The sequence below is a fragment of the Phacochoerus africanus genome, chromosome 7 (genome assembly GCF_016906955.1).
Source record: "Phacochoerus africanus isolate WHEZ1 chromosome 7, ROS_Pafr_v1, whole genome shotgun sequence".
Classification (NCBI taxonomy): Eukaryota; Metazoa; Chordata; class Mammalia; order Artiodactyla; family Suidae; genus Phacochoerus; species Phacochoerus africanus.
Window position 1 is genome coordinate 32,936,737 of NC_062550.1, and position 144,179 is coordinate 33,080,915.

At 42.8% G+C, this 144,179-nt stretch overlaps 1 protein-coding gene across 6 annotated transcripts; it reads left to right on the forward strand.

Annotated features, from left to right (window-relative positions):
• The first annotated feature begins 271 nt into the window (after positions 1-271).
• TBC1D30 (TBC1 domain family member 30) lies at positions 272-95,789 on the forward strand. 6 transcript variants are annotated; one of them, XM_047787127.1, is made up of 14 exons: positions 292-840; positions 6,268-6,432; positions 48,765-48,826; positions 49,662-49,727; positions 53,314-53,439; positions 55,330-55,515; positions 62,400-62,568; positions 65,564-65,732; positions 71,642-71,747; positions 82,409-82,521; positions 84,516-84,655; positions 88,125-88,331; positions 89,030-89,089; positions 92,274-95,789. In XM_047787127.1, the coding sequence occupies exons 1-14, from the start codon at positions 402-404 to the stop codon at positions 93,056-93,058; spliced, it is 2,793 nt and encodes a 930-aa protein (XP_047643083.1). In that variant the 5' UTR covers positions 292-401; the 3' UTR covers positions 93,059-95,789. The 6 variants fall into 6 exon arrangements, with proteins under 6 accessions (XP_047643084.1, XP_047643083.1, XP_047643085.1 ...); XM_047787128.1 differs by lacking the exon at positions 89,030-89,089 and having other exon boundaries at positions 272-840; XM_047787129.1 differs by lacking the exon at positions 89,030-89,089 and having other exon boundaries at positions 293-840; positions 92,346-95,789.
• Positions 95,790-144,179: the final 48,390 nt, after the last annotated feature.

Here is a 144,179-nt window from a genome sequence, read left to right on the forward strand (position 1 = left end):
AATAGGATGCAAGAGTTGCCCTCTTTTTGAGTGAATCACGTGCATTAAAGTGAAGGTGGCAGCAGCCAGAGCGCCCTTCCCCCTCCGGGCTAAAGGCTTCATCCCCGTACGTTCTGGCCACATCCTGCTCCTTGACGCTTTTCAGAGAGCGCTCCCGGACGCCGGCGGGCCTCACCTGCTGCAGGTGTCTCTAGGTATCCGGCGGCGTGGCCCCTCCCCTCTTCCTGCAGGGAGCCGAGGGGCAGCGGCCCCAGTACCTGCAGGGGGAAGGTCGGACGCCTGGGGGATTCGGAGCCCGCGGACGCCGCGCCCGGCTCAGGGCAACCCCTGCGGGGCCGAGGCCGCGCCTCCTCCCGGAACTGGCCGGCGAGGAGGGAGCCGGGCTGCAGCGCCCGGGGGCCATGGAGGTCCTGCCCACGGGCGGGGGGCAGACCTGGCGCCCGCAGCCCGAAGCGAGGTCGGAGGACGCGGAACCCGAAGCGCCCCGAGTTGCAACCCTGCGAGGGGCGCCTCCGGCGGAGGGAGCGCCGGCGTCACGGGACTCCTGGGAGGGCGAGGAGGACCCAGAGCCCGGCGAGCCGTGGGGCAGCCGCACGGCGTCCCTGGTGAGCGGGCTGCTCACCGAGCTGTACAGCTGTACCGAGGAGGAGGAGGCGGCTGGCGGGGGCCGCGGGCCCGGGGGCCGCCAGCGGCGCCGAGACAGCCTCGACAGCTCCACCGAGGCCTCGGGCTCCGACGTGTTTCTGGGCGGCCGCGGCGGCCTGGGGGACTCCCGAGTGCTGCAGGAGCTGCAGGAGCGACCGAGCCAGCGGCACCAGATACAGTACCTGCGGCAGAAAGGTGAGGGCCGGGGGAGGGGATCCTTGGAGTTGCCCGGATCCACGCTCCCGCGCTCACCTGTGCGCACCTGTGCGGATCAGCCCAGTGCCCACGTATGAGGTTTGGGGCGTCTCCTTAGATCTGTCGCGGGTGCCCACAGTGTCACGGAATCATGGCTAGACTTAGTTCTTATTGTCCCCCTATCCCCCGTGGAGTTTTCGGGGGGGCGGGGGGAGCATCAGTTGCTGCAGTGGTAGTCACAGATCTCCTGGCTCCCCCGCGTCCCTCATCTTCAGGTGGAGGCCCGAGTGGAGAGAGTCCGGATTCTAATTGCAACAGAACAGCTGTTAGGACAGGTTTGGAGTTTCTGATTTGTCTCCCTGAAGTTACCCAGAGGGCGCCGGGAGAATAGAGGCGACTCTTGGGACCAGTTTAAAAACATTTTTTTTTTTTTTAAATCCTCCTTTTTTGACCATACTACTTGAATAGTGTTTAACTAGTGAGGCAGAATAATTCAGTAATAGAATTTCTAAGCAGAACGTGTGAATTCCTTTTCTCAGAATGCCGGTTTTCAAGATCACTAGGTAGATTTTTTTTTTTTCCTTCCTGGGGAAAGGATTAGTGGAGGGCCCTGGGGCAATGGCGTTATCACAGCGTTTAACTGCTGGTACTTTCAGTTGGGGAGGTTGATCTGAAAAAGGCCTTGGCGTTCTTGGGAAGAGGCTAATTTAGTGTTTCTTTTGTTATCACACTCTGATACTCTGTCCTAATTGAGACTACTTTTTTCTTTTTCTTAGCTATTCATAATTCTTTGCCTTTCAGGCACATAAACAGTTACTACAGTTGTCTTTTGGATATATTAGGACCTCAATTTACTAAATGAAATCAGGTGTGGAAAACAGATGCTAAGCCACCATATCATTTCTTGAATTAATGTCCTTGTGCTAAATTATCAGGAGGAGGAGGAAAGAGAATACTATAGAATGGTCTCCTCTTTCCTACTTGTAAAATCCCTGTATCTAGTTGGGGGGGGGGGGGACTAAACAGAAAAGGCATAGATCTGTCTGCTTTTTGAAATCTATGTAAACAGCTTTCAGCTTCCTCTTTAGGCTTCCTTGTGCAGATTCTTTTTTTTCCCAGCTGATTGTTACAAATGGTTTCCACCTTCCTCCCTCTGCCTGGGACTTTAGCTGGAGTTGTGCCATTTAATTTTAAGCAGTTATTTGGCTGTTCTCAGAGTGTCTGTTTATGCCAGGAATTCCGCAGGGCAAGAGTTCTTTCAGAATTCAACAAAAGCAATTTTGAAAAATTATGATTTGGTTTTCTGTTTGTTTTTTTTTTTTACCAGGTTATTCACTTTTTATTACTGAGAGAATTTTGTGGATTAGTAATTTCCTTTTGGAAGAGGAAATTTGGCAAGCTAAAGTTTAAGGAAGAGATTCCAGTACAGCTTTGGAAATAGATTTCAAATGAGTAACCACTTCACCAATCATTCTTAACACCTATAAGAGTCTATTTTGCCCAGGTCGCAGTCTTACTTTGGTTAGCTGCCTGCCAATCTCTTCTTTTCTTGGAGTCAACCCTATTATGCTGAACTCGATGGCATATTAGAATAGTCCTACGCACACCCTTTTATGGATAAACGTCATTAGAGTACTAAGAATAAAGTCCAATCAGGTGATGGAGACAGCTGTCATTTTACAACTTATCAGGTTATTTGATTTTTTTTTCAGGGTTGAAAAATATGCTTCCTAAAAAAAGAGCTCATATAATGTAGACAACCTGTGTATTAATTCTCTCTTCCTTCTGTTCAGGATTTTGCTGTAGCACCTATTTAGATATTTAGCATGTGTGGGTCCTTTACAGGAGGCACCAAAATGGTTTCTCAGGAAATCTGGTGCTCTTCTCAGTGTTTTCATTAAGGGCGTGAACTTTGGTCAGAAAGCTTGAGTTAATAATATCCTGCCACTGTTCCTTGCTAGTTGTGTGACCTTGGGCAAGCTCTTAACCTCTCTCTGTCTCATTTTTCTCGCCTGTAAATTGGGATAATAATGCCATGACATGATAAGTCACACAGAGAAAGACAGACATTGTTATGATATTACTTATATGTGGAATCTAAAAAATAATACAAATGAATTTATTTACAAAACAGAAACAGACTTGTAGACATAGAAAACAAACCTAAGGTTACCAAAGGGGAAAGGGGGGAGGGATAAATTAGGAGTATGGGATTAATGGATATATATGACTATATATAAAACATTTAAATGATAAGGATTTACCCTATAGCACAGGGAGCTATATTCAATATCTTGTAATAACCTATAATGGACAAAAATCTGAAAAGAAACATAACTGAATCACTTTGCCATACATCTGAAACTAAAACAATATTGCAGATCACCTATATTTCAATTAAAAAACTACTACTTTAGAGGGCCGCGAGGAAAATTAGGTAAGTTAATGTGTGTGAAGTACTCAACAAATGTTACATATTATGTACACTGGAAATCCTTAAAGAGGAAATTGGTCCAGTTTATCAGTAGATGATCTCATTTTTCCTTGTTTATTTAACACTGTGTTAGGGGCTATGGCTGATTCTTTTATGTCTGTGGGGACATACAAAGATAAAGGAGACCTTATTTCTGTCTTCAGGATGCTTATGTACCAGCAGATGTTGCTATAGAAGACATTTTCCAATTCAGCTCTGAAGATTTTTCCTATATCGAACAGTGCATATCATTCAGAAAATCATAGAGCTGTAGGTACCTTAAGAGTCACTGAAAATGACTTTTGTGGAAGGAAAGTATAATTTAAAAGCAAGATGATGATATTCCTACTGCTTTGGTTTCTAGAAGGAAACATTTTAAACATTGAAATTTGGTCCATTTGAAGGAATCCATGGTTGAAGAATCTCCAGTCTTTTTTTTTTTGTCTTTTTAGGGCCACACCTGAGGCATATGGAGGTTCCCAGGCTAGGAGTCCAATCAGAGCTGTAGCCATTGACCTACTTCATAGCAAGGTAGATCCAAGCCACGTCTGTGACCTACACCACAGCTCATGGCAATTCCAGTTCCTTAACCTACTGAGTGAGGCCAGGGATCAAACCTGTGTTCTCATGGATGCTGGTCAGGTTCGCTAACCACTGAGCCACAACTCCTTTGGTCTCTTCTTGTAGCTTGATTCCATATTTATTCATCCTCAGAACCCAGAAATGTTCAGTTAATCTAAGTGTGTCTTACTTCCCATTATATCTCACCACATCTGAACTCAAGGTGAGAGAGGTAACTAGTCTTTATTTTCTTCTCTATAGAAATTCCTTAATCTTACTTTAGTGCTTTTTTATTTTTATGGTTTTTGTCCACACCCAAGGCATGTGGAAGTTCCTGGGCTAGGGATCAGACTTGCACCACAGCAGAGACCTGAGCTGATGCAGTGACAACACCAGATCCTTAACCTGCTGTGCCACAAGGCAACTCCTTAGTGCTCTCTCTCTCTCTTTTTTTTTTTGGTCTTTTTGCCTTTTCTAGGGCCGCTCCCACAGCATATGGAGGTTCTGAGGCTAGGAGTCTAATCAGAGCTGAAGCCACCGGCCTACGCCAGAGCCATCGCAACAAGGGATTCAAGCTGCATCTGCAACTACACCACAGCTCATAGCAACATCGGATCCTTAACCCACTGAGCAAGGCCAGGGATCGAACCTGCAACCTCATGCTTTCTAGTCAGATTTGTTAACCACTGTGCCACGATGGGAACTCCCTTAGGGCTCTTTAATGTTTTTAAAGACTATTTACATTTATTTCTCAGAATAATCTTGTATAATTTGAAATTTGGAGCACTGCCTTGCCTAAGCTCATGCAGATAGTTGATTGATCTAAAGGCAGTTTTTTTTTTTTTTGTCTTTTTCTAGGGCTGCACCCGTGGCATATGGAGGTTCCCAGGCTAGGGGTCCAATTGGAGCTACAGCTGCCAGCCTACGCCAGAGCCACGGCAACACAGGATCCAAGCCGTATCTGTGACCTACACCACAGCTCACAGCAACGCCAGATTCTTAACCCACTGAGCACGGCCAGGGGTCGAACCTGCAACCTCGTGGTTCCTAGTTGGATTCGTTAACCACTGTGCCACAATGGGAACTCCTAAAGGCAATTCTTTTTTTTTGGGGGGGTCTTTTTGCTATTTCTTGGGCCGCTCCAGCGGCATATGGAGGTTCCCAGGATAGGGGTCCAATCGGAGCTGTGGCCGCCAGCCTACGCCAGAGCCACAGCAATGCAGGATCCGAGCCGCGTCTGCAACCTACACCACAGCTCACGGCAACGCCGGATCTTTAACCCACTGAGCAAGGGCAGGGACCGAACCTGCAACCTCATGGTTCCTAGTCGGATTCGTTAACCGCTGCGCCACGACGGGAACTCCAGGCAATTCTTTTTAAAGTCAAGGTCAAATGCATTTTCCATAATGAGGTTAATCAAGTATGACAACTATTAAAGCACCCCCCTCCCCTTCTACAGACACCCAAAGTTCACTTCCTTTGACCTCTGGAGTATTTTTCTTACTTTTGAACATTGCTTTTTATTCTTTTCTGATCCTCTCTAGTTTCTCCAAATCCTTTTCAAAGTGAGTAGATTTCCATACACACACACCCACCCACCCACCCACCCCCCCCCCCGCCCATCAACAGAACCTCTAATGAGGGCCTAGCAAATGCCACACTGAGTGCAAGGCTTTGCTTGCCTGGCAGTTCACACTATGGTGACAAATGATATCAAGTGTGACAAACAAAGCTCCCAAACCATAATTATTATTCATATAAATGTTGTGGTCACTTCTGATTCCCAAGTCTTTTTTCACTTGTAGAAAAACTCCTGTTGAGGATATTAGTTTTAAGGATGTGCATTATTTGCTATTTATCTGTTCAAATTTATGGTACTTGAAGATGAAATATTGTACCCAAGAGTCGAGCTATTGGAAGATTGTATGTTTAAAACAAAACCATTATCACTATACATATCTACATTAGAAAATGTAATACTATTTACTCTTAACTGATCATTTGCAAACTTTTTTTTATCAGCTATTAGGTTTATCATTAACAGACTAAAAAAAGATTCTTTAATAATACAAAATGTATATGTCAATGTTAAGGCAAGGAAACAAATTCGTAATCAGAACTGAATATAGTAAAAGTAGGAGTCTTTGCTTACGTGTTACAGGTAGCCTCAAGAAGAAAATTTACCTTACAGTATTTATTTCATGGGCAGGAAATGGATGAGCGACTTACGTCATCAGAATCTCTTAGCTGAATAAGTGCATACAATCCTGGGTGTGAATCCAGGATTGGTTTATGTGGATGTTTCAGATGTTCATCTTATGATGGATATCACATTGGAATTTTGTCCCTCTCAGAGTATTTCCTGTTCAATTTTTCTTTTTCTTTACTGCTAGACATAAATGAACTGAAGACGATCCTTCGAGAGCTCAAGTACAGGATTGGCATCCAATCAGCCAGGTTACTGCGGCAGCTGAAGCAGAAAGACAGGCTTGTGCATAAAGTGCAGAAGAACTGTGATATTGTGACGGCGTGCTTGCAGGCTGTGTCTCAGAAGAGAAGTAAGTGCCGGAGTGGGGTTAGCCCTGTTGCCGTGTGGGACCAGAGTGTGAGTGAAGCCGGGTCAGTCAGTAGTCAGTGTGTTTTTGAATATATGTAATGAGAAGTTTTAAATGGAAGCCTGGACCCTCAGAACTAAGAATGATGAACAATTCAGACAGCTTCTTGTCTCTTTCAGTGAAAATATATATCCCATGTCTGATGTTACAGACGTAGCTATATTATTCTAGATAGGAGGTAGCACTTCACTTGGACAGTGATTCTTTTTGCCAGATGCTAAATAATAATTTAAGTTTTTATTTTAAAAAGCAGCAGCAGAGTTCCAGTCATGGCTCAGTGGTTAATGAACCCGACTAGCCTCCATGAGGATGCGGGTTTGATCCCTGGCCTCACTTAGGGGGTTAAGGATCTGGTGTTGCCGTGAGCTGTGGTGTAGGTCGCAGATGCGGCTCAGATCCAGTGCTGCTGTGGCTGTGGTGTAGGCCGGCGGCTGCAGCTCTAATTGGACCCCTAGCCTGGGAACCTCCATATGCCGCGGGTGCGGCCCTAAAAAGACAAAAATACTAAAACATGAAAATAAGAACAGCAGCAAAAAGACATAACCTCAAAGGCATGTCTCTGCTGTCTCATGCTATGTGTTGCTCTAATAAGTAAATGAAGCAGTTGACTTAAAAAGAGGAGACTCTTGTACAGGATCTTACAGCTTGCTCTGAAATCTGAAAAGGACAAAATATTTTAACAAGTTAAACCTGTCTCGTGGGTAATCCATTCATAACTAAGAGATACATGGTTTGTTAATTGAGTTAAAAACAAATTGTTAAACTACCAGTCTGTGTTAGATCCTAGATATAAAAGGTTGTGAATTGATATTTTTAAAACTTTCCATGAAGTAGTTTTATGTTTTATTCTGCTAATATTTCCCTGTTTTTGTTTTGTATTTTTTATTAACATGCAGCACGGCAGAACAATATGTTCAGGTATGGTAAATCGAGGCACAGTGATGTGTTTTGATAGATTGCCCATGGCAGCTTTTTAGGTGCATGTGAAAGTTGCCTTTTCTTATTTCTTTACCCTGTCACATTTTATCTGTAAAGTGACACCTCCTAGAATTTTTTTTTAAATTCCAAATTAAGATGTGTCTGTTTTCATAAAATAATTCTCAGGGCTTGATTAGTTTCAGATAGTCAAAGGAATGGCTTAAATTTCCACTCTTATGTTTGTTATTAAAAGAAAATACAGTTTTCTTTCTCTCCTTCTATTATATCACTGTTATCCCCAAATTATTACTCATGCTGTTTACCAAAGAAGATTTCAACCTAATGTGTATAAAACAGAATAGTGCTTTAATGGTATAGTGGTATAATAGTCCATGCACGAAGCAGGAATTTAATTGAGTAGACTGGTTTTGAATAGGGTTTCCTCCAGAGCAGGCACTTGTTTGAAATAGCTGGAGAAGGAAGGAAGGCATAGATATACAGATGGTAGTATATAGCATTTAGTACACATGTAAGTGTATATCTATTTATGTATCTACAAAAAGTCATCATGTGTTAAAAGTATTTGTTATTTAGAGTTCCCATGATGGTGCAGTGAATCCAACTAGAAAGCATGAGGTTCGATCCCTGGCCTCCCTTAAGGAGCTGGCGTTGCCATGAGCTGTGATGTGGGTCTCAGATGAGGCTCAGCCTGCATTGCTGTGGCATAGGCCAGCAGCTGTAGCTCCTATTTGACCCCTAGCCTGGGAACCTCCATATGCCCTGGTTGCAGCCCTTTAAAAAAAAAAAAAAAAAAAAGGCATTATTCCATGAATTCTGGTTGATTCACAAGTGTCCGATAAAAATGTTATCTTCCCCTTTTATTTTAAAAGGTTTTGATTTTGATTTTTCTCTTTTCAACTCTGTTCTTATCTTTTCAATATGATTGTTTGTACCAGAAATTAAAAGCACAAAATTGGTAAATTCATGGATTTGGATTGTAGGAAAGTATATGGTGGGCGGTGGGGTGGGGTCAGGGATGTGATGGAGCCAGTGTCAGCGGACAGGAATGTCAGGCTAGCACAGGCTGGTGATTACCAGGGACTAATAATCATTTAGAATTTGACTTTACTTGCCTGATGAAAGGACCAGCACTTAGGTCTTTTTAGAAAAATTATCCTCATGTCCCTGATTTAATCTGAGAATTTGTGGATGCAGTATTCCTATGTATTTTAGATTTTGTCTCCTTAAAGCCAGAGTTTTTCATTTCAAAGAATTTGGGGTTAATGGCTTCTTTCCTTAGAGTTTAATTCTCACCTTGCTAATAATAAGATTCTATTAAATGGAATAGAATTTTTGTTGTTGTTGAATTAAGAAATAACAGTGTATCAGAATTATCATTCTCATAATTTGATACTGTATTATGATGTAGACATCGTTCGATTTTTTTTTCTGCTTTTTAGGGCTGCATGTGTGGTGTATGGAGGTTCCCAGGCTAAGGGTCAAATCAGAGCTGTAACTGCTGACCTACACCACAGCCACAGCAATGCAGGATCCGAGCCGCGTCTGCAACCTCTGCCACAGCTCATGGCAATGCCAGATCCTTAACCCACTGAGGGTGGACAGGGATCAGACCCTCCTTATGGATACTGTTCAGATTTGTTACCACTGAGCCACAGTGGGAATTGCCCATTGTTTGAAATTTGACTAAACAGCTGTTTATCCATTTGAGAACTCCAGAGGTCAGATGTTTAGTGACTAAATGCATGATTCCAGTAGGTGCACATGTGGCCTCTTTCCTCAAAGTCACCTAATAAAAAATATATTTAATAAGATTAATCACTAAACTTTCATTTTAGTAGTGATGGTCAGTAATGCATTCAGATACAACATACATGTTGAATCGTTTGTATTTAATATGCAGAAGTCCAGATAGCCCCTATTTTTCCCTCCATATGGATTCAGTGCTTATGGTTTTTTCCATAATATGGGACTTGTCCCCTTCTATAATATGCTATAGAAGAAAACGATTTTAATCTTTTATTAAAATGGGTTATTTCCTGTTTATATACCTAAGGGAACATATTAATTTTGAAATAAGAATCACAAGTGTAGATTATGAACCAAAATGAGTAAGTCATTTTTATTTCTAACACAGAGATGTAACTGCTTAGACTTCATGATGATTTTCTATACCAAACCTTGTGGCAGAATCCCTTTATTTTTCAAACTGGGGTGGGAGCATATTTGCCTTATAAAACAGAAGATTTCCCCTGTATATTTTACCATTCCTTTAAGGATGACCATAGTATAATCACTTTAATATTAATAATAAAATTACTAATAAGAGGAATGATAGCAACAGTTAGTGTTCACTAAGTACATGCTTTATGCCAAACTGGTTTTGGTTTTATCTCTCATAGCAATTCCAAAAATATATGTATCTTTAGGCACATATAAACTGTGATTCAGGAAGTGTAAGTAATTTGCCTAAGGTTACATAGCTCATAAGTGATTGAGATGGAATTTGAAGGTAGACATCTCCAAAGTTCACTCTTTGACATAAGAGGGTTCTACATTTTCTTAGCAATTAGATTGATACTTCTATAGTACTGGAATGTGGTTGGAGCAATAAGAAATTTGTAATATGCAAAGGACATAATACAGAGTTTTAGATTTATTAAAATATGCTGCTTTAGCATAGCTTGCATGTGAAATAAATACTTTATCTTTTCTTGCCTGGATGGATTATGGAACAAATGTGGTGTGGTGTGCAGGAAGACCCACCCAAAGGCTTCAAGACAATGGGTAGAATAAGATGAATACAGATTTTTAAGTAGTCTGCTGATCCTATGGTTTAACTATTTTTCAAGCAGAAGGGAGGTCATCTTAATGATCAGAATTGCCTAGTTCTACAGTTTTCGGCACTTTGTATTAAATGTTTCAGTTATGCTGGTTGAGTTTGTGAAATGGTGTTATAAATCAAGTGATAAAATCTAGTGGTGATTGGAAAACGTAAAAAGAAGAGATCATGAAAAAAATGCGAATGTAAATGAAGTATTGTTTTTATTTCAGCCTGGACTATAGGAATAGGAATTTTAGGTAGCTTACAGCCTCCTTTTATTCACGTGTCTAATCCTGGCATCTTGGTGTGATTAAATCTTGCCATTGAAATTAATTGATTGATAGAGATTGATACTTATGAGTTCATACTTTGTAGCGAGTGGTTTTGCTCTTCTTTTTCTATGCCTGTCTTCTCTACAATAGCACCTTGTCCTCTATACAAGCAGAAGGAATTTATGTGACCTTGAGTTTGGTGGCACTGACATTCGACATTTTCCACTAAGGAACAGGTCTGTGTTTTTTAAAAAATTGCATAAGTAATGGGAGTTCCCGTTGTGGCTCAGCAGTAACAAACCTGACTAGGATCCATGAGGACATGGGTTTAGTCCCAGGCCTCACTCAGTGGGTTAAGGATCTGTGTTGCTGAGAGCTGTAGTGTAGGTTGCAGATGTGGCTTGGATCTGGTTGCTGTGGTGCAGGCTGGCAGCTGCAGCTCCAATTCAACTCATAGCCTGTGAACTTGTGTATGTTGTGGGTGTGGCCCTCAAAAGACAAAAATAAACAAACAAATAAAAGTAATGCATCCAACCAGCAATTCTATCCTAGATAGTTATCCAAGAGAGCTGAAGATGTCTATCCCTACAAAAATTGGTACATGAATTTTCATAGCAGCATTTTTTATAATAGCCAAAAATTGGAAACAACTCAATTGTCTTTCAATGGGTGAATGGATAAACAAATGAGATATATCCATATGAAGGTATATTGTTTAACCATAGACAGGAATGAAGTTACTAACCCATGTTACAATGTGGATGACCCTTGAAAACATTATGTTACAGGAAAGAAGCAGATACAGAAGCTTTCATACTTTATGATTCACTTCGAAATGTTCTGAGTAGACAAATCTATAGAAATAGAAAGTAGATTAGTGGTTGCCAGGAGTTGGGGGTAGGAAGAAGAGGAAGTGACTGCTAATGGCATGCATTTCTTTTTTTTTTTTTCTTTTCTTTTTTTGTGTTTTTGCCTTTTCCAGGGCCGCTTCCATGGCATAGGGAGGTTCCCAGGCTAGGGGTCTAATCAGAGCTACAGCTGCGGGCCTACACCACAGTCACAGCAAAGCCAGATCCAAGCCATGTCTGTGACCTACACCGCAGCTCATGGTAACACCGGATCCTCAACCCACTGAGCAAGTCAAGGCCAGGGATCGAACCTGCAACCTCATGGTTCCTAGTCGGATTCGTTAACCACTGAGCCACGATGGGAGCTCCCACATGCATTTCTTGCTGGGGTGATGGAAATGTTCTGCCCTTAGTGGTGACGGTTGCACAATTTCGTAAATATGCCACAAATCACTAAATTGTATAGTTTAAAAGTTTTAGGGTATGAATTACATCTCAATAAAAAGTGATAAAAATATGAGAGATCATTAAGGAAAGTTTGGAAAATACGTAAGTATAAAAAGAGGAAAATTATTGTCTAAAGATAATCTCTTAATGTTTTCAACTTTTATTCAAGTGGTTTTATTTATTTATTTATTTATTTATTTATTTATTTATTTATTTATTTTGCTTTTTAGGGCCACACTTGTGGCCTATGGAGGTTCCCAGGCCAGGGGTCGAATCAGAGCTGCAGTTGCCGGCCTACACCAGAGCCACAGCAATACCAGATCTGAGCCGTGTCTGTGACTGATACCACAGCTCACTGCAACACTGGACCCTCAACCCACTGATCAAGGCCAGGAATCAAACCCACAACCTCCTGGTTTCTAGTCGGATTTGTTTTCGACGCAGCACGATGGGAACTCCCAAGCGGTTTTTTTATACGAAGTTTTCCCAATGTGTCCTGTGTAACATCCCGCCTTTTTCCTGTAACATATCATAAGCTGGTGCCATTGGCATAAATTATTCATAAACATAATTTTGAAAGATTAATGCACTATTTTTCAATCTACCGTTTTGTTTTGCTACCACATTGTACTAGTGACAAATCTCCTTTGAGTCAAAATATAGAAACACAGCTCCAACTGATGTAAGTAGTGGAGGAAATTGGTGGACTTACCTAACAAAAATCCAGAGGTTGGCACAACATTGTGAATCAGCTATACTGTAATAATAATGAAAATCCAGGGATTGCCTTCAGGTGTAGCTAAATCAGATATACATGCTCCCCAAGGCTTAAGGCATATGATTCATCTCTTGGCTGTGCTTTCTCCTGTATTGGACAACATCAAAATGGCCAACAGCAGCTTGCATTCAGCACACTTACCTCGAAGAACAGATCTTTTGCCATAGCTCCAGGAAGTCCTAAAATTCACTTTCTTTGACCCTAGCGGGTCACATGCTCACTAAGAATCAATTCTGTTTTTTGTTTGGTTTGATTTTTTTTTTTTTTGTCTTTTTAGAGCCACACTCATGGCATATGGAGATTCCCAGGCTAGGGGTCACATCAGAGCTACAGCTGCCAGCCTACACCACAGCCACAGCAATACCAGATCTGAGCCGTGTCTGTGACTGATACCACAGCTCACGGCAACGCCGGATCCTTAACCCACTGAGCAAGGCCAGGGATCGTACCCACAACCTCATGGTTCCTAGTCGGATTCATTAACCACTGAGCCATGATGGCAACTTCTGTTTTAATTTTTTAAATTTTATGGCCATACCCGTGGCATATGGAAGTTCTGCGGCTGTGGCAACACCAGATCCTTTAACCTACTGCACTGGGTGGGGAATCAAACCAGAGCCTCTGCAGCAACTTGAACCACTGCAGTCAGGTTCTTAACTCACTGCACCACAGTAGGAACTCCCAAGAATCAATACTTTTTAATGTATGTTTTAGAGCATGTATGAAGGTGATAAGTGCTATAGGAAATAAAAAAAGCAAGGCAGGAAAAGGCAGATTTGGAGTGGTCAACAATTGGATTTTGGTTAGTCCTTTAAATTTTAACTAGAGAGTGTTTTGGTGGCTGCCTGATTTTCGTTTTAATTTTGCTGATTACTAATGTGGTTCAGCATTTCTTCATATGTTTGCTGGCTCTTTGTCACCTAAGAAAAGGATTGTCTCCTTTTTGTAGATTGGTAGGAATTCTTTTTTTTTTAAAAGCATGTTGATTTTATTATTTATTTATTTACTTATTGTCTTTTTGCCTTTTTCCAGGGCCGCTCCCACGGCATATGAAGGTTCCCAGGCCACGGGTCCAATCGGAGCTATAGCTGCCAGCCTACGCCAGAGGCACAGCAACATGGGATCCGAGCCGAGTCTTCGACCTACACCACAGGTCACAGCAACGCCAGATCCTTAACCCATTGAGCAAGGCCAGGGATCGAACCTGCAACCTCATGGTTCCTAGTCAGATTCATTAACCACTGAGCCATGACGGGAACTCCTAGATGGGTAGGAATTCTTTATGTATTCTGAATATGAGTCTTTGTCATATGTGAGGCAAATGCCTTCTCCCACTTTTTTAGCTTGCATTTTCACTGTTAAGAGTGTCATTTAATGATGAGGGTTCTCAGTTTTTATGTAGTTTAGTTATTAGTCCTTTAGCTTCTTGTAAGGCCAGCTTCATGAGCATGTGATCCATGCAGTCACAGAGGGTCCCATGTTTGGTTTAATGCCCTGCCTTTATTTTCTTGAAGTTCTTAATGATTTTTGAACAAGGCGTCCCACAAATTAAGTAACCAGTCCTGCTTCTATAGCTGGTGCTTTTGTATCCTGTTTAAGAAATCTTCTTTTTTTTTTTTTTTTTGCTTTGTGGGGCTGTACCCGTGGCATATGGAGAGTCCCCAGCTAGGGGTCTAATTGGAGCTACAGTTGCCGGCCTACACCACAGCTCATGGCAACACCGGATCCTTAAGCCACTGATCTGAGGCCAGGGATCGAACCCACAACCTCATGGTTCCTAGTCAGATTTGTTTCCGCCGTGCCACGAGGGGAACCCCCCCCCTTTTTTTTCCTTTAAGTAATACCAAACTCATGAAGATAGTCTCCCATCTTATTTTCAGGAAGATTTATTATTTTGTTTTCAGATCTCGATCTACCTAGAATCGACTCATTTTGTTTGTGTGAAATGAGATAGGAGTCAAATATGATTTTTGCCCTTTTGGATAACTAATTGACTCAGCCCTCTTTATTAAAGAGACCATCCTTTTACCACTGTCCTGTGGTGCCATTTTTGTACAAATGTATATTTGGGGGCTCTTATCCTATTTTTTTCTCTTTAGGGCTGCACCTGCAGCATATGGAAGTTCCCAGGCTGGGAGTCAAATCAGAGCTGCAGTTGCCGGCCTACACCACAGCCATTGCAATATCAGATCCAGGCCTCATCTGCGACCTACACCACAGCTCACAGCAATGCTGGATCCTTCACCCCCTGAGTGAGGCCAGGGATTGAACCTGCATCCTCATACTAGTCGGATTCGGAACCCTCTGAGCCACAACGGGATCTCCCTGTTTTGTTTTGTCTGTCCTCAGCCAATGAAACACTCTCTTAGTTATTGCACTTTATAATAACTCACTACCTGATAGTGCAGGTTCTTCTTCAAGATCGTTTTGGTTATTATTGGCTTTCGGGGGAGAATTGACATCTTTCATTGTTGGGTCTTCCCAATATTATTATTATTTATTATTATTCAAATTTATTTGAGTAATATTTTACATTTTGCTATGTAGAGATCTTACATGTATTTTACTGTTTTCTTTGGTAATTGAGGTTTTGGATGCTATTTTAAATTGATATCTTATAAGAAATTCATTTTCTATTTGTTTTTAGTACATAGAAATATGATTGTTTTCTACCTATCGACCTTATATCCTGTCGTCTTTCTTTTTCTTTGATTCTAGTATTTTAGCTATAAAATCTTTTGGTTTTTTTCTTAAAATATAATCATCATCTGTGACTACTGTCAGTTTTATGGATTTCTGGGTTTCTTTACCATTCTTTCATTGCTTTTTCTTGTCCTGTGTGCTGGCTCGGAACTCCAGTATAAAATTGAATAGAAGTAGTGATTAATGGGATGGAAATTTTTGTCTCATGTACAATCTCAGAGGGAAAGTTTTCTTTTCTTCATTTCACCATTAAGTACAATATTATTTATATATATATATGTCCAATGTATATGTGTTCGTAATACATATATATATTGCTAGATTTGGTTTGCTTGTATTTTCTTTATGATTTTTTATGATTGTCTTCATGAGTGAGATTAGCTTATGATTTTCTTTTCTTGTAATGCTCTTGTCAAGTTTTGGGAGTCTCTAACTTCTTTTAGAAGTTAGAGTACCTCTTTTTCCATTCTTTGGAAGAGATTGTGTAAGACTGGAATTCTTTCATAAATATTTGGTGAAGTTCACTGGTAAAATATTTGGCATTTCCTTTGTGATAATGTTTTAATTATGAATTCAACTTAAAAATTACGGGATTATTTGTATTTTTAATTTCTTCTTCTATCAGCTTTGGTAAATTACATACAATTTCCCCATTTCACATATTTTTTCAGATTTATAGGTGTAAAAAGTTTAGTTAATATTTTTTGGGTTCCTTTAGTATTTCAAGATATTAAAACAATATTTCTGGAGTTCCCTTTGTGGTGCAGTGGGTGAAGAACCTGACTAATATCCATGAGGATGTGGGTTCAGTCCCTGGCCTCCCTCAGTGGGTTAAGGATCCCACATTGCCAAGAGCTTCAGTGTAGGTGGCAGATGTGACTTGGATCCCCTGTTACTGTGGCTGTGGCATAGGCCAGCAGCTGCAGCTCAGATTCCAACCGTAGCCTGGGAACTTCCATATGCTGTGGGTACAGCCCTAAAAAGACAACAACAACAACAACAACAACAACAAAAACCCACCAAAAAAAACCCCACAAAAAACCCAAACAACAAAAAACCCTTACAAAAAACAAAACCCAAAACAAAAAAACATTATCACTGATTTAAATAGGAATTCACTTACTACTTAAAAATCTATTATTCTAAAATTATTTATTATGATTATTATTTTAAAATTATTCTATCATAAAGAATATTCTAATACATGTATGTATATATAGGTCTTATCTGTTCTTCTCTCTCTAGCTGCTTTAGATGTAAAGTTAGGTTGTTTATTTGAGCTTTTTCTTGTTTCCTGAGGTGGGCTTGTATTACTAAACTTTCCTCTTAGAATGGCTTTTGCTGCATCCCATATGTTTTGGAGTGTTGTATCTTTGTTGTCATTTGCTTCCAGGTATTTTTTAATTTCCTCTTTGATTTCTTCAGTGATCCATTGGTTGTTTAGTAGCATGTTGTTTAGTCTCCACGTGGTTGTCTTTTTTGCAGTTTTTTTCTTGTTGTTGATTTCCAGTTGTATAGTGTTGTGGTAGGAAAATATGCTTGATATGATTTCAATTTTCTTAAAGTTACTGAGGTTGGATTTGTAACCTAGGTGTGATCAATCTTAGAGAATGTTCCATGTGCACTTGAGAGGAATGTGTATTCTGTTGCTTTTGGATGAAATGTCCTACAAATATCTATTAAGTCCATCTGGTTTAATGTGTTTCCTTATTGATTTTCTGTCTGGATGATCTATCCATTGCTGTAAGTGGGGTGTTAAAGTCCCCCACTATGATTGTGTTATTGTCGATTTCTCCTTTTGAAGTTGTTAGCAGTTACCTTATATATGGTGGTGAACCTATGTTGGGTGTGTAGATATTTAAAATTGTTATATCTTCTTCTTGGATTGATTCTTTGATCATTATGTAGTGGCCTTCCTTGTCCCTGAAAATATTCTTCATTTTAAAGTCTATTTTGTCTGATATGAGTATTGCTACTCCAGCTTTCTTTTGATTCCCATTTGCAAGGGATATTATCTTCCATTCTCTCACTTTCAATTTGTATGTGTCCCTAGAAGTGAAGTGGGTCTCCTGAAGACAGCATATATTTGGGTCTTGTTTTTATATCCATTCAGCCAGTCTATGTCTTTTGGTTGGGGCGTTTAGTCCATTAACATTTAAGGTAATTCTTGATATGTGTGTTCTTATTGCCATTTTATTAATTGCTTTGAATTTGTTTTTGCTGCTCTTTTTTCTTCCCTTCTTCTCTTGTTCTCTCCTCTTCTGGTTTGATGACTATCTTTACTGTTGTATTTGAGTTGATTTTTCTTATTTGTTTGTGTATCAAGTGTAGATTTTTGGTTTGCATTTATTCTGAAGTTTTGATATAAGAGTCTGTGTATATATATATGAGATTGTTTTAAGTTGTTGTTCTCTTAATTGCAAGTGCATCTCCAGTGTCCTGCATTTGTATCCTCCTCTTCTCATGATTTCTGATTTTGGTGGTATAATTGTGCATGGATGATTTCCTATCTTTACTGTGTATATACCTTTACTGGTGAGCCTTGTCATTTGTGGTATTTTTGTTTCCTGTTGTGGCCTTTTCTTTTCTGCCTAGAGAAGTTCCTTTAGTATTTGCTGTAAGGCTGGTTTAGTGTTGCTAAATTCTCTTAGCTTTTGCTTATCTGTGAAGCTTTTGATTTCTTCTTCAAATCTGAATGAGAGCCTTGCTGGGTAAAGTAATCTTAGTTGGAGGTTTTTTCCTTTTATCATGTTAAGTGTATCATGCTACTCCCTTCTGGCCTTTAGAGTTTCTGCTGAAAAATCAGCTGATAACCTTATGGGGTTCCCTTGTATGTTAATTGTTTCTTTTCCCTAGCTGCTTTCAAGATTTTCTCTTTGTCTTTAATTTTGGTCAGTTTGATGAATATGTGTCTCGGTGTATTCCTCCTTGGGTTTATTTTATATGGTACTCATTGTACTTCCTGGATTTGAGTGAGTGGTTCCTTTCTCATGTGAGGGAAGTTTTTGGCTATTATCTCTTGGAATATTTTTTCTGTCCCCTTCTCTCTCTCTTCTCCTGGTGCCTCTATAATACGGATGTTGGTGCGTTTCATGTTGTCCCAGAGTTCTCTGAGACTGTCTTCATTTGTTTTCAATCTTTTTTCTCTTTTCTGTTCTGCATCCGTAATTTCCACTAATCTGTCCTCCACCTCACTTATTCATTCTTCTGCCTCCTGTATTCTGCTGTTAGCTGCTTCTAGTGAATTTTTTATTTCAGTTATTGTATTTTGCATCTCTTCTTGTTTAAGTTTGATATCTTGTATCTCTTTGCTCAGTGTTTCCTGTAAGTTATCCATCTTTGCCTCCAGTTTATTTCCAATGTCTTGCCTCATCTTCAGCATCAACAGTCTCAAGTCTTTTTCCTGGAGGCTGAGAATCTCCTGATCATTTAGCTGTTTTTATGTTTTTTTTTCTTTCTCCCTCATCTGAGTTATAGTTCTCTGTCTTTTCATTTTTATAGGTTTTTGGTGTGGTGGCCTTTTTACAGATAATAGAATTGTAGCCTCTCTTACTTCTGGTGTCTGCCCCCCTGTGGCTGAAGTCAGTATGGGGGCTTGCTGTAGGCTTCCTGATGGGAGGGGCTGATGCCTGCACCCTGGTAGGAGGAGTCGATTCTAATCCCTCTGGTGGGTGGGGCTTTGTCTCTGGATGGGTTAGAGGTGGCTGTGTGCTTGCAGGGGTCTTTAGGTAGCCTGTTTACTGAGGGTCGGGGCTGTGATCCCACCTGGATTGTTGTTTGCCCTGGGGCTTCTCAGTGCTAATGAGTGGGGCCAGATTTTCCCAAAATGGCCATCTCCAGAGAAAGGCACTGCTGCTGAATGTTCCTGAGAGCTTTGCTTCCAATGTCCTTCCCTCACAACAAGCCACATTCACCCCTGTTTTCCCAGGATGTTTTCCAAGAACTGTGGTCAGGTTTGACCCAGATTCCTATGTAGACTTTGCTTTGCCCTGGGACTCAGTGCATGTGAAAGTCTGTGTGCCCCTTTTAAGAATGGGTTCTCCATTTCCCCCAGTCCCATGGAGCTCTTGTGTGCAAGCCCCACTGGCCTTCAATGCCAGATGCTCCGGGGCTCTTTCTCCCTGTGCCAGATCCCCACACGTGAGAGTTTGATGTGTGGCTCAGAACTCTCACTCCTGTAGGTGAGTTTCTGTGAACCAGTTACTTTCCAGTCTGTGGAGCTTCCCACCCAGGAGGAATGGGGTTGTTTATATCGTGAAATCACCCCACCTACCTCTTGATGTGGCCTCCTCTTTTTCTTCTGGAGTAGGGTATCTTTTTTAAGGTTTCTGGTCCATTTTGGTGAAGTGTGCTCAGTCTTTAGTTGTGAATTTTGTTGTTTTTAGGAGAGAAGTTCAGCTCCAGTCCTTCTATTCTGCCATCTTAATCCCGTCCTTAACTGTATCTTTAGTGTGATTTTTGGTGGCGACCAAAATTACATGGAATTTTTTTCAATCTTCCTTAACCTGAATGTGTGTATTCCCTTTTCATAAGCTCATTAGTTTTGATAGAGGGAAAGAAATTAGCATTTTTTCAGCTTTATTGAGATATAATTGACGTATAAACAAGTAAGCATTTAGATTAAGTTAGATTTGCCTTAACTTTGTGTTTTTTTTTATTCCTAGGCCTGCACCGGCAGCATATGGAGGTTCCCAGGCTAAGGGTCTAATGGGAAGCACAGCTGCCGGCCTGCACCACAGCAACACCACATCCGAGCTGTGTCTGCAACCTACACCACAGCTCAGGGCAACGCTGGATCCCTGATCCACTGAGCGAGACCAGAGATTGAACTGGCAACCTCATGGTTCCTAGTCAGATTTGTTTCCACTGAGCCATGACAGGAGCTCCTGCCTTAACTGTGGAACTTGGTTGCAGAATTGTGAATTTTGGCATAAATTTGTTAACATTGATGACAGATTTAGGTATGTTTTGATATACCTAATTAGCAGTTTGCTCTGCCCTAAAGTAACTTAGTAAGACTATGACTAGATGAAAGAAACTGCATTATAATTGCTTACAGTATATTTTAGCAACAGTTTCCTCTCATTTTCTTTGAACTTTCAGTGTCTTTCAGCTGCAATTTTTTCCCATTGTGTCGTAATTTAATTATTCTTGTCCATACTGCAAATTAGTGAAATATTTGAAAGTACTGTAATAGCTTTTGAACCACCAACTTATGAGATTCCTGTGGCTTTGGGAAAAAAACAAACTACTAGATGTTTCTTATGACCTCATTACAAAGAGAACTGGTTTTTAGAGAAAAAAAATCTGAATCTCCAAGACATAATATTTTGGAGCTGGAGGAGAATGTAAGCCTGATTTCTGTTTCCTTTCAGCCTTAAGGCTGAGCAAAGTAGGGCATGGCAGAGTTAAGAGCAGTGTCAAATATAATCTACAAGAAACAAAAACCAAACAATAAACCAGAATCCCTGTGCTGTACACCTAAATCTAACACATTATTGTAAATCAACTATACTTAAGAATTATTGCTGGAACTCATTCCTCTGTTTGGTGACTCCGGGCTGCCCTGGCAGTGGTGCCCTTGTAATCAGTTATGACAAAAGAAAACTATATATCCAGCCAGCAGGGGGAATCTTCTTCCTCTTTTAAGCTTTTCTGGGAACCCTGGTATTTTTGCCCCACGGCCAGAAATTTATGTCATATTGCAGCCGTGACTCGAGCCACGGCAGTGGCACTGCTGGATCCTTAACCTGCTGCGCCACCAGGGAACTCCCCTAAGAACCTTGTTAAACTTCTCTTCTCCATCAGGGCTTGAATCCTGGTTTTGCCACTTACTGGAGGTGTAACCTCATGTAAGTTCTTTGACATATCTCTGCTTCATTTTTCTCATCAGTAAAAAACAAAGGTGTGGAATGATGATAATACCCACTTCATAGGGTGGTTATCAGAATTGAGTTAAATTATATAAAATGCTTATGGATCAGTGTCTGGCCATAGTATTTACTATTATTGCTATTATTCCTGCTTTGGGGAGGTTTAGAGGCTGCCTTTTCCACCAGCATTTGGATACTTGCCTTTTTAAGACAATTTTGAAGTTTCCTCACTTTTAAAAAAATTGATAGGATAGGATTATTTAAGGAGATATTGGATAATCATAATTAGGGATTTTAGACTTTTTTTTAGTTCTTTGGGAAAAGATAATTTACTCTTCTCCAATAACATGAACAGAAATTGCTCCTCTTTATGTGTTTCAGTTGAAAAGATGACATATAAATGTGTTTTGGGGAGTTCCCGTCATGGTGCAGCAGAAACAAATCCAATTAGGAACCATGAGGTTGCAGGTTCGATGCCTGGCCTCACTCAGTGGGTCAAGGATCTGGCGTTGCTGTGCCTGTGGTGTAGGCTGGCAGCTACAGCTCCAATTAGACCCCTAGCCTGGGAACCTCCATGTGCCATAGGTGCGGCCCTTAAAAAAAAAGACAAAAGACAAAAAAAATGTGTTTTGGAGACACGTGTTATATCTGAAAGTAGGCAACTGCCTGTGTGTACAGGGGTAATAGGGTTCAAGGTGAGAATCACCCAGATCCTCCCTGAATCATTTCAAAGAAGAACTAGGATTGGAAGAATGACAGAAATGTGCTCGGGGGCCAAAGCAGGTGGAGTGGGGAAATATTCCAGACAGAGATAATGGTGCAGAGGCTGTGAGGATCAAGCACTTGGGATACTGCTAATAACCTAGTGTTTCTGGATATAAAATTGGAGCTAGAGGAAACCTCAGAATGAATCTAGTGTAACTGCCTGTTGAAATAGAACATTAATGTATGTGAACTGCCTTCTCAGCTAGACTGAAAGCTGTTTGAGGCTGTGGCTACTTAATAATAGCTATTTGATGTCCATTGACAGATGAGTAGATTAAGGAGATGGGGTACATACACACAGTGGAATACTACTCAGCCATAAAAAGAATGAAATAACACCATTTGCAGCAACATGGATGCAACTAGAGATATTAATACCAGTGAAGTAAGTCAGAAAGAGAAAGATAAATAGCATACTCTATCACTCATACGTGGAATCTGAAATATGGCACAAATGAGCCTATCTACAAAACGGAAACAGACTCACATACATGAAGAACAGATTTGTGGTTTCTAAGGTTGAGGGAATGGGATGGACTGGGAGTATGGGGTTAGTAGAGGCAAACTATTGCATTTAGAATAGATAAACAATGAAGTCTTGTTGTATAGCACATGGAACTATATCCAATCACTGGTGATAGAACATCATGGAAAATAACATGGGAAAAAGAATGTATATATACATATAACTGGGTCACTTTTCTGTACAGCAAAAGTTGAAAGAACACTGTAAATCAAGTATACTTTAATAAAAAGTTTAAAAAATAATATGAATAGACAACAGGGTCTTATGTTATAGCACAAATAACTGTATCCAATCTCCTGGGGTGAACCATAATGGAAAGTAATATAAAAAAAGGAATGGGGAGTTCCCTTCATGGCTCAGCAGTTAACGAACCCAGCTGGGATCCATAAGGATGCGGGTTTGATCCCTGGTCTTGCTCAGTGGGTTAAGGGTCCGGTGTTGCCGTGAGCTGTGGTGTAGGTCACAGACACAGCTCGGATCCCACATTGCTATAGCTGTTGGGTAGGCTGGCAGGTGTAGCTCCGATTTCACCCCTAGCCTGGGAACCTCCATATGCTACAGGTGTGGCCCTAAAAAGTAAAAAAAAAGAAGTGTATATGTGTATAACTAAGTCACTTTGCTATATGGCAGAAATTAGCATAACACTGTAAATCAACTACACTTTAATAAAAAATAAAGAAGAAATAGCTATTTGATAAGTTGATATTTATTATGTTAGGACACAGTAGTAACTGATACTGATAGTACAGTCTTATCTCTATGTGAAGATGAAGTGAGTGGAGAAAAGTGTATTCTCATTAGAAAGAAAATCTGAAAAATAGTTTGAAAATTTATGTATCAGGCAGCAGGAGAATATCTAAGACAGATAATTCAGCTGTGTTTTTATAGAATATCTCCTTAACTGCAATGTAGAAATTTACCTACTCAATTCTAAATATGCATATGCTCTATTTCCCTCTCCAAACTATAGGACTTCCTTTTTTCCTACCTGCTTCTTGGCATTGCCATCATGATTTCACTTTTGATGTCACTGAAGAGTAATGTAATACTTTTTCTGTAGAGGGCATGAAGAAGTAGATGTTTGTAATGGACTCTGTATAGAAATGTATTTTACTATCATAAAGAGAATCATTTTTAATGAATGTACATCGTGGCCCATGCCTAGTCTTTTATTTATTTATTTATTTTACGGCACATGGAAGTCCCCAGGCCAGAGGCTGAATCCAAGCTACATTTATGATCTACAGCATAGCAGTGGCAGCATGGGATCCTTTAACCCACCTCCCTGGGCTGGGGGTGGAACCCATGCCTCTGCTGCTGCCTGAGCCGCTGCAGTCAGATTCTTTTTTTTTTTTTTTTGTCTTTTTAGGGCCACATCTGAGGCATATGGAGGTTCCAGGCTAGGGGTCGAATTAGAGCTGTAGCTGCCGGCCTACACCACAGCCACAGCAATGCCAGATCCGAGCTGTGTCTGTGAAGTACACCACACAGCTCGCGGCAACGTTGGATCCTTAACTCACTGAGCGAGGCCACGGATTGAACCTGCATCCTCATGGATATTAGTCAGATTTGTTTCTGCCGAGCCACGACGGGCATTCCCGCAGCTGGATTCTTAACTCACTGAGCCACAGCAGGAACTCCCATGTCTAGTCTTTAAGACAGAAGGCCCTCTTTGGTCGTATCCATCATTGCCTTCTCAACACCATTTGCAAATAGGCATATTCCAGGACATGGCCATTAAGGCAACATTCAAGTTTAGTCTGTGGCCTGTGATCTCTCCTGTAAGGTTTCTGCCATGTATGAAAGTTGCTGTAGGTGGGTGCCTTGGTTTTTGTGTGGGTGTGTCTACTTCCTCCAGCTCAATGTCTACTTCCTCCAGCTCAAGGTAATCTTCTCTTCACATCTTACTTCCACTACCCAGGATTGCCAGCAGAGGGCAGGGTTGCTCCTTTCCATCATCTTGGACCTGCCTTCTGTTCTTACTGCCCAGTCTGTCTTCCCTGATAACCAGCAGTTTTCTGATTGGTCAGCTCACACAGTTTCTAGAATCAGTTCTGTAATATAATTAAAAACTAGTGGGAAAAAGGTGCAAAAATCATTTTTTTTTGTTTGTCTTTTGTCTTGTATCTTTTTAGGGCCGCACCTGTGGCATATGGAGGTTCCCCAGCTAGGGGTCTAATCAGAGCTACAGCTGCCGGCCTACACCACAGCCACAGCAACATGGGATCTGAGCCGCGTCTGCGACCTACACCACAGCTCACGGCAACACCAGATCCTTAACCCACTGAGCGTGGCCAGGGATCAAACCCACAACCTCATGGTTCCTAGTTGGATTTGTTTCCACTGGGCCATGGTGGGAACTCCTAAAAGTCATTTCTTGTTTTCTCCAATAGCATCTCGATCCTTTTGGGGGCAGATCTCTTTCAGCCTACGTGTGTGATCCTCTCTGGGCTGCTGCTGATCACCTTCTGAGGAATCCACAGAAGGTATAAACGACTCAACCCTTATCATGTGAGGTGTGTGGTCTTCAGGTGTTGGATGATCTTTTTTTTTTTTCTTTTTGCGTTTTAGGGCTGAACTTGAGGCATATGGGTGTTCCCACGCTGTGGGTCGAAGGTTGAATCAGAGCTGTTGCTGCCAGCCTGCACTACAGCCACAGCAACGCTGGATCCTTAACCCACTGAACTAAGCCAAGGGTCGAACCCTCATCCTCATGGGTATTAGTTAGGTTCATTTCTGCTGAACCGCGACGGGAACTCCCTGGATGATGATTCTTAATAGGCAGTTAAGGAGGCTTCTCAGGTTTGATTTCCACATCGGGGTCCACAGTGTTGCAGGACTCCTACAGAAAGATGGACTTACATGCAGCTTAAGTCTGTGTGCATCCATATTGGTAGTTTTTTGGTTGTTGTTATTCTTGGAAAGATGTGGTAATAATAATTCTTCTTTTTAGAGGAGGAACAAAATTTGCAAACAGTATTGGGTTATGAGTTCAGGAGTCCTGGATTCTGTTTTTGTTGTTGCTGGATTTTCTGCACATCATCCTGTTGCCTTTAGTTTACGTGTCTGAAAAAACAGTATTCTTCCTTGGGACTTGTGGGTGACTCTTCTTCAGGGTATCTTATTGAGGAAAACGCATATTCTCTCTCACAATTTTAGCCATTGTATTTGAGAGTGGGGAGGATTCACCCCATATTGGAAAACATAACACATTTCCTGGGGAAATGACCATTTCTCTCTCTGACTCGTCCGTCTCTCTCATCATCTCAGCCTAACCATTAAAAAAAAAAATTAGTTGAGGAGTTCCCATCGTGACTAGGAACCATGATGTTGTGGGTTTGATCCCTGGCCTTGATCAGTGGGTTAAGGATCCGGTGTTGCCGTGAGCTGTGGTGTAGGTCACAGATGAAGCTCTGATCCCGTGTTGGTGTGGCTGTGGTGTAGGCCGGCAGCTGTAGCTCTGATTAGACCCCTAGCCTGGGAACCTCCATATGCCATGGGTGCGGCCCTGAAAAAAAAATTTAGTTGAGAGTTCCCTGGTGGGCTAGTGATTTAAGACTTGGCATTGTCACTGCTGTGGCCTGGGTTCCTGCTGTGGCTCAGGTTTGATTCCTGAACCAAGAACTTCTGCATGATGCAGGTGCAGACAAAAGAAATTAATTGCAATCACTTTATCCCTTTATATGAGTGAAAGTTGAACAATGAGTAGAAGGGCTCTGCTCTAGTCATTGCTAATAATCAACCCCTCCTGTAAGGAGATCAGTGGAATGTGAAATTCCCCCCTCCCCACCCCTGTGTGGACCAGTTACCTTCAGGATCCAGCAGTATCCACGTCCTCTCCAGTGATCGCTGGGACCAGGCTCCCTTAAACTTTCCCATTAAGTTTACAGTCCTTGCACTTGAATTTCCATCTGTGTTTTACTTGAAACCAAATCCAGAGTGTGTGTCAGTGCTGTGAATATGGTTAGGGAATGTGAGCCTCACAACGATTGAATGGCCTGACTGAGTTTTTCCCAGTAAATCAACTTAAATCACCTCTCAATTCATAGAACAATGACATTTGAGATCCTTGGGGATCATCTAGTCCAATGTACTCATTTTACAGCTGAGGAAACTGGAGGCTCAGAAGGGCCAATCAAATGGCTGCAACCACCTCACACCCATTAGGATGGCTGCTATTAAGAAAAACAACAACAACAACAGAAAATTAGTGTTGGTGAGAGCGTGCGAACAATGGAAACTCTTGTGCACTTTTGGGGAGGAAGTGAGATGCTGCTGCTGCTGTGGCAAATGGTATGGCAGTTCCCCCTAAAATAAAAATAGACTTGCCACATGATCCAGCAATTCTGCATATACAGGTGTCTCTCAGGGCCTGTCGGGTATTGATTCCAGGGCCAGCTTCAGATACCAAAATCCTCAGATACTCAAGTCTCTCTGTATCTGCAGTTCCACGTCTGTGGATTCAACCAAGTGCAAATTGTGTAGAACTGCAGTGTTTATTGAAAAAAATCCGTGTATAGGAGGACTAGCATAGTTCAAATCTGTGTTGTTCAAAGGTCAACTGTATCCCCCAAAGCATTGAGAGCAGGACCTGGAAAAGAGATCTGTGCACCTATGTTTATCATAAACATTATTTATGATAGCCAAAAGGTGGAAGGAACCTTACCCAAATGTCCATTGAAAGATGAATGGATAAACAAAATGTGGTACGTGCATACAGTGGAATATTATTCAGCCTTTATAAGGAAGGAAATTCTGATAATGCAACTACATGCATGAACCTCGAGGACGTTATGCTAAGTGAAATAAGCCAGCCGTGAAGAGACAAATAGGTGCCACTTATAGGAGGTACCTAGAGCAATCAAATTCATAGAGACAGAAAATGGAATGGTGATTGCCAGGGGCTTGGAGGAGGGGGAAGTGAGGAGCTGTTTAATGGGTACAGAATTTCAGTTTGTAAAGATGAAGCGTTCTGGAGATTGCTCTTACAGGAGTGTAAATGTACTTAACACTTAGGAACTGTGCACTAAAAAAATGGTTAAGGTGGTAAATATTGTGAGTGTCTTACCACCCCTGCCCCACAAAGATCTTATGGCCACATGGATACTTTGGGTGCTTCATTGAGTCTCAGTTCCCTATTCTGTGCTTGTCCTACCGTGCCCTTAATGGCATTCTTTCCACACAGTTCACTCTGGATCAGAAGCTGAAGCATCCTGACCCCCAACTGGTTTGTCACTGTCCAGAAAAATAATTTTCCCTATTGATGTGTGGATGCTTTGTGACTCTCCATCCTCCTCTCTTCAGATTGCTCCTTCCCACTCTGTGCTCCAGGCAAGATGCATCGCAGGTGGTACCAAAAATTCACCGCGTTCTCTCTGGCCACATGCTATTTTCTTTGGTACTCTTTTCTCCACTACCTCTGTCTGTATAGTCCCTTTTACTTTTAGGATCCAGCTGAGGCATCATTTCTTCTGGAAAATACTTTCTTTTCTTTTCTTCCTTCCTTCCTTTCTTTCTGTCATGCCCATGGCATATGGAAGTTCCCAGGCCAGGGATTGAACCTGTGACACAGCAGCAACCCTAGCTGCTGCAGTGACAATGCTGGATCCTTAATCTGCTGCGCCACAAGAGAACTCCTGGAAAGTAGTTTTGACCGCATAGTCTGAATTGGGGCTGACTCTGTTCAGGCTCATCCTGGCCCTGTGGCATTGTCCTACTCTGTTCCTTGGTCTGCTGCACTGTGCCATACTTACCCAGTGACTAGCTCACTCCTTGCACAGGGTAGGTGCCACCTTTGCCTGAGGATGAATTGTGTCCTGGAAGATTCTGCTGGAAGAGAGGCATGTCCAAAACTTCCCAACACCAGTTGCTGATCTGCAACTCTGTTTTTTGTTTTTTTCTTTCTTTCTTTCTTTCTTTTTTTTTTTCAGGGCTGTACCTGCAGCATATGGAAGGTCCCGGGCTAGGGATCGAATTGGAGCTGTAGCTGCTGGCCTACGCCACAGGCACGGAAATGCCAGATCCAATCCACGTCTGAGACCTACAGCGAAGCTCCCCACAACCCCAGATCCTCAACCCACTGAGTGAGGCCAGGGAGTGAACCCTTGTCCTCATAGATACTAGTCGGGTTTGTTACGGCTGAGCCACTACGGAAATTCCATCTAGCTTTTTTTTTTTTTTTTAAAGTATTTCTTGTTTAAAAAATTGTGGGGAGTTCCTATCGTGGCTCAGTGGAAATGAATCCGACTAGTATCCATGAAGATGTGGGCTCTATCCCTGGCCCTGCTCAGTGGGTTAAGGATCTGGCATTGCCGTGAGCTGTGGTGTAGGTCAAAGACATGACTCAGATCCTGCGTTGCTGTGGCTGTGGAGTAGGCCGGCAGCTGTAGCCGGATTCAACCCCTAGCCTGGGAACCTCCATATGCTTTGGGTGTGGCCTAAAAAGACCAAAAAAAAAAAAAAGTAAAATAAAAAAGTGGTAAAATACACATAATGTCAATTTGGCCGTCTTAGCCATGTTTAACTACACAGCTCCTTAGTATTAAGTGCAGTCATCTTGTTTTGCAACCATCACCACGATCCATCTCCAGAACTCTTCATCTTGCAAAACTGAAACTCTGCACCCATGAAACAGTAACGCCCCATTCCTCTCTCTCCTCAGTCCGTGGCAACCACCATGGAGTATGTATTGTTTTGTGACTGGTTATTTTATTTCGTATCATGTCCTTAAGGCTCATCCATGTAGCAGCGTGCTTCAGAATTTCCTTCCTTTCTATTCCACCGAATGTGTGCACCACACTTTTATCTATTCATCCATCAGTGGACACTTGGATTGCCTCCACCCCTTGGCTTTGGTGAATAATGCTGCCTTGAACACGGGGCAGCTCTGACTTTTTAAGCATGAGAAGCCCATCCTTGTGCCGTCATTATAGCACCACATAAAAAAACACACCTTTAATACCCTGAATTCCTTCGGCTTCCATGCTGAACCGTTTTTCTTCATCTGTCTGCTTTTTGTCCTGTTCTCGTTTCCCCGGCATTGATCTTAAGGCTTGTTTTCCACATATAGAACTGCCTCTGAGGCTTCCTTCTGCATCTGTGCCTCATAACCATCCCTTTAACCTGCAGTTTCGGGTCAGTCATGCTACAGGTCCAGGCTGAAGACTTGCTGCTCTGCCTCCTGGAGTTTGGGGTGTCTTGACAGAATGTCTTCCCCTCCTCCTCCTCCTCTGCTTTCTTCTCCCCATCAGGCTTTTGTCTTTGCTGGCTACTCTTAATCAGAGAGAGGAGGCTTTCCTGGCAGCAGCCCTCCCACGCTCTGTTCAGCATGAAGCCCCCTTTCTTACCCTGGGCCCCCGCTGCTCCCCCACCCCCATTTCCCATGATTATAAGGCCTTGGAGAAAGGAACAGTGATCTTCTGAACTAGAGGCAGGCAAGTGCAAAATACAGCCCCTACTCCCAACAGCCCTTGTTAGGGGACCCAGTGGTGGAGCGGCTAGTTTCATATCTGTCCTGGTTGGGGCCATCCAGCTTCTCCATTGCCCCAAGCTATCCCTGCAGCATCAGCTTCTCTCTTCATTCAGAACCCATCCCCCTCTGTGAGTCTCCAGAGCACGACTGGCATGAGGCTGCTTTGAGTCCTCACTTTGCTGAAGGTTTGGGGGTGACGCAGAGGGAAGCTGCAGCATGGAGGGAGCACAAGAGGTGGCTGACTGTTGACCTGAGTCTTAGGCGTTGTTGCTCTTAAAGGTTCTTTGGCTTTCTTCCCATTTTCTTTGGGCCCCAGTAATCTATTTTAGGATTCCACTGCTCTTGCTGTTAGGGAGCCAGAAGGATTGGGAGTTAGATGTAAATCCGCATCACTGGCCTAAACCTAAATTTTTCCTCGTGAAAGTGTCAGCCGTAGTTCAATTTGCCGCCTATAGCTTCCCTCTAGGTCATCCCGACTCACCTGGATGCGGCCAGGCAGGATGGTGAAGGCATTCTCAGCATCTCTCTTTGAAGTTCATTTTGAATCCATTGTACATTAAATTTTGTTTATTTTTTTAATGATTTTTATTTTTTCCACTATAGTTGGTTTCAGTGTTGTGTCAATTTTCTACTGTACAGCAAAGTGGCTCAGTCACACATATATATCTACATTTTTTTTCTTACATTATCCTCCATCATGTTCCATCACAAGTGACTAGCTATAGTTCCCAGTGCTATACAGCAGGATCTTATTGCTTTTTCTTTTGAAAGGCAATAGATTGCATCTATTAGCCCCAGACCCCCAGTCCATCCCACTCCCTCCCCCTTGGCAGCCACAAGTCTATTCTCCAAGTCCATGAGTTTCTTTTCTGTGGAAAGGTTCATTTGTGCTGTATATTAGATTGGATATAAGTGATATCACATGGTATTTGTCTTTCTCTTTCTGACTTACTTCACTTAGTATTTTGTTTATTTTTTATTGAATGGAAGCATTTTAAAATTCTGTCGTGCTTTACAATTTTAAAAAAATATTTATTTTTATTTTTTTTTTACTTTTTCAGCTGCACACACAGCAGATGGAAGTTCCAGGATCAGGGATTGAATCAGAGCCATATCTGTGGCCTATACCACAGAGGCAGCAATGCTAGATCCTTAACCTGCTGCACCAGGCTAGGGATCAAACTGGAAATGTCACAGAGACAAGCCAGATCTTTAACTCACTGCCCCACAGTGGGAAGTCCATGCTTTGCAATCTTCAGAATTTTCACACACATGATTTGGTAGAAGCCCATAATAACTCTTCACTCTACCCCATCTTGCCCCTCCCCACTTCCTTCTCTCCATTGACAACCACTAGTTTTTTTCTCTGTCTGTGAGTCTGCTGCTCTTTTGTTTTATTTACCAGTTTGTTTTATTTTTTAGATTCCATATGTAAGTGGTATCATAGAGTATTTGTCTTTATCTGACTTATTTCACTTAGCATAATGCCCTCCAGATCCATCCATATTGCTGCAAATGGGAAAATTTCATTCTTTACTATGGCTTAATAGTATTCCACCATGTGTGTGCCTCACGTCTTCTTTATCCCTACAGCTGTTGATGGACATTTTGGTTATTTCTGTATCTTGGCAATTGTAAATAATGCTCCTATGAACATTGGGGGGCATGTATCTTCGCAAATGAGCAGGGTCTTTGTTTGTTTGTTTTCAGATATATACCCAGCAGTATAATTGCTAGGTCATATGGTAGTTCTCTTTTTAGTTTTTCTGAGAATTCTCCATACTGTCTTCCACAGTGGCTGCACCAATTTACATTCCCACCAAGAGTGTATGAGTGTGTTTTTTGATAATAGTCATTCTGACCAGTCATATATCCACATTTTGTAATGCAGATGTTGGGCCTACAGCAAGCGAGCATCTGAAGCATTGACTCATGGCATCAAAGCTTCAACATCAGTGAGTGGCTAATGAGATTTTTCTGCTGTGTGTGATATTGCGTGAGAGTTTTCAAACACTTTTTTTTTTTTTAAAGTCTGGTCAATTTAGTTTGAATCATCTCAAATGTTATCCTAACTCGGAGACACAGTGACAGCTGGTCCCTGCACAAGAGGGAACACAACAATGGCACAAATATTATTCAAGAGCGATTATACCCCACGTCCTCGTGATTTGACTTTTGCTCTCATGGCAAGGTCTGGTTTGTTGCTTTCCCAGCTAATGAATCAGCTTCCTGTTTTCTCTTTCACATTTGGCAAATTATTTTCAGAGACAAGTCATAGCTGCAATTTTGTGGGGGGAACTTCAAGGTGGCCCAGATTTTTCCTGGGTGAATTATAGGGTGGATTGATGCAGAAAGGATTGCCTGTGAGGTCTCCACCAAGCTCCATCTCGCTTTAGTCTCTAATTAACTCCTGCACACCCTGCCTCCTATCACATAGGATACTGCTGGCCTTCGGTTATCCTTACCTAAGCTTCACGTGTTCGCTCTGGCATCACAGAATTCTTTTGTTTGACTAGCAATGCCAGGCTGACCTTGTTGATGCTGCTTCTCTGTTATCTCCACCAGTATCTTGTTTGTTTTAATAGGTACATAATATATGGGGAGTTTGAGGAAATGAGGGATGTTTCATTCACCTGGTAACGTAAATGAGCATGTGAACAGGTCTCGTTCAGAATTTCTAAAATGTTTTTGACTTTGCTCAGATCAAAGATATCTGGTCGTATTTTATTGCTGTGGTGAGTAGAGTGTGGCTTTCTAGTGAGATAGACCTGGGTTCAGATCCCAACTTCACCACTTATTAGTTGTATGACCTTGGGAAACCTATTTAACCTCTTTGTTTCTTTTTTCTTTCCTTCAGGAGTAAAAAAAACAGAAAAGTTTAAGGAAAACACAATAAATTCCCATCCTTTGGAATTAACTATTTATATTTGAATGTATTTTCTTTTAGTCATTACCCCCCATGCTTAGTAAAAAATTATCCTGATAATATATGTGGACACTCTCCTTTTATTTCCCATTTCTTGGGGGAATCATGTTTATACCTTGTTGGGTTAGAATGAGGTAAGATAATGGAGTCGCTCAGTGGGTTAAGGATCTGGCGTTGCCTGTGAGCTGCGGTATAGGTTGCAGACTTGGCTCAGATCCTACATTGCTGTGGCTCTGGCGTAGGCCGGCGGTTACAGCTCCGATTGGACCCCTAGCCTGGGAACCTCCATATGCCGAGGGAGCGGCCCAAGAAAATGGCAAAAAGACAAAAAAAAAAAAAGAATGAGGTAAGATATTTAAAAGCACCTAGCCGACAGTGCCTGATCCACAGCAGATAGCTGGTACCTGTCATTGTCATTTTTTTTCTCCTCTTCTCCTTCTCTCTTCACACATCTCTGTTAGAAAATATAGTCCTAGAGAATTGACAAACCTACAAAAATGATTTTTTTGACAAGCTCTTTCTCCTTTTAGAGTCTATTTGCAACCCCTAACTTGAGGAGTTGGTGTTGATACATGTAGAAATGGGTAGAATACACCATAAACCTGGACTTCTCATCATGGTGCAGCAGAAACAAATCCCACGAGGAACCGTGAGGTTGTGGATTTGATCCCTGGCCTCGCTCAGTGGGTTAAGGATCCAGCATTGCAGTGAGCTGTGGTGTTGCTAGGATCCCACATTGCTGTGGCTGTGGTGTAGGCTGGCAGCTATAGTTCTGATTCGACCCCTAGTCTGGGAACCTCCATATGCTGTGGGTGTGGCCCTAAAAAGACAAAAAAAGACAAAAAAAAAAGAGAATACACCATAAAACTCATTTATATTGCAAATAATCAAAATACATTGAAAGACTAGAACTTTCTGATGAATGATGGACTACACTGGGAAAACCCTTTAAAACAAAATGATTGAACCAAATTTTAGAAAACTGCATGCATTACTTAAAAAGCTGTAAAATGGGAGGAATAGAAAGATTGAGAAGAAAATTGCTTACTTAAATTCTGCTGTGAAAAATTGATTTCTTCCTTGTAATGATCTTGCAAAGCAAGAGGCTGTTGGGTAATTAACGCTGGGACTTTATTAATGCATGAAGGACAGGAAAGGATTAGCTTGTCTGCACTGAAGTGAATTCTCCTCAAGTAACATGTTAAAAAAAAAATCAGGATGATGAGAAATGTGAACAATTTGTCAATTTAAATTAATGCTCCTTTTTATTGGCTTCTTAGACTAGTTTTACTCTAAAATCTCTATGTCCAAATGGAAGGTAACGCAATTAATAAGCAAAGATGCTCAAGTGACCAGGTGGCATTGTTTGTAATCTACACAATGTTGATGTATGAACTTAAAATGTCTTTCCTTTAAAAAATATTCTAAGTGCCTTTAATACTAGACATTAATGATCCAATAAGTTGTGTATATAGAACATACCATGAGCCAGACAATATGCTAAGTGCTTTCCCTGTATCATTTGATCTTTAGAATACCCCTTATGAGGTAGATAGTTGTCCCATTTTGTAGATGAGGAAAGGTGAGATAATTAACTTACCCAAGTTTTTGCAGTTACTGAGTGGAGCCAGGTTTCAAATCCAGGTAGCATGTTCTAGAGTCTGATTTTTTTACTCTGCTATGCCGACTGCCATTATATCTAGAATTTGGGGATTGTCTTTCACCCAATCAGTAGAGCAAACAGGTGGTATTTGAGCATCACATATTTTGGAAACTTGTCAGGGAGACGAAGAATAGTGTTTGATTTTTTTTTTGGTACATTGCATAAATGTCAATCAAAATAACTTCATAAACACATCTGCTTATTTCTCTTGTAGTTGAATAAAAAGCCCTTTTTTTAATGAGTGGGAAAGTCTGGCTCTCTTCTTGCCATGATGACTTTATGACGTTATTTATTGTTCATGTACTGAGTGTACAAGCCCCATGCTAGCTGCAGGCAAGGGAGGGGAGAGCCCAGAATGAAGAGTCTTCGCCCCTGTGCTCAAAAGACTTTATGATCTGTTGAGAAGAAAAGGTCCGCCTGTAAATAATTCAAGGGCATGGATGAATCAGGTGTGGGGGTGGGAGAAGTGTGGCATCTGAAATGCAGGTATGAACGCAGGTGCCATTTAAAAATGTCCCATCAGCAGGATTCCAACCTGGTATTCTCTGTGTCATAGATGCAATTTAAAAAGGCTATTGAGTCTCTACTGTACTTCAGGTCCTGTGCTAGAAAATTACTTTGAATTTTCCTAAGACACAGTGTGGTACTTAGTTTTCAAGTACTGGGAAGGCTTAAAATTTAGAGAAACCAGAGGTAACATAATTTGGACATAATCTACTCCCTCCTTAGGAGCTGTCATATCTGATTGCTGCTGGCACTAGGCCAGACTGATGTACTGCCAAGTGACACTCTGTGGTCAGCTGGGACTAAAGACGGTGGTAATTAAAGGTGCCAGTGCTGCTATATTAAGTACACACGTATAAGAGGCCACATTCATATTGCCTCAAAAAGAGAGGGAGCACATAGAATATTTATTAAAAGCATCTGCTTCCTTTAGATTTTTTTCTCTTTCACCAAAACTTGAGTTTGACTTGCAAAAACTAGAACCATATACGACCATTTCAAGTCTATATGAATTAATTTCTCTATCTCTGCGTGTAAGTCACAGATAGGGTACCCTTTAAAATGCTGAGATCTCTATTGACTGACATGCCATAAAATTTCTCTTACCTCCAAGTATCTGTCACCCAAATAATTCAGGAGACATGCATTTTCCTACAAGGCCAGGGATCGAACCTGCAACCTCATGGTTCCTAGTCAGATTCGTTAACCACTGAGCTGCGACTGGAACTCCCAGACTACTCTTTCTAAGAAAGTGTAATGATACATTTAAAAAATATCCTTGGAGTTCCCACCGTGGCTCAGCAGTTACGAACCTGACTAGTATCTGTGAGGGCTTGTGTTCGATCCCTGGCCTTGCTCAATGGGTTAATGATCCAGTATTGCTGTGAGCTGTGGCATAGGTTGCAGATGCAGCTTGATTCTGCGTTGCTGTGGCTGTGGCATAGGCTGCAAGCTTAGCTCCGATTCAAACCCTAACCTGGGAACCTCCATATCCTCGGGTGTGGCCCTAAAAAGACCCCCCCCCCAAATCCTTAATGAAGATTGAAGCCAAATGGATCTTTTTTTTTTTTTTTTTGCTTAAAATTCAGTTTACCTGAAACTTTAACAATCCAAGCTGTATTCTCCAAGCATTATAGTTGGTCAACATTTATATTGGATTGAGGAGTTCTTATAGAATAATGGACTCTGAATATCAATTTAACTGATCTCAGAGAATCATTGTGTTGGAAGCTGTTTTACTGGTATTGATAATTGAACCTTACCTCCTTTTAAATGTCCTTTCACAGCACTCCTGACTGCTGGGCTTGCAGTCTTTGCCTGAGAACTACAAAGAAAGAACATTTATAATCTCCTGAGGCTATGTTTTATTACAGTCAGAGCGTCCTTAAAATTTGATGTCCGACTCTCTATAACCCCATTAAATAGTTCTGATTTTGCATTTTGGAGTGAACATGAAGCTAAACTCAATATTGCTCCTATTGAGTGAGGGCACCAGTGTAAGAAAACAAAAGAAGAGCTTCTGGTGAGGACCTCAGGGCAGTGTTCTGGCCAGTTAGACTTTCCCTGGGGCTCAGGTCCTGGTCCTCTGCTGGGTAGACTGCGAACGGGGCCATTTTAACCTTTACCTTGTACCATAAACAGCAAACACCAAGGAGACACCCTTAGGCAGATATATTGAGTGCCTTTGTAGCACTGCTGTGTTAGACCTTGACTTTGACCGTGCCACTCAGTTCTCACAATTACTCAGGTAAGTATCATTAATTCTAAAGATGAGGAAACGGAACCCCAAAAATTAACTAACTCGCCCAAGGACATAGAGCTAATAAGTATGGGCGCTGGAATTCTAACCTTGGTCTGCCTGCTGCCATGGCCAGGACTTTTCTGACACACCACGTTGCCTCCTGGAGGCCTTACCAGGTGTAGTTTTCATGAGCTGTCTCATCACTCACACATTGTATGTCTTTTCTTCTGAGTGACTCCAGCTGGAGATCTAAGGCTCCCAGGCCAGCCAAGCCAACATTGATGTTAATTTGAGTCTCTCTCTGCTTCCTGATACTTTTCTAGTCTCACCAGCAAAGTGAAGCTTATTTTTTTCAAAGGTATCATCTTTTTCCTCTCTGGGAACATATATTTCTAAGCCAAATGAATCTACATCAGTAGGTATGAGAAACCTCTCCTTTCATATCCCTCAGCTGTGTCAAAAAAAGTCAACATGGCTTGGTGTAAAGGTTGGGAAATCTGAGCTGCATCATCAGTTGTGACCAGGTTGAACAATTATTTCATCTTCTAAAGTGATGGGTCTCAGGCTTCCACTTCTACTGATGTGCAAGTATAGACCTGAATATCACAATTGTGAGAAGAATGCAGATGAGCTTTGTCCTTGGCCTGCTTTTAGGTTAAATTTAATAGGTCAATAAAATGAAGCCCCGGGAAAACATTGGCATGTATAATAATTAGGAGGAGATAGAGATAATGGTATTCCTCCAAGTACTTGCCTAGTATTTGATTAATTAAGTTTTTATTGAAGTATTACTGATGCATAATATTCTATGTTACAGATGTACAATATAGTGGTTCAAAGTTTTAAAAGTTATCCTCCACTTTAGTTATTGTAAAATATTTGCTATAATCACTCTCCCTGACTTCAGACTATACTACAAAGCTATAGTAACCAAAACAGTGTGGTACTGGCACAAAAACAGACACACAGATCAAGGGAGCAGGATAGAAAGCCCAGAAATAAATCTATGCACTTATGGTAAGTTAATATACAACATTGGAAAGAAAGAACATACAATGGAGAAAAAACATAAGAGGTGCTGGGAAAACCAGACAGCTACATGTAAAAATATTGAATTAGGACATTCTCTAACATCACATGTGAATATAAACTCAAAATAGATTAAAGACATAAATGTAAGACCATATCGACCATAGTGCAATAAAAAATTAAAAAAAGAATTAATATAATTCCATAATATCTACTGCCTAGTCAAGTCAGAACTTTACAAAATTATAGATATATTTGACATTTAATGTTTATTGAATTAAAAAGACTGGATAACATAAAACTCCTAGAGGAAAACATAGGCAGGACTCTGACATAAATTGTAGTAATCTTTTTTTTGCATAGTAATTTATTTATTATTTATTTATTTATTTATTTATTTATTTATTTATTTATATTTTAAGGACCGCACCTGCAGCATATGGAAGTTCCCAGACTAGGGGTCCACTTGGAGCTATAGCTGCTGGCCTATGCCACGGCCACAGCAATGCCAGAACTGAGCCACAGCTGCAGCCTATGCTGCAGCTCATGGGCTGCAGCTCATGGTAGTGACAGATCCTTAACCCACTGATTCGAGCCAGGGATCAAACATGCATCCTCATGGATACTACTCAGGTTCGTTACCCCGAGACACAACAGGAACTCCTTGTGTAGTATTTTATTTATTTTAAAAATTTATTTGTTTTTTTCTTTTTAGGGCCACACCCACAGCATACGGAGGTTCCCTCGCTTGGGGTCTAATCAGAGCTATAGCTACTGGCCTATGCCACAGCCACAGCCACACAGGATCCGAGCTGCATCTGTGACCTACACCACAGCTCACAGCTCCAGATCTTTAAACCACTGAGCAAGGCCAGGGATCGAACCTACATGGTTCCATGGTTCCTAGTCTGATTTGTTTCTGCTGCGCCACCACAGAAACTCCTTTGCATAGTATTTTAAATGAATCTTTCATACTGTCCTGTCACTACCCACTTTGTCCCTCAATAAACTATAAGCTTCTTGAGGGCAGAGAACGTACTGAATTCATACTTTTATTCCCCACAGGCCATAGCACAGTGCCTTTCCTACACGGTTGAGGAATAAGTGTTTATTTCACTAATGAATGATTGAATAAAAGAAATATAAAGGCATCTTTATATGGTCAACATAAATATACCTCACATGTTATGGAATCAATTTCAGTTATTTTGAAGCAAGAAAAAACTTCCTAGGAAATAGAAAATCTTGGGTTAGCTTTGTGTCTGAGGTCCCATGGACCTGGCTGCAGGCTTTTACATACATTTCCAGTATGGTACTCTGAAATGGGACCTCTCTCCAGCTAGGAATTAAATTTTTATATAGGCAAGTTTTGAGTGTGAAGCTTTCTGGTCTGTAAGTAAAATTGGTTATTCTTAAAATATTCCATCCAAGAAATTTGAGCATGCTTGGGGGGGAGGGGGGATTGTTAGCAGTGGTTTTGTTTTTGAAAATATCTGATTAAAAGAATGGTCCCGTGAAAGCATAAAAAGAGAGAAGGCAGTGCTGTGATCTGGTGTTGCATTTCAAAGCTTCTCTGTTCGCGCTTGACAGAATCCTTTCTCTGAGATGAAATACAAAAGCCTTACCTGATTGTCTTCAAGGATGCCTGTAGATTTATGTAGAGAAATAGGCTTTTATGACTAAGAAGAGAAACCATACAAATAGAAAACAAAATGTGCCATGTCCATCACGTGATGTATTGGATCCTTGTAAAATTTTTCCTTTCCCCTTGATTTCTTCCTGCTGCCCTGCCTCTTTCTCTTTCATAAAGGAAAATGGTTTTGATGCTTGTCACCATGAGCTCATAGTTGTGTGGGCTCCATCCTGGATAATGAGTTGGAAGAACTACTTATTAAGGCCTTACTTTTAGGTGGATCTGAGGATAGCATTAACTTCTTATGGGACTGGTCACAGTTTACTGTTTCTTCAGAAGATATTACTTTTCCTCTTTAGGAGTTGCTCACAGAACTTCAGCAATTGTGGGGAAAGCAGAGAGGAGAAGAGCGCCTTTTATTTTATTTTATTTTATTTTTTTGCTTTTTAGGGCCGCACGCATGGCCTATGGAAGTTCCCAGGCTAGAGGTTGAATCGGAGCTGTAGCTATGGCCTAGAGTACAGCCACAGTAATGCAGGATCTGAGCTGCGTCTGCAACCTAGACCACAGCTCATGGCTATGCCAGAGCCTTAACCCACTGAGCGAGGCCAGGGATCGAACCTGCGTCCTCATGGATGCCAGTCAGATTCGTTTCCGCTGAGCCATGACGGGAACTCTGAGAAGACTGAATTTTGTGCTGCCAGACCATCACCCTTTTCATTAGCACAAATACAGATGGGGGTAGCACTGGGCCTGATGTCAGGTACAATTTCTTCTCACCCTCAGAGGCTTGTGGGCTGGAAAAGAGCCGCCAGAGTGCTCTGAAGCCATGAGAATGAGTTCCAGGCCCAGCTCTCCAGAACAGACCAACTCTCTGTGGTTTTCCTTTCTCCTCACTGCAGGCTTCTGGAGCTTTTTCTCTTGGTAGTTGTCACCATGGGCTCAGTTCAGTCCCTGAAGATTAAAACATAGACCCTTTTTATTTTAAGAAGGATTTTTTTTTTTTAAGTAGCAGCATTTGGGAATCATAGAAGTCCCAAACCTGATTCCCTTCTGGAAGCTGTGGGACATAGCTTTTATTTCTTTTTCTTTTTGTCTTTTTAGGGCTGCATCCATGACACATGGAGGTTCCCAGGCTAGAGGTAGAAGCGGAGCTGTAGCCACCGGCCTACACCAGAGCCACAACAACACCAGTTCCAAGCCGCATCTCTGACCTACACCACAGCTCAAGGCAACTCCAGATCTTTAACCCACTGAGTGAGGCCAGGGATCGAATCTGCATCCTCATGGATACTAGTCAGATTTGTTTTCACTGAGCCACAATAGGAACTCCACCTTTTATTTCTTACATTCCATTTACTTTTCCTTCCGACTTGTTCCCTTTCTCCATTAAAGGAATAGTTTGTTCTCAAGGAAGCTTCACTGCCAGCACATAGGCCCGAAGATGCAGAGGTCGCTGAGTGATTCTTACTTCCTTGTTTTGGTCCAGGAGCCTGCATTCCTGGGGATGTTCCATGGATACTGGACTCTCAGAGCCATTCGGGGTGGTTCCTCAAAGCAGTCCTTCCCTTCAGCAAGCCAAACAACAGATTCTCATCCTAGACTAAGGTTTCATGGAGCCCTCCTCTTCCCAAATTTAGCTTAAACCGTTATTGCTCTGGACCATGCTCAAGTCCAATTTGCCCAAATGTGAATTCGCTGGTATTATTAGTAATGATCGCCCAGTTAGTAAAGAGTGGTGGTAAGTTGGCTTTGGCTGGAAATCTCACCATCTGAGATCCTCAAGCAGAGTTCATGCTGGCATTGTTTCCTCTGCACGTTGACTTCAGATGACATCTTTTGCTTTTGGAAAACAATATTCCAGACATGAATAAGAAACTATGAGTCATACAATAAATATAATGCTAGGCTTGTGCCATGGCTGTTTTTAGAGCATTGTATTTTAGTGCTTAATTATCTGTTTGCTACAAAAGTTGGCAGTCTTGGCTTTCCTCTCCAATGTAAACAAAATAATATTATTTAATTCCTTCGTTACATCTTGCTTAATAGAAACTTTCTCTCTCTCTTTTTTTGGTCAACGTCTATGTAGTTTAGAATGGGAATTTATTTATTTATTTTTACTTTTCACAGCCCTGCCTGCAGCATATGGAAGTTCCTGGGCTAGGGGTCGAATCAGAGTTGCAGCTGCAGCGGCCAGCCTACGCCGCAGCCACAGCAACACTGGATCCGAGCTGCAACTGTGATGTACACCATAGCTCACGGAAACGCCGGATCCTTAACCCACTGAGCGAGGCCAGAGATAGAACCCACATCCTCACAGAGACAATGTGGGTCCTTAACCTGCTGAGTCACAACGGGAACTCCAGAATGGGAAGTTTTCAAGATAGCTTTTTTTTTTTAACCCTCACCCCCGCCCCCCCCCCCCAGTTTTTTCCTTTTAATGAATTTGAATGAAATAGAATTTTCATCTTGAAAGTAAACAAGCTCTTCTCACCAAGAAAGGTGCTGTAACTGAAGAAGAGTTTCAGAGACAGGCCTTTTTGTCAGTCACGACACACTTGGGTGGGTTGGCAGTCTAGAGTCTACACTGGAGCTTTGGCTGCCCAGAGACCTGATTTCTTCAGCTCACTGAGAGTCGAGCAGACCTGGGGATACCAACTGCTGCTGACTGGTCACTGTGCTCTCTCCTTGGTGCAAAGTTCCTATGGGAAGCCAGATGCTAATCAAAAGTTTGTTTAGTGAGCCTGGAGCCTGAGCCAAAGGAAGCAGGGTAGTCTGAGTGGCGGATGTCAGCCAGCCCTGGATGTCCTCCCCTCTACCCCAGAGGCCGCGTTGTAGCGTGGAGCTCTGCTGCTCCTCTTGGCTGGCAAGGCCGTCCTTCCTGCTGGCCCAGGGCTAGACAGAGAGCGTGAATAGCCTTTCTTCTTAAAAGAGAATACAAACTCGCTGCCACGTGAGCAGATGAGAGCGCTGGAAGATGAGGCTGTACGTGCAGTTCCCAGCTTGTTTTGAGGTTTTCCCTCACCTTCTCCTTTTCGTCCTTTTGCTCTGGGTGTTCGTCACCATCTTCACCCGGGGGGGTCTGCGGTGCCCTCTAAAAAACTGGCTGAAGCTGAACATCAGACATCTTTCATTGATTATTCTCAGGCCAGAATAGTCAGTGGACTTCTTATTAAGGTTAAGAGAAAGTTGAAGGAGAATGAACATGTGCTGAAACCATAAACATCAGGCTGATGAACCTTAGATTTCTGTCCCCGAGCTTGGTATGAAGTGTTGGGAAATCTAAGCCAAACAGTTCATCACGACCAGGCTCAATAGTGACCTCATCTTCTAAGGTGAGGAGGCAGAGGACCACCTTTTTCAAGCCATCTTTATCTCAGTCATGCCGGCATAACCGAATAGCTTCCATAGCCCTATCACTGGGCTTTACTTTTGCAGATGACAAATCTCATTTTAACAGATTCTTTTACATGAAATGTGTATTTCATGCTCAGTGTTATTTCTGACATTGTCCTCAAATCCCACAGGCGATTCACAAAGTCCAGAAGGTACTGATTACAAAACAGTGTGCCAGAGTCATATAAGTGACTTCTTTTTTTAGTTCTTTCAGTATACCATTAGGAATGCTTTTAAAAAATACTCAATAGTTTTCAATCAATAGCAGTCATTGTTTTTAAAATATTTTATTTATTACTTTTAATGTATAAAGAGTATAGTTGAATTACAATGCTGTGTTAATTTCTGATATACAGCAAATTACGTTATACTGATATACATATTTTTTCACATTCAAATTTTCCACAGTGGTTTATTACAAGTTATTAAATATAGCTCCCTGTGCTATAAGTTGAAACTTATTTTTTTATATATAGTAGTTTGTATATGCTAATTCAAAACTCCTAATTTTTCCCTTCCCTACCTCCTTTCACCTTTGGTAACCACAGTTTTGTTTTCTATGTCTGACTGTGTTTCTGTTTCATAAATAAGTTCATCTGTGTCATGTTTTAGATTCCACATAAAGGCGACATCATATAGTATTTGTCTTTCTGACTTTTTCTTCACTTAGTATGATAATCTCTAGTTGCATCCATGTTGCTACAAGTGGCATTATTTCATCCTTCTTATGGCTGATGTGGTATACATACCACATCATCTTTATCCATCCATCTGTTGATTGGCAGCCATTGTTTCTTGATGCTTAAAGTGTTTCATCTTTGGCCAGTAATATCCTATTCATGTGGTTCTCATGTCTTTTTGACATGACCCCACTAGTCTTGGAGCATGTCCTTCCTTCCTGAATTCATCAAGGTGTTTCAGGCTCGTCTTGTACTTTTTCTGGCCCAAATCTGGAATCAATCACACTTCAAAGGGGCCGTGGTTCCTTTTAGTGAGGAGTGCTTTTTAGAGACCACATCTTGAGTGCTGAGGGTGTTCATTGCTGCTTGCTTGTGCTTAGTTCTAAACCTATTCAGTGGCTTTCCATGTATTTTTGAAAAGAAAAAAAGATGAGTTCAAACTCTTATTTCTATTTTAAATATACTCTTGCAGGATTAAAAAAACAATTTCTTTGCACACTCATATTTTCTGTTACACTGAAAACATCTTGGTTCCTTTTGACATTTACATAATTATTTAGGTTATCCTATAATATACATAAGCATTTAAAAAAATAACAGATATTATTAGTAATTCTACTGAATGACATTTAAGATTTCTTTGCAGCTCTACTTGCCCTTAGAATATATACCACCACTTATGAACAGTAATAATACTATAAAGCAACTTACTCATTTTTTCTTTGTTCTTAGGCTATCAACAAGGCATTTAGCTGGGTACATTTGTTTCCATTCATTTTCAATTTTTAGGACTTTCTTTTTGTGCAATTTGTTAATATTATTAATATAACATGTTATTCCAGAGTCAAAACTACGTAAGGTACATCCAGAGAAATGTTTTCTCTTCCTCTCTCTTCCCTTCCATAGAAATACTTAAAAAAAAAAAATCCACCTGGTGTTCCTTTTTTAAATATAAGCATGTACAAATATCTTTGTATTTCTCTCTATATCCTTTCTTTCTTATGACTCATTCATCTTTATGATTAATATTCCATTGGTGAATGTCGTAATGTCATGGTTTAAGGATGACTTTTTAAGAAGTAATTATTGCTAATAGTTCTAAATACTGACGCCTCTGGCTGGAGAGATAGGGGAAGCACTTTAAAAAAAAAATCTGCTTTTAAATGGATCACTTTTATCTTGAAATCTGTTCTTCCAAAAGAAACAATCATTATTATTGTTATAATTATATATTTACTTATAAATAATTTATACACTTTATATTAATAGCAGTAATATAGAATAATAAGAACAAATTTAACGTGCTCCCCCGTGCCTCTTTAAGATGCCAGGAAATAGTTTAACAAAATTTGGTACGAAGGTGGTGCTTCACCATCCACCAACTTCTCTGCTGTGCTGCTGGATTCGTCCTGCCGTCTGTTGACAGATCTTCGACGCTGCTCCTGCTCGCTGCTCGGATGGGGTGGGCACTTGGATCTCGCTGGTGTTCTGCACCTGAGACCTGCTTCTTTTGGTGTTTCCTTCAGGCCCTCCAAGATCTTGGGAGAAACCCGCACATCTCTGTCGCCGCTCTTGGTCCCGGCTGCAGTTAGTTGTTCACCCACCCGCTCAGGGGCTCCACGGCTCCCAGGCTCAGGTGCTGGGAGCCGACTGGGCGCTAGGGATCTAAGGCCGCCCCGCCTGCGCATGGTGATGCCGGGATTGGGGGCGGGAGCGCCGCCTCAGTCTCTGGAGCACTCGCTCGCTCACTGCTCCCGCCCTCCTCCCCGCCCCAAGCCCTCTCCTGCCTCAGCTTTGCAAGCACCGCACTGCAGATGCCTGCCAGCTGCCTCGTGCTCGGCAGTGCCCGCGGTGCTCTTCAGGGTCCCTTGACCCCTGAGCGCCTGCCACACTCTCGCTGCTCCCAAGAGAACCTAGGCTAGGTGGTCTTACTAAGCCCCCGCGCGTGGAGCCGCTACGCCGGCGGGGCAGTGGGGACCCAGGCGGAGGCTGGCTGCATCTGAGCCCGGGGAGCTCTCAGATGCGGCAGGACAAGCTCACCGGCTCCCTGAGGCGCGGAGGAAGATGCCTGAAGCGCCAGGGTGGTGGTGGTGGCGGCGGCGGTGGCGGCGTGGGCACCATCCTGAGCAATGTGCTCAAGAAGCGCAGCTGCATTTCCCGGACCGCGCCCCGGCTGCTCTGCACCCTGGAGCCCGGTGAGGACCCGAGGCGGCAGATGGGGCACCGGAAAGTAGTGCGGCATCCCCGGAGCTGGTGTCTCTGTCCCCGCCTAGGCTAGGGAGTGCCCGCGGGCCCGGGTACCGCGGCTGGGCGCTGGTGAGACAGGGTCCTCCTGGGAGGGAAGAGCACTGACCAAGGCTCGAGCGAGGGCAGCGGCCTCCCAAGGCGCGGAGGACTGGCTGCTCCCGCCGGCTGCCTGCGCGCCCCCACCCCGCGGCCTGTGCACACTCCCGCTCTGCTTGTGCCTGGAGCTGCTGGCGAGCTGTGCGCTTGGCCTTCTCCGCGTGGTGGGAAAGTGCTGGCGGTTGCCCCGGCTCTCAGAGGCCGAGTAACCAGTTGTGCTCCGGCCTCACAAGAAGCTAAACCTTTAAAAAGGTGTGCGAGGGGGAGAAAGTCACAGGTTTGGTACTTGAGGTTGGAAGAGAAGGCAACGGCTGCGAAGAAAAAATATGGGGTGCATTTTCCTGAGGGTCCCCCCTGCTTCATGAGTGTCAGAATCACCTCGCCAGGAGCCTCTAATTTGTGTGTCTGGGTGGAGAGGGGGCAGGAAACACTACTGAAAAGTGGAGATCTTTTCTTTAGGTTAAAACCGTTCCCGGCTGTGCTAGGCTAGGCCCTTTCTGCTGTCGGTCCGTGTTTACGTGCTTCTTCAGGCTGCATAACTCCGCGCCTGCTCCGCCACCGGGGATCCCTCCCCGGGGTTTTATGAGCCCGGCCCTGCCGCGGGCCCCTGGGCATAGGGATTTCTGGCTAGAGGTGGCAGCAGAGGGAGCCGGCTGTACTCGTACTCGTGCTTAGTGCACACTTGTCTCTGGAGTGGCACCAGCTGACCGCCAGGCGGGTTCATACTCCCCCAACTCCCCGTCTCCCAGCTCCTTTGGGGACATGCTTTCCTGAGGCTGCAGGAGAGAATCAGCTCAGGCGCTGAGCCCCAAAGGGTGGAACGCGTCGCTGCCTTTACGAACCTCGTGGTTTCTTTGTTTTTCTCCCCAAGGAAGTGTCTAGTCGCAGAGACCATAGTAGTTATTCACTGTTTTCCTTTACCCTTAAGAAAAGAAATCTCCTTCCCACGTTAAAAGTGTTTTGTATTTCTGAATCCGAAACAGCCAGTGATTACCAAATGAAACATAAACCTCTCCCCGCCCTTATTCAGTTAGAAGAGGTGGAAATGACCTGATTTCAGCTTTTGCATGCAAGCAGGGAATGATCAATTCCAGTTAAATCCTGGGACTCATTTTTGATCGTGAGAAAATAGTTGTGGTTTTGCTAAGCCCAGCCGGGTTTCAGCACTGCAAGGCAGTCGGCATGATGCCCAGCAGGTACTCTGAAAAAGTCAAGAGAGCATATTCAGTCATACATGCAGGGAATCTGAGGCTTTTAGGCCGGTTGGATAAGAGTGTGGGACTGAATTTCCTGGTCTTTGTTAAAATAAAGCAAACGCCATGACTACACGCTCCTCCATTCAGCACCCTGTGGTCTGGACAGCAACCTCACAAAGAGGTCCGTTTTTATCAGGTCTTAAATCATGTGCTCCAGCTGGAGACACTCCCTTGGCCACTATATCATTGTGCTCTACTGAGGGAGGACTTCATTTAAACCAACTCAGAGATATGAGGATCCTCAGGGTGCTTCAAATACCTTTGAAAAAGAAAATCTTTCCCATCTAGGCAGAATACGGTGTTGGTCCTGAAGCACTGAAAAGAATTTTCAGGTCACTGATTGGATGCCTGGGGTTCTCTAACACACACAGCTTGACATTAGAAATCTGGGACCCAACTCATGTATGTTACTCATAGTACTCTTTCAGGACTCCAGGAACAGTCTCTACATCCTGTCATAAGCTTGGGTGAATCAGACACATCTCTCTTCACCTTCTTGACTCCATATGTATGTTTTTAAAAAGACAAGTGTATTATTATAATTGGACAAATTCTGAAGATTGTTCCCTAAGTAGTGGAAGATGTGAAGAGGTTTTCAGTATGCCTAATCTACCATTCAACGTTTTAGAAGCAAAAATGTCATCATAAATGACAGTCGTAAATTGTAAAACAGAGCACTATTGATAATGTTTGGTGTGTCTTGGTCCTTGAACTTTTAAGGAATGTCACTTTAAAACTGTTTCAAAATGTCATTTCATTGATTTTGAAACTGTAGAAAAAGAATACGTAGCATTTTCAGGTTTGACTACGTTATTTTTATTACAATTTAAGTGGGAATAAAAATTGTCATGTAATTTCAATAATCTTCTATTTATTTAATCTATTCCATAGATTTGGAGTTTGAGTCAAGGAAGTTTATCTAAAGTTGTAGATAACCTGGAAATAGAAGTCAGTTATACTTTTATCTTGTAGACTATAATTAAACATTCAAACTTACCTTCGTGAATAAGTCTATCATGACAGAATTTTAAAAGACATGAAAATTTCCAAACGGTCTTGTTGAAATGGTTTATTCCACAAGTGGGAAGGTAGTAACATTATTTTTTATAACTTTTGATATTTCACTGAAGGTTCCTTAATAGATTTCGTCCATGCAAGTGTGCTAGAAAACAAATCCAGTAGGTGGAGAATTCTGTTAAAGTTTCATAAATACTAATTAGACTGTGCTAGAATTCTTAAGTTTCACAAATACTAATTACATTTAATCATCACAGCAATTAACTGAGGTAGACATTATCCTCATCTTAAGGATAAAGATTTGAGATTGAGGCAGGTTAAATAATTTGTTTGTCTCTAGAAACCAAACTTGAATGGACGTCTGTATGACTCCAAGCCTGTGGTGTCTTTTTTTTCATTTTTGTACTACTCCAGACAGCTAAGAAATCACCATTCTGTGTGACAAGCTCCATTCTATTACCATAGGATATTTTTTTCTATTTAAATAATCAATATTCTTTTTCTTTTAACAAAAATTACGTCAATTTGGTAAAAATAGATGTAAAAATTTTATGACTCAGTAGAATCAGGTTAATGTTTACTTTTATTTTTGTTATAGCATATTTTCTCCCCAAATAACTGTTAATTATTTATTTTTCTTTTAGGAGTTGACACAAAGTTGAAGTTCACTCTTGAGCCATCTCTAGGTCAAAATGGTTTTCAGCAGGTAATTTTATTTTTGGTTTTGAAAATACCTTTATTTCGGGGTATTTACAGGGTACACCAGGATATATTCTTAAAGTAGGGAAATTAGCATGTGCTTGGATACGCATAAGAAGATGAGTAAGTTTTTAAAATTAATAGATATAATAATTTGTGTGGCTATGTGGCTTGGGTTTGTACTTTTGGAGTTCCTGTCATGGCTCAGTGGTTAATGGTTATTCATGAGGACGTGGGTTCGATCCCTGGCCTCGCTCAGTGAGTTAAGAACCCAGCATTGCTGTGAGCTGTAGTGTGGGCCACAGAGGTGGCTCAGATCCAGCAGTGCTGTGGCTGAGGTGTAGGTTGGCAGCTACAGTTCTGATTTGATCCCTAGCCTGTGAACCTCCATATGCCTTAGGGTGTGGCCCTAAAAAAGAAACAAAAAAATAGTTCTTAAATGAATGAATGACCACAAACAAATGAGCAAGAAAGCATTAAAAAAAAAAAAAAAAAAACTTTTGCACTTTCTTTTAATGGTTCAAGTGTGAAAAGAATTTTTAAAACCAAATGCTATCGTTCCAAATCTATAATAACATGTTTTGGTTGCTGAACCAGCACTTCCCAACCTTGTGTGTATACTGCAGATGGATCACAGGTGTGTTAAGGGTACCTCGGTGGGGGAGCTTGGGGGCAGTCATAGCCCTTAGACCCGTCGTATCTGGTGGAAAGAAGTTCTGACTGTTTACTGCAGGATGCTGTATTAATTTTATCATACTCTATGAATGTCAAGATGGGGAGAAGGTTGAAAAGTGCTTAACGAGGTCAATATTATCCCTTTGACAATACTTCTTTGTTTCTAGTGGTATGATGCTCTCAAGGCAGTTGCCAGACTCTCAACAGGAATACCGAAGGAATGGAGGAGAAAGGTGAGGAGGATTTGCATGACTAAAATACAAAAGGACCATCACTCTGTCCCTCTTTGAAGCATCTGGAATGTCAAAAAGGATATTCTAGATTTGGTAATCTGAAATCTGTTCCTCTTCATTATTCATTAACTCAGTAGGTATTTATTAACTATTTATTCTATGCCAGGTACTGTTCTACACATAATGAGGATATGGCAGTAGGGAAAAAAAAAACAAAAAAACAAAAAAAAACCCCAAAAAAACAAATGAACAGGCCCAAATTTTTGTCCTCATGGAGTTTACAAAAAATACAATACAAAATATTTCAGATGGTACTAAATGCTATGCGTAGAAATACAGCAGAGAATGGAAAAAGGAGAGTGTAGGGGAATGGAGGGAAGCAGGTAGCATTTTAAATGGCAAGGGGATGTTTGAATATCTTAAAGAGGTTTGCTTACCTTCAAGAGATGAGCAGGCGACTGTGTATCTAACTGCTGGAAAGTATTCCAAATAGGAAACCCCCCAGAGGAGACCATCTCAGGAGTATGCGAGTGAAAGCAAGAGGCCAGGGTGGCTGAAGCCCATTAACGAATGGGAAAGCAAAGGAGAGAGGGCCATAGAGGTAAAGTGATGACCTTAGGGGATGGCAGATCGTGTAGGACCTTATAGGCCATAATAGGACTTTTGCCCAGTGTGACATGAGAAGCATTGGGAAGGTTTGAGCAGGGGAATAACACCATATGACATTATATATATATAAATTTTTAAGTATTTTTCTCTTTCTTTCATTCTTTTTTTTTTTTTTTGTCTTTTTAGGGCCACACCTGAGGCATATTGAGGTTCCCAGGCTAGGGGTCGAATCAGAGCTGTAGCCTCTGGCTTACACCACAGCCACAGCAATGCGGGATCTGAGCCCTGTCTGCAACCTACGCCACAGCTCACAGCAATGCTGGATCCTTAACGCACTGAGCAAGGCCAGGGATAGGACCCGCGTCCTCATGGACACTAGTCAGATTTGTTTCTGCTGAGCCCGACGGGAACTCCTGTCTTATATTTTAAATGGACCACTCTGCCTACTAACTTGAGAACAGAAGGGACAAGGGCAGCTTTAAGGAGACCAGTAGGAGACTTGCAATAATTCAGGCAAGAGATGGATCAGGGTTGTGGTAGAGAAGATGGAGAGAAGGGGTCAGATTCTAGATGTATTTTGAAGGCTGAGTTGACATGACTTCCTATTGGATTGAATATAGGGTGTAAGGATGATGTCAGTGATGATTTCAAGATTGCCCTGAGCTACCGGAAGGGTACTTACTATTTACCTAGAGAGGAATAGCAGGTGCGTGTCTTTGTATATATGTCTATGCAGTTGGGGTGGCGGTGGGTTAGATGATTGCTTTTGGATCTGCTAAGGTAGGGGCGGCTATGAGATGTCTAAGTTGGAGGTGTTAGGTGGGCATTTGGACACATGATCCTGATGCTTAGGAGAGAAGTCTGGCTGGAGATAATGATCGGTGTTGTTCCTTAGTTATTTATGTATTTTTTTGGCCACACCCAAGGCATGTGGAAGTTCGCGGGTCAGAGATCCAACCCATGCCACAGTTGTAACGAGAGTGACAGCAGTGACAATGCTGGATCCTTAATCTGCTGAGACATGAGGGAACTCCAACCAGTGTTATTCCTGCTAAATTATATTCAATACCAAAACTTGGAATACTCTCTTATTAACCTATAAACCTAGTCTTAATATTCCTAGAATTCGAACATTGGGTATTCCTTGAAATGTACATTAAAAATGGCATTGTGGGGAATTTTTGGCCTATCGGTTAAGGATCTGGCATTGTCACTGCGGTGGCTCTGGTTACTGAGGTGATGCAAGTTCAGTCCCTGGCCCAGGAACATTTGAATGCTGTGATACAGCATTATGAAATACATTAAAAATGGCATTATGGGAGTTCCTGTCGTGGCTCAGCAGAAACGAATCCCACTTGGAACCGTGGGGTTGCAGGTTCGATCCCTGGCCTTGCTCAGTGGGTCAAGGATCTGATGTTGCCATGAGCGGTGGTGTAGGTCGCAGATGTGGCTCAGATCTGGCACTGCTGTGGCTGTGGTGTAGGCCGGCAGCTGTAGCTCTGATTGGACCCCTAGCCTGGGAACCTCTGTATGCCACGGGTGTGGCCTTAAAAAGCAAACAACAACAACAACAACAAACTCTGCGTTATGAAACAGCTTTTCAGGATAAGGTAATGAAAGCAATAAGAATATCTGGAGACTCCTTCATTTTTCAATTTTTTTTTTTGCATTTTTTTTTATGGCCGCACCCATGGCCTATGGGGCTTCCCAGGCTAGGGGTTGAATCGGAGCTACGGCTGCTGGCCTATGCCACAGCTGCAGCAGTGTGGGTTCAGAGTGGTATCTGCAGCCTACACCACAGCTCATAGCAATGCCAGATCCTTAACTCACTGAGCAAGGCCAGGGATTGAACCCACATCCTCATGGATTCTAATTGGGTTTGTTAACTGCTGAGCTACACGGTAACTCCCTCCAGTGTCTCCTTTAAAAAAGTTATTCATTATGAGAACCCATCTGTCAGTTTTTTGTGTGTGTGAAAGAGGGATGATTTAAAGGCAGAGGCCAGGGAGTTCCCATTGTGGCTAGGTGGGTTAAGAAGCCAACATGGTACTGGAGAGGATGCAGGTTCCATCCCTGGCCTCGCTCAGTGGGTTCCAGGATCTGTCGTTGCTGCAAAATGCAGCGTAGGTCACAGATGCAGCTCAGATCTTGTGTTGCTGTGGCTGTGGCGTAGTCTCCAGTTGCAGCTCCTATTTGACCCCTGGCCTGGGAACTTCCGTATGCCATAGGTGTGGCTGTGGGGGAAAAAAAAAAAAAGGCAACAGAGACCTTTTTTTCTACTCTCTGGTGGAAAAAAGGCCAGTCTCTACGAGTGACCAGGTAGCTCTTGCCCAACCATAGAGAGCAGTTCAAAGCCAAGTGTAACAAGCTCACAAGATAATATAGCTATTCTAATGAACTGAAATAAAATTTGAAAATCATTTTTGTTTTCTTAACAGTATCCCTTGTGGCTGGATCATTGCCTGATATCTAGTGGGAGCTCAATACATATTCATTGAAAGAAAAAATGAAAATTCCTAATTGGTGCTGTTTAGTACAGCAGATATTTCAATGAGATTCTTAGAGATCTCTACATGTGAACTCTATCTGGTCTAGGAATAGCTGTCATTTTCTTATTGGATGCAGTCACTGTTTCCTAATAAAGAAAGCTGAGGAGTTCCTGATGTGTCTCAGTGGTTAGAGAATCCAGCTGGGAACCATGAGGTTGCAGGTTTGATCCCTGGCCTTGCTCAGTGGGTTAAGGATCTGGTGTGGCCGTGAGCTGTGATGTACGTGGCAGACTCGGCTCAGATCTCTTGTTGCTGTGGCTCTGGCGTAGGCCAGTGGCTACAGCTCTGATTGGACCCCTAGCCTGGAAACCTCCATATGCCACGGGTGCGGCCCTAGAAAAGACAAAAAAAAAAAAAAGAAAGAAAAAAAGAAAAAAAAGATGAAATTATGTCTTTTACTTTATCATTCTTCTTTCTTAATATTTCAGGTTTGGTTGACCTTGGCAGATCATTATTTGCACAGTATAGCCATTGACTGGGACAAAACCATGCGCTTCACTTTCAATGAAAGGAGTAATCCGGATGATGACTCCATGGGGATTCAGATAGTCAAGGTAATGCTCCTGAGTTTGGCCTATTGTCCTAAGTTAGAAGGAAGAGTCTAAGGGCCACGTGTTTCCTGGACAGAGGATCAAGCCTTATTGTTTAAATGCCTGTGTATTTCCTGCGTCCTAATTTCCTTGTTAACAGCTTTTTAATGAAGAACTTGATGATGCCTTTTCTTCATAAATTTGTATGTTATGAGTAAGAAGAAAATGTTTCCATTCATATTCAACTTAGTTATCTTGCTCACACAATAGGAAATTGAAATTCCTTTTTTTTTTTCTTTTAGCATTGGTCAGTTCTTTTGTAACTGGATTTTACATAAAAGTCACTGAGAAATTTAAAGTTAAGTCTATTTCATGTTAGAATAATAGGGTGCTTATTAGGGTTTTGATAATTCTTAGCTGTCAGTTTATGAAGATAGTTAGATTGGTGGGTCTACTTTAAACTGGATAGGTCAAGTGTTCAAGACAGCTATGGAGGCAGCTGTGGCTTGCCTACCTGGATTTGTTGATTAGAGCCTGCTGCCAAAACCCAGGGATGCTGATTTGATTTAATCCATTATTATTCTCTTACATAAGCCTCTAGAACATATTTTTATTTTATATGAGTATATTATGTGTGATGCTAAGCTGAGGTTTTAAAAGGAAAGTTGTTTCATCTAAATTTTGGCCACCAAAAGATGGCTAATGTTTTGGGCAGATTTGGAGATATTTTTTTCAGGAGAAAGTACTAACTAAAAGGAGCTTTTTTCTCATCTAACTTCGTCTGTGTTAGACAAATGCCAAAAAAAGTACGGAATTTTATATTGTGTGCTTGAAAAACCTTTGCATTATCCACACATGTGCTGTTTTTTTAAATTTGTTTCTTGGAGATGAAGTATTCCACATTAGAAATATTTTCTTTCTAAGTTGTGAATTAAGGCAATGCACATTTTATAATAATCATGTTATTAAGAGTCTTTTTTTTCATGAAGTGAATATATTGATAAAATGACTTCAGTTCCTGAAAACAGTCTCTGCTTGCTAATTAAATTATAGATATTGCCCTCATTAAATATTAAAGCATAGCAAGTATATCTGTCCTTTTTATACAAATTTATAAAAAACAACTTGGACAAAATGATTTTTCTGTCCATTTACAGTGCAGGTTGTATTTTTAAATTATTTTCATTTTGCTCCTTAATTGAAGTTTTGATAGCTAAACATTATATGTTTTTATAGAAAGGAATAATGTTAGCATCTCTCATATATGTGTTGAAATGACTTGTTTTATTTGAGATGTATTATTAAAATAAACTGTCAATTTATATGCAATTACAATGCAATTTTTGTTAATTCTGAGTCCCTTTTTGTGTTAACTCTGGAAACACTTTAGGTAGAAAATTTGCCGGACTGAAATTCTTCTTGAAAATTTCCTCAGCATATTAGAAAACTTAAAAAAAAAAAAAGCTTTAGTCCTTGTAAAACTACCTAAATTGCATATACATTTTTGGAAACTGAAATCCATGTTGATAATCTAACTGTTCTTAATAATGAGGCAAAGAAATAACTAAAGGTTTTTTTTTTTTTTTCTTTTTACGGCCGCATGTGCGGCATATAGAAGTTCCCAGGCTAGGGGTCAAATTGAAGCCCCAACTGCCATCCTACACCATAGACAAGGCAACACCAGATCCCAGGCCGCATCTGCCACTGATGCCACAGCTTGTGGCAATGCTGGATCCTTAACCCACTGAGTGAGGCCAGGGATCAAACCTGCATCCTCATACTTACTATGTCACGTTCTTAACCTGCTGAGCCACAGCAGAAACTCCAAGGTGTTTTTTGTTTGTTTGTTTTGGTGGTTTTTTTTAGAGATCATAAGGACTTATTTAAAAAAGTATTGTTTCCCTCTCATTTTAGGATCTTCACCGCACAGGCTGCAGTTCTTACTGTGGCCAGGAGGCTGAGCAGGACAGGGTTGTGTTGAAGCGGGTTCTGCTGGCCTACGCCCGATGGAACAAGAATGTTGGATATTGCCAAGGCTTTAACATCCTGGCTGCACTAATCCTGGAAGTGGTGGAAGGCAACGAAGGGGATGCTCTGAAAGTGAGTATCAGGCTCTGAAGAAGGCAACCGAAATTCTTCATAGAGTGAAATATTGGAACAGTAATTTCTCTTCCCTGGTGCCCCACCTCCTTCCAAGGTATTTACTACATTTTCTAATTACTCGTGATACCATGTGCTGGAGGTTAAAGCCTGGTCACATGACAGACTCATGTAGCTGTCACATTTGAGGAGAATTAAGTTTTTAGTCTCCCTTTTGAGACATCATGTATTTTTTTTTTTTTTTGGCCATGCCCATGGCATGTGGAAGTTCCTGGGCCAGGGACTGAACCTGCACCAGAGCAGCAACCTGAGCTGCTGCAGGGACAATGCCAGATCCTTACTCCACTGAATCACAAGGGAACTCCAGTGACATCATATTTTTAAAGCAAATGAAATACTAATTGTGCTGATTATCTGGTACTGCATAACAAATTAGTTGTTTCAAAGAGCAGATGTGTTTTACTGCACAGTTTCTTTTTTCCTTTTTTTTTTTGGTCTTTTTGTCTTTTTTTTTGCCTTTTCTAGGGCCTTTCCCGAGGCATGTGGAGGTTCCCAGGCTAGGGGTCCAATCTGAGCTGTAGCTGCTGGCCTACACTATAGCCACAGCCACGCAGGATCTGAGCCGCATCTGCAACCTACACCACAGCTCACGGCAATGCTGGATCCTTAACCCCCTGAGCAAGGCCAGGGACCGAACCTGCAACCTCATGGTTCCTAGTCAGGTTTGTTAACCAATGCGCCACGACGGAAGCTCCTCCTCACAGTTTCTTTGAGTCAGGAATCTGGGCGCAGCTTAGCCAGCTCAGAGTCCCATCGTTGTGGCCTTCAAACTCTTGGCTGAGGCTTTAGTCTCATTTGAAGGCTTGTTTGAGTGGGGAGAGTATTCACTTCCAACTTCACTCATATGGTTGTTGGCAGGATTTAATTCCTCACAGGTTGTTGGACGGAGGGTCTCAGTTTCTTGCTGGCTATTGGCTGGAGGCCTTTTTCATTTCTTTGCTATGTGGGTCTCTGCATTTATAGCATGGTGGCTGGCATCCGTCAGAATGAGCAAGAGAGTAGAGGAGAATGAACAAGGCAGATGAGATGATGTTACAGATATGCAGCAGAAGCAACGTTCCATCATCTTTACTATGTTTTATTTATTAGAAGCCAGTCATAAGATCCAACTAATATTCAAGGGGAAGAGCTTGGAGCACCAGGAGGTTGCATCACACATAAACTGCCTTATTTGTTAGGCTTAATTCTGGTTAGATCTTCCCTTTCTTTCTTTCTTTCTTTCGGGCTGCACCCTCGGCATGTGGAGGTTCCCATGCTAGGGGTCAAATTGGAGCTACAGTTGCCTAAGCCACAGCCACATCAATGCAGGATCCGAGCCGTGTCCTCCACCGACACCACTGCTCATGGCAACGCCAGATCCTTGACCCACTGAGCAAGGCCAGGGATCAAACTCACAACCTCATGGTTCCTAGTCGGATTCTTTTCCACTGCGCCATGACAGGAACTCCATGCTTGGATCTTCTCAATAGGTTGCTTTACTCTTTCATCTCTGGGTGAGGTATGGAGGAAATAATGCTGAGAGTGAATGTCTCTGATGGAGAAGAATTCTGGAAGTGAATTATATTTATTGTCTTTTTTCCCCCTTTATTTTTATGGCCACATGTGCAGCATATGGAAGTTCCTGGACTAGGGGTTGAGTTGGAGCTGCAGCTGCTGGCCTACACCACAGCCAGAGCCACACCAGATCCCAGCCGCATATGCGACCTCTGCTGCAGCTTGCAGCAACACCAGATCCTTAACCCACTGAATGAGGCTAGGGATCGAACCTGCATCCTCACAGATGCTATGTCAGGTTCTTAACTCGCTGAGCCACAGTGGGAACTCTGTATTTATTATCTTTTAATCTTTAATGTCTAAGGCCTTCTTTTTTAGTTAAAAAAAATGCTTTGAGATGGGATGCTAGCCATTCAAACTTATAGGTCTCAATGTGACTCAGTGAGTCACCACAGATAGTCTGGATGAGAAATGAAGCATTTCATATGTGGAGATGGCCACTGCCTTATTTGCTTGGGGTAATGTGGAGTTGCTAATTTGTGTTTGAACCCTGAAACTGCTGTTGATTGCAATGCTTTGCAATGGATGGGTTGAATCCTTCCTCTTTGTATTCAAGACACTCCCCCAGCCTCCAATTCTATTTGATCGTGGTGAATACCTTAGTGATATTCTCAATCACTCACTAATGTCATGTGGAAAAATAAACACGTTTTTCTTCTGGTTTTCTACACATCATGGTGGAATTAATTGTAAATCCAACCTGACATGATTTAAATCTGTATTCACCCTCTCTCTTTTTCCATTCATGTGTTTAAGGAAATAGCTTTGAAGCTCCTTGTTCATCAAATAGGCAGGGGTGGGGGAGGGAGGCAGAGACAAATCCAGCACATGAGTTTAAAACATTTTTTTTATTAAAAAGCAATTTTGTTTACTCAGTCTGTCAGCTTTAGTTGGGTTTTTTTCAGATGTAATTTGTATGACTATAAAATGAGAACTCTTCAGTTGAAAAGTTGGAATAAACAGTTCAGTCTGGAGAGTGGGGTACAGGCTTTGGGGAAGGACATATACATGCCAATCAAATCATGAAATTTCAGTGATACTTGAGAAACTAAAAATTCACATAAAAAGAGGGATTAGGAGTTCCCATCGTGGCTCAGTGGTTAACGAGCCCAACTAGCATCCATGAGGATGTGGGTTCAATCCCTGGCCTTGCTCAGTGGGTTAAGGATCTGGCATTGCTGTGTGCTGTGGTGTAGTTTGCAGATGTGGCTCAGATCCTGCCTTGCTGTGGCTGTGGTGTAGGCCGGTGGCTACAGCTCTAATTGGACCCCTAGCCTGGGAACCTCTAAATGCCTCAGGTATGGCCCTAAAAATAAAATACAAAAAAAAAAAAGGGATTAGACAAAGCTGAGACACTGAGTATATTTCTGTCTCTAAGAAAATGAACTCTGGGATGAAATGACATTATCGTCATTTAGGAATCTTGTGGTTAGACAATTAATATGCAGAGGAAGACTGGGTTCATGAAGACACTTCCAGTGCAAAGGAAAATATTGGATGTCAGTGCTTTTCCAGCAACTCTTTGGCCTCTGCAAGTTGTAATGATTAGAGAAATAAGTAGTTTATCAGAAATAGGGAAACCATCTTCCCTGCTTTTTTGCATTTATTGTTTTTTTTTAGTAACTGTTTTGTTTTAAACTATTAGTTAAAAATTTGAAGCTTCCCCGTTGCTTTTCTATTTAATTAATTGATTTATGTATGTATGTTTTTTTAGGGCCACACCACGGCATATGGAAGTTCCCAGGCTAGTGGTTGAATCAGAGCTGCAGCTGCTGGTCTATGCCACCACCACAGCAACTTGGGATCCAAGATGCATCTGTAGCCTCTACCAAAGTTTTAGGCAATGCTGGATCCTTAACCCACTGATTGAGGCCAGGGGTGGATCCTGCGTCCTCATGGATACTAGTCAGATTTGTTTCCTCTGAGCCATGATGGGAATTCCAATATGGCCTTTCACATTGGCTTCTTTCACTTAGTAATATGCATTTACAGTCTCTCCAGGTCTCTTCATGGCCTGAGAGTATCATTCTTTTTAGTGATGAACAATATTCCATTATCCGGGCCTCCTGGAGGACATCTTGGTTGCTTCCAAGTTTTGGCAATTATGAATAAAGCTGCTGTAAAAATCTGCATGCAGGTTTTTGTGTGGATATAAGTTTTCAGCTCCATTGGGTAAATAGTGAGGAGTGCAATTGTGGTACGAGTGTGTTTTGTTTTGTGAAAACAAAAACAAAAACTGTCAAACTGTCTTCCAAAGTGACTATGTCATTTTGCATTCCTACCAGCAAAATCTGAGAGTTTTTGTTACTTGCTCCACATCCTTGTCGGCATTTGGTGTTGTCAGTATTCCACATTTTGGCCATTGTAACAAGCGTATAGTGGTATCTCGCTGTTTTCGTTTGAATTTCTCTGATGACATATGATGTGGAATATCTTGTCATATGCTTATTTGCCATCTGTATAGCTTCTTTGGTGAGGTGTCTGTTAAGGTCTTTGGTCCATTTTTTAAATCGGGTTATTTTCTTAATGTTGAATTTTAAGAGTTCTTTGTATATTTGAGGTGACAGTCCTTTGTTGGATGTATCTATTCAAATATTTTCTACCAGTCTGTGACTTGTTTTCTAATCTTTCTGACAGTGTCTTTCACAGAGTAGAAGTTTTTAATTTTAATGAAGTCTAGCCTACCAAGGATTTCTTTTATGGTTGTGTCTTTGGTATTGTATTGGAAAAGTCATTCCTGGAGTTCCCGTCATGGCTCAGTGGTGAATGAATCCAACTAGGAACCATGAGGTTATGGGTTCGATCCCTGGCCTCACTCAGTGGGTTAATGATCCGGTGTTGCCGTGAGCTGTGGTGTAGGTTACAGATGTAGCTCAGATCTGGCATTGATGTGGCTGTAGCTCCAATTAGACCCCTAGCCTGGGAACCTCCATATGCCATGGGTGCGGCCCTAGAAAAGACAAAAAGACAAAAAAAAAAAAATCATCCCCATATAGGCTATGTTATCTCCTAGGAGTTTTGTTGTATTAGGTTTTACCTTTAGATCTATGATCCCTTTTGGGTTACTTTTGGTGGAGGGTATAGTGTTTTTTCTGGCCCCATTTATTGAAGAGACCGTCTTTGTTCTCTTGCCATTATTTACCTTTTTTTTTTTTCCCCCTTTTTTGGCCACCCCACGACATACGGACTTCCCAGGCCAGGGATCACATCTGAGCCACCTATGCTGCAGCATGTGGCAACTCTGGGTCCTTAACCCACTCTGCTGGGCTGGGGATTGAACTGGTGTCCCAGTGCTGCAGATGTTGCTGATCCCTTTGCACCACAGCAGGAACTCCTATCCTGTTTTTTTCTAATTGAATGTTTGGTCTTTGAAATATAGTAGTAGGTATAGAGTGACAGCTGACGTAAAACATAGCTGGCTTTTATGTCTTATGTTAGATGTTGAGATGCCTTTGGACAGATGCATTTCATTATGTCACGAGAATTACTGTGATAATTGGAATTTTTTCTTGTTTTCTTGTAATTTTGAGGAATTGTAGTTGCTTCATAAAAACTTATAAATTCATTTATATAATTCAGAAAAATCTCTCATATTCTATAACTTATTCTAGATGGGAAGTGCAGAAATAGAATGTTACTTTTAAATTTTGTTCTCATGGCAGTTCCCATCGTGGTGCAGTGGAGACGAATCCGACTAGGAACCATGAGGTTTTGGGTTTGATCCCTGGCCTTGCTCAGTGGGTTAAGGATTCTGTGTGGCCGTGAGCTGTGGTATAGTTCACAGATGTGGCTTGGATCTGGCGTTGCTGTGGCTAGGGGTCTATCTGATTAGACCCCTAGCCTGGGAACCTCTGTATGCTGCTGATGTGGCCCTAAAAAGACAACAAAATAAAAAATAAAAAATAAATAAATTTTGCTCTCATGATCCTATCAATCCCTCTTCTTTCTGGTAGAACATGAGGTCCCTGATAGGACCTTCTGCTCTGCTGAAGATCTCCTCTCCCTCCTCTGCTGGCCTGCTTCCCTCCAGGACTTCCTCCCTTCACACAGGCTGAGTCTACTCCTTTGATTGCTAAGTTCCTATTCCCAGGGTGATGATACAATTACCTGGTCAATTCTATCCTTGTCAAAGGAGGCTAACGTGGCTCCCCGGGCCTGTTCAGTCCTGTAATAAAGGCCTCAGAGGAGGCCTTTTTGAGAGTATGTCCCCATCCTTATTGACTTACTCAAAACCATGACCCTGAAAGTAGAAGTTGCAAGCAAAGGATGAGGGAAAAACGGGCCCTTGGTAGATCTGGGAGATCATATATATATACACATACATATACATATATATATATATTTTTTTTTTTTTGAAAACAGTGCTTTGTGATATGCTGAAAACTGAAATGTGAGATGGCTACTTCTTCGTCAATGCACATTTTGCTCTTTCTGTGCTCTGGGGAGTGCCGATTCAACCCCTACCCTGGGAACTTCCATATGCTGCAGGTGTGGCCCTAAAAGACAAAAAAGAAAGTCCAGAACATTTGGTGCTGATGCTTGTAAAGGATAGTTTGCTTTGGCTAACTGCATTTTACCCATTTGATTATGTCCTATGTAGGACATGTTAGTATATAGTATTTTTTTAAATAAGAAGAATCTTTATTGCTGGTAGTTCCCATTGTGACGCAGTGGAAACGAATCCAACTAGTATCCATGAGGATGAGGGTTCGATCCCTGGCCTCACTTAGTGGTTCGGGATCTGGTATTGCTGTGAGCTGTTGTGTAGGTTGCAGACGTGGCTCACATCCCATGGTGCTGTGACTATGGTGTAGGCCTGCAGTTGCAGCTCCAATTCGACCCCTAGCCTGGGAACTTCCACATGTTGCAGGTGTGGCCCTAAAGAAAAAAAGCAAAAAAAAAATATTACTAAAAAATGCTAACCATAATCTGAGTCTTCAGTGAGTCATAGTAGTAATTCAAAGATAGCTACCTGATCATGGGTCACCACGATACATATAATAATAATGAAAAAGTTTGAAATACTGTGAGAATTACCAAAATATGACAGAGACACAGAGTGAGCAAATGGTATTGGCTAAATAGCTCAGCTAGACATGCTCAACTTGGGGTTAGCATAAACCTTCCATTTGTTAAAAAAAAAAAAAAAAAAGAAATCCTGCAATATGTGCAAAGTGCCATAAAACAGGGTTTGCCTGCACAGGGAAACTTGGTTTAAACCGAGTATACCGGTTTTTATGAAGCAGTCTTATTCTTTATTTTTTCTTCAGATTATGATTTACCTTATTGACAAGGTACTTCCTGAAAGCTATTTTGTCAACAATCTCCGGGCCCTGTCTGTAGATATGGCTGTCTTCCGAGACCTCTTGAGACTGAAGCTACCTGAATTATCTCAGCACCTGGATACCCTTCAGAGGACTGCAAACAAGGAAAGTGGAGGTAGTGATGATTCAGTGCCTTGAATGGAAATTGAATATGTTTTCAGATGTTTCGCTCTCTTTTTTTTTTTTCTTTTTTAGGGCTGCACCTGTGGCATGTGGACATTCCCAGGCCAGGGGTTGAATCAGAGCTGCAGCTGCCAGCCTACACTGCAGCCACAGCAACTCAGGATCCGAGCCTCATCTGTGACTTACGCTGGATCCTTAACCCACTGAGTGAGGCCAGGCTTCGAACCTGTATCCTCACGGACACTAGTTGGCTTCTTAATCTGCTGAGCCACAATGGAAGCGCCTCAGATGTTTCTCTTGGTGAGAGTTTGGTGTGAGGAAATAGATGTATGGAGAACAAAAACAAAACTAAAAACAAAAACAAAAAGCAGAGGGCCACAGGAGTTCCCCTTGCGGCTCAGCAATACCCGACTGGTATCCATGAGGATGTGGGTTTTATGCCTGGCCTCAATCAGCGCGTTAATGATCTGGCGTTGCCATGAGCTGTGGTGTACGTCACAGATGCAGCTTGGATCTGGCATTGCTGTGGCTGTGGTGTAGGCTGGCAGCTGTAGCTCCATTTCGACTCCTAGCCTAGGAACCTCCATATGCCTAGGGTGAGGCCTTAAAAAAGACAAACAAATCCCCAAAGCAAAACAAAGCAACAAACAAACAGAGGGCCACATGTTGAACCTCTAATTGCTTATGGTTAGAAAGTCAGTTAGGAACCTATTACTTCACCAGTACTGCATCAACAACTATATATTGTACTCTAGGTAAAGAACAGTATCCATGTCTGGCCATCTAGTTAAACGGCTCTAAGTTGACTCCAAAACTATAGGAGTTCTTTAAAACTGAGCTACAGGTACAGTTTGGCACAGACTGAACCCTTGAGGTTACGGAAAATGGAATATGTGTTTTCATAAAGTCGTAAGAGATAAAAGCAGTCTTTTGGATTGAGATGTTTAATGCTGCTTTTATTCATGCATGCAAAGGGTATCTAGATTTACTTGAAATGAAGGGGCCAGTTCTTGCTGGAGAAGGGCTCCTTTGGATCTCCAGGTGGAACTTGAGTCCCCAGGGAAGGGACTGGGTTGAGTGGGGTGGCGATAGGTGACTCTGCAGGTAGCTCTGGGTCTCCACCGTCCAGTCGGCTTGCCCAAGCATCTGAGTTCATAGCTGTCATTATACCCACTGCCTGCACTTCCCCAGCTATGCGCAGATTACCAGAAATAGAAAATCAGAAGTTTGTTATGTTTCCTTTAAATGATTGCCAGTTCCCGACCCATGCATCCTAAATTTGGGAAAATATGAAAGGATTTTGAGGACTTAATCTATAATTAAAATATACGGGAAATTGTAGTCATACCTGAATGTCTCTAAGCATTTCCTTTTAAGTCACTTGAATAATCCTGTGTAATTTGGCTGTGCAGTATGTGCACTGAAGGGGATTTCATAAAACTTCCCATGAGACCAAACTTTTCTGTCCATATGCTTTACTGGGCTCCAGATTTCCCTCAAGTGCCCTGTATTTGCCAAAGTAGTGACTTCAGATTCTTTCTGGTCTGTGAACAAAGATAGTCCATTGTTCATAGGTAAGAAGGAAGAAATGAATGCGGGAGAACAGATCTCTTTTGTATTTGGGCAAATGCACCTTCTGACTGTAACTGGGGCGGAGGGGTGATTAGCCCAAATATCTAAATTTTTATATTTCATTAAAATACACTTATGCCATCATAAGGAAATGGAGGGGACTCTGTTTTGTTAGTGAATTAAAAACATTTCAAAGTAAGCTGGGTCCCAGATCTTTAAAACTGGGTAAAGTTTAGTTACAACTATTTTAAAATTTCATTTTGCTGCTTGATTCCAAATATTTGGGGATTTTCCAGCTTTTTTTTTTTTTTTTCCAAATACTATTTAGGGCTGCACCCACAGCATATGGAATTTCCCAGGCTAGGTAGGGGTCGAATTCGAGCTACAGCTGCAAGCCTACATCCCAGCTGCAGCAGCAGGATCCGAGCTGCATCTGTGACCTACACCACAGCTCACAGCAATGCCGGATCCTTAACCCACTGAACAAGGCTAGGGATAGAACCCATGTCCTCATGGATACTAGTCAGATTCGTTTCTACTAGGCCACAATTGGAACTCTCCTAGCTTGCTTGCCTTCTCTCTCTCTCTTTTGTCTTTTTAGGGCCTCACCCGCCACATATGGAGGTTCCCAGGCCAGGGGTCGAATTGGAGCTGCAGCCACTGGTCTATGCTACAGCCACAGCAAGGCAGGATCAGAGCCTTGTCTGCAACCTACATCACAGCTCATGGCAACGCTGGACCCTTAACCCACTGAGCGAGGCCAGGAATCGAACCCATGTCCTCATGGATGTTAGTTGGGTTCATTAACCGCTGAGCCACAGTGGGAACTCCTCTCTTTTTTGGCTGCCCTGTGGAGTTCCGGGGCCAGGGATCAGATCCCAGCCACAGTTGTGGCAGTGCCGGATCCTTTAATCCACTATGCCAGGTCCGGGATTGAACCTGTGTCCTGGCACTGCAGAGACACTGCTGATCCCATTGTGGCACAGTGGGAACTCCCCAGCCTTGTTTCTGTTACTGATTTCTGGTTTAATTCCATTGTGCTCGAAAACTATGTATGAAGTAAGAAGCATACAAGTAATTGCTAATGAGCAATTCTCTTTTTATCAGCAGCATTGGAATAAAAGTAGGCTTTAGGAGATTTTGAAAAAAATCAGCTTTTGACTTTGAGAGGTTAAAAATCCTTTCTTTTTATCCTGTTGTTGGTAAGGAAAACATTTTCCTTAATTTTCAGCACCCCACAATAGGTGGAACAAAAGTACGTTTAGGTTAAGCTTGCTGAAATATAAAGAATTTGTGAAAGAGATCAGTCAGGAAATATAACGTACTTGGGTGGACCTGGGAGACTGAAAGAGGGTATCTTTATGCCTTGCCCACCATTGATTTTGAAGAAATGCAGAGGGTTTATTTTATTTCAGGTGGATATGAGCCTCCACTTACCAATGTCTTCACGATGCAGTGGTTTCTGACTCTCTTCGCGACGTGCCTCCCTAACCAAACAGTTTTGAAGATTTGGGATTCAGTCTTCTTTGAAGGTTCAGAAATCATCCTAAGGGTGTCGCTGGCCATCTGGGCGAAACTGGGAGAGTAAGTGACTTCCCCTCCTGTCCTGTTCTGTGGTGGTGAGAGCCCTATGCCCTTTTTATGCTCTGACATGTAAAGCATTGATAATTGAAGTGTGAGGAGGAAAGAGAAAGTTGTGAGCTCTGTGCAGTTGCTTTCCCCTTCTGAACTCTCAGCTGGCTCTTCGGTGAATATTAGGGCAGGTGGAATCTATATCAGAGAAGGGGGCAGGCTGTTTCGGGCCTGTAGGTCTCCTCCTGCTCAGTGCTGACATCCTGGCTGGTCCACACTGTCAGCATTTTTCCTGACACTGGTTGGGGAGAGGGAGGGAGAGGGGGGTTGGGGGGAAGGGGAACTGGCAGATCTGAAGAGGACTGGGTGGATCTGTTGGTTAAGACTGCAATTTGGCTTATCTTTGAATCATTATATTTTATTTTGTTCTGCCTTTCAGGGCTGTGATAAAGTCAAATGAAATACTGTGTATAAGGGTGTCCAGCACGGTGCTTGGTACCTAGTCAATGATAGAATACACAGAACTTCTTTCCTTTCATCAAGAGTTAATTCTGTGTTGGGAGTTCCCATTGTGGCTCAGTGGTAGCCAAACCCAACTAGTATCCATGAGGATGCGGGTTCGATCCCCGGCCTTGCTCAATGGGTTAAGGATCTGGCGTGGCTGTGAACTGCAGTGTAGGCTACAGATGTGGCTCAGATCTGGCATTGCTGTGGCTGTGGTGTAGGCTGGAAGCTGTAGCTCGATTTGACCCCTAGCCTGGGAACTTCCATATGCCTTGGGTAAGGTCCTAAAAAGGAAAAAAAAAAAAAAAAAGTTAATTCTGCTTTGAAATTCATTACTACCAAACAGATTTTATTTACATTCTTTACTAGTAGCAGAGCTGAAAAAAAAAAACTAGGGTATTTTCACCCTTCTCTAATATTTTATGACTCTTACATTAAAATTCCACCTTTTGTGTAATGGAAGAGACATCCGGATGAAATCATTAAGTGAAGATGCAGAGAAGTTTTTAATGTTTCTTTTCTTGAGCTATAAATGACTTGAGTGGGTACCCACAGACATGTCAGAAAACTTATAAATCACTGCCAGTGTTTTATTTAGAAAACCTTTTATTTTTTGCCATTTTATTTATGATAAATTGTTTCCTGGGAGACTTGGAGCATTTTTTACTTTTTAATAAGATTCACCAACTATCATTTCAGGGATTTAAAAAAAGTCATTATTGTGTAGAAGTATTTTTTATTTGTTTTTTTTTGTTTGTTTGTTTTTTGTTTTTGGCTTTTGTCTTTTTAGGGCCGCATCCACAGCATATGGAGGTTCCCAGGCTAGGGGTCTAATTGGAAATGTAGCTGCTGGCCTACACCACAGCCACAGAAACATGGGATCCGAGCCACACCTGTGACCTACACCACAGCCCCCAGTAACGCCGGATCCATAACCCACTGAGCAAGGCCAGGGATCGAACCCGCAACCTCACTGTTCCTAGTCGAATTCATTTCCACCATGCCATGATGGGAACTCCTATTTTTAATACATTTTTGAATTTTTAATGATTTTCATTTTTTCCATTATGGTTGGTTTATAGTGTTCTGTCAATTTCTACTGTACAGAAAAGTGACCAAGTCACACACATATATATATTCTTTTTCTCACATTATCCTCCATCATGTTCCATCATAAATGACTAGATATAATTCCCTGTGCTATACAGCAGGATCTCATTGCTTATCCACTCCAAATGCAATAGTTTGCATCTATTAACCCCAGACTCCCAGTCCATCCTATTCCTTCCCCATTTCCCTTGGCAACCACAAGTCTATTCTCTAAGTCCATGAGCTTCTTTTCAGTGGAAAGGTTCATTTGTGCCATATAGTAGATTCCAGATATAAGTGATATCATATGGTATTTGTCTTTCTCTTTCTGACTGACTTCACTCAGGATGAGAGCCTCTAGTTCCATCCATGTTGCTGCAAATGGCATTCTTTTGTTCCTTTTTTATGGCTGAGTAGTATTCCATTGTGTATACACATCACATCTTCTTAATCTATTCATATGTTGATGTACATCTAGGTTGTTTCCATGTCTTGGCTATTGTGAATAGAGCTGCAATGAACATGCGGGTGTATATGTATTTTTTAAGGAAAATTTTGTCTGGATATATGACCCAAGTATGGGATTGCTGGGTCATATGGTAGGTCTATATATAGTTTTCTAAGTTACCTCCATACTGTTTTTCCATGGTAGTTGTACCAATTTACATTCCCACCAACAGTGTAGGAGGGTTCCCATTTCTCCACACCCTCTCCAGCATTTGTTATTTGCTGACTTGTTAATGATGGCCATTCTGACTGGTGTGAGGTGGTACCTTATAGTAGTTTTGATTTGTATTTCTCTAATAATTAGTGTTGAGCATTTTTTCATGTGCCTGTTGACCATTGTCTGTCTTCTTTGGAGAAATGTCTATTCAGGTCTTTTGTCCATTTTTCAGTTGGGTTGTTGGGTGTTTTTTTTTGCTGTTGAGCTGTATAAGTTGTTTGCATATTTTAGACATTGAGCCCTTGTCAGTTTCATCATTTGAAACTATTTTCTCCCATACCATAGGTTGTCTTTTTGTTTTATGGTTTCCTTTGCTGTGCAAAATCTTGTCAGTTTGATTAGGTCCTGTGTGGAAGTATTTTTAAATGTCACATTGCTACCTCCTTTGCCTTTGTTTTATTGTGTATTACTTTTCCCTAGGCAAATAAATTCATCTGTGGGAGATTTTATTTTTGTGCTATTTACTTATCTCTTTACTTTCTTCCAACATCCACCTCTTTAGTCACGTATTTCCAACCTATTCTACACCTCATAAACTCCTTGATCTTTGATGGTTTCTCATCAAACACTATCATACTCTAACTGGCGTGATAATTACTAATAGGATTAAAATACTAAGGTGCGTTACTGTATGCTGACTCAGTTATAGTCTCCTTTTTATTAGTTCTTAATTATAAGGCAAGAGTTGAAAAGAGGTGCTTCTCGGAGTTCCTGGTATGGCTCAGAGGGTTAAGGATCCAACATAGCGTCTGTGAGGATACAGATCTGATCCCTGGCCTCACTCTGTGGAGTAAGGATCTGGCATTGCCACAAGCTGCTGCATAGGTTGCAGTTGCAGCTCAGATCCAGCATTGCTGTTGGGTGTGGTGAAGGCCGGCACCTAAAGCTCCTGTTCAACCTCCTATCCTGGAAACTTCCTTATGCCACAGGTGCGGCCATTAGAAAAAGAAAGGAAGGAAGGAAGGAAGGAAAGGGGTGGTTCTTATTTTATTCCCATCTATCTGTTATCTGTAGGATCAGCATTTATTCACAAGGTCATCCCAAGGATGTCCCACTGTTGAAATAATAAGAACTACACTTAAAAATCCAACCTTCATTGAGTGCTTGCAATGGATAGGTATTGTTCTAAGTACTGTAGATGTAAAATTAATTCATTTAGTCCTTACTATCATCCCTTGAGGTATGTACTCTTATCACCCCATTTTACAGATGTGGGCACTGAGGCACAGAGTAGTTAAGTCCATTGTCCTAAAGCATCCAGTTAGTAAGTGGAAAGGCCTGATTTTTTCAACCCCGGTACCCTGGCTGTATAATCTATGCTTTTGATAATGTGACTCTACTGATTGTAAGTGGCTCCCGTTGATAAAGTTCTGGGATCTATGAATCAGACTGATAGAATTTTAAATGTATTCTGAGTCTTGCTCAGTATAATTCTACATGTTTTGAGCATACAACTTGTGAAGCAAAGGTTTAAGGCAACCAGTACATAACATGAAGTATCTGTCTGAAGTATTACTTTAGGAGCTTTAAACGCATTACCTCATTTGATTCTCCCCACAACACTGTGAAGTAGGTAGGATATTCTCCCTGTTTTTGCAAGTGAGGAGAGTATCCCAGGACAGGTCATTAACTAGTTCAAGATCCCATAGCCAATGAGTAGCAGAGCTGGGACTTCATCCTGGATCTCTTTGACTCCAATTCCTGTAATCTTCCCCACAGACTTTCCACTGGAAAAATCATAAACAGCATACAGGTGATCTCCAGGTTATGTGTACCTGAGTAACATAGGGGCCTTCCACCTGGTTATCCAGGGGCCCCCTCCCTTCACTTTGCTTCTGCAATGTGAAATTTCCTCTCTGTACACACCAAGGGTACTTGCGGAACACGTAGGCTGTAGACCATCAGCTCAGCCCCACTGGCGTCTCTTGCACGTGGCCTTTCCTCTCTGATCTGGCTGCCTCAGCCCCCTCCCTCATTGCCCCCTGCCTGGCACTGTCCTTTCTGGCCTCTGCATTGTATCCCACACTTGCCATGCCACTTCCAGCGTGCCCTTGCCAAGGGCGCGGCTATTTCCACTCTCCCTACTAAAGGCTGTTCAGGGACTCCTGTCCTGAGGGGGCTCAGTGAGGCCTTTGCGATCTGCTGTCTGCATCTCTCTACCCTCCACTCTCGCCAGCTCCCCTGCCCTGGTCTGTGGACCTACACGCAGTTCCCCCGGTGAGGTCTGCTGTCTCTTGGATCCACATCTTAGGAATCCCTTTTCTTCTTTGTCGACTTGTAGAACATTTTTCCAAACTTCCCTAAGCATTATTTCTCTTCCTCACCCTTCACCGCAGGGTCAACGTAATCACTTTTTCATGTATACCCACATGCTTCTCTTTTCGAAATAACACTTCAACAGTTCATTTCACTTATTTATTTACATGATTGTGGCAGTGAGATTTGAACAGCACTGCGGAGCCTAAAGGTTTCCTGTTATCGTATATTTTTTTGGACAGCTCTGTGGAAATCTCCCAACACTGGCAGATGCCAGAGTATGTCTTAATGGTGGGCAAAGAGAGTTATATATATTATATATTCACATATTTGGCCTATATGAAGAATGCTGTAATAGATAAAACAAGTCCACAGTGCTCTTTGCTTTGGATTATTCCTTTTGCCCTCCCCTCCAGAAGAAGGATTAAAGTCTCACCTATCTCACAGGATGGCAAGTGACAGATTCTTTATTTACACGTTGAACCAAATGCAAGAAACAGAGTGTAATCGCCACCTTGCAGCAGTGTCCCGAGAAGGGCTGATAAAACTACTGTGAAAATATCCTGTGAACTGGTGCGACATGCAGATAAAGTTCTTGTATTTTCCATCTTTCAATTCTACCATGGTTTGGTTTCAGTCTATTGAGGATACTGCAGTTTCCAGATCAAGAGCACCAGATTCCTTGCAGGGGACCATTGTTCTTGGTACCCAATTTCCTAGTTATTATTTATCATCAGTGATGGATGTTCTGATGTGTAGATTGTGTCACTTGGAAACATTAAAGATGCCACAGATGGGGCTGAGTCTGGGGAGCAGTATAGCAAAGACAGGAACTCAACCTGAAATTAAGTACCTCTACGTTGCCCTTCGTATTTTTTTTTTTTTAATATTTCCTCTGCCTACAACAGGCTGTACTGTGAGTGTAGCCTAGGATTTTCTTTTTTTTTTTTTTTTACTTTTTGGGGCTGCAGGTGTGGCATATGGAAGTTCCCAGCCTAGGGGTTGAATCAGAGCTACAGCTTCCGGCCTACACCACAGCCACAGCAACGCTGGATCCAAGCCTCCATGCTGGAATCCAAGCCACGTCTGCAACCTACACTGCAGCTTGTGGTAATGCTGGATCCTTAACCCACTGAGTGAGGCCAGGGATTGAACCCACATCTTCATGGATAGTAGGTGGGTTTGTTTCTACTGAGCCATAATGGGAACTCTGGATTTTTATTTTAGTTGATTGCTAATTTGGTTGATTTGAAGGCAAGAGAAAAATGCAGCTTGTGCCTGCGGCACATATATAACAGACAGCGTAGGTGTCCTAAACAATTCCTTTTTCTGTCCTTTCTCTCTTCAGGCAGATAGAATGTTGTGAAACAGCAGATGAATTCTACAGCACCATGGGGCGCCTTACTCAGGAGATGCTGGAGAATGATCTTCTGGAAAGCCATGAACTCATGCAGGTGAGTGGGTAACATACCCTGCCTGCTCGGGGGAACCCAGTACCGTGGGAGCAAGCAGTGCCAGGGCAGCGGTCTTGAGAAATGTTTTTGTCCAGTCCTCAGATTTAGGTTTTCAAGGGACCAAGAGTCTATATATAATTTGATAAAAATGTGCATCACAAGGTAGGGAAGAAATGCATAATGGATATTTGTTACAGCTTTCATTCCAGCTGTGTTCTTAAGAATCATAAAGTATCACACAAAAATAAACCAAAAGAAACAAAAAAACTATCAGCACACCTCCCCCGTCTCACCACCATTCATGAAGTGCTTATCCTGAATCTGATACTTTAGCCTTAAAGGGAGACTTATGGGGTGAAATAATTATTTTGGGGAAGGGATTGTTGAGGGTAAAAAGGAGATTATTCTTTTTCTAAATTGTATTTGATTCACGGTGTCCTGTCAATTTCTGCTGTACAGTCAAGTGACCCAGTCATACATATAGAGGTGTGTGTGTGTGTGTGTGTATGCTGTCTATTATTTATGTGCCACGTATAAGCTGTGTTTTACACACACACACACACACACACACACACACACACACACACATTCTTTTAAAAGGGAAATCATTCTCATCAGCACTTTGGCTTATTTGTTTTGCCCACATTTTCAACTCATATTATTACATATGGATCATAAGTGAAGACTTGAGGGTTTTGTTATTTTCTGGTATGTTACTGTATCTCAACCTCATGTTCACCAAATCATTAAAATTGGCAGTGGATGTAGAAGAGACAGCTGATTTGTTAACTCTCTCTCTTCCATTAGATTCTATAAGGCGTTTTTCCTCTCACTCTCCTCCTGTGCTTCTGACTGCCGCTTCTCTTCCTGGTTCTCCTTCCTCCTGCTCACAGACCAGCAGTGTGTCTTGTCCAAGGTTGTCCTTGGGCCTTCATTCCTCCTTTCCCTGGGGCTTATCTCTCTGTTTTCTTGGTTTTAGCTTTCATGTTGGATTCCATGCCTGAGGTCACTTCTGGGTGCTGGGCCCCCAGTTAGACAACAAAGTCTCAGGCCCTGATTTAGGACTTGAGAAGTGAAGAGGTTCCATTCCTTTGCTCCTTTCCTGGCACCCCCAGCTCCATCTCAGAATCCCCCACTTTTAGCAAACAGCTACACAATTCATTGAAAATACTGGCCCAGGAACTTCCATATGCCACCTGACACAACTTCCCTGAACATTTGGATACACACACACACACACACACACACACTTTTTTTCATGTGTGTGTGTGTGCGCCACACTTGTGGCATATGGAAGTTCCTGAGCCAGGGATTGAACCCCAGTTGTGGCTGCCACCTACACCATAACTGTGGCAATGCCAGGTCCTTAACCTGCGGTACCACAGCAGAAACTCCAATTGATATTTTTCATTTCAACTTTTCTTTGCATTCTCATCTCTTCTTTTTTAAATTCCTTCCTTCCTGTCTCGGAAGGATGTGCTCTCTCTGCTCCTGACATCTGTGCTCTGATTCCAACTCCTCTCACACATCTGGGCCACAGCTTCCTCACTCATTTTTTCTCGGAGGGAAGTGCGTTGTTATTGAACGTGGTTCTCTGTGCAAGGTCCACACTTAGTGTTTTCTCTTTTCCTTTTTTTTTGTCTTTTTGTCTTTTGTCTGTTGTTGTTGTTGTTGCAATTTCTTGGGCCGCTCCCGCGGCATATGGAGATTCCCAGGCTAGGGGTTGAATCGGAGCTGTAGCCACCGGCCTACGCCAGAGCCACAGCAACGCAGGATCCGAGCCGTGTCTGCAACCTACACCACAGCTCACGGCAAGGCCGGATCGTTAACCCACTGAGCAAGGGCAGGGACCGAACCCGCAACCTCATGGTTCCTGGTCGGATTCGTTAACCACTGCGCCACGACGGGAACTCCTCTCTTTTCCTTTTTATGGCTGCACCTGCAGCATATGGAGGTTCCCAGGCTAGGGGTTAACTGAGAGCTGCAGCTGCAGTCTACACCACAGCCACACCAGATCCGAGCCACATCTGCGACCTGTGCCAGAGCTCAAGGCAACGCCAGATCCTTAGCTCACTAAGCGAGGCCAGAGACAGAACCCGCATCCTCAGGACACCATGTCGGGCTCTTAAGCTGCTGAGCCACAACAGCAACGCCACGCTTGGCGTTTTCCACGTATGAGATCTTTTACATCCTACAGAACTGCCTGTTTCATGTGCCCGAAGCTGGACTCTGAGAACTCATCCATTTCTCCCTCACTCATGAAACTTGAGGGACTGACAACTCACTGCCTGCCTCGCGGAGCCTGGGCTTCTCAGTGTATCATCCCGTGCCGCGGACTGTCTGGCGTTGACAGGTCTTCTCAGTCATGGTTCTCATTCCTCCCTTTCGCACCCTTGACCTACTCTAGTGAAGTCACCCTGATGGCCGTGCTCACAGAAATGCCTGGGACTGTGCCTCCTCTGTACCTCTGCTCTCTGTTCAGTCTCTTTCTTCTCCCCTCACGTGTTTCAGGCCTGCCTCCCTGGGAAAGTCCCCATTCAGATGCCACCTGCTTCGGGAAACACATCGTGATCATTTCAACTCAAAGCCTCTCTGTCCTTGACTCACCACGACCTTTTCCGTGTAAATCCCGTGAGCCTTCATCACATTCTCCCTTGATCTGAGGCTCTGTCTCATTTTCCCAGTGATACGTTCAGTTCCTTGAGGACGGGGACTGTGCTTTGCTTGTAACATGAAGCAGTTTGCCTTTTGCTAGCACTGCACGAGACATCTGGCAATTCATTACGCAAACGCCGATAGAGAGCCCTCGACTACCTTTCTGCCTTCTCTTTCTCAATAAACTTCTGCCGAATGAAACCACACTCACAGATGATGGCCCTCCTCCCTGGGTCCTCTGTGCTAATACAGTCCGCATTTTGCTGCCAGAGTAATTGTCCACACTTACTGCATGTGGTCATTGTGTGGTTCTTCCTGAGACCTTCCATGCTTCTTCGTCATTAACTGCAGTAAATAAAATGCTTCGGCCAAGTTTTCTAAGCCCTGTATTAACGTCGCCAAATATTTATTGAGCATAAATCTTCTCTCTGTCAGAAGATTTCCTTGAGGGAATTAATGTCTGGTTTTCCCTTTAAAGATGAATAGGAGTAGGTCAGGCTGTGTGTGTGTGTGTGTGTGTGTGTGTGTATATGCATGGGTGTATGTATGCGTGGGTGCATTCCCGTGTGAGGACATGTTTGTAGGTGTTGGAAGCAGCGGTGCAGAGCAGAGAGGCAGTTCGTGAGGGGGCAGCATGAGCCCAGGCATCAGCAGTGAAAGCCTTCATGGTTGGGTAGGAAGCTACAATGACTTTGGTAGAGAGGGAAGACCATAACCCATGGTAAAGAGTGTGGACTTAGGAGCTCCTGTCGTGGCACAGTGGACATGAATCTGACTAGGAACCATAAGGTTGCGGGTTCGATCCCTGGCCTTGCTCAGTGGGTTAAGGATCCAGCGTTGGCGTGAGCTGTGGTGCAGATGTGGCTCAGATCCTATGTTGCTGTGGCTCTAGTGTAGGCTGATGGCTACAGCTCTGATTAGACCCCTAGCTTGGGAACTCCATATGCCTTGGATGTGGCCCTAAAAAGGCAAAAAGACACACACACACACACACACAAAAGAGTGTGGACTTGACCTTCAGGGCAATGGTGGTGAGGTTATGCTTGCTGGAGTTCTTGGGCTTCTGTGTGGCCTCTGGAAAGGGAAGAAGAAGAGCCGTGGGTCTGAGAGGTCTTAAGAAGAGGAGGGAAATGGTCTCAATAGTGTCTAATGTCAGCTACGGGGAAGCTCTGTGAAGGGTGGGCCTGAAGGAGTCACGCCTGATAGCAGGAGGCCTTTGAGGAGGAGTGAAGGGTAGAAGAATGAAGGGAACAGAGGTAGTACTGAGGTGAAGTGACCAGGCTTGGCCATGGTAATGGACGTGGGTTGCGGGAGAAAGAAAAGGGGGAGACAAGGGCAGCCATAAGTTTCTGGCTTAGGAAGAAGAGGGCTAGTTTATGGGGCGAGGAAAGTGGGCTGGTCGTCACTGGTTGCAGTGGAGGTTTTCTTCGGCTGCCCCTTTCCTAACTGATCCAGAGGGACTCCCCAGTGCCTCATAGCCAGAACCTACTGCTCTGCCATAGCTCTGTCCCCGCCCAGCCCCCTGTGGTCTGGACCCATCCCTATGATGGGGATTGTGGTACCCTCTGACACCTTCTCTGTCAAAATCCTTTCTGCCCACTGGGTCCCACCCAGTCTTGTCGCCCTCCTGCCCCCCAGCCCCTGTTATCTATGCTGCCGCCTCCCGACTCCTTCAGAACTCAAGATTTCCAACAACTGACATAATGCGTGTTAAAAGTTGTTTTATACGGTTGGTATTTTTTTTTTTCAAATATGTTACTCTTATCTCTAATGAAATATAGGGGCTCTGTATTATTACCCTGTATTCCCCATAACACCTAACATAGTGCTAAGAATACACTTGGCTGCAAATACACTGTCAACCTTGACAGTGTATTTGCAGCATCTCAGGAATGTATTAAAAGCCAGGTATTTGGCCCACAGGTGGTTCTGATGCAAATGGCTTTGAGATAACACTTAGGGAAACACTGGTTTGAAGAAGCTTGAAGGTCTACTCACCTCACTCTGTCCCTTTACAGAGAGGAAGCTAAGGCACAGAGGAGAGCATCTTGCCAAATTCCTAGGTCGTCTAGAGACAGACCCAGAACTGGGACCCAAGCTCGTTATCTGGCCTAGTGCTTTTCCCCACCACCCAGCACAGAGCTTCCACCTTACTCAAAACATGGCTTTCTAAAAGATGAAATCCCCTTTAGAAGCAAGAGCATCATTTTATCTCACTGAAAGTTTAAACATTGCCAGAACTAATAGATATGTTGAGATATGCCGTCCTTGTCCTCTAGGAATTTCCAATCTTAGGGATTAGGAAAAAAAAAGAACCCCCCCCCCCGCCCCCGTACTCTGCTCTGAGAGAATCCTAGAAGGAAAAACGTAGGCTGTGGCTTGAATGATTAGATTCTATTTTAGTAGCATTTCTCCTGCGGAGGAAAACATCTGGTGAAGATGAACTGAGCCCAGTTTTGTACAACTTATGTTTTCGTGTTTCTTGTAAAGCATGTCTGTACTGAAAAAGAGAAATACAATTCCTTTTCAGCAGTACCTAAATATAAATGTCTGTTTAAATGTGTGTTGGTAGTTTGGGCAGTAAATAGACTGGTTGATTTTTCCTGACATGATAGAGTATTAAGGAGAGAAATGCTGAATATGATTTCAAGCCCCTCTCTTTTCAGTATTCACTCTTAAAAACTTAATTCAATGGCTGTAATCCAATTACAATGGATCCTAAATCTGTCAGCAAAACTGAAATGACTCCAGATGAAAAATGTGGATGGCAGAGAAGGTCTTTATTTTTGAATTGAAGAGATGAAAGGATTCACCCTGTTTGGTCTTCCCTATTTTTTTTTTTTTTTTTAGTTCTCGGTGCCACATGCAAAATGGTGTACTGGGTTTTCCACCCAATAAATCACATCGCTCTTTTATTTTATTAGCAGTGGCCATTTTTTTTAAAAAAAAGGATAGTGTTAGAAAAAGAGATTGGAAGAATGCTGATGAAATAGTGTATATGGACTTCAGTAAGACTTTTTGACAAAGTCTCTCATGAATTCTTTGAGGGCAATAAAGAGAAGGGTTGAATGTAATATAGACAAAAGTTAGTTGCAATTAATAGACAGGTTTTAGGTGCTTGGAAAAACCTAAGCTAAAGTGGTTATCAATAATTGACTGTTCCCTGAGGAGAGCTCTGCCATGAAGCAGCATCTGCCTTTGGACTGTTCTCTTTTTTTCTATCAGTGATGGAGTGGAAATTACATGGTTGAGGATGCTTGTCCAATAGAAGGATATTGTTTGATGAATTCGTGCTGTCAAAAATGAAATAGTCTGCCTTGCAAAATTGTGTGCACCTGTAATTCTGTTTAAGCAGAGCCTTTATGACCATCTGTTGGAAATGCTTTAGAGGGAACTCCGGCCTGGGAGGGAGGTTGAACTAAATTGTGTCTAAATTCCTTTCTAACCCTAAGATACTTTGAGTGTGCTATATATATACTTTGGCTCTAAAGTGAGTAGTTAAAATTCCTTTCTTGGAATCTGTTGTAAATCCCTGATTTATGCAATTGAAACCTGGAGCTTCTCAGGTACCCTGAGAACTGTCGTGGTGTATGGTGTATCTTCATGGGATAAATATGCCCGCTGACACCTTTAAATAAGTGAGTGAATATATGTGAAGTTCTATAAACAAATTTGTTTCAAGAAGACCAATTTATTCTTTGAGGGACTAACTAAAAATAAATGATAAAGGAAGACTGGAAATAGAGAATGAAAGGTCAGTGGAGCCTGGGTTCTTTTGTGTCCAGTGTCTTTAGCTGAGTGAGCCTTGAGGGAGCTTAGTAAGAGCCCAGACCATTTACCCTGGGGCAGGATGGGACAGAGTAGGGGCAAAATGTACTTCTGTTTCTTTTCTTCTTCTTCTTCTTCTTTTTTTTTTTTTAAAGGCTTTTTAGGCACCCTAGGCATATGTAAGTTCCCAGGCTAGGGGTCTAATTGGAGCTGTAGCTGCCAGCCTATGCTACAGCCGCAGCAACGCTGGATCCGGGCTGTGTCTGCAACCTATACCACAGTTAATGGCCACACTGGATCCTTAACCCACTGAGTGGGGCCGAGTCCTCATGGATAATAGTTGGGTTTGTTAACCACTGAGCCATGATGGGAACTCCCCCTTTCTTTTCTTATACTCTTCCTTCATGAGGCTGGCCAGGGGAGTTTCCTGAGAAATTTTAATAAAGCTGGAAAGAATAAAACACAAGTGAATCTTCAGCTATTCATCGTACTAATTTTCTCCAATGAGCCATCTTGCTTCGTGTGTAGAGAATTTTGAAATTCCTAGCATTAGTAACTTCATCTTTTAAATTTGAAACCCAAATGGTATGGGTTTCTTTATTTTCATTGAGATATGATCAACACATAACATTATATTAGTTTCAGGTGTACAGCATAACGATTTGATATTCGCATATATTGTGAAATGATCGCAAAGAGTCTAGCCAACATCCATCACTATACGCAGTTACAATTTTTTTTTTTTTTGGCCGCCCCATGGCATATGGAGTTCCCAGGTCAGGGATCAGATCTGAGCTGCAGTTGCAACCTACGCTGCAGCTGCGGCAACAGTGGGGTCTTTTAACCCACTGTACCAGGCTGGGGATCAAAGCCTGCCTCTTGGCGCTGCAAAGATGCCGCCAATACTGTTGTGCCCCAGTGGGAACTCCCGTAGTTACAAATTAAAAATTTTTTTTTCTTGCGATAAGAACTTTTAAGATCTACTCTCTTAGCAACTTTCAAACACACAAGACAGTATCATTGACTGTGGTCACCATGCTATTCATTGCATCGGGTTTGGGTTTCTTCTGATCTGAATCAAGTTTATAAATTGTTAAGGAAGAAAAGTCTCACGGGTGAGGAGTAGGCTGACTCTTGGCCCAGCAGTGTGATCCCGTTTGAGGTTTCAGAGACTGGTGCTGCTGTACTGAGGCCCAAGCAGAGGTGCCCTGCTCAGGACCCAAAGTTAGGGTGCTGAAGAGAGGATTTCACATCTCTCCATTTCCCACAGAAGGGTATGTGGAGCTAAGACACATCGCAAGAGCAGGAGGGAAGAATTCTATGCTGGTAATGAAACATCTTCTTGGGCCATGAGCTATAGGCAACTTTTGTGGGGTCAGAGAAGGTGAGCGTTTATGCCATCCATTGTTACTAATGAAACTGTATGAAGTATTTCAGGGATACAAAATGTATTAAAATAATGTAACAGGAGTTCCCGTCGTGGCGCAGTGGTTGACGAATCCGACTAGGAACCATGAGGTTGCGGGTTCGATCCCTGGCCTTGCTCAGTGGGTTAAGGATCTGGCGTTGCTGTGAGCTGTGGTGTACATTACAGACGCGACTCGGATCCCGAGTTGCTGTGGTTGCTGTGGCTCTGGTGTAGGCCGGTGGCTACAGCTCCGATTCGACCCCTAGCCTGGGAACCTCCATATGCCTCGGGAGCGGCCCAAAGAAATAGCAAAAAGACAAAAAAAAAAAAAAATGTAACAAAATTTACCCATGACCCAACTCAAGAAATAAAACATTAAACAGGCAGGTGGACACCCTCATACACTTCTCTCTGACCCCACCACCCCTCCCCTCTCAGAGGTAATCACCATCTGGAGTTTCAGGCTTTCCTTTTTCATATGAAAAGGAGGACAGATGAGTTCCTGTCGCGGCGCAGTGGAAATGAATCCAACTAGGAACTATGAGATTGTGAGTTGGATCCCTGGCCTCGCTCAGTGGGTTAATGATCTGGCGATCCAGTGTTGCCATGAGCTGTGGTGTAGGTTGCAGATGGGGCTTGGATCTGATGCTGCCGTGGGTGTGGTGTAGGCCGGCAGCTAGCTCTAATTAGACCCCTAGCCTGGGAACCTCCAAATGCCGTGGGTGTGGCCCTAAAAAGTGAAGGAAAAAAAAAAAAAAGGAGACCCAGAGAGGCTAGGAAGCAGCTTAATCTCACACTCCAGACTAGTGGGAATTACAGGTGCCTTCTGCCTCTTTCCAGGGGGAACAGCTAACTGTTAGTAAATTCGTACTTCTTCTTGGCCTCTTGGGTACACGGATCTTCCTGGACTTACGCTGAGGTCACATCCGGATAAACCCATCTTAAGTTGAAAGTGTGTTTAATACACCTGACCTACCAAACATCACAGCTCAGCCTAGCCTACCTTAAACATGCCCAGAACACTTACGTTAGCCTGCAGTTGGGCAAAACCACCTAACATGGAGCCTATTTTATATTGAAGTGTTGACTATCTCATGTAATTTATTGAATACTGACCTGTCCATGAAAACCAAACTGGTTGTCCAGGTACAGAACAGTTGTAATCATTTGATCATGTCACTGCCCGGGAGTGGTGGCTGCTGCTCCTTTTCAGCATCAGGGGAGGATCTTGGGTATCCTCTTATCCCAGGAAAAGTCCACATTCAAAATTCAAAGGACAGTTTCTGCTGAACATGTATCACTTTTGCACCACTGTCGAGTCGAAAAATCTTTTTTTTTTTTGTCTTTTTCTAGGGCCACTCCTGCTGCATGTGGAGTTTCCCAGGCTAGGGGTCCAATCGGAGCTGTGGCCACCAGCCTACACCAGAGCCACAGTAACGCGGGATCCGAGCTGCGTCCTCGACCTACACTACAGCTCATAGCAATGCCAGATGGTTAACCCACTGAGCAAGGCCAGGGATCAAACCCGCAACCTCATGGTTCCTAGTCGGATTCATTAACCACCGTGCCACGACGGGAACTCCAGAAAAATCATTTAAGTTGAACCATTGTAAGTTGAGGACCATCTGTCATCAAGGATGTATGCGATAAGACAACTTAGAGATGGTGTTTGTGGTCCCTAAAAGCTACGTAACTTTTTGTAATAATTAATGGAGAATCACATGGAAGGAATTTTAGCCAACACTTCGTCGTTCAGAATCTTGGGATGTTACACTAGGGTGTAAGTGGACGCCGCAGGGTTTGGGGAGGATGTTTAGAATCATAGTTCCTGTGGGCTGTCCTGGTGGTGGCTCTGAGCTGTGGGGTGAGGCTGCAGCACCAGGAAGCCCTTTCATCCCTCCTTTTCCTACCTGTGCAGATACTAGACGTCTCTTAAGCCTTCAGAAAAATAAACCAGCTGAAATAAAAAATACCCCTTCAAAATATTTTCCTAGAAAAGTGTCATCAGAAAATTTGAGTGGCTTTCTGGAAAAAAAATGAAAGGTGGTGTGATTAGTATACATTTTCTGGTGAATACGAGCTGAATGATTGCAGAAATATGTTTAGAGCAATTTTTAATAAAATTGAAAGAACAAGCAAGATGATTTCCCTCCAGCTGGTAGAATGATATATAATCTTGAAATTCTGGAGGAGGCACAGGTGCTTTTCCCATTTTTATTTATAGATTTCTAACAGCCTATGCTTTACACCCTGTCAACTTTTTCCTTTTTTTTTCCCTCTAAAAATAGCAGTTAGCAATTTTCACCGAGAACCCATCCACAGACATTTGAAAAGGTGATGTCTTTGGAGAAGGCTTGCAGGTGATCACAAGATCATCCCCTAGACTTAATTTTATCTGGAAGGCTGACATTTAATGTCTATAAAAATCATCAGGAAGCTTTGAAAAACGAGCCGTACCTATGAAGAAGATTGATGGGTTCTTTGTGAAGGAAGTAATTTCTGAAATCACCCACCTATCAAATGAGCAGGAAGATGTCACACTGCCCCCATTTGCCGCCTCCTCTCCCCCCCCCCCCCCCCCCCCCCCCGCCCCCATGTTCACCAGTTGGAGCTCCCAGTTGCAGCTGGATTGACTTCAGGACTCACGGTTGTTTTATCAGTAGGCTTTTGACTCTAAAACAATGTTAAAGTGAAACCTCTCCACCTACATGGAAGGAGCAGAATCTGCCTCTTCACACCCAAGTCATAAAACTTGAATGTCTTTGTGGGATTGCTAAGAGCTAGGTGAGGCCACCCTTTCAGACTGGGCATTTTTGTTCTTGTTTTTCAGACGGTTTACTCTATGGCTCCATTCCCTTTCCCGCAACTGGCCGAGCTGAGGGAAAAATATACTTACAACATTACGCCATTCCCAGCCGCAGTTAAACCCACCTCAGTTTCTGGGTAAGAATTTTTTTTTTTTTTCTTGGTTGTTTTCATGATGGAAGCCTCAATACGTTAGTTTGTTATTGTAGCTTAATATTCGTGAAGCCCCAGAAATACACTCCAAGTCATTTGGTGCTGAAAATCAGAATATCTCTTTCCCAGAGGTTTTGACTTAAATTTCAGAGGGAGATTTTTTGAAAGTGTGCTTTCCGAAGAAGGTTGAAATATAAACTGAAGGGATGGTTAGCAACCCTACAGCTTATTTAAAAATATCAAATATTAAAAAGCTCAGTAATTAAAAAAGTGTAGAGCTGGTGCCTGAAGGGACAGATCGGCTACTTTAAAATACTGTAAACTCCAGAAGTTGACAAATATACATACATAGGAATTTAGTATATGAAAATGTGGGATTCCACATCTACAGTGAAAAAGATACACTACTTAGTAAATGGTACTGGGCCAATGAGACCCACCCTGGAAAGAAGTAAAATTAGAATCCTACTTTACACTACTTTATATCCGGATAAATGTAGACAAAAGAGTTAAATGGGAAAAAAATGAAATAATACAATTAGCAGAAAGAAATACGGAAGGATGTCTTTAGTTTTTTGGAATTGGAAAGGTTTTAATAACTGACTCAAAAAACAATAAAGGAAAAAAAATTAAGCGCTTTGAAAATACTTTCCCTGCATGGCTAAAACCAAAACAGAGCAAAAGAAAACCTCCATAAGCAGACCTAAAAATATTTGTGGAAAAACATTTGTAACTGATTTCTCTCATACATAAAGTTCAAAGACGTCTATAATAAAATGACCACCCAATTGAAATATGATAAAAGGATAGGAATAGGCAGTTTACATGAAAGGCAGTATCATTAGGACTAAGAGAAATGCAGCTTACAGTGAGATTGAGATTCTATTTTTTTCACCTATCAGATTGATCAAAATTCAAAAGATTAATGTGCTGTTGACATGGCTATAGGGAAACAGATGCTCTTACACATTGCTGGTGAGAAGTTAATTGCCATAGGATTTGAAGTACTTCCCCAAATTACTAACACATTTATCCTTTTACCCAACAATTCTACCTTTCTAAATTATCCCACAAAAATGTTTGCACACATGCAAAATAGTATGTATAAGTGTATTCATTGCAGCATTGTATATAATTGTGTAATATGAGAAACTGCTCAAGTGTGCATCATTAGCAACCTGGTTCCATTACATGGGCCACATACATATAATAGAGTACATACATACATATGATAATGCACGTACAATACATGCATGCATGCAATAATATATACATACAATACAGTACAGCTGTGAAAAAAAAAGGACGTGGAAGAAGCTCTGGGTATGAATATGGAGAGAAGTTTTTTCCTAGGTGAATAAAAAGCAAGGTGTAAAAGAGTGTATTCATACATTTTAAGCTAATACTTCCAAAAAAAAGGAGAAAGGCTATATAGTCATATTTGCTTATCTAACTGATCAGGAAGCTGAAGAATATGTCTGAAACTAGAAATAGCGGTCATCTCTTGGAATTAGGTGAGGGCAAGAACAGCAAAGAAGTAGAGAGGGATGGAGATGGACTTTATCTCTCTCTCTATAAATTATATATATTGTTCTATATAAATTACATATGTCATTTAAATCATGTGACTGTACTACTTATTTTATTTATTTATTTTTTTGTCTTTTTGCCATTTCTTGGGCCTTTGTCACGGCACATGGAGGTTCCCAGGCTAGGGGTCCAATTGGAGCTGTAGCCACCAGCCTACGCCAGAGCCACAGCCATGCAGGATCCAAGCCGCGTCTGCGACCCACACCACAGCTCATGGCAACGCCGGATCCTTAACCCGCTGATTGAGGCCAGGGATCGAACCTGCAACCTCATGGTTCCTAGTCATATTCGTTAACCGCTTCGCCACAACGGGAACTCCTGTACTACTTATTTTAAAACAATACCACTATTTTTTTTTCAATATTCCTTCTTTTTTTATGTTTTTCAAGACGACACAGTAAGGTTAGAGACAGCGATGAGGAGAATGACCCAGACGATGAAGATGCCATTGCTAATGCAGTGGGGTGTCTCGGACCTTTCAGTGGGCTCCTGGCACCTGAACTGCAGAAGTACCAAAAGCAGGTTAAAGGTAAGGAAGTGGCACCTGTTTCGATGATCACAATGTGTTGGTTCACTGTAGCAAGGGTATTACTATTATTGTGTCCTATAAATGCCTGTTGTTTCTCAATCTGATTACCACTATTAAAGGTCTTTATTAAAAGTATCTTCTTTCTTATTTCATTAGGTGAGGCTCTCTGTTCTGTGTTGCATGCATAATACATATTTTTTTCTTTATGACCATTTTTGCCTCCCACTCACCTGACTCACCTTGGTATGCTCAGTTCCTTAGCGCAGAGCCTGGCGTATAATAGATACTTGCCACATTCTATTTGAATTTAATTGAATGCTTTATAGACTGGCTTCTTTTGCACTATAGAAATACCCTCTAAAGCTAAAACACTAAGGCAACCTCTTCTTAAATTTCAGTGACCAGACACCCAGGATCGCATGAGACGTTCTGCTACTTTCCTCTGCTTAGCCCATGGTTTCTAGCTTTGAGGAGATAACCTCCACGTACCAGTTCTAGTAATAGTTCTTCTCTTCAGAACAAAATAGATCAAGTCTACTCCTTTCCTCTGCTGGATGTCTCTTCAAGTCCTGAGGACAGCCATCACGTCCCCTGAAGCTTTTTCCATGGTCCAAGTTCACAATTTCTTTTTTCTTTGTCTTTTTTTGTCCTTTTTAGGGCCACACCCGTGGCATATGGAGGTTCCCAGGCTAGCAGTCTAATTGGAGCTGTAGCCGCAGGCCTACACCAGAACCACAGCAGCGCCAGATCCGAGTCACGTCTTCGACCCACACCGCAGCTCACGACAACACCAGATCCTCAACCCACTGAGCGAGGCCAGGGATTGAACCCGCAACCTCATGGTTTCTGGTTGGATTTGTTTCCACTGCACCACAATGGGAACTCCCAGAATTTCTTAAAATATGCCTTCCAGAACTTTAAAAAAAATTTTTTTGGGGGGGAGGGGCTCTTTAGGACCACACCTGCCATATGTGGAAGTTCCCAGACTAGGGGTCGAATTGGACCTAGAGCTGCCAGCCTACACCACAGCCACAGCAATGCGGGATCCTAGCTGCGTCTGCAACCTACACCACAGCTCATGGCAATGCCAAAATCCCAGCCCACCAAGCGAGGCCAGGGATCATGGATCCTAGTCAGGTTTGTTAACTACTTAGCCATGAAGGGAACTCCTGCCTTCCAGAACTTTTAATATTCTGTAAGTTCAACTTTAAATGTCCTGCAGTTTGGTAGTATCACTCTTTAAAAAGTGGTCCTGTGTATTGAATGCTGTGCTAGATATATATATTTTTTCTTACCGAGAATAGACTTCCTGGGGTCTGAATGTTATCTATGCAATGAACTCTCCTGAAACAGTTTGTGGTTCTCCCACTATGTTCTTTCCTATCTTGAGTGGCAGCTCTCCCTTTAGGACATTTATTCTACCTCTTCTAGTCTGAAGACCATCCTCCTTGCTGAAAGAAGACAGACGGAAATAATGATGTTATTATTAACCTCTGCCTTCTCTTTCTATCTGCTGATTTTATATTTCCTTCTCAAAGTCACGGGGCTGTTTTCTCATTTTTGCTCTTGCTTAGAAGGCTTCTTGTTAGTTCGTTTATTCTCTTTTTTTGGTCATGGAAGTTTTGACTATTTTTTCCAAGCTTTAGCTTGTTTTGAGTGTTAGCCTGCTTAAGGTGTGATTCACGCTGTTTTGTGTGTAGGTCCTTGATATGCACCCCGCCCCCGTCATGTTTTCAAACGGCCTTTAAAAATCTGAACTCAGGAGTTCCCATTGTGGCTCAGTGGAAATGAATCTGACTAGGAACCATGAGGTTGTAGGTTCGATCCCTGGCCTCGCTCAGCGGGTTAAGGATCTGGTGTTGCTGTGAGCTGTGGTGTAGGTAGCAAATGTGACTTGGATCTCTTGTTGCTGTGGCTGTGGTATAGGCCTGCAGCTGTGGCTCCAATTTGACCCCTAGCCTGGGAACCTCCATATGCCATGGATTCGGCCCTAAAAAGCCAAAAAAAAAAAAAAAAAAAAATCTGAACTCAACAAGAGTCCTATTGATTTTGTATTGCCTTTTGTTGCCTGAATTTTAGCATTTGGCTTCTAGCCAGGGGTCAATATGTACTTTAACCCTTTTGAATCTACATTTCTATAGTCTAAGTCTGTGTCCCATTTATTTTCCCCTGTTATTCTTTCTGTGCAGTTATGTGCTCTTAGATGGTAGGATCACTTTCTCTTGAGTTTCATCCTTAGTCTTCCTTGTTGGTTTTACTTTAGTTTAGCTTAGCAGTTCCACTTTTAATTTTCTTCTCCTTATAGAAGTATTTTCAGTAAAAAAGAAAGTAAGTTTATCAGATGTTCAGTCTTTATTTGAATAACACATTCAAGAGATGTAGGATGCTTGAAATCTTAATCTTTTTTTTTTTTAAAGGCAGGTTTTACATATTGTGGGGTTTTTGTTCTTTTTTTTTTTTTTGGTCATGCTGGTGGCATGTGGAAGTTCCTGGGCCAGGGATCGAACCTGTGCTGCAGCAGCAACCAGGGCCATTCTCTTGACAATGCGGGATCCTTAACCCACTGCACCACAGGAGAACTCCTACATATTGTGTCAGGAAAGCCTTGTTTTCATCTCCTTTTCACCTGTGCTGTGAGCGTACTCTCACACAGGACCTATTTCTCTTTCTTATGTAAACTCAATTTTATTTAAGGGACAAATCTACGAGTTGTAGGAGTCATAGGAGCAGAAACCACATCAGACATAGCACATACAGTAGACAGTCAGGAACTTCTTGTTAAATGAATAAAAACATTTTTTTCTAGTGATAACGTGATCTGAAGTCTTAATAATCTTATAGAATATCTTGCTATTTTTAACATAAGAAAAACTCACTTTTAATGTTTGACTCAACGCTGCAAACTATGAATCCCTTACAAATCCTCATGCAGTTATATGGAAATCTTAACTCTGAGCTGAGCTATCTAGAGTTACCTAGAGTTATGTTTTTCTAAGGGAATTTTAGAAGATGGCAAAGTTTTTCTATCTGGAAACAGCTGGTTTTATGTCCATATGATGCACAAAGTGGTAGTAAAATCAAACAATGAACTCACACAACTCATTTCACATCACACTTAGGCTAGTAAGAAAATACAGAAGAAGTTCCCTGGTGGCTCAGCAGGTTAAGGTTCTGGCTTTGTCGCTGCAGTGACTTGGGTCACTCTTGTGGTGAGGGTTCAGTCCCTGGTTCGGGAACTTCTGCATACCATGGGCATGGCCAAAAAAGTTGTAACACAAGAAAATGCAGAAATATTTTCAGGACCAAATAAAAACAAGCACTAGACAAATTCTAGTGTGTGTGTTTTTTTGGTGGCTTAGAATTTCCCAGCAGTTAAGATACTACCCCAGGTTATATAGTATGGTCAGTCCCCAGTTAGTCCTGTTCTCCTCCGGAGACACCATCTCCTTGTCTCTTCTCTGTCATACAGAACCAAATGGGGACCAGAGTCTGAGAGCCAATAACATTGCAGAGTTGAGTCCAGGAGCGATTAATTCCTGCCGAAGTGAATACCACGCAGCATTTAACAGTATGATGATGGAACGCATGACCACAGATATCAACGCCCTGAAGCGGCAATATTCTCGGATTAAAAAGAAGCAGCAGCAGCAGGCTCATCAGGTGTATATCAGGGCAGGTAATGTATTTCTTTGACTGAATCAGTTTGTCTTTCTTTCTTTCTTTTTTTTTTTTGCCTTTTAGGGCCACACCCATGGCATATGGAGGTTCCCAGGCTAGGGTCTAATCGGAGCTACAGTTGCTGGCCCACACCACAGCCACAGCCACGTCAGATCCGAGCCATATCTGTGACCTACACCTCAGCTCACAGCAACGCCGGATCTTTAACCCACTGAGTAAGGCCAGGGATTGAACCCCTCAACCTCATGGTTCCTAGTTGGATTCGTTTCCACTGCGCCAAGACGGGAACTCTGACTGAGTCAATTTCAGCTCTGTGTCAACTGTGAAAGGAAGACCACGTAGTCCCGGGATGGCCTGGGAATTACCACTCCCTGTGGCCCAGCATCTACCAGCGCAGCTGGCAGGAGTTAATAGCATCTTCATTTTTTTTTAGAGCCACACCTGCAGCATATGGACGTTCCCAGGCTAGGGGTTGAATTAGAGCTGCAGCTACTGGCCACAGCAATGCAGGATCAGAGCCGCATCTGCAACCTATACTGCAGCTTGTGGCAACACTGGATCCTTAACCCACTGAGCAAGGTCAGGGATTGACTCCCCCCCTCCCCATCCTCAAGGATACCAGTCCATTTCATAACCCACTGAGCCACAATGGGAACTCCATCTTTTTTTTTTCTTTTTTCTTTTTTTTCTTATCAGGCTTTAAAGAAGAAAAAGACTGTGGGTTCTTTTTAGGTCCCAAGGACCAGGCAATTAATGGTATTCAACCTGTGTTTACTATGTGTGCTTGTGGAGAAGGGTTTACAAATGATTAGAATGCTGCAACGCCATGAATGCAATCCTTGGACTCGAGACATTGTGCAGCTATGGCCTCCTAAATTTCAGGCATTTGAAAGCAGAATTTAGTCACCTGCGCACTGGCAAATTAAGCTATTCACTAGTCATTTAGGTAGTATATAACAGATGTGATCAGAGGAAAAGGAAAAAGCCATTACTGTGCCTCGCTGATGGTCAGTAGTGTCTTGGGAGTCTGCTGAGAAGAACACAATTGTGCTGCTGTTGGAAATGCTCTTTTCCAAGGATTGTCAAAGCTGCTTTTGTTCTTTAAATTCCAAAAATCCCAATGAACAATCTGCCTTATTGTTTAATATATGCTGATTTGGGAATTGGTTTCTCTTCTAAGTGAAGTCCTGGTGAAAATGATGCCTGTCCAGAATTACGCAATGCACAAATTTGACAGGTTTTTAAGAAGGCTATGAGCATGTGACTGATCTTGCACAAAAACTGAATTTACTTTCCAGTTATCGAGGAGGAGTAGGCAACTTCTTGAAGATCCTTACTTTATCCTGAATTATTAAAGAAGCAATCACAAAAGAAACTAACAACTGTAATACTTTAATTTGCAAAACACTGGCACAGCATGTCCTCATTTGTCCTTCAAGCACATCTGTGAGGAAGGCAAGAGCAGCTATTCTTATACCCTTTTTAAAAATGAGGAAGTGGTGGTTCAGGAATTCTTAGCAAATGTCTAAGATAATATAGCTATAATGACTAGTCAGGCAAGGGCCAGAACCCTCATCTTCTGATTCTTTATATTGTTCTTTTTCAACCTCTTGTAGAAGCTTTGGGTGGGATGGTGAATAATCATCACTGAGTATTAAATCAGCCCAGCATCTGTATTTTAGCCAAGGATCAGCAAAATATGGTCTGGGGGTCAAATTGTGCTCACTTCCTGTTTTTTTTCTTAAATAAACAAAGTTTTATTGGAACACAGACATGCCCAATTGTCTACATATTGTCTCTGACTCTGCTTTCACAGTACAAAGGCTATAATATTTACAGTCTGGTCCAGCAAGGAAAAGGTTGCTGACCCCTACTCTAGATCATGGTTTATATGGTTCTTTTTAGGGGGAGACTGTTGCTCAAAGGCAAAGTTCAGGAGCAGTGCTTCTTAAACTTGAGTGTGAATATGCTTCACTTAGGGATCTGTTAAAGTGAAGAATCTGCTTCAGTAGCTGGTGAGGCAGGGGGTTGGTGGCTGAGATTATGCGTTTCCAATAAGCCCTTAGGCGATGCCACTGCTGCTGGGTGGGGATTGCACTTTGAGTAGCAGAGTTTTATGGGGGATGGTAATGGTATAGGATAGGATTGGCAGTACAGCTGGAAAAATCGAACTTGAACTAGAGGTGGACGTTCTCAGGTTCTGAGATTTAAAGGAAGGTGGTAAGGATGGTGGTTGAGGTAGCAGCTTCCTGGATTAGGGAGGACAGGAAGTCACAGCCTTTCAGACCTGATAACTCCTGTTTTGATGAAGAAATTGGAGGAAATGTTGTTTGCTTGGGAGTAAGTTGAAGGTTGGGTAGGAGCTTCAAGGAAATCATGAAGATTTGGATAGGCCATTGAAAGCAATGGGCCAGGGAAAGAAAGTTCGTACAGCGGCTCTGAAGACCTACTGAAATCGGAAGTTATGAGATTGAAGGGATATCAATCCACATGCCTCTGTGATTCCCCCCACCCCCAGCAGCTGTTACCAGTTCTCGTTTTGGAAAGGAGAATGTGAATTGTGGATCTAGAGTGATGTTTTGCCAGACATGTATGATAAAGGGGTAGCGATGCCTGGAATGTGTGGTTGTTGGCGAGGTGTGGTCCAGGTGATCAGCCAGGCATCTAGCCGACAGGGGTGTAAGGGAGCCGAAGAGATGGTGAGAGGTTATGAGAAGAGTGAGGGATCAAGGGATCTCCATGATTCTGTACCAGGTACAGTTACATCAAGGATCTGAGAGCTAGAAAAGTCAGAAGAATGTGAGAGTTAACTATTTCTCCTGCACGGCAGATATGGGCGATGAGGTTGAGGATGGACCTGGGCAGGTTGAGGAACTGTGAGGATGGGTCAGTCACAGGGACAGTAAAGTAACCAAGGAACATAGTAGGACATAGAGTAGAGAGGAAATAGTGGTCAAAGTTGCAATGAAAATCGGACTGTGACCAGAGGTAGATAGAATACAGCAGTTGAGAAGCTTAGAAGGTTCAGCCACTTGACAGGAAGGCTGTTCACACAAAGATGGCAGGGCCAGAGTTCCCTTGTGGCCATCGGGTTAAAGATCCACTGTCACTGCAGTGACTGATTACTGCTGTGGCATGGGTTTGATCCCTGGCCTGGGAACTTTTGCAAGCTGTGGGCGTGGCCACCACCCCCCTTTTTCCCAGACCAACCCTGCAGGGCCTTCTCCCTGCTACTTCTGCCTGCAGCTGTCATCTCTGGGGGCATGAGTGTTGAAGCTCCATCAGAAACAGGGGCATGGTCATGGCCATAGGAGGACGACAACACTACTATAAACAGTGCCTTCCAGGAGAACACAGCTTGTGGTGTTTTCCTATTTTCAAAGTCCACTGAGGACACAGGAGTGGTTTTTCCTACCTAGTACCAGACACCAGATAGCTGTGATTTCACTGCATTTTTACCACCTTCTTATCACTTCTCTCATTCTACTGTCTCTCACTTAATAATATGCAGTGTGTTGTTTTACTGCTTCATAGAAGCTGACAGCTGGGAATCCATATGGTCAGAGTGTTTGACTTATTATTTTAAAAAACTCTTCAAAGATTTCCTAGATTCAAGACCTCAGAGGTTGCTTCTCAGAGACAAAAGCTCTCTGTGAAAAATGTTAGGGACTCTAATTAGTTATGAGAGGTTCGAATCTGTTCATTTCTGTATCCTCAGCCCCTGCCTGGGGTTTGAGGAGACTCTTTGCAAAAGAGGGATTAGGAATCACAGGCTCTGGGGGTGGAATTCAGTTTCTGCTGCTTCCAGTTACATGACTCTGCTGATACCTGGGGAATATGTGGGCAGGGGGTCTGGGGCCAACCTCTGTCTATCTCCTGTTCCATGAAGTCCATCTTTCTTCGAGGTACCTTTCACACCACCTTTCAACATTTCTTTCAGACAAAGGGCCAGTGACCAGCATTCTCCCGTCTCAGGTAAACAACTCTCCAGTTATAAACCACCTTCTTTTAGGCAAGAAGATGAAACTGTCCAACAGAGCTGCCAAGAACGCCGTCATCCACATTCCTGGTCACGCAGGAGGCAAAGTCTCTCCCGTCCCTTATGAAGACCTTAGGGCCAAGCTCAATTCTCCGTGGCGAACTCACATCCGGGTCCACAAAAAGAACATGACGAGGACCAGGAGTCAGCTGGGCTGCGGGGACACTATTGGGCTGATAGAAGAGCAGAACGATGGCAAGACGCACAACCCCGGGGCTGCGGAAGCCTTTGCCTCCAGTTGCTCGGTGACAGCGAGAAGGGAAGGCGGCGGCTCCAATGGCGGCGCCGGGAGGACCCCGCAAGAGCAGTCTCTGGAGCCGGGGCTTGGGGAGGCCGATGCCGATGTGTCTGATGTCCAAGTGAAGCTGGAAGCCTTGGAACTGAACCCTAGGGATGCTGCTGCTGAAACTGAGCCCAAGGGGCACCTGCCCTGCCTGAGGCCCTTCCCAGGGCCACCAGATACACCCGGAGGAAGCAAGGCCACCGGCAAGTCTCCCCCAGGCAGCCACCCCAAAGCGCCCATCTTCAGCCCCTTTCCCAGCGTCAAGCCACTGCGGAAGTCAGCCACTGCCAGGAATTTGGGACTCTATGGTCCTACTGAAAGAACCCCAACCGTGCACTTTCCTCGCATGAGCAGGAGCTTCAGCAAGTCCAGCGGTGGAAACAGCGGCACTAAGAAACGGTGACGTGTCTCAGAAACTGCGTAGGGACACGCACCTCTCCACGGTGGTTGGAAGGGATCCGGCTGCTTGGCCCCGAAAGAGCTTCAGCTGCCCGATGAAAATGAATAGATGGGTTCAGAGATGAGCAACAGCCCATAGCGGTGGGAATTGGAACTTTTATAATGGGAGCTAGAGTAGGGATATCTTCCCACCGACTGATCACCGATACAGTGGCAGAATAAATAATGTGGCTTTAAAGTGTGAAGTTTTCCCAGCTTTTCATTGTGAGCTGTTTAGAAACGACTTTGTGTGTAGACTGTTAACCCCTCTTCCTTCCTCCTGTTCTGAGGGCCTTCAGGGCCTTTCTCCCCCATACCTTCCAATTCTCTGGGTGTTTTTAAACTCAAGCATGCAGACACTAGCTTGCTAGAACAGAAACTAAAGAGAAAGTAAGTTTCTTAGTTGCAAAAATCGTTCCTATTTCCCTCTTAATGTCCTATTGGGAGCAATGTTTGTGTATTTCCTTGAGGAATTTCTTTCAGCCAGTCTCAAAAGTTTTTCTTTTTTTTTATTCTTATGCTATAGTGCAGGAGAAAAATCTAGATAGCCTTTCTTTCACTGCACAATGAAGAAAGCCTTTCTTTGTTGAAATCTAGGTTGATCACCAACTTGAAGGTCTTATGCAGAGGACACAAATGGGATATGCACTAAGCAGTTGCTCTGAACAGCTTGCTGATTCCACTAAGCTTTGCACGAGGTTCATGTTCTCCTTTGAAGGAGAGTTTGGGTCCTCCGTGGTGGGATGGCTCGATGGGCTCTTGTCCAGCTCCCTCCATCAAGCTGCTCATTCATCTACCAGCTCTCTACAGCAGGTGCCGGAGGCTTCTGCTCAAGAGCCAGATCATGGCACCCACAACTCTGTTACTTGAATTTTGTGCTTTTTGGAGGTTAGAGTACTTTGGTACTTGAATACTGCCTTTCCTTGGAGAAGGCCCCAGTGCTTTCTAGCTCTCTCTCACCCACTCCTCCCCTGGTCCCAGTGGGTCGGAGACAGCACCTGTTATCTCTACTATGCAGATGGGAACTCTGAGCCACACAGAGGTGAAGTAGCACTTCAGATACTCAAGGTAAATACTCCTGGTACTCAATGCGACTCAGCCGCATTCCCTCTAGTGCAATAGGCGCATTGCATGCTCTTTGTACGCAGATGCATTGGCTGCAGAGGTTCTGGGAAGCCATTCACTGCTCTCCCTCCTGACTCAAAGGACTCTTCTCCCGATGGCACACAAAGTCATATGATGGCATTTCACAAAACCAGCTCTGACCTTACTTGAAAAGGTAGTTCATTTAAAAAATGCTTCATGTAGCCATCCCTTTGGCTGGACAAAGGCTTCCTCCTCGATCCTCTTCTCATACCATCATTAGAAGAATAGCCTCTGTATCTTTATCCTTCTCTCTGGAAGATGTTAGCCAGGCCTGCGCGCATCTTGTTGATGTAGTCAATATTCATTTGAGCTATTTGAACTGCTAATTCTGACACCAAAGCTGTAGTTTTAGGAAGGGTTTTACAAGGAGAGGTACTAAGATTTTTTTTTTTTTTTTAATAATAAAATAGAGAATGTGGCCCTGTGGGCTTTTTCAAACAGGAAACACAAGAATGATATATACAATGAGAGGAGTTATCCCTTTTGTAGATGGAATCTGAAGACGGAAACTATGACTAATAAGTTATTACAGTTTTGGGCTTGAATTCTGTGCCATCCAAAGTTAGCATGCAGCTTCTTAAAAGGCAACCGCGCCCACAGCCTGTGTCTTGGGAAGGGTGTAGGTGGGGAGTTGGGATTACTTTGCATACCTCCCCCCAACACCCCCGGGGACAAGACGCATTGCATTTTCCAAAGTTAAGCAAATGACATAATTTTCTTCCATCTGCTGAACTTTACAGATAAGAATGATTCCACCTTATATTCTTTTCTCCTCCCTCATCCCAAGTGAGTCACGCTCCCCTTGAGGGATGTCTGACTTGAACAGAGAACTCTTCTTTCCTGCCTTGAGTCAGCTCCCAGCTTCCAGAGGGTCTGGGTTCAGGGAAGTGGGTATTGGGATAGAAGCCACTTAACTCCAGTTCTTAGGCTTGTGCATCGCTGTCCACCAATGCTCTGTGGGTTCGTAGCATACGTTGTACCCGTTTCCCCATGTGGGTCTTCCCGAGAAAGGGATGGTTAAGATGGCACGTGATTTGGGATAAATATTTGTTGAAGGAATGAGCATGTTACTGCAAGGACAATAGTCCTTTGAGGTAAAAATGACCTTGTCAGGATTGAAAAAACCTGTTTCTAGCGCTCTGTACCGTTCAAGTGCATGCGTTGTACCACGTAATCACCGTGTGAATTGGTCAATTTATGAGCTTTGCCTACTTTAGAAAACAGAATCTGCCGTAGCCTCTAGCACACAGCATGTACGAAGACCCGTATGGACTTTGATCTTTGTCTGTATTGGACACTCTATGCCAGCACCAGAAGTACCCACCAAGTAGCAGTTTCTTTCTTTTTAGGTAATGTCTGTACCCTGTCAGCACTTACGCCGGGAGTCAAGACTGCAACTCTGTCCTCATACAAAGGCCTCCAGATAACTTAAACCTAGTTTGTAATGTCAATCAGTGGGGCTGAAACTGGAATCTTGTATTCCCCCTTTTATTGGTCTCTCTTGTTCTAAAGAACTGTGTTGATTATAAAGATATATGCATAAAGATTCTCCTCGTTGTAGCTAGTGTGACATTTTTTATCTGAGTGCCTGTGAGAACGCCACTGTGACCTTCCCCACCCTCTTCTCTTTTCCCTTCAACTTTACCCCCACCTTGGTCATGTGAACTGGGGAATGGCCAGTAAACTCCCTCTGCCCCAATCTAATCCCCGGGTTTCAGGGTGTCCTATGACCTGCCGAGAGCTTGGCAGAAGGGTGGGTTCCTCAAGGATGTGGGTTTGTGTGTGTGAATGCGTATGTGTGTGAGCATGTGGGTGTATAAAATTAACCTGTAGACCTGTCATTTTTCTTTGTTTTAATATAAAAGAACAACAAGAATGCAATTTAGCTTCCTGGTCTTATGGATTTGGGATGAACAGCAGCCGAGCTGCTGCCATCTCCCCTCATAAAAATCTCCCTTTACTCTTTCTGAGCCACTTTTTTTTTTGCTACCTAACAGCCATCATCTGAGGCAGCATTTTAAATATATTGTGTTTCTTAATAGAAAAATGACACATATTTTGAGAAAATTAGGAAAACAGAAAGGTCATAAGGAATCATTGGTATTTTGGTGTGGGTCTCTCCACTGTGTGTGTGTGTGTGTACACACATACCACTGTTTACAAAAAGGTATTTTGAGAAAACTAGTTTAAGCTTTCTTTCCAGTGAATGCTCTTCTAAAGTATCATTTTCTTCTTCTTCTTCTTCTTTTTTTTTTTTTGTCTTTTTAGGGCCGTACCCATGGCATATGGAGGTTCCCAGGCTAGGGGTCGAATTGGAGCTGTAGCTGCCAGCCTACACCACAGTCACAACGCCGAGCTGCATCTGTGACCTAGACCACAGCTCATGGCAATGCCAGATCCTTAACCCACTGAGCAAGGCCAGGGATCAAACTTGGCATCCACATGGATATTAGTCAGATTCATTTCCACTGAGCCACAATGGGAACTCCTACAGTATAATTTTCTTTTTCTTTCTTCCTTTCTTTTCTTTTCCTTCCTTCCTTCCTTCCTTCCTTCCTTCCTTCCTTCCTTCCTTCCTTCCTTCCTTCCTTCCTTTTTCTTTCTTTCTTTCTTTCTCTCTTTCTCTCTTTTTCTCTTTCTCTTTCTCTCTTTCTCTCTCTCTCTCTTTCCCCTTCCTTCCTTCCCTCCTTCCTTCTAGGGCTGAACCTGTGGTATATGGAAGTTCCCAGTGTAGGGGTCGAATTGGAGCTGCAACTGCAAGCCTAGGCCACGGCCACAGCAATGCCAGATCAGAGCCATGTCTGCAACCTACACTACAGCTCACAGCAACACTGGCTAGATCCTTAACCTGCTGAGCAGGGCCAGGGATTGAACCCGCAAGTCCTCATGGATACTTGTTGGGTTCATTATTTCTGAGCTACAACGGGAACTCCTACAGTATCATTTTCAGTGATTATTATTTCATCATGTGTTTATGCCTGAATTCACCTGTTGAAGAGGTTTTTTTTTTTTAAATTAAAGTATAGTTGATTTATAATGTATTAGTTTCAGGAACACAGCAGAGTGATTTGGTTATACATTATCCACTTATCTATATTCTTTTTTCAGATTATTTTCCATTATAGGTTATTATAAGATATTCAGTGTAGTTCCCTGTGCTATACAATAAATCCTTGTTGTTTATCTATTTTATATATGGTATTGTGTATTTCAAACAGGTGGTTTTTTTTGTTTTTTGTTTTTTTTTGTAGATAGTACTGGGGAGAACATCCTAATACTTATATCTTTGTGTATAGCCCTAAGGATTTTCTAAGGGTATTTTCACTGAGGTGGAGTTGCAGGGTCAGAAAATACGTGCATTTTACGTTTTTTTTTTTTATTTTTTTTTATTTTCCCACTGTACAGCAAGGGGGTCAGGTTATCCTTACATGTATACATTACAATTACATTTTTCCCCCAGCCTTTCTTCTGTTGCAAAATATGTGCATTTTAAAGATATATATATATATATATATATACATCAAATTGCCATCCTTAAAGATTGAACTTACTATGCTAGCAGTCAACAAGAAAGCCTATTTCTCTACACCTCTGGATGAGGCAGTAGTTTCTTTTTTTTTTCCCTAGGACCTCCAGCATTGATAGAAGCAGTGATAATGGGCATTCATATCTCATTCCTGACTTTTAAGAAAACCATTAAGTGTGATGTTTGCTGAACTTCCTGGTAGGTATCTTTTTTATCAGGTTAAGGAAAGAACATTTTATTCTTTGCTCACTGAGAATAATTTTTTTTACATCAACAAATATTAAACTTTATCAAATGATCTCTAATTGCATCCTCTGAGAAGGAAGTAGTGCTTGAGCCTTGGTATCGTGAATTTGAGAAAATAACCATTACCAGATTTCATCAAGGAATATTAAGATATTTTAGAGTCGGAAGTGATAACAGTAAAAGTTTTATGTGGAAATTTTCATTGCAGTATTAAATTTACTAGAGGAAGTTTAATTTTTTTTGCTTTTTAGGGCTGCACTCGCGGCATATGGAGGTTCTCAGGCTAGGGGTCTAATCAGAACTACAGCTGCCAACCTATGCCAGAGCTACAGCAATGCCAGATCTGAGCCGCATCTGTGACCCACACCACAGCTTACAGCAACACCGGATCATTAGCCCACTGAGTGAGGCCAGGGATTGAACCCGCAACCCCATGATTCCTAGTCGGACTCGTCTCTGCTGCGCCATGACGGGAACTCCTATGAGGGGAAGTTTAGAAACAATGTAAACATCTGAGAATAGGGGGAATGTCTGGGTGAATTATGGTTAATCTACAGGATGGAAATATAGTGGCTGTGAGTGTTTGGGCCACTGAAATGGCAGTTCTCTCTTATCTACATGTGGCAGTTCAGATGAAAGTTGCAGCAAATTCTGGAGTTGTAGAGTCACTGGGATACAGCTGTGGAATGGAGGCCCTTACTAGATGACGGCTAAAATCAGAACCATGCAGTGTGGCTCTTCCACAAAGGCACCTATCCTCAACTAGATGGGGCCCCATAGACTGTTGGGGTGGGATCATCTCCCAAGAGGTTCCCTGCTTATTACCTACTACTTCTTTCTTGGTGCTCGGCTCGGATCAAACCCACTGACCTTTTGCAAAGTCATGCTCCATCCCATTCTCTTCATCCCTTCCAGCACAGGCAGATCTTATCCAATTTCTTGTGCTGTATCAGGGGCCTGGAGAGTCTTTTTTAGGTTAGGAAGCCAGAAATTGGCTATTTCTTAATATTTGCATTCCTTCTGTATATTCCTATAACACTTCTGTTTTTTCTTTAGGCAGTGTTGAACCTTGGAAAGTGGATCAGTTTCCTAAGGAGCCAACATTTCTCTTGGTAGGGATTAGTTGATACAACCCAGGTGTCTCTAAACCTCCGGAGAGTCTAGAAATCTGTATTAAAACAAAACAAAGCAACAAAAAAATCCCTTAGAAATTCCAGTACTGGAGTTCCTGCTATAGCTTGGTGGGTTAAGCATCCTCTGTTGCTGCAGCTGTGGTGTAGGTCACAGCGTGGGCTTAGATTCTACCCCTAGCAAGGGATCTTCCATATGCTGTAGGTATGGCCAAAAAAAAAAAAAAAAAAAAAAAAAAATCCAGTACTGAACTATATTTGGCAACCAGTGGTCAACCTATTTTAATGGTCTTTCAACCAGTCTCCTCTATCCCACTCCACTTTTCTCAGTTGTGGTGGCTGCACATTGTTGCCAGTGATCCTTCTAAAATAATCAGACCATTCCTCTGGTCAGCACCCTTCGTTTGGCTCCTATTTTCTGGAGGATGAAAGCTAAAACCCTTGTCTTAGCTTGATCTGGCTCTTGGCTATTTTTCCAGTTTACTTTCCCATCATCTTTCCCATTCATTGTCTTCTGCAATCTTTCTTCATCAACACAAGAATATCAACCATTTGTTGAGAGCCTACCTGCTAGGCACTGTCCTAACTCTTTTATATATGTTATATCGGTGGCTAGTCCTCTCGAGAACCTCCCAAAGCATATTATCCCCGTGTTAGAGAGGATAAAAGTGGGTGAGTGGTTATGTCCTTGACCACAGTCATCTCATGGTAAATAGCAGAGTTCCCATCCCTCTGACACCAGAGCCTGAGTCTCTGCTTTGCTCTGTTTGAACTTTGTATATAGCAACTTGAAATTCTCTGAAGACTCCTTGCTCTCCCAACACCTTCATAACTGTGTATTCATTAACCTCTGCCTGGGGCTCCCTCCTTGCTCCAGTCTGTCTCGGAAACACTCACCCATTCTTTAGGTCTTATCACACACACTAATAGGGTCGGATGCAACCCATGCCACTTTCCAACAGTACAATGTTGTGTAAGTTTCTTAACATCTGGGATGTTCTATTTCCACATCTGAGGATAAGAATTCCAACCTCATAAGGTTTGCTGTGGACTTCTGCTATTTTTGCTGCCTAGAATTAATTAACTTCCTTTGGCTACAATGTCCTGATTTTGTCTGGGGAGCCAGTTCTCCTGCAATTCTCTGTACATCTGATGAGGTTGATGCCCCAGGAGCACGGGGCCCTGAGCTAAGACACTCAGGGATCTCCCTCTTCCCTGCCATGGTCTGACCTATGGTCAAGCACATGGGCAAAGAAATTCAATTTCTGGGCTCTTGCTTTGAACTCTTGGGGAAGCTGATTTGCTAATTTTTAGTGAATTTGAACCTGGAAGGAGAACGCCTAGGAGTTGCGGCTGGCAGCGGTCTTGTACTGTCTCCCCATGAAGGGTGAGTTTCTTAGAGAAATGAATCAATCTTGAATAAACAGAGCTGAAAAACAGAGACCAAGCCCTTTTTATATCAGATGACCCCTGGATCAGGCCATACCTGAAGCTAAATTAATCTCTCTACATCATTTATTTCTTCAGCCAAAATTTCAGTTTTTGCTTTTAGTCTATTTGGTCAGGTTTTCTATCATACAGATTAAAAACCTCTTAATTGAAACAGGCACTTGCCAATGATTATAGGTTAAAAAGGCCTTTGTGGGTACAATCAGTAAAAAGCAGCTAATATTTTTAGTTTATAGTGATTCAGACCTCTCCTGAGCTCTGTCTGTTATTTTTGGCTCAGTCCTCCTCATCATAATAGTAGATAGTGTAAGTTAGTGACAGAGTCAGGGAGTGTGGTTCTTGTTTTATGAAGAGGGTTTTTTCCTCCCACCTTTGAGTCTCCATTGGGCTTGCATCTCCTTGCCATAGAAGGAGGGAGGATTCTGAGTCTGAAACGATTTTCCACCAGTTTGACCTATTGGTCCAGGCACATCTGCATTCAGAGCTGGTCTTGTGGCAAATAGAGCAACTGTAAGCAAAACATGAAAGGGTTGCTTTCACAAAATTCCACTATTATTATTATTATTATTATTGTTTTAGGCCACACCTGTGGCATATGGAGGCTCCCAGTCACTCCACAGCCACAGCAACTCGGGATTCGAGCCGCGTCTGCAGTCTACACCACAGCTCATGGCAACGGTGGATCCTTAACCCACTGAGCAAGGCCAGGGATCGAACTCGCATCCTCATGGATCCTAGTTGCGTTCGTTTCCTCTGAGCTGCAAGGGGAACTCCAAATTCCACAAAATTTGGGAGTCCAGAGATCATATTGGTGGAACTGCCCTCAGAGAGTGTAGAGGAAACAGAAAGCATCCCCCTACCTCCCTCAGGTACCCAGGCTGCTCTCTTGCTAAGAAGGCTCTGGCACAGCTTTGACGGCATCTCCCGGGAAGCAGCAGAGCTGGCTGCGGGAACGGGCCTCTTGGGGACTTGCACACCTGTTTGGGAGCACAGGAGAAGAACCTCTTGAGGATTTCAAGAAAACCTTGCCCAGTAGTAGGAGGCTGGGAAGACTTGATTTAACAGGTACTGTCTCAAAATATGTCTGTGAGAATAGTGGTTTGAGTCATGGCTGTTACAAGGGACCCTATCTGGACCAAAAATTTGCTGAAGTCTGTGACAAGTCAGTTTGCTGATAAATGTGGTAACTCCACAAATGTATATGGAAGAGAACCTAGCAGGGGGTAAAAAGTTTAAAGTTTTTTTTTTTTTTTTTTTTCCTTTCCCACATGGAGCTATGAACTGGAGTTTCTAATGTATCTCTCAAGTAGGAAACAAATCACAGAGTCATGGAATTATTTTTTTATTTTTATTATTATTATTATTATTTTTTTTAGGGCTGCACCCGAGGCATATGAAGGTTCCCAGGCTAGGGGTAGAATTGGAGCTACAGCTGTTGCCTCATACCACAGCCACAGCAATGCAGGGTCCGAGCCGAATTTGTGACCTATGACACTGCAGCTGTGGCAACACCTGATCCTTAACCCACTGAGCAAGGCCAGGGATCGAACCTGTATCCTCATGGATACTAGTCGAGTTCTTAACACACTGAGCCACAGCAGGAACTCCATACCTTGTCTCTTAGCCAGCCAGTTTTTCTACCCACTGGAAACCGCTGCTACTGTTTTCTTGCATATCCTTCCAGAGATGTTGTATGCATATTCAAGCACATTCCCACATATATTTTCATAAGTAATAACATAATAACTTTCTGAACTTTTTTTTTTTTCACCTAATGTATGGCAGAGGTGATTCCATAACAGGGCAGGAAGTGACCTCATTCTTTTCTACTGCTGTATCAATTTTTATGTTGCTGTACACAGTGGATTTACCCTCTTGCACACTGTTAGACAATTTGTTTGCTTCCAACTCCATACCTACAGAATACGCATATCCTTGTACTTGTGCGGTTATGTTGCAAATGAGCAAGGTTAGTTATAGGATAAATTCCTAGATATGGAATTACTTGTTGACATTTTAGATTTTTTTTTTTGGCTACCCCAAGGCATATGGAGTTCCCAGGCAAGGGATCAGATCTGAGCCACAGCTGCAAGTTAAGCCACAGCTGCTGCAACACCAGATGCCTAATCCACTGTGCCAGGCCAGGGATCGAACCTGCGTCTCAGCACTCCCAAGACACTACCAGTCCTGTTGGACCACAGTGGGAGCTCCTTCATTTTACATTTTGATAAAGTTTCCAAATTACTCTCCCAGATGTTCTATATGTAATTTTTTACTTCCATTGGCCATGTATGAAAATGCCCAATTCCTTCTACCCTCATATTTCTCAGTATCTTACCAAACCTTTTGATCAGGTATTTAATATACATTTAAAAGGTATGCATATGGAGGGTCCCAGGAGACGGGTCGAATTGGAGCTGTAGCCACCGGCCTACACCAGAGCCACAGCAACCACAGCAACTCGGGATCCGAGTCGCGTCTGTAATATACACCACAGCTCACAGCAACGCCAGATCCTTAACCCACTGAGCAAGGCCAGGGATTGAACCCACCACCTCATGATTCCTAGTCGGATTCGTTAACCACTGCGCCACAACGGGAACTCCTAAAAGTTCTTTATATATGTCCTTTTCTCATAGCCTATGCTCAGTTTTGGTCTTTTTTTTTTTTCCTTATTGATACCAGTTCTTTATACACTAAGAAAAATGTCCTTGTCTATGAGTTGTGATATTTTTCTTAATTTGCTGATTATCTTTAAATTTGTTTATGTTAATTTGTTAACATATATATATTTTTAAACTGTTTTTTGTTTGTTCAAATCCATCAGTCTTATCTTTTACAGCTTCTGGGTTTTGTGCGATATTTAGGAAGGCCTTCCCCCACATCTTTGTAATTGTTTGAAAATTCGCTCATTTTTTTTCCTTTTACTTTTTTGGGTTTCATTTTTCTTGCTTAAATCTTTTTAAAAATTGAAGTATAGTTGATTTACAATGTTGTGTTAGTTACTGGTTTATAGCAAAATGATTCAGTTTTGCATATATATACATATTCATATTCTTTTCTATTATGATTTATTATAGCATATTGAATATAGTTCCCTGTGTCACACCGTAGGGCCTGTATTAATTCTCTATATAGTATTTTTATCTGCTAATCTCAAATTTTTATTTTATCTCTACCCCAGGCCCTTTCCCCTTTGGCAAGCATTAGATTGTTTTTTATGTCTGTGCATCTGTGTATGTTTTATAAATAAGTTCATTTGCATCATATTGTAGATTCCACGTTTAAGTGGTATCATATGGTATTTGTCTTTCTCCTTCTGACTCACTTTACTTAGTATGCTAATCTCCGGGTCCGTCCATGTTGTTGCAAATGGCATTATTTCATTCTTTTAAATGCTGAATGGTATTCCGTTGTGTATATGCACCACATCATCTTTATCCATTCCTCTGTTGATGGACATTTAGCTTGTTTCTATATCTTGGCTATTGGGAATAGTGCTGCTGTGAACATAGGGGCGCATGCATCTTTTCGAATGAGAGTTTTGTCCAGACATGTGCCTAGGAGTGTGGTTGCTGTATCATATAATAGTTTTTTATTTTTTATTTTTTGAGGAAACTCCATATTGTTTCCATAGTGGTTGCACCAATTTACATTCCTACCAATAGTGTCGGAGGGTTCCCTTTTCTCCACACCCTCTCCACTAATGCTTCAATCTTTGATCCATCTGGAGTTTACTTTATTTTTCTTTTTTTTGTCTTTTTAGGACTGCATCCCATGGCATACGGAGGTTCCCAGGCTAGGGGTCGAATTGGAGCTGTAGCTTCTGGCCTACACCACAGACACAGCAACTTGGGATCCAAACTGTGTCTGCAACCTACACCAGAGCTCACGGCAACGCTGGATCCTTAGCCCACTGAGCAAGGCCAGGGATCGAACCTGTGTCCTCACGGATGCTAGTCAGATTCGTTTCTGCTGAGCTGCGACGGGAACTCCCCATCTGAAATTTACTTTCGTGCAAGACATGCACCAGTTTCTCTCTTAACATTTTTTTTTTTTCCCAGATGGTTACCCAGTGGTCCAAATGCCATTTATGAAACAATTCACCTTTCCTTTATTGATCTGAAATACCTCTTTTATCCCATACTAAATTCCTGTATGTTTTAGGGTATATTTCTGGATGTTCAGATCCACAACAGAACCTAGTATTCCAAGCAAATCTGAGCAATAGCAGAGCAGAGCCACTCTGGCTATTGTTGGTGGGGGAGGGTGGAGAGGGATCTCCACTTGGTTCTCCTTTTGTTGCCTGAGGTCACCCCCATGATGCTCTGTGGAGGCCTTGGGGTTCTGGAAAGCAGTGTTTGAAAACCACGGATCTGGCCCACTCTCTCTTTATCATGGATGACAACAGTAGCTCAGAGTAGCTAAGTGACATACAGTGGTGTTCTGATAAGAAACCATATGTATCCCTCACCTCCCCGTGTGCGTGGTATATGCCATTGACATTGAAGCTGGGGTGCATCACAGGAAGCTGACAGAGAGCACAGAGCGATGTCAAGGACCCCAGTGTCACAGGTCCTCCTGCAGGTACTTGGGGGAAAGATGTTTCAGGCAGAAGGAACAGCAAGTACAAAGTAGATGGGAAACATATGTGTAGATAGAGACATAGGAAGGCACAAGATAGAAAATAGAGACAGTGGAGTTCCCATCGTGGCGCAGTGGTTAACAAATCTGACTAGGAACCATGAGGTTTCGGGTTCGATCCCTGGCCTCGCTCAGCAGGGTTAAGGATCCGGCGTTGCCGTGATCTATGGTATAGGTTGCAGATGCGGCTCGGATCCTGTGTGGCTGTGGCGTAGGCTAGCGGCTACAGTTCCGATTCGACCCCTAGCCTGGGAACCTCCATATGCCGAGGGAGTGGCAAAAGACAAAAAAAAAAAAAAAAAAAAAAAAGCCAACAACAACAAAAAAAGAAAAGAGAGACAGAGATGGAGAAAGATTAGCGTAGGCTTCACCTAAGGGTAGGGAAATTTTCACCTGGTGTCTGTTTATATCACAAATATATTCCTATGTTAAAAGTGTCACAGCCAACCATGGACACATCAAATTGTTTTTTCTTTTCATAGCACTCCCGAACTGAGTGGAATCACTGCTAAGAGTTCCCAATAAACCAGCATTTCCTGCAGAAATCCCTCTCCGCTTCAGCCGCTGTGGTTTAGGTTTTGCTGCCAGCAGCCCAAGGTTTTGACAGATACGGTAACTCTTCAAGTTTCTGCAACTAATTGGGGGTGGGGGTGGGATAACCTGTGTGGGAGAGCCTTGTAGGTGGTGAAATGTAAACTCTGCACCCAAAGCCTTCAGTCCCAGAGAGCCTGGTCCCGCCCTCCTTTTGAAAACTCTCTCTGAGATAATCTCTGGAAGGGGCCCCCTCAGAGAGGAACTGTCCCCACTGGGTGCAGAGAATAGTGTGTCGCTTGGGTTTGCCTCATATGTAATCTTGGGGTATCACGGAGGGACACAGTGACTATGATGTCACCTTGAAGGATCCTGAAAGGTCACCACATGAAAGAATAGAAGCGCTTTTAAGAGGATTTTACTCAGCGTCAGAATTTGTAAAAAGGCTTGCCAAAAACCAATTCAACCTATGAGGACCTAAAAATAACTAATGATTGTCATACTCAATCATTGGGTTTTCAGGTTTTAAACAGATATTTTCTAAAAAAGGAATTATACCAAGTGAACATTTTAGTTTCCTTGAACTGGCTCTCTTCCAAAACACAAAAGCCTAAAACAAACAGGAAAAACCATACCAAAAACCAACTGCATACCTCAACCCAGAGAAATGGATGAATTCTTGTAATAATTTTATTAGTCAGAACCAAGCTTTGTTTGTGCCATAGAGAAGTGGGGATCTGGCCTTCTGTGTGGCCTGGGTCTGAGTTTTGGAACCAGATGGAATAAGGTAGGTTAGGGATGAAACATCTTCCTCCCTCCTTTCTGCAGGTCAAGGTCATGGCTGCAGCAGCAATTGGGTTTTCATGTCCAGGTCCCTCGGGCTCGTAGTGTATAAAAATCCTCCCAGATTCTGACAATGAGCTGACTTGCGACCTGTAACTTTCCTGTACTGATCTTGACAGCAGAATATCTGGACTGGTTCTGTGGGTTACAGCTGCAAACCTCAAAGTGTGGTCTGGGAACCCTGAGGTCCTTTTCTGGGGTCCCTGAGGTCAAAACTACATTTATAACAACACTAAGTTGTTACTTGTCTTTTTCACGCTCATTTTCTCATGAGTGGACAAGGCATTTTTCAGAGTCTACATGATGTGTGATATTAGAACAAATTACACGCAGAAGGAGATACGAGAAATCAGCTGTCTTCTAAATAACCAGGCATGAAAGGAACTTGCCAAAGTGTAAAGCAATGCCACTCTCTTATGAAATATTTTTGTTTTGGAAAATGAAGCTATTTTTCGTGAAATGTTATTTACCTTAATGGATTTAGCGGTGTCGTTTTAAAAAGAATTCAAATATTTTTGAAATGACTTATAAAAAAGTAAATATAAAAAATGTATATAAGCTTTAATCTCTTTAGGGCCCTTATACTTTTCGAGAATTTAAAATTTTTAAGAATTTAAAGGGTTCTAAGACCAAAAAGTTTGAGAACTGCTGGTCTTTGGGATAGTGAAAGAAGATAAACCCAAGATAGCATTGATTACCTCTTGAGTACTTCCTGTTTGACGGGCTTGGTGCTAACATAACAGTTTACCTCATTTAACTCTCATAACCATCCTAAGAGTGAGAAATGGTGTTCCTTCTTATGTTACACATGAGGAATCTGGCTTAGAGAGGGTAAATACCTCCCTGGAGGTCATACAGTACACAAGTGGCAGAGAGTGGAACTGAAGCAGGGAGGGTGGTTCCAGCCCTCACACCCTAAACCACCTAGTGATAGTGCTGCGAGAAGCTTGTGCCTTCCCCAGCACAAGGGGCTCAGTCCCTGGCCTGGGAACTTCTGGATGCCCTCTTGCAGCCCCCTCCGGCCTCCCCGCAGTGAGCGATGTTATATGAGGAAAAGGAGAGAACCAGGAGGCCACAGGAGAAGTGTCTCCCCACCTCTGGGTCAGGGCCGACTGGAAGGGCTGCTGGTCTCTCATGGTGTGGTGGACACCACATGAGCAACCAGCTCCCCAAATACTGATCCCCACACAGGTGTCTCTCTGCTTTCAAGTTAGTCTTGGAGCTGAAGGGCCATGATTATAAAAAAAAGTAGTGAGGAGTTCCCTGGTGGCCTAATGGTTAAGGATGTGGTGTTGTCACTGATGTGTCTTGGGCTGAGTCCCTGGCCTGGGAACTTCTGGATGCCCCGGGCATGTCCAGGAAAAAAAAAAAAAGTAATGAGAGATAACTAAAGATGAAAAAAACCCACAAAGATTAGTGGAGGGGATCTTGTTTTGCAAGTGTCTTAAGAGTCTCAACTCTTTAAATAAACAAAAACCGAATATTGTAGATTATGTCTGATGTTTGATTTATGCAACAAAAATCACAGACCAACAACAACCTCATGGATCTGTGTTTAGGAAAGAAACCTTGGCTGTATCAAGGGCTAAATGAATGCAGAGTTAGCTATATTAAGTGTTAAGCAATCTCTTCATGCACCATTTTAATGATACCCTGTTTTACTGACTTTCTATCTTCTGACCGACTTCCTATGGGGTCTGGTTGGATAAGCGGTACAAAGGGAGGAGAAGGACTGGGTTTTTGGTTTTTTCCCTTCACTCCAGCGCAGCACGGTGTGATGAACTGAGGTAACCACTAGGTGCCACTGTTGCTTCGTGTAAATATCACCAGACGCCTGGGTTCTAGCATTGCTCTGGGAATTTTACTCTAAAGGGCTCAGGGTGTTTGTGTGAGGAAGGGGCCAGGAAGTCTCCCATGGGGCCCTCCTTCCTCCCTGGCCCCACACTCCCCTCTTGTTACTTTTCAAAAGTATATAAAATTGGCTCTTGGATAGGGAGCACTGAGGTGCAAAGTTCCCAGGCAAAGATCATTATCTTTGAAGAATGACTTCACAATCAGCTTGCGTGTGGGCATGATGGGGAAAGCAAGTGCTATGGCTGATTTAGGCATAAAGCAGTACCCAGCATCCAGTGCAGGTGACAGTGTCACAACAAGATGCTTCACGCGGCCGCTGACCTTGGCTGTGCAGAGGGTAAATTGGAGCCTGGAGCGAAGCAGCAATCTCTCTTTGAAGCAGAGGATGACAGCTGAAAGAGCTCTTGGCAGTCATTCATTTCTGTCTCCCACTTAGTACAAGCCATTCTTTGGTACCAGCCTTGGGTAACCCAAGCTGGAGTACCTGCTGAAATATTCTCCGGTACTAAGATTCCTACTTCGTTGGGCATCTGGTTTCATGGTGGGGCAGCTCTGTTAGAAAGTGTTAAGCTGAAGCCCACCTCCTTTCGACTTTCCTTAGTCGTCTCTCATATGATTTCCAGACTCTTCAGTATCAGCTCAAGGGTAATTCAGTATTTGAGCAGCTGAGATCACCTGTGCTAAGCAGTCTGGGGCATCCTCTGGAAACTACTGGGATTGTCAGTGTCCTTACGATGTCTTTTTTGGGATGAAACATAACATTTCAGATGAGGTCTAATACATGCCAAGTATAGGGACAATTACTTCACTTGATCTTGAGGCTTCCATCTACTATGATGTCTGTTCATTTGAATTTGAGTTGGATTTCAATCCCCAGGGCTCTTTGGTCAGGATCTATGTCCGGGCAGTTTTTTTCCATCCTGGACTTTTTTCATAGAAATTTTCACTACAAACCAGGTCTTTATCTTTCTCCATCCATTCATTAAATTAGTGGGTATTGGGGACTTCACAGTCCTGCATGTCACTTAGCTGGGAGGTCTGACAGTTATTCTACGTTTTCTATTATTTGGTGTAGCTGACCCTCCCAGGACTGTGCCATTTGCAGACTCGGAACGTATGTCTGTTCGGACTTCACCCTAATTCCTGCAACGTGACTACTTGTGCTTGTTTGTTCTACAGGAACTTTAGAAGGAGCTGACTAAGTTTCATGGAATCTGATTCCTCAAGGAATATGAATGAAACTCAGCTTGGGTTTGGGATCCTATTCATCATTATGTTGTAAGAACAGTGCTTTAAAAAGTTTCAAGTGGTTAGTTAATTCCACATCTTTAGTAAAATTTGGTACTTGTAGATATGTGGTTACATTTGAGTTCTTAGAACAGCAGTGTATAGGAGGGAAGTCAGAAATAAACGCTATGGAAGCATATGCCATCCTATACATGTGGGGCATTGCGGATACTTAGTTTCTGGAGCTTGATTATCGTTTGGAGAAACAGGACCTTGAAGGCCATTTTTAGTATAACCACAAGAGTTTCTGATTTAGAAGGATGATCAGAAGCTAAGAACAGACAGCCGCCTCTGCTTCATGGGGAGTGAGTAATGAAGCCATCTAGAAATGCATCAGGCATCTTTTTTTTTTTTTTTGTAAAGACATTGACCTGAGTTCCAGTTCTGGCTTCATGTGCCTTGCTGTGGTAATCCACTAACACCACACTAGCCAGATCAGTGCTCGCTTCTATCACTGGCAGACGCAGCCAAGTTCCAGTGGTTCCAACACTCACTAAGCATTGGGCTAAACCCTTGAAATGAACTGAGTAATTAACATATTAACTGAATAAACACTAGATTGATTATTAAATATTAGCTATTTTGTGTATAGAGGCTTTTGTTATGATGAGGTGTAGAGCTAGAAACAGCTCTTTCCTCGATTTTGGTCCTTAGCTACTCATTTTGACAAATGACAAGAGGAATGATTAGATAATGTTGCAGTTATCCCATTTCAGATGTTACTCAGGCGTGTTGATTTGGTATTTCTATGTAAATATGCCCTATTCATGTAACACCTAGCTTTCCATTTAATTTAAACTATGATGCTATCATAAATAGGAAAACAGGTGGAAATTAAATGGAGAGAAGATTTGGAACCATAAGAACTATATGTGGTAAATTAGTGGGCAGTTAAGCATAGTGATGAAAGAAATATTTACATTATTCTCAAATATTCATTCGGGTTGCTTTGCTGAGAACAGACAGTAGGAGGCCAAGGGTGAAGCCAGGGAGACCAGTTAGGAGGCTACTGCAGTAACCCAGGAGTGAGATGAGGGTGACTGGGGTCAGGGTGGTGGTAGTGGAGAAGATGAGAAGTGGTTAGATGCTGGATGTGTTTTGAAGACAGAGTTAATAGCATTTCTTCACAGGATGAAGGATGTGAATGAAAGAGAGAAGTCATGGAAGGCTCTACCTAGTGTTCCCGTCGTGGCTCAGCAGTTAACGAACCCAACTGGCAACCACGAGGATGAGGTTCCATCCCTGGCCTCGCTCAGTGGGTTAAGGATTCAGCATTGCCGTGAGCTGTGGTGTAGGTTGCATATGTGGCCTGAATCCTGCGTTGCTGTGGCTCCGGCGTAGGCTGGCGGCAACAGCTCCAATTAGACCCCTAGCCTGGGAACCTCCATATGCTTCGGGTCCGGCCCTAAAAAGACAAAAAACAAAACAAACAACAACAACAACAACAAAAAACAAGTGGAAGGATAGGGTTACCTTTAACTGAGATGGGAAGACTGCATGTTGAATTTGGGATATCTGTTTGATATGGAAGTGAAATATTTAATGTAAAATTGTATATTCTAGTCTGGAGTTCATGGGGGAGGTCCAGACTGGATATAGGAATTTGAGAATCATCGGCACACAGATCGTATTTAAAGCCCAAAGACTGGAAGGGATGACTAAATCTAAACTACGTACAGGAGAATTTTCTGTAGACCTAGAGGAGTGGTTCTCAACCAGATGTGATTCCTCACTCCATCCGGGGGATATTTGGCTTTGGCTGGAAATATTTTTGATGGTCAAAACTGGGGAGGAAAAGTTGCTACTGGAACCTAGTGGATAGAGGCTCAAGACGCTGCTGTAGATCCTATAACACATAGGACAGCCCCCAACCACAAAGAATGACCTGGATCCAAGTGTCAGTCGTGCCAAAGCTGCGAAAGCATTGTGGAGGCAGAAAGAGGACTGAGGACAGAGCCTGGGGCACCTACAGCATTTAAGACGTGCGGGAGGAAAGAGGCACCGTCAGGCAGGTAGGACAAAACTAAAGGTGTAGACGATTGAGAGGAGTGTCACACATCTCTGATTAGTCAAATAAGATGAGAACCGAGGAGTTCCTGCTGTGGCGCAGTGGGTTAAGAACCTGACTGCAGCAGCTCCAGTTACTGCAGAAGGGTGGGCTTGATCCCTAGTCAGTGCAGTGGGTTAAAGAACTGGCGTTGCTGTGGCTTGGATTCAGTCCCTGGTCCAGGAACTTTCATATGCTGCGAGAGTGGCCATAAAAAAGCAAACATGAGAACTGAAAATCCATCCTTGTGTTGAGCGGCACACACATCTTTGGTGATCTTGATAAAAATAATTGCAGGGTCCTTGGTGGGTGGGTTTGACATCGAATGGAGGGAAAGGTATTGGAGACAATTAGTACCGAAAAGTCTTTAGAGAGTTTTACTGCAAAGAGAGCAAAGAAATGGGGCAGTGACTGCCCAGAGGATGTATCAAAGAATTGGACATAAGTTTTGAGGACTGACTATAAAACCAGAAGTGGGAAATGAGGAGTTCCTATTTTGGCTCAGTGGAAACGTATCCGACTAGCAGCCATGAGGATGCAGGTTCCATCCCTGGCCTCACTCAGTGGGTTAAGGATCTGGTGTTGCTCTGAACAGTGGTGTAGGTTGCAGACCTGGCTTGGATCCTGTGGTTTCTGCGGCTATAGCTCTGATTTGACCCCTAGCCTGGGAACCTCCATATGCTTCCAGCGTGGCCCTTAAAAAAAAAAAAAAAAAAAAAGAAGAAGAGAGAGAGAGAAGAAGCTGAAATGAGGCTAGCCCCAGAACAAAGGCCAAGGCAGATCCAGGTTGAAAGGCTTCAGGACATAAGTCAAGAATGAGGCAAAAGTTTGGGAATCACTTTTTTTTTTTTTGCTTTTTGGGTCCTCACCCACAGCATATGGAGGTTGAATCAGACCTGTAGCTGCCAGCCTACACCACAGCCACGGCAACGTGGGATCCAAGCCACATCTGTGACCTACACCACAGCTCACGGCAACACCAGATCCTTAACCCACTGAGCGAGGCCAGGGATTGAACCTGAATCCTCATGGATGCTAGTCAGATTTGTTGCCACTGAGCCATGACAGGAACTCTGGAAACACTTATTTTGAGGTGCTGTTTACATGGGTCAGAGGCAGGCAGGCCTGCAGGCTTGGGCCACGCTGGACTAGACATGCGATCCTTTACATGCTGTCCTTTCAAATAAAGGACTGGAGTTGGCTACGTGAACTTTTCACAATTGCTCCACCTAAGATGCCCTGTTACATCTAACTTCTTGGGGTGGACATATTTTTGTGTTACTTGAACGTAGAGGTAAATTTCAGGCCAATGGACATCTGGACTATTGCAGCAGCCTTTTGTCTGCCTCCAGCTTGCTCCCCTTTGCTTCTTTCTCTACTTCCAGTGAAATCTTTCTAAATGCTAATAATCTGACAGTATCAGCCCTCTGTCTAAAAACTGTTTCTAGCTTCCCATCACAGTTAAGATAAAAATTTAGGCTCCCTTGTGCAGCATACAATGTCATTCTGGACTTAGTTTGTACCTGTTTTCCAGCCTCAGATCCTGCTTTTCTCTACCTTGTCATGTGTACTCGGCTTCTTGCTCTCTGTTGGGCCACACACACTTTGCAGTTCCACATGTTTATACCTGACTCCTGCTGTGTGTCTTTCTGAAACACCCATCTGCTTTTCCACGCTTGGACAACTTTTGTTCATTGCTTAAGACTCATTTCCTTCAGGGCGCTGTAGAAATTAGAATTACATTGGTTTGCAAGTGACTAATGATAACAGTGGTTTTGTTGCTGCTCCAGAGTGGGAAGATGAGGAAGACAGGGCTACTTAGAGGTCCCTAGAGAAGAATATGAGATGCTTCCACAATCTGTTCTTGGAATAACTATCGCCTAACGGACTGGCAAGTCCTCACCTGGTCTTTCTTTAATTCTGAGCCTGTGATATTGTTGCTGTCTGTTCTCTGTCTTCAGCTCTAGCGGATCAAATACATTGTTGTTTCATTTTGTTTCAAGGTTTGTCTCAAGCCTTGTTTTAGGTGAATTCATTAGTTCATTAATTCATAAATTACTGTTTGATTCACAGGCTAGTTCGATGTAACTTACTATACAAAAAGCCTGTTTCTTCTGGCTTAATCATCATGATTACAGAGGTGTAGAAGACCAGTTATCTTTCTGTAACCCCTCATGTTGTCGAAATGAATTACCTATAGGTTTGCTTCTTCTCTGCTCATTCACATGATTGTTTGTTGAAAATAGTCATTGGGCACTTGTCATTTGCCAGACACAGTGCTTTGTGCTCAGAATGTGGGATGAAAGACATTCCTTGTCCTCCAGGAGCTGTGGTCTGGTGTGAGGATAGACAAGTAGAGCACCAGCCTGGAGTGTGGTAAGTGCTTGGATCAAGGTTTACCTGCAGTGTTAGGAGAGTCCAGAAGAAGGGCATGTAATCTAGACGGGGGTGTCAGGGAAGAATCTCTAGAGAAAGTGATGCTTGGACTGAATGATGAGAGATAGTGATGAGGAGTCAGCAGGAAGCTATGGTGGAGGTACACCAGGGGTGGCTGGATGGGAATAGAACTCCCCCTGATTTCCATCAACCAAAATGCATGCCACCCAAGTGAATACACAATCAAGTTAAAACTAATGGGTTTGGTTGGCAAATGCTATTTTATTACAACCCCCCTAATCTTCATCACCCCATCCCAGGTTAACTCAAATTAGTATAGAATATAAGTTCCCTGAGAGTTCTTCCATAATGGGTGATGTTGCATCTTGAAAGCCTCGTTGGAAAGGATATGCCATAGAGATAGTTTCCATGTGAATCTCCTCCTATGGAGACTTCTGGAGGTGTCACTGCCCTATTTCCTTCACCCACCACACCCCACAAATTCACCCCCATCCCTGATACCTCTAAATCAGCATCATCCTGGGCCTCATCCAAAGGGAAGGAAGAGGAACGAGTGGAGTTGAAGGACAAGGCAGGGCTCATGGGACTTTGGGATGTACCAGGAGTAGAGTGGGGAAGGCTACTGTGAATACTACATGGTCCTGTGTGGCATGTCTCCTCTCCTTATACTTCTCTAGAGCTCTTTCTATGTCTGGTTATGTTGTGGGACAAAGTGGAGAGGATCTTATTCACTAGGGAGAGAGTCATGGAAATAGTTCCTGTGAAATGCACTTGGCAGGGGTGGGTGTTGCTAAAGGCTATGGTGAAAAGGGCAGATTTGGGAAATATTATATTATTTTTTTACAGCATTCTTCTGATTGTAAAAGAAATACACACTCATAATACAAAATTTGGAAAATATGGGAAATTATAAAAAAAATTTATCAGAACTCTCAGCATCTAGTGATAAGACCTGTTCATATTGTGGAATAGTTTCCTGATTATTTTCTTTGCCTACTCAGATGAATTATATATGTTATCTACCTATTCTGTATAATTAGGGTCCAACTTTATGTCTGTTCTCCTTGATACTTCTTGCTTTTATTGTGGCAAAACACATCATATAAAATTTAATTTTTTAATCATTTTTCAGTCTACAATCTGTGACATTAAGAAATTCACATTGTTGTGCTTTCCTGGCCTTTCTTGAGTTCTCTCTACCTGCAGACACTAGTCTTCCTTTAGTTCAAGAAAATTCTCTTATAGCATATCTAGTTTATTTCTTTGGTTCCATTCGTTGTGTGTGTGTGTTTGTGTGTATGTGTATGTGTGAGTTTTAACCAAACTTGAGCCGGCATTTGGAGGAGACGGCAACTATATGGGTTCTAGTAGTTTCTCCATTTTGATCCTCTTGGGCTGCTTCAGAATTTAAGTGTGTACTCTGATAAGGGTGAAGGCTTTTATTTTGGAGGCAGATCAGCTGGTAAACCACGGACTTAGGATGCAAAGGGCTTTCGGTAGCCTGTGCAAAGAACCAGTTCCCTTCATGGTAGAAGCCAGTGCCCACAACAAGAATGTTTCTATTTTTTAGGTCACCTGCAGGGAGAGAAGCATTGCCTTTCCACAGAGAATCATTCTGTTTGATGGTGCGTGCATCCTGGCATCTGGAATTTAATTGACTCTTCTCTGTCTTAGAGCCAAGGATCTGGAAAGTGGGTGGGAAGTTCAGATGTGATTCAGTCTTTCACAATGACACTGAAGAGAACTTATCAACACTCAGTTCACAGCTTAATGGGACAATGATGAAAGCTGGACATATGTGGGGGCATGAGCGAGGAAGAGGCTGGGTTGGGATTTAAGGAGGCTATTTCAGTGCCTATTGTGGTGCTGGGTGTTCCCTTACTGAGAGTCTGATTGAACCTGATTTTAAAGCAACTGTTTGCTTTATTTTTTGAATTTTGTTAGTTTTGATAGGTTGCTAGAAAAATCAACCAAATTAGTCATAGACATTGATGAATCATTTTGTAGATAATGAAAACACAAGCATTGAGTACTTGCGTGCTCCAGAGGTAATCAATTCTTGTAACAATATTGATACTAAAGAGATAGTTCGAGACCAATAAAATGTTGGGAAGGAAGTATTTTTTTTTAAATTAAAAAGTAAATCTGATACTCAAGAGGCAGCATGTTGTGAAGAGAGGGCTAAAGGCACAGATTTGGAAATTTTGAAATTATAAATGTCGATTGAACTAGATAACTTGAAAGAGTTCTTTCGCTACAGTTCTTGAAGGCTCCTTGTCATTTTCTTGTTGGGGTCAATGGCATCACCATCCATCTAGTTCCCTCACTAGAAAGACTGGAGTCCTCCTTGAGTTGTTTCCCTTCTTTGCCTCTCAGGAATCTAAGCAAGTATCAAGGCAAGAGCCACGTTTGGACCCTGGATGGACTGGGGGAGACCCGGTCTTTCCAAAGACACAGAGAGCTCCGTGACCTTGGGCACATCACAGGTCTCCAAGTCCTTTTCCTCTGTTGTAGAAAACACACTTAACAGCACTTGCCATTGAGGGCAGAGAGAATACACATGAAGCACAGAGCTCAGCACCAGAAAAGGCCTCCATTCGTGTTGACTCTTATTACTGAATAAGGGCCAAAGCTTCACCATAGATACATATGTAGATACAAGCTCTTCCTAAGTGGTAGGCTCCGTGGTACATGTACGTCACATATATTTACTAATTTAATTTTCACAACCATCTCTTAAGGTGGATCCTGTTATTACCCATATACTTTCTGCAGATAAAGAAACTAAAGCAGAGAGAGATGAAGGAACTTGTCTGAGATCACACAGTCAGTCAGTGGTAGAACCAGCATTCAAAGCTTGGACAGTCAGGCTTCAAAGTCTAGGCTCAGCTACCAAGTTCTTTTGGTCTGTCTCTGAAAAACTGTCTTCTGTTTCAGGCCATCCCACTCCCTTCAATACTCTAACTTAGGTTATTGTCGTAGGCTTCAGACTGGCCTTGTTTCACTCCGTTCACCTCTCTGCCCCAGAAGTGTCTTTCTAAATACACATCTGTTCACATTTCACCTCTGTGTAAAAAGTGACGGCTTCTATCTGCTTACAGGATAAGGTGGACCATGCTGAGTGTGGCATTCAAGACCCCGCCCACATTTCCAGCCTTATTTTCTTCTGAACTTCTTTCCTGTACTGGCCCCTCCGGCCAAACGAGGCCCTTTGCTGCCCTCTGTGTGGCTCTTTGTGGTGTGGTTTGGGGTGCTTGACTCATTCTGTTGCCTGGACTTGGATTTCTTCTCCCTACTTTGATCATCCCTCAAGGTCTGATTGACACCTCCTCCCCTCCAAAGCCCCTCCCATCCTCCCAGGCCCCTCTGATCCCTTCCTCGTGTGGCCAGTCTCCTGAAGCCCTCGTGGCGCCACTTGTTGCTATATGTTTACATGAGGTAGGGAAAGCCCCTCATTTATCTGTGTGCCCTAGTATGTAGGAGAGGCTCAGTAAACCCTGATTAGGATATAATTTAAATATCAAGAGGGAAAGGAAAAGGCTTTCCTCCTTTTGCTCGTTTTGTAAGTAACCAGGCTCATTGGGATGGAATCAGACACCTTCAGCCCAGCACTTAGAGATAACCACTGTGAATATTTTGTTTTTATTTTTTGCTTTTTAGGGCTGCAGGTATGGCATATAAAAGTTCCCAGGCTAGGGGTTCAATCAGAGCTATAGCTGCCAGCCCACGCCACAGCCACAGCAACTCAGGATCCGAGCCGCATCTGCAACCTGCACCACAGCTCACGGCAACACTGCATCCTTAAGCCACTGAGCAAGGCTAGGGATCGAACCCGCATCCTCATGGATCCTAGTCGGATTTGTTTCTGCTGAGCCACAACAGGAACTCCCCACTATGAATATTTCAGAATGTTTATCTCCAGGACTTTTGGTGTGTTTATAAGGACACAGAGATAGAAAATTTTCTAAATCAGATTGGGGTCCCACTGATTTCTTCTTTGTAAGACGATCTTTGGCTCCGTGTGCCACAGGCATTTTTCTTTGTGGATAAATATGGAGCTGGACCATCATTGGTTTAACCAATCACCCTATGTTGGAATTTGAGGCTATTTCCATTTTCTCCCACTACTAAAAATAACACTGGGCTAAAATATCCTTGTATATACATCTTTGTGCCCTTTTTCAGTTGTAGATGCCTAATTCCTCTTTTAAAAACATTTAGGTTCTTTCCAATATTTTCCTACTGCTATAAATAATACTTGGATAAACATCCCTGTACACACATCTTTGTCCTCTTTTTAATTATTTTCTTAGGATAACTTCTTCTCAGGTACCTCCCTGGTTACCCTTGGTCAAAGGACATGGACTTTGGAAAGGTTTTGGGTACACATTGCCAAATGACCCCATGGAAAGCTTGTTCCCATCTGCACAAACATGATCCGTGTGTGAGGGTTCCCCTTTTCCATCTCTCTTGCCCACTCTGGCGTTTATGAGTGTTTTAAAAACCTGATGCAATATCCATTTTGCAGACTAGTTTCAGGCCTTAACCACAATGTGCACAATTCCTCTAGGAAACTGTATACTTCCTAAATGGCCAACTTAGAAATAGCCTTCCTCCACAAGTGTGTGTGTGTGTGGGGGGGGGGGGACCCTGGAAAATGCCCTGAGATCTATAACACCATTCATTGGAAAAATGTACCAAGGCCTGAGGTGGGTCCCTCCATGTTGGCCTGTTTGCTGTGTACAGAAGGACCCTGAAGGAAAATAGTGTTCTCTGGAAAGAGTCTTGTGATGCACAGCCTCATGACCAACATTATCATGTCCTTCTAGGGGACATTTATTATGCATTTATGGGTAAACAGGTACTGATATTTATCTATTTAGTCTTTTTAGGGCTGCACCTGTGGCATAGAGAGGTTCCCAGGCTAGGGGTCGAATTGGAGCCGTAGCTGCCAGCCTACACCACAGCCACAGCAACACCAGATCTGAGCTGCATCTGCGACCTATACCACAGCTCCTGGCAATGCTGGATCCTTAACCCACGGAGCGAGGCCAGGGATCGAACCCATGTCCTCATGGACACTCGTTGGGTTGTTAACCACTGAGCCATGACGGGAACCCGAGGTACTGGTATTTAGAACTATAGCCAAGACCCCTTTGAAAGGATTCAGGACAGGAGATTAATGAGTGAGGCCCCTCCAAATATGGGCTTTTAGTCCAGCAAATTATATTTAGACACCCAGCCGGAGAAATATGTAGACAGATTGGAGGGCGTTCAGAGAAAAGCGATAAAAATGATGAAGAGAATGCCGGTGGTGGTGGTGGTGGTGGGGGGGGGGCTGATTTATGAGGAGAGATTAAAGAAACCAAAAACACAGAGCTGGGACCCAGAATTGACTTCAGGGAACATGATAACAGACAGCAAAGACGTGAAGGGGGTACCCAACCAGAGCGAGGACTGACTTAGCTGGGGAGCAAAAGCACACGCAAAGGCAGTGAGGTGAGATGAAAGAGAAGACTCGGACTCGCTGCTTCGCTCAGGAGTGTCTCTAGAGAGAGGTTAGAAGTTCTCTGGAAACGTTTAGCACCAGACAGCCCTTCTCCCTTCCAAGGAGAGGATTCCTGACCGGAAAGCAGGACCATAAGACCTGCAGGTTAGATCATCCAAACTTTGGAGTCCTTCCATGTTGTTAACTCAGGGTGACCGTATAAATACGCTATCTGGGGTCCCAAAGGTAAAAGTCGTGGGGCTCATCTCTTTTTCATTTCCTGCCTTTAATGCCTCTGTAAGTGAGCAAGTTTAATCAGGTCGGAACACATGCTGCTTCCATCAAGTCTTTCCACATGGAGCCTTAGGGACAGAGGTAGGGCACTGGAGCTATTGTCCAGGAAGACAATGGTGGTGCCGTGCTGTCTTTCCCTGCTCCTCTGAAGTCCCGAAGGGGGACAAGGGAAAGAGCCCACCCGCCAGGCACAGGGCCCACCCACCCCACACCAGAGAGGGTGTCACTCCCCAGCGAGGCCTCTTCATCTTTGTGCGCAGACCCACCCCCATAACAGAATTGTAGGGGCTTTGTCTCTGCAAAATTCTCACAGATGAGCAGGTCCCGAGAGAGGCGGAGAAGGCGTGTGAGGACCTATTTGCGGGATGTGGTCCGGATTTTGGTCCCCTTGCTCTGCTGTCTGTAACAGCAAATTAATTCGCTTGGATTTGCTCCAGTCGGTTAGTCATAAAACGGGGAACAGAACAGTAAGGTTCATCGAAGCAAACAATTCCCCGCGCGTGCACACACATGCACACACGCACACCATTGTTTAAAGCATTTCGTGCACGCATACGCACATGTGCAAACTATTGTTTAAAGCTTTCTGCCCACTTTGACAAGCCAACAAGTGTTGAGTAAGCAGTTTTTCTGTGCTTGGTGCTGGTGTGGCTCTGTGAGTAATGCTGAGGCCACTTTTTTAGAATCAGGGCTGGGGCAACTAGAGGTGGCAACCGAAAATGGGGAGGACAAAGGCAGACCGTACTGCCACCTCTCATCAGGCATGTGAGTGTGTGTGTGTGTGTGTGTATGTGTGTGTGTGTGGTGGGGGAGGAGGGCTCGAGCAAGTGAGCCAGTCTCAGGTGTTTGTTAGGAGCTCCGCCTTTGGCCATGGACAGAGCTTCTCTGCTTACCAACCCTGTGACCTGGATTAACTGATTTAACCTTGATCAGTTTCCATCGCTTCATCAGGAAAAGCAGAGGTAAGAACAGCACCCAGCTCATAGGATTTGAGACGAGGGTTAAGTCAATAAAACATAGGATGTGCTTAACCAGCTTTGTACCAAGTAAGCACTCAATAAATGTCAGCAATATCATCCCCTCCCTCTTCCTGCACCCCTCCCCAGCCCCCTCGCCCCCCAGAGTCTCCTGTTTCAGAGTACACAGGGGCTTCTCTGGGCCCCTCTGTGAGAAAGGGAAAGTGACCTTCACTTCTGAAGGTGTTTTCAAAGCTGTGGCCATGAATTCCCAGGAGATGCATGAGTTCACTGAGAAGTTTCAAATCTGTATTATTTTTATTTCAGTGTTTTAATATGAAATATATACATGTGTGTGTATATATGTGTGTGTGTGTGTGTGTGTGTGTGTATTATTGCTGTTTAGGGCCACACCCAAGGCACATAGAGGTTCCCAGGCCAGGGGTCTAATCAGAGCTGCAGCTGCTGGCCTACACCACAGCTCACAGCAACACCAGATCCTTAACCCACTGAGCGAGGCCAGAGATCGAACCTGCAACCTCATGGTTCCTAGTTGGATTCGCTTCTGCTGCACCATGACGGAAACTCTGATGTGAAATACATTTAGTGTTTCAACATTTTAAACAATTGAATTTTGTATCATAGCTGTAATCACCTTCTATCCAAGCACTGCCATTTAATTCTAGTGCCCACATTTGCTTCCAGGTTCATGACTAGTGATGAGTGACAGCTTTAAACTTTCTCTTAAGCTGGGGGTATGAGTCCATCCCTTTTTGGTATGTTTCTCAAGTCTGTAAAAGACAGCCTTCTAAACACCATGGCGTATGAGGAGGGGGAAGATGGGAATGCATATGTGGGACAGTCCCTGAAAGAAGGAGAAATTTCTAGAAAAAGGAAGTAGTCTCTGATGGAGGTTAAGTATGAGCTGTGAGCTGGGCTGATTTGATTCAGAGGCCAGCTCAGTCACCTGGGCTGTGACCTTGGAGCTCAGAGGCCTTCACAGATGCATGAGAATTAGAGAAATATTTATGTAAAATCCCTCGAGACAGGGACTCATCTCAAACACTGTCTCTTCACCCATATCCATACAACACACCACCTACGTGCAATCAGGTGTGGATTTATACTCTCCCAGGCAAACTCTGGCCAGTGCACTCACTGGGACAGCAGAAATTTCCCCAGGTCACATGGCCATCATCCCACTCTGCCACCATGAAGCATAGAGATTGTGAAAAAGACAACGTCTGTATAATGACTCCAGAATCCATAGGGGTCAGTCACTCTCTGGGGAATGGCATTGGCGGAAGAGGTTTTTTAGGGAAGAGGGCAAGACAGTGCCCTGCCTGAGACTGTCATAGGGAGAGATGAAAGCAATTGTATAAAATATCTTGGAGTTCCCGTCATGGCTCAGTGGTTAACGAACCCAACTAGCATCCATGAGGATGCAGGTTTGATTCCTGGCCTTGTTCAGTGGGTTAAGGATCTGGTGTTGCTGTGAGCTGTGGTGTAGGTCACAGGTGTGGCTCGGATCTGGCATTGCTATGGCTGTGGTGTAGGCCGGCAGCTACAGCTCCAATTGAACCCCTAGCTTGGGAACTTCCATACGCTGCGAGTGTGGCCCTAAAATAATAAATAAAATAAATAAAGACAAAATATCTAATACTGGGACTTGGAGCTCAAGCAGGAATTGCTCCTGCTGTGACTGGCCATCCTGATGTCCTGTCATGTGAGTCTTGATTCCAGAAGCCCAGTCACCTCTCTTCTAACCCCTGGGCAGGAAACCCACCAGAGGCCCTTGGCTCCACCTCTGGACCTGCTGTCCTGGGTGACTGACACGTGGCCGGGAGGGCAGCAGTAGGTTTTGGAGGGAGACCAATGGACTCACCTTACTGAGACTCAGCTTCCTCATCAGAAGATAGGGATGCTTTTGAGGATGTAAGAAAATCATCCAGTCCAGGCCCTTGCAACCCAACAAACTGTAGCTGTCTTGTAGCTATCATCATTATTTAAATTCAGCAATGGATAGAACGAGGTGGGGAAGCCTGGTTTCTGGCCTAGAGAACACAGAAGGAAACTTTAGTTGCTCACCCACTGAGGCCTTTTTCCCTCCACTGGTTGCCCTGGGTTTCTCTAGAAAATTGATAGTTGTATCCCTGGCCACATGTATGCAACTGAGGGTTTTGCTTAGTGGGTGTGAGAGTGTCTGGGAGGAAGGAGCACACTTAATCTTCCTGGGACTGGCCCTGCCACCTTCTCTCCAGCTTCCTTCTGGGGCTTTGGACATGGATTTATCTGGCTGACCAAAGGGGCCCTTTTCATGTTCAATCTGTAGCTGGTTAAGGTGACCTTAAACAATGACAATAGGCTTTAACTGTGTGTAGGGACCAATATCTGGGCATGAGGAATGTAGCTCATCACCTTGGGAAGAGTTTGGACCCTTAGATTCCAGCTCATCATGACTACACGATGCAAGCTTAGCCCCTTCATCATTTAGGGCCTGAATTGCTTCATCTGCAAGTTCCTCAGGAGATGGGATTAAATGCTATCTAAGGAAGGACCCTTCAGCACTTTCAGCTGATCTATGAATGCATTCTTGGGGTGCCCGGATGGTTTCTGATTTTCTTAAAGGTCTTGGAGCCAACCACCATATTCCTAGAAAGGCGGGTTCAGGAGATCCTGTTCAATGAACCCTCACTGACTGGGAAGAAGTATTTCATTTAAGGACCTTCTCAGCCTTTAGATCTGCCTGTTCCTTCTGCTTTCTACTTTGGGGCTTACTCTGCACTGGTATTTCCATGATACAATGGAAATAAAAAGAGGTGAATACTCGGTGTAGAGCAATGAGGAAAATCTTTGCTGCCTTTGGCTGAATTACAGTTACAGCTCATGAGTTTGATAGAATTTAAGGCCACCTAGCTACGCTCGGGGAAGAGACTACGATGACCCGGAGAAACAATACGATAGAGACCATGTGACTAAAGATTTTCTCTTTACAGAGATGCTTCCCAAAACAAGGCCCAAGGGCATTGGGGTGATCTTAGGTGCCTTGAGATAATGAAAATGAGCACCCAGGTATGGCTGGGACTATTGCTAAGAGGGCCAACTCTGAGGGCCAGTCCTCCCCTTCTCTTCTTCCCTCCCACTGAGTCCAACTCAGGATGAGGAAGAAATGGCTTATGATGAAATCAAGGGATCCACAAGGGCTGCTCAGGTGAGCTCCTGTAATCATGCCCCCTTAGATCCAAGAAGCATGAATGGACCATTTATCTGAGTGCAGCTGGCTCTAAAGTCTGAGGCAGAAAAGCAAGAGCTGGATTTTCTGTAACCTGAGTTATTATTATTTTTAAGTGTGTGTGTCTTCTAGGGCCACACCTGCGGCATATGGAGGTTCCCAGGCTAGGGGTCCAATCGGAGCTGTAGCCACTGGCCTACGCCAGAGCCACAGCAACGCGGGATCCGAGCCGCGTCTGCAACCTACACCCCAGCTCATGGCAACGCCAGATCCCCAACCTACTGAGCAAGGCCAGGGACAGAACCTGCAACCTCATGGTTCCTAGTCGGATTCGTTAACCACTGCGCCACGACAGAAACTCCAGAAAGTTGAGTTCTTAACTTACTTCAGTTGCCAATTTGCTGTGTGGGTTGGACCAAATAACTTAACCTCTCTCTGTACCCTGTAGGTTAGCTGATATTCCATTGCCTCACGGACCAGTTGTAAGGATTAATTGGCATTTATAGAGTGCTTTGAGATCCAGAGATGAAAAGTCTATTTCACCTGCCAAATCGCATGATTACAGCAGCATGGCAAGGATGAATGATTTAGAGCTTATGACAGACTTTGAAGATGAAAAGAGACTAAGTCTTGTTATGATTTCTTTTAGCTTCTGGGCAATACTGACCTAGAGGTTTCTGTGCCCCCGAGCCTTTCTGGCACCACTGGGATGCTGTCTCTCTCTCCCTCTTTTTTTTTTTTTTGTTGTTCTTCCTAAGAAGTTACATTGGCCCTCAAAAATTTTCATTTGCAGTTTCCAAGAGAAAAATCAAAGGCAGCATCCTGCAGTAGAGAAACACACCTTCAAGGATCCCAGGGCTAAGGGAGGAGGGGAAAGGCACAGTATTAATTTCTCTCTAAGGTTCTCATCCCTGGATTTATATGCAGTTGCTCCCTGATAATCGGCATCAGTGAATTCCACTGAGAGTGACTCCCTCGACAAACATAAATCGAAGTAGAAATCAACCCAGTGGATGGCTTGGGGCATGCATTTGTTTAACGTTAGATTTAGAGACATGCTCAGAGATAAAGTCTCTGAGGATGTATTAAAACTCCTTCACATAGAAGACAGTATTTACCTAGATCCCATCTGTTTCTGGAGTTTACCTCTCTCTTGAAGACCTGTAAGACCATTCCTAGGGATTCAGAGATCCCACCTGGTCCTCTAGGGCGCCCCACAACCTCCTTTGGGTTCCCAGGACTCTGGAGGAGGCCACCACTGGGATGTGGACCAAAGCAAGGTCCCACCTGGGCTTGGAGTGACAAAACGTGGGTGGGGTTCACCTAGAGAGTGCCAGTGACAGAAGCCCACTCTCTCACCATTTTTTCAAAGCCCTCCTGGGTCTGAAAATTTGAAATTGATGTTATTGATATTCAGAAGAGAGGATATGGTGCAATACCCTAAGGCTTCCTGCCCATCCACTCCTTAAATATGAGGTCCAACTATCCACCCTGTGCTGCTCAAGGGGTGGCGTACCTCAGAGGATGTAGGATGCAGGTGATGGGTACTTTCTGATTTCCACCTGCCCGGGAGGTTGTGCTAAGACACTTGTGTGGTGTTGCTGATGCAGAACTCAGTCCCGGAGGCACTAGACCCAGATGGGCCTGCATCTTGGTGAAGTTCATAACTCTGTTCAGAAGAAACCTACAAGACCAGAGGAGTTTCTGGTTTCTTAATTCCAGAAGGGAAGTCAAACTTACCCTCCTCAGCTCCTTCATCAAAACCTGACTGGGGACAGAGCTAGCTGCCTTGATCCTTCCATGTATCCCCTGATCTCCCTCCACTCAATTTTCCCAAGTTTGAGGATTTCGATTTATGGTGCTCTTTTGTTTTTTTAATGTTTTTGTCTTTTTGCCTTTTTCTAGGGCCGCTCCTGCGGCATATGGAGGTTCCCAGGCTAGGGGTCCAATTGGAGCTGTAGCCACTGGCCTACGCCAGAGCCACAGCAACACAGGATCCGAGCCTCGTCTGCGACCTATACCACAGCTCACGGCAACGCCGGATCCTTAACCCACTGAACAAGGCCAGGGATCAAACCCGCAACCTCATGGTTCCTAGTCGGATTTGTTAACCACTGAGGCACGGTGGAAACTCCTTATGGTGCTCTTTTAAAGTGTGCCCTGGTTAGCGCCTCAGCCGAGACGCAGGGCATGATCTCATTGACCTGTTGCCACACTTTCTAGCATATTTGCAGGCGAATGAGAGTTTGGCTTTTGAAAAACACAAAGACCATGCAATGTTAAGTCAAGAACAACAAAAATATGCCATCTCTCCCTGAGACCCATTCCTGGGAATTCTTATCACCTCACACAACCCACTCTTTTGCTAAGCTTCAAGTGAAGGCTGTAATTCTGTGCTGGGCCAGAAAATGCATTTGCACAGGTATTTCTGGACAGAACGTCGGAAGGACGTGTGTCTGAATGCTGAGGACAGAGCGCCACCGATCCGCATGTGAGGGGAGCAGAGAGAGACGTTTTCATCTGTTCCGATTCACAAACAGGCCATTCAGGGGCACAACTGAGTTTTCTGTTTCTAAATAGTGATATAATAACACACCAGTTTGATCCAAAGTCCTGTCCCTGAATGCCCCATTTCTTGACAGTGATTTTCGGCACTGCAAGTGAGCTTTATTGGCTTCAGGGAGTGTTTCCCATTCTCTTTCCAGTGCTTTCTGAAGTACGATTGCTTGATGAAATGTGCTTTGTGAAAATACTGCCTTGTTCTAAGAAAGCATTATTCAACTTTCATGCTGTACCTCTGCCCAGTGTTTGCATTAATAGATTGCCTGAGGTATAGTTATGGTTGCATGTGTTTTTAAGCACAGTTTTTATATACACTTATTATTATATTATTTTTTTATCACCTCTGAAGATCGTCCTCAGTAGTCTTCTATATATCTTGTTTTTGTTATGTCTGATTCTAAATTTATCCAGAGACGGCTGTGGTTTGATGAGTTTAAATCACAGGAAGGACATGTGCCAAATGAAAGGCTTGTTGGTCATTTTTTTTTTTTTTTGGATGCTTGGTTATTTTTAACCCTCCCCTCTTGACGAGGAAAAAAAATCGGTTTTTATAAGAATGTATATTTCAAATACTTAAAAAATGTATTTTATTGAAGTGTGGTTGATTTACAATGTTGTGTTAGTTTCTGTATGGTTTCTTCCTTTCCGTAAGGTTTATTACAGGATATTGAAAGTAGTTCCCTGTGCTATATGGCAGGACATTGCTGTCTATCTAAAACATTTTTTGATGTGTGACTTCTAAAGTATGAGAATGCTGTGAGACAGGGAAGGGCTCGGGGGAGGGGGGGCTTTTGCAGGAGAAACATAAAAATGAAATATTAACATGATCAGGCGCTAGCTTCAAGGCATTCTCTAGAAAATAAATGCTGCCACATTTCATTTCTTTAAGCCCTCTGTCTAACATAGTTCGTATCTCTGTCCTCATTATTTAATTATAGGCCTAAGGAGTCACTGGAGATGGGGGGCATCTAGTCTCATGATTGATTTTATTTATTGGTTGTGGTCAGGTTGGAGACCTCTGGGAAGTAGGCAGTTTCCCAAAATAGTGGATCTTAGATGTTACTTAGTCGCTTATTCAGAGAACCAGTTATTTAACCAGATTTCAGTGGCTAACTGACAGGTGTAGCACACTGAATGTCATTATCCCTTATGCAGAGCTCATCACAAAATTATCTGGGCACTCGTGGAAAAGTCTCCCAAGTTAGAATCAGGGTAGGAAGTGCGCTTTGACCAGCCAGCTGGACTTGGCATTGTGAGAATTAAGAATCTTAATTTTTTTAAAATGATTTTTATTTTTTTCTATTATAGCTAGTTTACAGTGTTCTGTCAATTTTCTACTGTACAGCAAGGTCACACAGTCACACATACATGTATACATTCTTTTTTCTCATATTATCATGCTCCATCATTAAGTGACTAGATATAGTTTCCAGTGCTATACAGCAGGATCTCATTGCTTATCCCTTCCAAAGGCAAAAGTTTGCATCTATTAATCCCAGATTCCCAGTCCATCCCATTCCCTCCCCCTTGGCAACCACAAGTCTATTTTCCATGTCCATGCATTTCTTTTCTGTGGAAAGGTTCATTTGTGCCGTATATTAGATTCCAGATATAAGTGATATCATATGGTATTTGTCTTTCTCTTTCTGACTTTCTTCGCTTAGGATGAGAGTCTCTAGTTCCACCCATGTCGCTGCAAATGGCATTATTTTGATCTTGTTTATGGCTGAGTAGTAGAATCTTAATTTTAAGCGGAATGATCAGATACTTGATGAGTCCTATGTCCACTCAAATTATAAGCACCATTTGGTGGGGCTGTGCATTTTTCTGGGGAGAGAGTGAAGAGGTTTTATGAGGTTCTCCCAAATAGCTACACCTCTGAAAAACTGAGAAGTTTTTCCCAAGCAGATGACCCACTCAGTCTCCCCCTGCACTGAACCGGCCCCTTCAGCCCCTCACGTAAGTCCCTGCCGGGGAGGAAGTCCAGCTGCTGGTGAGAACCACGCTGATTTCTGAGAGCTGAGATGGGTGAGCAGGAGCCAGTCTCAGACTTCCTAAGAACCCTGGTAGGTGACGTACGTGGGTGAGGCATGTCTGGGGCCAGGGTGGTGATGGGGGAGGCATGGACCCTTTTGGAAGGGGGTCATTGGACCCTCTCTAGGGTGTTTTTGTCAAGAAACCATGCAAGCTCAGTGATGCAGGCTGTTGAGGTGTCTCTCAGCGCTTAAATGTCAGCAGCTAATTCACTATCCTGGAGAGTATGGTAGAAACCTCACAAAAATGCTTGTAGCGTGGATTTGGCCACATCTGCTGGCTTGTCACCTTGCTGTGGGAGCAGGCGTTTACATCGAGGGCAAATTCAGTGCCCCGTTTTCATGACATGTATTTGGCATCCACTTCTTATCTATTCTGAAGTGAAATTCACAGATAATACAACTGAGAACATGGTTCTTCTTAGAAAAAGAACATGTTGCCTTTACTCTCATACATAGGAGAGGTAACAGGAAAGAAACTTACAATAACAGCATATACTTTAACAAGTAAATGCTCAGGTGTGACAATATTATAAGTGGAAAAGGCCCTATAAATTTCTAAAATGTTCTCTAGGGGGCAGGATTGTCCCCACGGAAAGGCGCAATGCCAGCAGCTTCTGATTCTTAGGAATCCTCTCCTGCTTCCTAGAACTTTTATCAGTCTTAGCTCTGCCCGCTGGTACGCGCAGATCATATTCAGCTTTGCCTTTATGGGACAAGTTGAAACAATGTAAAAAGAATTTCTATCTCTCCCCTCACCCTACACCCTTCTCATGCCTAGATCTTGTCTTCTCTGGCCAAGCATTTTCAGTTCCTTCAATTATTCCTGACAGAATTCACCCCTGCTCCCTCCACCAATGACCTTTGTGAAGCTTGCCTCCATCGTTCTCACTCTCGTATGTCTGGAACCCTACCCGGTTCTGAATCCATCCTGCATAGCAGGACGTATCTGAGTTGCCCTGCCTTTCCCCTCCTCACCCCCAGCCGGGAGCATTTGAAGTTTCCCGTGTAGAGGGACCGCTGTGTGCCATGTGGCAGCCAAGGCCATCTTGATGTCACAGTGACTTAGGGAATGAGACCTGTCATGAGTGCTAGGCTGCTCCCCAGGCATTGTATACACTGGAGCGTCTGAATGGCCAGATTTGACTGCACTGGACCTGTAACAGAAGCTGTAGACCTAATATCTGTACTGGTGCAGTGAACTGTGGCTGCATCTCAGTTGCTGGGTTCACTAGACAGCTGCTTTGTGTGTGCATCACCTTCTCAGTGTTGGTACTGTTGGCACTTAAGTCACCAGTTTATCCAGTGCTCTGATTTGGGATGAGACCTTTAGAGGAGGCACAGGAAGCTGATGAATCCCTATATTTGGTGCTTTTGTCCTTATGGGCTACTTCTATCTCACTTCATATCTACTCCAATGTGAAACTTGGCATTGTCTTTATTTTTTTTTGTTTTTATTTTTGTCTTTTTTAGGGCTACACCCAAAGCAGGTGGAAGTTCCCAGGCTAGGAGTCAAATCGGAGCTGTAGCTGCCAGCCTACACCGTAGCCACAGCAACATCAGATCTGAGCTGCAGCTGTGACCTAACCACAGCCCGTGGCAATGCCTGATCCTTAACCCACTGAGCAAGGCCAGGGATCAAACCCGTGTCCTCATGGAAGCTAGTTGGATTCATTACCACTGAGTCATGACGGGAGCTCCCTTGGCATTGTGTTTAAATCTACAAAACATTAAAGCCATTTACATTAAGAACTTATGAATTAGTGGGTTTTTAAAAAAAATTTCAGAGTATCAATAGGAGTCACCACATTGCCTAGTATGTAGACTTTCATCATCTCACTTATTTCTCTTACCTCCTCCTCACTCCTTCCTCCTGATTGCCTGTGAAACGTCAAAAATTCATTCCTCTTTGATACAGAATAATCTCCAATTCTCATTAACTTTAGTTCTAGCCAACATATAGGACCTAACCAGGCGTATTAGTCCATTCATGCTGCTATAACAAAATGCCATTGATCGGATGGCATGTAAACAACAGATATTTTTTCTCACAATTTAGAAGGCTGGGAAGGCCAAGATTGAGCTTCTCGGTTCACAGAGAGCCATCTTTTTGCTATAACTGCCCGTGGTGGAAGGGGTGAGAGATCTCCCTGGAGTCTATTTTATAAGGACACTACTCCCATTCATGAGGGCACCACCCTTGGGACCTAGTCACCTCTCAAAGGCACCACTTCCAAATATCATAGTGTTGAGGGAATAGGTTGCAATATATGAATGAGGTGGGGACATAAACATTCAGTCCATTGCACCAGGGGAGGGGGTAAAGTGGGGAGACTCACTAAGCACCCTAGTCTTTGTCAAAATTATTTTTCAAACCAAGTTCTTTCCCTTGGTTTCTCATGCCTGCTGTGAAAACTATAACATATTTTTTTGCGCCCTGTGCATTTGGATGCTTTATTCCATCCACCCATGTGGAAAAGGTACACATTTATGATTTATTTGCGTATTCCTTCTGCATCTGTTTATTGAGTGCCCTCCCTGTGCCAGGGAATGGGGTACTCAGGCCTTACCTCAAGGAATTGGTGTTTTGGTAACAGGCAGGAAGGCAAACACACAAGTCAACCTTGTGTGCTTTGATAGCAGTGTTGTTGGATGTTATGGAGCCACAAAAAAGCACTATGTGATTTGGCCTTCAGAGGCCAGAGAGGCCCGCGTGGACTGAACGATGGCTGAGTCTTGAAAGATGAGCAGGGGTTAGCCCGGTGAAGGAGGAGGCGAAGGGAGTTCCAAATAGATTGTGGAGCATGTGCCAATGGATAGGTGAGCACATGACAGAGAACATGAGTCCTAGCCATGCGAGAGTGGCTTGCTTGGGATCAGGGCAAAGGCTCTTCCCGAGAATACTGAGTGCCCCTAACTGGTCTTTGGTTCTACTCTGCAAGTAAAGGCCCATGCAATCTGCTTATGGCATTTGTTCAGCAAAGACTTTACCCTTGGTATCAAGAATTTTTTTTTTTCTCATTTCCCCATTGAATTGATTTTCTCCCCCTTCCTGTTGTCTTGGCGGCACTTAAGGAAATGAAGATCTTTGGAGAGGCTCTGCTGAGATCCCATCTCTGGGAAGTGGTAACAGTTAGGATTCTGGACTCTGGCTGTGCTCAGGGTGGAGGACCTTGGAGTTGAGTAGATGTAGGTTCATGTCCTAGTTCTGCCTGCCCTCAGGCAAAGTTTTTGACCTCTTTGAGGCTGAGTTTCCTTATCTGTAAAATGGAAGTAGAATAATACCTACGTTATCAAGTTGTGGTGATGTGAGGTACTGCCCCGTATAGCAAAAGCATAACACAAATGGCAGCTTTTGTCTTAATCTTCATTAAAAAACAAAAAATCCCACTCACTGAATAGGGAGATTGTGGCTGTGGAACCCTGGGCCTATGTGGAAAAAGACGGTTGAGAACTAAGTGCATGAGAGACAGGAGCAAGGAAGTCCTCTGGTCTCACTGCCTCTCTTTGTCACCAAAAGAGGAAAATAAAGAAGCTATTATGGAGTTCCTGTTGTGGCTCGGTGGTAGCAAACCCAACTAGTATCCATGAGGACGGGGGTTTGATCTTTGGCCTCACTCAGTGGGTTGAGGACCTGTCATTGCCCTGAGCTTTGGCCCTAAAAAGACAAAAAAAAAAAAAAAAAAGCGGTTATGAGGACTTTGCCAGGCCTCTGTGTCCCCTTCTCCAAAGTAAAAGCTGTATTCAACAATGTTTTCAATCCCTTTCAAACTGTAACACTTCATTCATTCAGTCTCCAGAATAATTGCTAATGAAGGAAATCAATTATAAAGGTACAGGTCTTCTAAATGATGCTTGCATATTAGAGTCCCAACGTTTTTTTTAGAAAAACATGATGTCCAGTTCTCAACCAGACATATTAAATCAGAATCACTAGCGAGGTGGTGATTTCATGGGGCAGCCAGGGTTGAGGGTTATACTAGTGGCTAAAATAGAAGTCTTGTCTTTGATTTCCAGCTTACAGCATCCTTTATAGTAAGTCACCTAAGTTGGAGAATAAGATGTCAAGAGTTAATGTCACAAATTGCTTTTGTTGTTGCTTGTTTAAAAAATTTTGTTTTTATCCATAAAGTGAGTAATTAGGCTTCTTAGAGATGTATGTAATTGCTAGTCTTTGAGTTTCCTTTACCAGAATATTCCTAGCATAAAGACGTATGTTAGCAATTATGTTTTTAATTAGAATGGAAATGTGTGTAAAGCTCTTTCATAGAAATGAGTACTAAATCTGTTTTAGAGAAAATTACTTGTCAGACTTTTTTTCCCTTCTTACTCAATTCCTATTTGGGCTTTGGCCTCCAATCAAGAGAAGCCACTACAATGAAATATTTTCTGACACTATGTGGAAATAACTGTCCTTGATGTGTGTGTCTTTATTTATGTCAGGGTTCCTAACAACTCCCACAAATAAAACCTGTTTTTTTTTTTTTTTCAATGAAAAACATTTCAAAATGAAAGAAGGATGTATGTCATTTGACCAAAATAGCATGAGGATAATGAGCCCAACATTGAAAAGGCTTTAAAGACCCAAATCTTCATGGGAAGTATTTGTTGATTTTACTTCACTATAATTGGAGGAGAAAACATAATGGTATGTTAGCATGACGGTTGCTTGATGTGTATTTATTGAACTTCAGTATGTGTGGTCTGTTAAAAAGAATTTCATGGGAGACATTTCATAAATCATATATACATTATAAATAATTTTAGAGAGATAATAACTATATACATTATTTTGTAACTTGCCTTTTTAAATTTACTGTTAGGAGACATTCTTTTTTGTCACAATCTTATATCTCCATCATCATTTTAATGACTACATAATATTCTTAATTATCAATACATGAGAATGTATTTGTCCAATCTCATTGTTGGGCATTTAGATTATTTCCAACTTTTCCTACGCTCCAGTGAACATCCTTGTTCACATACCTTCTTGCCTTGGAACAATTATCTCTTTAGGATGTATTCATAGAGTGGGATTACTGGGTCTGTTCATAATTTGAAGGATTTTGATATGTATTGCCAAATTGTATTGGAGTCTATACCAGTTTATACTCCTATGTGCACAACTGATTCTTGCCCAGCAAATTCTTTTCATCAATAGAATGTTGTCATCTGCAGAGAAATTTGAAGTCCAAAGTAAAATGCTCCCCTTACACTAACTCAACAAATACCTTCCTGACTCCCCAGGCTCACTCTGCAAGATAAAATGCTAGAGACAGCTCAACACATTTTGAAGCAACAAGGGGGATGAAGAGGAGAGAGAGGTTGTCAACAAGAAGCTGAGAGGAAATTCCTATTTTTTTTTTCTCTTGCTGGTGTCTGGCTCAACCTCTTGGACAATGAGCTTCCTCCCAAAGAAAAGTCAAGATTGGAAAGAAAGGAAAACTAGAAATTCCACTTAAAATTCCACCAGGTCTCTTATTTGAGATTGGCAGCACTGAGGCATTCCAGATGGCTTTGTCTATTCTTTTGAACCTACCTTTTGATCTTATTTAAATTTCCTCCTCATTTCACCTGTTCTGGGTTTATTGCCTGGAAAACAAGCAGGTGAACATATTAGCTCCTCCTTAAGACACCCCTGGACTGCGGGAAATTTATGTTCAGGACAGGAATCTTATAACATGACTACATGCTCCACGTTTATGGGCAAGTTAAGCAACCTGGAATTTTATGCTGGGATTTATGACACAAACTTGTAGCAGACACATTGTGAGGTGGGAGGGAAGTTTAAGTAAGGAAAAGCTCTGCCATTAATCTCAATTCAAGTTCTCCACTTGATGGAAAAAACATGTCAGAATTTGATTCTGGAAATTACCTGTGAGTTAGATGAGGCGCAAGAAAACATAAATATTATGAACACATCACCCCTCCTTCCCCCAATTATTGATTCTCTTCGTTCAGACGAAGTCAGTTTTCTAGTCATCCTGTGTACAGATCAGAACTATCTAAAAGCTTTTAATTAGATGCTTTAGTACTCTTGAGCCCCATTAATTCCAGGAGGGAGGGGGGCAAAAAGCAGAAGCATGTGTTGAGTTGAGGGGGAAAGACTTCTACATTCTCTCAAACACTGACCTACACCTCATGTATCCATCCTTAGAGCCTGTAAAAGTCAGCACAAAGGAGAGGACCAGCTGGAATCATTCAGCAAAGGCAACGGCTTTCAAAGGCCTGGCTAGTGGCAGGTGGAATATGCATTAGGGGTCCTTTTATTGTTCAAATAGTACTTATTTTCAGTGGGAAGCAATATGGTTCTTATATAGTCAGTAAAGAGCAGATTCAGGGTGTTTGCCCTTTAGCCAGTGTGGCTAATCATTTGTGATGACTCTGGCATCCATCAGCCATAGGCTCAGCGAACACTGGACCAAATTACGGATGGACATGGGTCTTGGCATGGCAGACTTGACTCTTCAGACCCATGCTGAGACCCATAAGCCTTGGGATCCTGGTCAGTGGTTGCTTGGAAAACTTTCTCCAAGCTTGACTGACCTCTCCGTGATCTTTGCTTGTTTGGCCAGCTGCACTGCTTTGGGTGGATAGGCTGTGTATATTTTGCGGCATGGGGGTTTGAGCAGATTGTCTTGTTTCTCATGATGACATCCTTGCTGAGGAATTACAGTGGTTCCCATTCTAAAGGTAGATGGGTGGTGGTGGTGGGCAGATGGGAGTGGAGGGGATTGCTAACTTGTCCACCTGTCTTGGGAGCTCAGGGGTTCTAGGAAAGGTGTCCAATGCTGGGAAAAATCTCATAGTATGCTCTTTGAAGGGAGGCTTTGCTGATTTTGTTCTTCACTGTTCTTTCAGTGTCTGGCCCGTAATAGGAGCTTCTTAAATATATCACATTGCCCAAGACCAAGTAGCATGGTTGGGTGACACCAGCAGTTGTGACAACATCAAGCAGGAAAGCTTTACTGTTCTCCAAGGGGGGATGCTCAAGGGACCTAAGAATATGAAAAATACTTCATCATTAAGAATATGAAAAATGGAAGTTCCCATCATGGCTCAGTGGTAATGAACCTGACTAGTATCCATGAAGACATGGGTTTGATCCCTGGCCATTCTTGGTGGGTTAAGGATCTGGCTTTGCTGTGAGCTGTGGTGTACGTCACAGACGTGGGTCAGATCCCATGTTGCTGTGGCTGTGGCATAGGCCAGCAGCCATAGCTCAGATTCGACCCCTACCTGGGAACTTCCATATGCCATGCCATGGGTGCAGCCCTAAAAACAAAACAAAACAAAACAAAAAAAAAGAATATGAAAAATGGTTCCCATCATTCATTTCCACTTTTCTTCCCTATGTGCACTTTTGGCTAAAGTGGGCCAAGAGGTCACTTGCTTAGGACACCTTGACTCATCATTGCTGAGAAGTTGGCATCAACTCAAATTCAGAGCCCTAGGGATTTCCTCCATGCTTTTTGTTAAATACAGAGTAAGGATTTGGAGCCTAACTGAAGAGGGAAGGCATGGCCTAGAGCAGTGGTTCTGGAACTTGAATGTGCGTCAGAATTGTCTGGAGATATGGAAACGCAGAGCCCTGGGTCACACTTCTGGGGTTTCTCACTCAACAGGTTTGGCGGGAGGCTGAGACTGTGCGTGTCTCAAGTTCCCAGGTAGTACCGATCCTGCTCCTCTGAGACCAGACTTGGAGAGTCAATGGCTTAGAGGAAAAGCACTCACATTGGAGTCGGGTAAACTGGGAGTCCCAAGTTGCTGTATGACCTTGGTCGGGTCAACTTTGTGTGGCCTTCATTTCCTCCTTTGCAGAATGGTGGCAGTATCACTTTTACAGGACTGCTGGGAGGATGAAAGGAAATAAAGAGACCAGTCCATTGTATTCCCTTGCTCCAAGATATGGGACCTTTCTCCCCAAGCCCTTTTGTGGGGTCCTCAGACAATACGGGGCCTCTTTGAGGGCTTATGCCTTGTGAACTGAGCATCTGCTGTATTAATTTCATATTACTGCATGTTTCGCTATCCTGAGGGTTTCATGGTAACTGAACAGTAGCTATCTGAATGGCACAGTGTGAGATAATTTTTCCATTTTGTGTGTAGCGTTGGATATTATTCCTCTTTAACAAATGAGGATAAATAACTTGCACACAAACCTGCAGCTAGCAAGTGGCAGAGCTGAGCATTTAGACAAAGGCCTTTTCCCCACTGGCCTTTGGCTTCTTTGTTGTGGAGGCTCCCATGATTCCCTGAGGGCAGAAGATGCTAAGATTATTGGGTCATTTTCTCTAATTACTCACTCACAGGCTGTATCTACCTACATAGGTAATGTGTCTAAGAAAATTAAGCAACCATTCTGAGGATGTGAGTGAAAGGGGTAGGATTTTTTTTGTGAATTTTTAAGCCCAGCACTTAGTCTTATTCATTGCCCATGCCGCCTCGTGTACAGGGAAACTCAGCACGTGCTTGGGGAATTAACAAAGGAACTGAAAGTTTAGATAAAACGGCACCCTTGCCTGCCTTAAAATTACCTGGTCCCTTGTTTCAATGATCAATATAAGGATTTCCTTTGCGGCACAGTTGGTTAAGGATTGTCACTGGAAAAAAAAAAAAAAAGAAAGAAAAGGATTGTCACTGCATAGGCTCAGGTCACTGCATAGGCTCACGTCACAGCCATGGTACAGGTTCCTGGTGGGGAACTTCCAAATGTTGGGGGTGTAGGTGTAGGCAAAAAAAAAAAAAAAAAAAAAAAGATCAGTGTGACTTGCCTCATTATCATTCATACACACGAGTTGGCACTGGTTCCTGAACAACTGGCGAATATTTTCTTTCTGCTATTTTTTGGCCACACCCCTGGCATATGGAGGTTCCCAGCCTAAGAGTCGAATCGGAGCTGCAGCTGCCATCCTATGCCACAGCCACAGCAACACAGGGTCCCAGCCACATCTGCGACCTACACCACAGCTCCCAGCAATGCCAGATCCTTAACCCACTGAGCGAGGCTAGGGATCGAACCCACATACTCATGGATCCTAGTCGGGTTCGTTAACCACTGAACCACGAGGGGAACTCCCATGAATATTTTTTTAAGTGTTAAAAATGTTTAGAACCTTTGCTTAAAATGAGCAGCAGTTGTTATTAACTTCCATTGCCTGGATAATTTGCATGCATGGTTTGATTTATTGGAATAATTTGGAAAAGCAAATCTGGGACTCTTTGTCATGATGGGATCCATTTTTGAGTACTCGCAGTACTTCAGCTCTGCTCTGCTAAGATAACTTTGAATCCTGTCATCCTGAATATTGTGCCCCTGGAAAGGCCGTTCTCAAATTAAAAAAAAAAAAAAAAATCAGTCACTTACTCCATGATCCCTTGCATCTTCCACAAAAACCTCCAACAAATCAACAGAAAACTATTCTGAGCAAGGAAGACCACAAGGATGGTCTCTCTGGGTAGGGAAGCTGCAAACAGAAGGCTCCAGCCAGGGCTGTGGATTGGCAAGCATCCAAAGATGCATGGCAAATTGCCCACTCCTGCTGCTTGGCATTCCTGAGGGCAGTGGTGGCTTCCCCCAGAGACATCTGCAAATAGCAGTCAGGGATGTCGTGGGGCAAGTGGGTTACATACTCCGAAAACGTGGTGGCCCTTATGCTATTTTTGTCACATGCGCTCTAGATCATTGCTTCCTACCTTTGAGCAGACACAGTCTTACTATTCTGTCAACACGAATGTTCCAAGGACAAACTCTAATTGTGCTGAAAGTATTGGGGGAAATAATGAAAAAAATTTTCCAAAAAACAACAATTTCCAATAAGCACCATTCAGTCAGTATATACCAGTTCATTAATTGCAGTTGTCTGTTTTGAATGGTCAGTACCTGTAACTTACCTATTGTAAATATTCTGAATATCATTCCTCCCATGGTTTCTGTAATAGAAACCACTAAAGCAATTTTATATCTGCACTTTGCAAGATCCGTGGCTGATAACATGGCTTGGTTCCCTAAAATTGTCAACATTATCGCTGGTTTGATACTGGGCAGGTAAGTAAGGATTAGATTATACTTGAGGTACGGGGCACAGAAGAAGATCCAATGGTGGCACACAGGCCATGAGATGCACAAAATCTCAGACTCCAATCGGAAAACAACTCTCCTGAATGCATACTTCTCTGATTCTTCTTTCCCACTTTCAGGTCACAGCAGCAAAGAAAGCAGACCCAGAATACTCAGATTTGAGAAAGAATCTATTTCCTGGCTAATACCTAAAGCACACAGCCAGAATTTTATGGGGCATACTAGAGAAAAATCATTTCCTATAGAGATAAGTTGGCAAATACTATTCTTAAATTGAAATCTGATCAGTTGCATTGCACATGAAGAGACTAAGAGTATTTGAAAGTAATTGAAAGAGCTTTAGTTCAAGGTCATGCTTGCCTCAGCCCAGGCTGAGCACTTTGTCTGGCACAGTATCGGATCAATAGAACGTGGGTGGAAGAGGAATCCACGCCCACTGCGCACTAGGCACACTTTTCCTTGACCACAGCACCAAAGTCCCATGCACTGTGCCCGCCCGGCAGCAGTGGCAGCGGAGACAACCTATCAGACAGAGGATTTACACCAACTGGAGCCAGCAGAATAAGATACCTTTTTTCTTTTTAATGGAGTCAAATGAAAAGTGCAAATCAGAATCAATGCCATGAGAATAAAAAGTAAATACAGTCCTTTCTCAAAAGCATGGATTTTTCCCTTAAGAATGCAAGAAAAGAAAATAGCATTTCCAGATGTATACTTTGATACCTAAGTTGTAGACTCATAAATAGAAAGCAATTAATCACTTTATTTATTTATTTATTTTTTTGCTTTTTAGGGCTGCACCCATGGCATATGGAAGTTCCCAGGCAAGGGGTCGAATCGGAGCTACAGCTGCCGGCCTACACCATAGCCAGCCACAGCAACACGATCCAAGCTATGTCTGTGACCTAGACCACAGCTCGTGGCAATGCTGGATCCTCAACCCACTGAATGAAGCCAGGGATCAAATCCGCATCCTCATGGATCCTAGTTGGGTTCCTTAACTGCTGAGCCATGAAGGGAACTCCCAATTACTTATTTATTTACTTGAAGATTCTGTCACATTGTACCATGGCTTCAATTCCTAAGAGATATTTGGAAGCAAACACAAAATCATGGTATGTCAATTTTTTCAATTAAGCGAATAGATTTAAAGTTCTCCTTGCTCTCATTTTTGATATCTTACACAGAAGGACTTTTTTTTCCACCACTGGCCTACAGCATGTACAGTTATTTTCTTGGCGTCAATTCAGAATTGCGGTTATTAAAAAAAACCCACCCGAGTGATTTGGGGATGAATTGAATTATAGAAGACATCCTATCAGTATGACAGTTACTTTACATCCAAGAACCTGTTGGCCACCTGGGGGCAGCGCACAAGAACCTCAGGTCCTAAAATTCAAGTATCACCTGGTTTTCTTCTCTCCATAGGGTTTGAGAGACCAACCAGTCTTGTGAGTGAGTGTGTGTGTGTGTAACACCTATTTTTTTTCGGCCACCATGACTGAATACAAATTCTCCAGGATTCCTCTGTGAGGATTTGGGTGTCACCTCTCCCATGTATTTCCCAATAGTCTTTCTTTCTTTTCTTTCTTATTTTCCTTTTTTTTTAGGGCCGCACCTGTGGCATATGGAGGATCCCAGATTAGGGGTCGAATTGGAGCTTTAACCACCGGCCCATATGCTACAGCAATGCCAGATCTGAGCTGCGTCTGTGACCTACACCATAGCTCATGGCAATGCCTGATCCTTAACCCACTGAGCAAGGCCAGGGATTGAACCTGCCTTGCTAGTATCCTATGACAGTTACCCTAGTATCCTCATGGGTACTAGTCAGAATCATTTCTACTGAGCCACAATGGGAACTTCTCCCAATAGCCTGGTTCCACAATGGGAACTCCCCCTCAACAGCCTTGTTCTTATCACTCCTGGATGGTTGTGGGTATCATGACATAATCTCACTGATAACCTTTGGTGGTCAGATTGTAAAATTGTAACTCCTTAAAGTATTTGAGGTCAGAGCACAGAGACCACTGAGAATTACTAAGAATTATTAGGAGCTCTGAGTTCTCTTGCTAATTTTTTCCAAAGCCCCACCCTATGACTAGACCAAGAGATGGCAGTGTTTTTTGCTTTTTTTTTTTTTTTTCACTGGTGGACAATTTGTTGGTTTGAAGACTAAAAAATTCCTATGAGTAAAAAGGAGTAGGTACACACACATCACCACCACCAAGGAATCCCAGGGCCCTGAGCCCTATGGCAACCTCAGCCTGCTCATAACCCCATCAGAGGATGTCTGGGAACCCAGGCATCCTAATGGTCCTCATTTATTTAACATGAATAATGCCTACTGAATTCTAGTTCCTGCATGGCTCCCAGAGTGGGCGTGGGTAGGGATTAAAAAATAAAAATGCACCCTCCTATAGGAAGGAACAGTGTAGATCTTGAGAGGCTTTAGGTCTGCAATTATAGAGCTGGGCTTGGTCTATAATCTGCAATTATAGAGCTTGGGTAGGTGGTAAATGAATGTTACACTGAGTGAGGATCTGACTCTCTGGGTGCACCTCGGTTTGACAACTTTCTTTAAATATCACCAATTCCCTCTAGTGTATATAGGTTTGGTTTTCGTTTTGTTTGTGTGTTTTTAATCCTGGTGTTCTTAGAATTCCTGGAATTCTGGAGAACAAAGAGAAGATTGTCAGGATGGGAAGACTGGGCTCCAGGGCTCTCAGTAGACAGTTCACAGAGTGGATGGCTCTGTGGTTGGCCACACCACAGCTGAGTTCCTTAGAGACCCATATGGAATGCATAGCTAAGGCTTGCTGGTGATTAGGCTTGTCCGATGTAATTCACAGTGTAAGAGCTTGTGCCCCAAACAGTGTTCTAGATATCTATCTTGGAGCCTAGAGTTTCTACAGAAAAAAAAAACCTCTTTTCTTTTTTTTCTTTTTTCTGTCTTTTCTAGGGCCGCACCCGTGGCATATGGAGGTTCCCAGGATAGGGTACAAATCGGAGCTATGGCCACTGGACTGTGCCAGAGCCACAGCAATGTGGGATCTGAGCCACATCTGCAACCTACACCACAGCTCACAGCAATGCCAGATCCTTAACCCACTGAGTGAGGCCAAGGATCAAACCTGCAACCTCATGGTTTTTAGTCAGATTTGTTAACCACTGAGCCACCACGGGACCTCCAAAAAAGCCTCTTTTCCTATAATGAACTCTAAAATGCTTTGCTGTGAACATACTTAATACAGCATGTGTGAGTAAGAGACGTCCTTGGGACAATCCTCAGAGAGGTCTGTGCGCGCCCCTCCCACCTCGGACCCCCCTGCCCCCAGTGTTACGTACTTGAGAGTGCATGTTCTTTTCCTCCAGAGCACAGGCCTGGAACTACATCATATTTGTCCGTGTGATTGATGACCGTCCACTGTCCTTCTCTAAGCTCCATCAGCTCTGGAACTGGTTGCGGTTTTCGTAACCACTGAGTTCCCAGCACTTGGTATAGAACATGGCACCAAGTTAACACTGAACAAACTGGGACCGCTGTGAATGAACTCACACTTTATTTAATAGCCATGGTATCACTGTCAGCAATGTACCTGCTAACTGTCACCTTGCAGTTCTGCATACTTCCTGACACTACTAAAGATATGTATATACACATGTATACGTTATATACACATGCACATATACCTATGTGTATATATATTGTTTGTACATGTTGCATATACACCTCTGTGTGAGTGTGTATATATCTGGCAAAATCATAGAAACAGCAAATTGGGACAAATAAATACAGTAAATATGACCATATGTTAATATTCTTATTGTATAGTGGGGAAATATCAGTGAAATAAAGAGAAAGAGAGACATTGGCTATTTTAGGTTGCAAGGAGCCTCTGATGCACAATATAGCTGCACCCTGGGACCATTTGGGAACTTTAACCAGCCCCCATGTCTGGGTCTCATCCCCAGATTGGTGTGAGTGTGGCCTGGGCAACAGGAGGTTGTTAGAACAACACAAGGGATGCCAGCGGGGAGCTCAGGTAGCAAAGCCGTGGTTGAAGAACAGACAGTAAGTCATTTGGAGCAGATTTTGTTACTTCTGTGAGGAATCATTCTACGTCTAAGGGGGGTTGTCACCCGTTGCTTCAGAGGAAGTGCTTCGGGGGAGGGGACCTTTCCATGTGGTTTGACAAAGGGGACGAGTGTGGAGAGGAACCCAGAATCATTTCAGGGAAGTGATTTTGACCCCTGCTTTTTTTTTTTAATAAAAAAATTTTATTGGAGTATAGTTGGCTTAACAAAATTGTGTTAGTTTCAGATGTAGAGGAAAGCAAATTAGTTAAACATATACATGTATCCATTTCTTTTCAGATTCTTTTCCCATGTAAATTATTACATAGTATTGAGTAGATTACCCTGTGCTATGCTGTGGGTCCTTGTTACCCATTCATTTTGTATATAGTAGTGTGTATATGTCAATCCCATCCCCCTAATTTATCCCTCACCCCTGTATTTCCCCTTTGGTAACCTAAATTTGGTTTCAAAATCTTTGAGTATGTTTCTGTTTTGTAAGTTCTTTTGTATCTTTTTTGTTAGAATCCACATAATAGTGATCTCATATGATATTTGTCTTTGACTTTTCTTAGTGTGATAATTTCTTGGTCCATCCATGCTGCTGCAAATGGCATTATTTCATTAATTTTTATGGCTAAGTAATATTCCATTGTGTATATGTACCACATCTTCTTTATCCATTCCTCTGTTGATGGATATTTAAGTTGCTTCCTTGTCTTGAATATTGTAAATAGTACTTCAATGAACATTGGGGTACATGTATTTTTTGAATTATGGTTTTCTCCAGATATATGCCCAGGAGTGGGGTTACTGGATTGTATGGTAGTTCTATATTTAGTTTTTTAAGGAACTTCCATACTGTTCTCCATAGTGGTTGCACCAGCTTACATTCCCACCAACAGTGTAAGAAGGTACTCTTTTCTCCATACCCTCTCCAGCATTTATTTTTTATAGACTTTTTAATGATGGCCGTTCTGACTGGTGTGAGGTGATATCTCATTGAAGTTCTGATTTGCAGCTCTCTAATAGCTAGTGATTTGCACACCTTTTCATGTACTTTTTGGCCATCTGTCTGTCTTCTTTGGAGTAATGTCTGTAGATCTTCTGACTTTTTTTTTTTTTTTTTTGCTTTTTAGAGCTGCTCTTGTTGCATATAGAAGTTCTCTGGCTAGTGGTCAAATCAGAGCTGCAGCTGCAAGCTATACCACAGCTCATAGCAATGCTGGATCCTTAACCACTGAGCGAGGTCAAGGATTA

Excerpts from the sequence above, each read along its gene's own strand:
- TBC1D30 (XM_047787127.1), top strand. The coding sequence starts at position 402 with ATGGAGGTCCTGCCCACGGGCGGGGGGCAGACCTGGCGCCCGCAGCCC. Across the intron at positions 6,433-48,764 it reads GGCTGTGTCTCAGAAGAGAA|GAGTTGACACAAAGTTGAAG; the intron begins GTAAGTGCCGGA and ends TTTTTCTTTTAG. Across the intron at positions 62,569-65,563 it reads TGCAAACAAGGAAAGTGGAG|GTGGATATGAGCCTCCACTT; the intron begins GTAGTGATGATT and ends ATTTTATTTCAG.